Below are 144,179 nucleotides of genomic sequence, written 5' to 3'. Positions count from 1 at the left end.
TAATTTACTAGCAAATGAGAAGAACAGACAAGGTATGTTGGCAATTTACAACTAGTATTACTGAAAAATAAAGTTAAAAGTCTCATCCAAAGGATCACATGTTGAAGCAAACACACATTTATTCCATCACCACCTACTTAGGATAAAAGACACTGTAGTTGGATCTATCACTTTATAGTGTAAAGTCTATTACTATACATTCAGTGGATTAAGGATTAAGATTCTGCCACAGTATTTCATTGATAAGGCTCTGCTCTCTGTATCCTACATTTGAAATGCAAATGGTTTGTCTTTCTGGACTACCCATAACACTTCTGTTGATTAAAAGATGGACAAACCATACAAAATGTCAAATATTGGGGCTGTAAAATTGGCCTATCTGACTCATGTACTCTTTATCAATTTTAATCATCTCAATACCAGTTATTCATCTTTCAATAGGTCAGTTAAATGGTATCTTACTTGGGCTTAAATGTAAGAGTACCTGAAAACATTGATTTGGGGCCAGGGATATAGCTCAGTGGCACAGCACCTGTGTGACAAGCTCAAGGTGCTGAGTTTAATTCCTGATACCAAAAGCAAACACACACACACACACACACACACACACTGATTTGCCCTGTCAATTACATAGTATAGTAGCAGTGATCTGATTGTTCATGTATCCGTGTGTATCAATGTACAGGCTTGGTTTCAGGAGTTCTGTCTGAACATGTGTACACATTAGAAGCTCTCATTGAGTTCTTCCTTTGCTATTTTTAGTACCTCATTTCTCACAATAATACATACATACATACACACACACACACACACACACACACACACACACACACACACATACGATGAGAAAATTTTGGTTTGTGTGGAGCCGGCTCAGAAAATTGTGTCAGAACAGATGCCAAAGTGGTGATGTTCTTACCTGTAAACACCACCGGGGCTGGCAGGAAAGCACTTCCCATTCCTACTGCTTTTTCATGCCAAAAACTACAAGGAAAAATATTACTCCCTGAGGGAGAGAAAGAGAAATGATTGCCTCATTATGAACTGCAAGAGTTTTAAGTTACGATGTTGAGTACAGTGAGATCATTTGAAAAACAAATAGTGTTTAGGGAAGAAAAAGATACTGGAGCCCTAAAGAGTCTGATGTGGATACAGTCTTGCTTTTGTCTTTCTTTTGGTATTCTGAGGCAGCGTTGCTGGTCTCAAAACTTGCAGTAGGCTTCCATCTCAGCCTCCCAAGGCCAAGGTGGCCCATGTGTGTGAAGATGCCCACTTTTGCTTTCTTATTGTCACCATCACACAAGTTAATCATGTTTATTTCCTTAAAAGAACTGAAAATGTAGAAAAGGACAGAAATTACTATCATCCCCAGCAATTCCACCTCCTAAAACTGTTCCCATTTATACATGTATGCACATAGGAAATCTGATTACAGATGTACAGATAAGTCATTCTTTGCAAAACATCATAAATACATGTTGTTACATAAATTTGCTGTTTTATTAGCAAATCATAAAAACATGTCTGTCTTAGTAAACAAGTGTCTATAGCATCTCCATTAATAGTATATGATATTCTTTTCTGTGGTTACAAGTTATTTAAGCAATTCTCTATGTTTGATTGAGTTCCTTCCATCATTTGTAATTATAAACAATTCTTTAACAAGCACATTTCTAAATAAACTTTTGTGTCTGGTTATTTTCGAGGGTAAATTCTCACAATTGTGTTTTATAGATCAAAAGTAATGGTTATTTTGGTTCTTAAATAAACACAATTCCAAATTGCCCTGTGACAGAATAATGCCACTTATATCTCAGTGTAAAACTCTTGTTTCTCAGTTTCTCCATCATCTAGAGACCTGTCACAGTTAGATGGGGATAAGCTGCTCTTACTCTCTTGGTTTATTTTGTTTTGGATTTATTCGTTTATTTGTTTTTTGTTTTGGTATTGGGGATTGAACTCACAACCTCGCACTTGCCAGGCAGGTGCTTGTGCCACTGAGCTATATCCCAGCTCTTTACTTTGATTATTAATAAAAATGACCAATTCTATTTTTTACTTATTTTTGCTCTTACATATTTTGATGTGTCTCTTTCTGAGTTATTTGTTTATTCTCCTATGTAGGATACAGAACTTTGTCTTGAGCACTTCAAACAAGCTAGGCATGTAGTACATGTGACCAATTTCAGCCCTCTGGGAAGCTGAGGCAGGAGAATCACAAACTTAAGACCATTCTAGGCAACTTCTCAACGGTGAAACTGTCTCACTCTGGCTTCAATCCCTAGTACCAAGCAAAATCAATGCACTGTAAACATTTTCCCAAAATAACCCAGACATAAAGGCTTTTGTTATTGTCCCATCCGTTACAACTACCAGGATACAAGAACTTTGCATGTCTTTAATCCTGTTAAAGAATCATCTCATGGGGGGCTGGGGATTTAGCTCAGCGGCATAAGTGCCTGCCTTGCAAGCAGGCAGTTTGATCTCTGGTACCAATAAAAACAAAAAAGACAAAAAAAAAAAAAAAAAAAAAAAAAAAAGAATCATCTCATGCAAGAGATATACCCGAAGTTTCCATATGGAAGATGGGAAACCAGTTTTTCAAAATATGCCTCATTGGAAAATCCCTTATAACATGTCTGTTCTTATACGCTCAACTATATCTGGTTTTTGGGAGCAACTTACCAACAATCCAGTTCTTCTCCCCAGTTTTCTTCCTCAAACTTGCCTTGATGCTCAGTCAAAAGGCCCTCCAGTCAGCAGAAATTCCCCTCCTTAGAAGAGAGTTTAGCAGTCATCTTAACTTATTTTGTAGGTTCCTTGGGATATCATGCCCAACTCTGGCAGTTTACCAGGGTATTTCTTTAGTTCCTTTTATGTTAAATCATTCAGGAGTATTGGCTTTTCTTTGCCTAGTTTCTGCATTTTTGTATTATTTTTAGGTGTTTTTCTCTTCTGTATTGCTAGTGCAATTGGCAACTTTATTATATTATCTAACCAATTATACTTTATATATAGGAAAGTATTGATTTTGTTACAGTAAGTCCCTGACTTAAGAATGAGCTCCAAAGTATTATATACCTTTGACACAAATATATAGTGTAAAGCAAGTTCAATGTAAAGCAACAGATTTGAATTAGCCTAAATATACAACAGTTAACTGAATAAGTGAATTCTGATACAACATATCTGATATGAAGTAGTTAGCTTTCCTGTTGTGGGTACAAAATACCTGATATCAACAACTTTAAAGGAAAGACATTTAATTTGGCTTATGGTTTCAGTAGGTTCAGTTTATGTTTGACTGGTTCCATTGCTATGAGTCTAAGGCAGGATGCTGGGTCAGAAATATGTGATGGAGCAGAGCACAGTGGAAGAGTGTCAGAGAAAAAGAGGCTAGGGACCAGATATAAGCTTCATGATCATACCTCCCTGACATACCCAGGTACACCCAGAAATGTGCTTCCCTAATCCCTGGGTGGCTCCCAAGCCAATCAAACTGACAGTTAAGTTTAACTGTCACATGTAGCATTCTCTTCACTACAGAAAATGACTGAGGTAGAGATATAGAAAATTGTCTCATATAAAAAGATGTCTAAGATAAACTGTCATTAAAATATTTCAGATAACTGCATATAATTTGATCCCACTTATGTAGAAATAATTATATAGAATATAGTAGCAGGAAAAATAGCATAATAAATGTGGCAAACACTGCTCACACTTACTGAGGGCTTGCTAGGTACATGACCTATTAAGGAGGTTTGTGTGTATTAATTCATTTAATTATATTCAGTCAATATTTACTGCATGCTGTAAATGTGTTCACAGTCTTGAGTAAATTAGAACAGTGGCCCTAAAACTAGAATCTTTTGTCCTGAAGGAATATTTAGCTTTGGACACATATTTTCTTGTTACAAGTGTGTACATATAGGACATTTTCTACTGGCATTCAGTGTATAAAAGGAAGAGGAATGGTTACACAGTTGCAATGCACAGGATAGCAACCCCACCCCAATCCTCCAAAGCAAAAAATTTTTTAGCCTAAAAATATGAAATGGTAAAAAGATTGAGAAACTCCAAATTGGACAAAATCACTGTCTTTATATATTTGACAAAAACCAGTTTAATCCTCATAACAGTTCTGTGAGGTAGATGTATTATTATCTTAACTTTTACAGATGAAGAATCTAAGAAATAAGAAAGTTAGATAAAGACACAAGCTAAATTGCTTACAGATACCTCTGGAATTTGGGTTGGGGTGAACTTTATTTTGTACATATTTTGATATAGCTGAATTTTAATAGTAAACTTATTTCTTTGTGTGTGAGTGTGCCAGGGATCGAACTCACGACCTCGCATTTGCCAAGCAGGCACTTATGCCACTGAGCTAAATCCCTGGCCCCATAAACCTGTTTTTGATAATAATTGATTTTATGATTAATTTTTTAGTTGAAAAGAGTTTTCAAATGCTTCATCATTCTCAAGTGCCTATTTAAAAGATGCAGTATGCTCAGCTTACTTCTCCTGGTCCTCTACAATTTTTTTTTTTTTTTTTTTTTTTTTGTCTTTTTCCTTTTTATCGGTACCAGGGATCGAACTCACGACTGTCTGCTTGCAAGGCAGGCGCTTATGCCGCTGAGCTAAATCCCCAGCCCCTCTCTACAATTTTATCTACCTTGCATGCTTTTTATTCTTCACCTTGCACAGTTTGTATTCTAGCTGCACAAGGGTAATTTTTTTTGAGGGGGAATTTTTGTTTATTTACCCTTTTATTACCTTAAAACAAGCAGGATTTTGCACATGAATCTTTTTTAAAATTTTTTTTATTAGTACATCTTTGCAGTACACAATGATTACATGTAGCCCAAGCTGGCCTGGACCTCACAGAGATCCTCCCACCTCAACCTCCAAAGTGATGGGATTACAGACATGTGCTGCCACCCCTCCAACCCCGAAATAGTCTCATTAAATCGCCCAGGCTGGGGTTGAACTTTCAATCTCTCTGTCTCAGGCTCCCAGGGTGCAAGGATTAGAGATCTGTGCCACCATGCCTGGGTCTTGCGCTCGCTCTCTCTCTCTCTCTCTCTCTCTCTCTCTCTCTCTCTCTCTCTCTCTCTCTCTCTCGGTTCCAGCAATCAAACTCAGGACCTTGCACCTGCCAGACAGGTTCTTATGCCACTAAATTACATCTCCATCCCTGGGTCTCAATTTTTAAACACTGTTTTTCATGTACCTTTGTCTTGTTTTCCTGTCTTAAAAACCAGGACTCTGATGCCATGATAGGAAAGGAGAGAAGAGAAAACATAACTTTGGGTGTAGAGAAATGTGGGTAGGAGGATGACATGCCTCAAAAGGAGTGAGAGGCAATGTCTGTAAGGCAGCACAGTATTCCCTGTGAAAAGCTGAGGGAGGAGTCTCCTCAGCCTCTGGTGGGGAGGCAGGGGTGGCTTTCTCCATGGGCTTCTCTCCACTTTTATGTCCTGAAGAGGGAACATGGCAGCTTCTCTTTCTTCTGTGGCTGGAGGGGAGGGGGGTGTCACCATTTGCTCCCTGGGGACTATGTCCTTCCCTGTGTAGCTAAGGGTGTTGCACAGCTGGGCAGGGGGTCCCAGAGATTCACCAAGACGGGCTGAAAGCCAGCATTTCCAGCAGAGACTGGGCTTCCCTTCTCCATTTAGGGCACACTGACTGTTCTGCACAGCGCTCTCTATGGAGAAAGGCTCCTGGGCAGAGCACATCTTCTGACTGTCAGCCTCTGCATGAAGCTTCACGAGACCAGAGATTTTACCAGTCTGTCAGCTTCAGGGTTTCCACAGAAGACAGGCTTTAGACAAATATCATGATAAAAACACAGTCAAAACACTGCACATGCACAATGTAAGCTACATAAGAATTTCTGGAGTTTGATCTGAAATGTAACAACTACTGGAGTGCTTATCTGGTAGCTGTAGATTCTGCCCAAGGCAAAGTCAGCTGGCTTGACTGTCCCACCACTTGTCACCAGAATGTTCTCAGGCTCCAGGTTTGGGGAATGATGCAATGAAGGAAAGTAAGGCTCCTCACAAGCTGACACATCAAATCCTTGACAGTCTCTGCTGGCAGATGTGGTGGTGGTAGGAGTACACATTTACACACATCCTCAGGCCTGGGACTGCATGCTTAGACACCCGGGTTGTCTTCATCTTCCATCCAGTCCAGGGTGTGATACAGGTACCCAACAACTGGATGACATTTTTGGATTTGCAAAAGCCACTAGCTGCTTCACTAAGGCTACCTCAAGATCTGGGCTACGGAGAGGTCCCCCAGCTCCTCCTCCAACCGTTACTCACATACGCCTGAGGGCCAAAAAGTGGCCATAGCAGAGATCACAGGCCTTGTCTAACATCCCGTAAGTTCTGACACTATTTCAGCCACTGACTCATGTCAAGAGGTAATCATTCTCAAATTCTGGGAGACCTTCAAGCCAAACTGGAAGCTGTGAGTGTAGCTGACCAAATCCCGAGCAGTTGTACACTGGACCTTGGTGTTGAGCTGCTGGACACAAGGGCTGCTGGACCACAGACGTAAGCCACAGACTACAGGCTGTTTCATTTGACTCTAATGCTTTCAGGTATCACCTTTGCTAAGTTTTGTTTCATGATCATTTCTGTAGTAGCTGCCCTCTTCAAGCAGAATATTCTACTATGCCAGTGTGTTTCCTGATGCAGGGTTAATGGTTTGTATACTGGAATGCAGAGACCACGTGAGTAATCAGAAAGATCCTGCTAATTATTCTTTCTGAACTTTGTGCATTGTCATTACATTCCCTTTCTTGGCACTGTTACCACCCGAATCACAGCTCATTAGACCGTGGGCAATACCTGTCACTGTGTTGAATCATCAACAAACCAGTAAGTCATACTCAGTACACTGTTCTTAAGAGTGCAGGGAAGCATTTAACATAAATAACATCTGAAGAAATAATATTTTATATAAAACACAATAAAAAGATTTTTTATATTTCTTAAAGAGGCTTTTACACTACTAAGAGAACTTAATTTCCCTCCAAATTTCAAATAGCACAAATGATCTAAAAGAAAACACTTGCTTGTACTATGAATTAAGAATTAAGAATGAATCAAGCCAGGTGTGCCAGTAATCTGCTGCAAAGTTCTGTACCAGTTTCACCACACTGTTTAAATTGGCTTTGTTCTGACTTCTTCTGCTATATTTTACTACCTTCAAAATAATAAAAAATGTTTAAGAAAAAACCAAAATAATATAGAACTGATCAGAACAGGATGATGAAGGCATTTTAGGTCTTCAAGACCAGAAAATAGGAAAGTCAACAATGGCTGCCATAATGCCTCTCATTCTCTTCAAAATAGCTGTCCATACCTTCATGTGTATTGAACTTAAACAATACAAAACAGACTAAAATCACTCTGAACAAAGAAAAAAAAAAAAAAAAGAAGCCAGGTGTGGTGGTGGAGGCCTGGAATGCCAGGAGTCAGGAGGCTGAGACAGGAGGATCTCTGCAGTTTGAGGCCTGTCTGAGTTATATAGTAACACTATGTCACAAAACAAACAAACAAGCTCAAAAAAATGAAGAATGAATCAAGAGGAACTTTTTCTAAGTTTCCTAAAGATTAGACAGACTGTGTGTATAGTGAGTCCCAACCCTGGCTTTGAAATATCTCAAGGTGTTTCTGAAATACTCTAGGAGATTTAAAATCAGAAAAGCTGAAAGCCACTTAATAAGTGCTGGTGTGCTAAGTCACAAGCTCGGGTCTGAAATACTGAAAACAGAATCAAATATAAGTATTTTACCTGTAGTAGGCCTGAGGATGTAGCTCAGTACTATGGTGCTTTTCTGGTTAAGTATGAAACAGTGAGGGAAAAAAGATACCATCAGAAAAAAATTTGTCTTCAAATATTTGTGCACTTAAGAGATAATATTTTTGAGTAAACAAATGATGTGTGGATGTTATATCTTCTCAACTTCTATTTTCTTTAACTGATCTATGAAACATTTGGTTTTTTCATTTCCTCTTAAAATTTATTATTTCTGCATTGATTTGAAATACACAATGGCATTGTGAATGTCATTAATGTACTTCAAGTGACCAGAATTCTATCATGAACCTTCTGTATCATCCATTTTCTTCCAAGCCACAAGGGTCATTTATAATAATGTTCTGACCATATTACATATTCTTAAAAGCTTTTAAGAACTTCCAAGTGTTTTTAAATTAAATGAAAGTTGGTATTAATGGACCCCAAAGACTTAATCATTTTCTATCTTTTATCATAAAGGACTCAAATTTTACTCCCTCACAGGACTTCTACCCCAATCAGGACAGACTGCCTATTGTCAACTAACATGAATTGGTCTCATCTAGAATTTGAGAAAGTGTTTGCTATGTTAATTCATTCTCCACAAGAGCTCATTTTGCAGTATGAATATTTTCAAAAAGCCTATGTTGGATAGCTAAAATGGGCTCACTTAAATCACTCCTCACAACTATGAAAGACAGTGGCATCAGGTTGGAGACGAGGGTCTGAGGACCTTGCTTTTCTAGGAACCAAGTTCTGGAACAAATACTTTTGGATGATCCTCCTCAACCTTCTATTTATTATTCAATTTTTCAGTCTGCTCCACACCAATCCAGACACACGTATACTTTTAACCTCTTCCTTCAAAAGACTGATATGGTGAAGAATATGGGAGAAAATAATAAATATAATAGGCAATACTTCACATGTACTATAAATATGCCCAGGCTCTTTACTTTCTCAGTTGTATATGCAGTTTTGTTTGTTTGTTTGTTTGGTTTGTTTTGGTACTGGGGATCAAACTCATGACTTCGCATTTGCCAAGCAGGCACTTATGCCTCTGAGCTAACCTCCCCTTTTAAAAGTGTGAAATCTGCTTCTTTGTAATTGTTTAGGGTCATACAAGATCCTTTAGATAAAGGGGGAAACAAGTGAAAATTTGTAAATCATTATGAGACACTACCACACTTTTTATGGGTATGTGTAAAAAAAATTCAATCCATGGATTCTGTTAAGAAAAAATGGAAAGATTATAAATTAAGGTGCAAAATTAAGGAGTGAGTTTCCTTGAGTAATATTTAATCAGTTGTTCTTTAACATTAGAAACAAATATTTACTTTTTGAAAATAGAAAAGGGAATGAGTGGTAGATGGGGAACTAGCATTTTATACTTTTATTTTTTCATAGACAGTATTACTACTATAGGAACTTATATTTGGGTAGAGATATTTCTATGTGGCTGACATTTAAAGAAGATCTAAGGGCTGAGGGTTTAGCTCAGCAGCTCAAGTGCTCGCCTGGTAAGTGCAAGGTCGTGAGTGAGTTCAATCCCTGGGACCAAAAAAACAAAACAAAAAATCTTCTAAAGAGGCTCTAAAATGGAATTATAATTTGGGAATCTGTATTTATGAAACACATGGCTATCATTGATAATATGTCAAGATTTCAATATTTCAGCCAACTCATGGTTTTCCACTCTGAGAACCTGGATGAGTATCTAGAGGAAACCCCTAAGTCTCACATCTTAGTCGTCCTTCATCCAAGTGACTGCAGTATCTGTCCAAGCTACTAATATGAAGCAACTGAGATGAATTCCTTTCTAGATCACCTGAGACTGTCTCGTAAAAGAGAAACTGAGCTGGAAACAGTTGTGTCAGTGTGGTAAACACGACGATGACCACTTAGCTGTGATACATCACTTGTGTGCTACCAGCAGTCCTGCGATAGCTTGCATGTCTGTGTCCTCCGACCTCTGAATTCATGGGTTGAAATTCTAAGCCCCAGAGCGTATTTGGAGGTGGGGTCTTCGGGAGATCAGGTCACGGGGGCAGAGCTTTATAAGACAGACCAGCGCTTTAAAATAAGGCCCCAGGGAGCTCCCTCCTCACTTCGCCATGTGAGGCCACAGTAGGAAAACTGCTATCTGTGAGATGAGTCCTCATCTGGCAACGAATCTGCTGGTACTTGAATGTAGGACATTCCAGCCTCCAGAACTATGAAAAGTACATTTGTTTATAGATTATCCAGGTTACAGTAGTTTGTAACAGCAGTCAAAATGGACTAAAAAATCCTTGTTTTGTAGTGTATTATTCTTTCATTTGTGATACCTAAGTATCAATGTCTAGCAATCCAGATCACATGATACAAAGGTCAGTGGCATTTCTAACCTTATCTTCCTGTTTGGACTATAACCACCCCTCCCCTCCACCCTCTCTTCTCCTCCCTCTCTCTGCTGAGGACTGAATACAGGACCTCTAGCATGCTAAGGCACATGATCTACAACTTAGCCTCCACTCGCAGGCCCAATAGCTACATTTCAGAAGAATTTTCAGATGTTAACACTAGTTTGTGCCTTTTTAGACACAAAGCTAAGTTGATGACAAAAATGAAGATTTTTATTTATATGTGTATATAAAAATGGTAAACTAAGGCAAATGTTCTGAAAGTTAGCATGAGCCACAGAACCATAAATAAGGCTGTTCTTTAAAATGAGGGATGACAATGAAAGAAAGGAACATTAATTGAACCCATGAATCAGGTTAAGTCATTCAAAATATCTTTCAAATGACATAAAATTCTTTCAAATAGAAAACTGTAGGAAAAAAACCTGTCAGCATTCCTCCACTGACAAAATAAATTTATTTTAAAAGCAATCTGCAATATATCTATGGGCCAATGTCAGGTGTTTCTTTGTCTCTGGTGACATGAAAGCCCTAAATGACAGTTTCATTCTCAAACAAGAGCAAACATGGACAGTTTTCCAAGCAGCAGTTGCCCAGTATCACTTTCCCATTTCTTCAGGATAAAGACTGAGCATGACACATGCTAACTAAACACAGACTGGTGGTTTACTCAGAAGACACCACTGCGAGGAGAAGTAAACAGTGCTGTGCATCTTCTCTTTCCAAAATTTTCTGAGTTTGATCACCAGAGAACTTTAAGGACAGTGGCTATAACTTTTGCCATGGTCTTAGTCTCAAAGCTCATCATATACGCAAAGACCACTTTTTACAAATATTCAAACTCTTGTTGGTCCTCCCAAGAGTGAGACATGAGTAGTAATGATATAAACGGCCACCATTAGAAGGTGTCACTACAGTTGTTGCATGCGTATTTTTGTGTGTCTGTTTCTTTAATTGTTCCTCTAAATTGTGGCTCCATTTTCTAAAATCCTTCTCTTTCAACCTTGAATTACTGACTAGAGTCGTCTTCTGTGCTAGTTGCGTCTGTAGTGCCATAATAGTTACATTACCATTGCCAGCATGCCATTCCTGCTGTAGCTTTTGCTGATAGCTCTTCTGGAGCTCCTCAAGTTAAGTTTGCAGATCCATTACTTTTGCAGTGAAGGACATTCTAATTGAGAAAATCCTGTGCCTGAAATTGAAGGTACGTGTCCAGAGAAGCCTGGATAGGAGTTGGAAAATGGGACGGCAGAGAAGTACACATTCAAATCTGTTGCTGTTATGAATAATGTTGTAAAACCATTTTCTATCAAGAATTATTAACAAAGTAATGACACAACAAGAACTGTGCAACCTATCATGTTGTAACTTGAAAAGCGATTCTACTTTAGTCAAAGCTCTCCAGAAAAACAGAACATTGATTTGTCTGTGATTTGACTATGGTAGCTGACTAATCCAAATCTACATGGGTAAGCAAGCAGGTTAAAGGCCCATAAAAGGTATTGTGGTGCAAGTCTGAGTGTGTCTGTTATAAAATTCCCTGTACGCCAGGGAGGTCAGTCTTTTGGCCTATATGAGCCTTCAACTGATTGGATGAGGCCCACCAAATTAGAGTGTAATCTGATTTACTCAAAGTCCACTTTAACATCCTCCCGAAACAATGACCAAAAGAACTAGAATAATATTTGGCCACATATCTAGGCACCAAACTCTAGCAAAGATAATGTTGACAATTAATTATCACGGATTATTTGTCAACTACAGAGAATCTCATGAGAAGAGGCTACCTGGCCACCTGAAAGGCACTCTACCTTCAGCAGGTAAGAAACAGAGAGAAATGGGAGGAGCTGGTGATAAGAATACGCACTTCCAGGTCATGTCTGCAGTGACCCACATCCAACCAGGCCCCACATCCTACGAACACATTTAGCTGCTCAGTAATTGGTGAACCCACTGATGTGAATAATGCCCCTAGATCCAGTCACCTTTCACACACATAAAAAATGGGACAGGGGGCACATTTTAGACTTAAACCATAATACTAACCATGCACTGATCAGCTGGGAGTCTGGATCTCTATATGCACACAGGATTCTAAGTCTGGATTCTGGATTCTAGGAATGAGGATCTATGACTCTCTGTCCCTCCAGCCACTGTTTGATGCCATTCTTGTGGGTTTTGTGTTTATTATTTAGAATTTTTCTGTCTTCTTGGAGCTGTGAAGTAATCAACTGCCATGTGTTGCTTCTACTGCTTCTACTGCCTTGAGAAAGAAATAACAAATGCAAAAATTCTTTGTGTAATTGTTAAGGAAACATGCAGCTCTATGCCCTTGTGGTCTCCAGTGAACTGGATAAACCTTAACAACCAAGCTCACTACAATGACACCTAAAATTTATTAAAATAAACAGTGAGTTGAGTGAGGGCCTGAGTGAGTTTTATGGTTGAAAAGGGGTGAGTGACTTAATGTCTAAATCTTGCATCACTGATATGCAGAGATTTGGGGAACGTTACTAGTTTCTCACCTGGCTTCTAGATAAACGCAATTGCAGGGCACAGGTTTGGTGTTGTTCTGTGGTTACTACCATTTTTATCTAAATTATTTGTGGAGAAAGACACTTGACTATATAAATAAATACTGAAAATAAACAAACAAATAAATGATTGTCTAGTCTCAGTACTTCTCTACTCATGAATTCAAGAACTGATATAGTCTCTCAGCTTATTTCTTTACCTCTAAACTTAGGTTTTGACCCAGGGATATAGCTCAGTGGCACAGGGCCTGCCTGGCAAGTGCAAGGTCCGGAGTTTGATTCCCAGTACCAAAAAATAAAAAGATTAAAAATAAATTTAAAAAAAAAAAAAAGCTAGGGTTATAGCTCAGCAGCATAAGTGCCCACCTGGCAAGTGCAAGGTCGTGAGTTTGATTCCCAGTACCAAAAGTAAATAAACAAACAAAATTCAGTTTGTAGCCTGGGGTGCCATGATGCATTCTTGTAATCCCAGCACTTGGGAAGCCATTGTAGGAGGATCAATGCAAGTTTGAGGCCAGCCTGGGCTACTGAGTGAGTTCAGAGCAAGCCTGAACTATATTCTTGAGACAGAGCAAGACCCTGTCTCAAGAAAACTGAAATAAGTAAGTCAATAATTAAAAAAAATAAAATTGGGTTTGTGTTTGTGAAATTAGGTTAAAAATCCAGTAAAGGGAATAAGACTACAATTTAAAAATATACCACTACATTTTATTTTTAGCTACCACTTGTTAGCACCTAGGTACACAACAATAAAGACCTAAATGTAATCCACAAGCTGTTGTCATTCACTCATTCCAAGAGGTCCTTCACTAACTCTTCCTTAGTTCTATTCCTTTTAGATTTTCCTGAGTCGGGGCTGGGGATTTAGCTCAGCGGCATAAGCGCCTGCCTTGTAAGCAGGCAGTCGTGAGTTCGATCCCTGGTTCCGATAAAAACAAAAAAAAGACAAAAAAAATAGATTTTCCTGAGTCAACACCTATACTCACTAAGCTACTACTCGAATTAAGCTCTGGTTTTGATCTGTAGTTTCTCTGCTCTCGACTGAGAATCCTGCACACTTTGCTGCCCAGTCTTCATATCTGCCTCACTCCAGAACCTGGCCTGAAGTTCTGGACTTCTCAAAGCCAACTTTCCATGCAGCAGCGTTCTCGATCCAACAGCTCTCTAACGTGTCTGTGCATTAAAAATAGCTAGAATGACTTACTAATGCTTCTTCTTTACTCTGAAGGACAGCAGGGATGCCCCAGGGATGAAGGGCAGCGTGTGAAGGAAGAAAGCATCAACACTGTACATAATTGTGGGATGTGCTGTAACATTCCCATATCGGTATAGTAAACATAATTATCAGATCAGAATAATTTTCATATTTATCATCTACCATACATTGTTTCTTTATGTTGGAACATTCAAAATCCTCCATACCACAGCCAGATGTGGTGGCGCACGCCCGTAATTCCAGCAGTTCAGAGGCTGAGGCAGAAGGATCACTGGTGAGTTTGAGGCCAGCCTGGGCTACACAGTGAGTTGAAAGCCAGCCAGAACTGGACAGTGACACCTTGTCTCAAAAATAACAACAACAACAACAAAATCCTCCATATCAGTGACTGGTTTTGCATATATCCCTATGGGATAAAAGGAAAAATTGGGATTATGTTTATCACCCATCTGAGATTTCCCATTGACTCTTCAAAGCATAAGATCTTCTATGCCTTCTTAAGTCATCTCACAATAATACTCAATGACAAGATACTTCTACGCATAAGATCATCTACACGTTCTTAAATCACCACAGGATTATACTTGGGTCAAGACACTTTAAACATAAAATTATCTACGCCCTCTGGAGTTGGAGTCTTTGGATGAATTATAATCCTTTTCTAGCCCTACCTATCACAGTATAGACCAAATAAATAGGGGCTGTTTAGGGAGTGGAGGAAATCAAATCCAGAGACATTGAATTCCTAGCCATTGTTGAAATAGGATACTTGTCTCTGTTGTTTATTTTTCTCAAGACATTCTTGAGACGGACAATAGAGACTCTTGGTGGGGTTTTCGATATTGACAATTGGGACTCTTGGTTGGTTTCCCAATACCTTCATTCAAGAAACCACTTTAGGATGAACATCTCTTATAATATGCAGGACTGCAATGTTCTCCAACACAAGAGAGCAACTTTCTCAGCGTAGTCTGGCATTGAACTCTCATGGGTAAACATGGGGATTCCCAGTAGCAGTGTTTACCAAAGGGGTTGGAAAGGCATGTATTACATAATTAGTTTCTCCTGACCTTCTGGAAATGATTAATGACCATTCTTTAAAACAAGGAGACTACTATGTAGTTGCTATTCATTCATACCCACTAGGAGTTGTTTTGTTCTGTTTGTGATACTGGGCATTGAACGCAGGGCTTTTCTACTGAGCTACATTCTAGTACATTGAGAGAGTCTTGCTAAGTTGCAGTTTTGCCCAAAAAAAGCCTGGAATTTGTGGTCCTTTTGCCTCAGTGTCCCAGAGTACCTGAATTACTGGCTCCTGCTGGTTATTCTTATTGAATAGTCCATGTTTAATATTTTTCTTGGCCTCTATCTAATGGTTTTCTCAATGTCTAGAGGCTTTCTCTATACCTGATGTGAAGTACATTTAGTAATCAAATGTAAACCCAGGAAACACAGAGATTCTAAGGCAGATATGACCCAGGAACTGAAAATACAGACTTTCGGGTAAGATTTCTGTCATATAAATGTTATTAGCTCTTATCAACCAGAGGTATAAAGTCCAGCCCTGACAATATGCTCTTTGTAATGCACTTAAAGAGTCATTATGATCACATGTTCTATTTTTTAAATTGAGCTACAACAATAGAAAACTTGATTTTTTTAAATAAAATCAAGCCAAAAATATCACACAATCTAGTTGTGGGAGGTTTATTATGATCAATAAAACCTTCACTTTTCTCTATGAAACTCTTTTTTCTAGTAACTGATATTTCTCGTAAAATTTTCCAACATATGAAACATTTATAAACTTGGTATAACTATTTGGTTTTTTTTTTTTTTTTTTGCAAATATAGTTTTATTTTCTCTTCATATAAATATTTTTTTTCTTTTTTTTGGTCTTTTTCATTTTTATCGGTACCAGGGATCAAACTCACGACTGCCTGCTTGCAAGGCAGGCACTCATGCCGCTGAGCTAAATCCCCAGCCCGGTATAACTATTTGTGTTTCAGGTGGGAATAAATCCTCAAGCAGAGGAATTTATATCACTCTGCTTGTTACCATCCATTAAGCAGCTTTTCATGTTGGGTCTGTTTGTCATGAGTTTTAGTGTCAGCTTGTAGGAGGAAATGACTTTTAGCATTTTGACAAGTTGGTAATTAGAAATCAATATTTCAGATAATTTACACTAACTGGTACTGAGCCCTTGACAGGGGATAGATACAGCAGTGACCCAGGCTCTGTTCATGTTCTCTCTATACATACGTGGTGCCTGCAACTGATTTTTTTCTCAAAGAAGAGAATCAAAAGGCAAATTAAGAAGGTTTACAACCATACATTAAGTGGAGTGCCTTGAAAATATGGGAAGATGAATTCCAACTGGGGGATTTGCAAATGCACATAGCAACCACATGGTGAGGTCAGAGGAATAGGGAAAAGGGAGAATAAGGGATGAAGAGAGACTTGAAAATTTAAAGACTGAAAGTCTGGCTGAGGAATTTAGACTTAACCCATGAAGTCCTGGGCCTTGAAAGTAACAGGCTTAAATTGAGGTTTTTCTTAGCAATGTCTATGGTTTGCCTGTTTTATACAGGACATAATCTAAACTATATGATATAAATTCTATAAGAAAATCTCATAGTAATCTATCATCTGAAGCCCATCCCCAGGGCCATCCATTCCTCTGAGAGGGTGTTTCATTTCCACCTAGTGAACTTCCTGATTCCCAGCACATCCTCAGCTCTGCCATCACTGTTGCTTCTTTCAAGCTCTGCCACCAGCCTGCAGCCACACCCCATTCATCTCCAGCTCCCCCTTTATATCCTGAGCACAAACTATATAAAGCAAAGTGGAAGCGGTATATGAAATAGAGATTATATCAGCTCCTGCCCACTGCTAACCAGGAGTTCAAAGCTTGTCTAAATTTTATGTACCTGTTGAGAGAACTTCTCTGGACTGTCCTGACCTGTGAAACTCTAGGTAAGAAATGTCATCACCAGTTACACTGATGATACAAACTTCTTCCTGTAGGCATACTTTTAATAAAAACAAAAAAAAAATGTTATTTGAAAATTTGGTGGGGTGATGCATGCCTGTAATCCCAGCACTCTGAGTAGCTGAAGCAGAGGGGTTGCAAGTTTGAGCCCAGCTTGGGCGATTTAGTGACTTAGCAAGACTTTGTCTCAAAATAAAAAAGTAAAAAAGGGCTTAGGATGTAGTTTGGTGCAGAAGCCTTGAGTTCAATCTCTATTAGTGGAGAAAAAAAGTTATTTGACTTGTTTATCACTGCTTAATTTTTCCTCAAAGTATATTTAAGTCTTTCAGAAAAGGGATCCTATTTTATCTTTGCCTCATAACACTGATTAAAATGTTTTCCATATTATAGGTGTTATATGTGCTCAGCAAATAATTCCACAATACACTCTTACAAAAGAAGCTCATGATAAATCTTTTTTTTTTTTCCTATGCCAGGGATTAAACTCAAACTCATGCTTACCAGGCAGGCACTTACGCTGCTGAGCTAAACCCTCCGGCCCAACTTTTTAATATAATGAGCCAGAGTACAAAGATGAGGCAAAAGTTTATTTTCTTAAGTAAGAGTATTTCAAAAATCCATTATTGTATAAGTTATAAAATGATAAAGTTATTATGAGAAAATCTGTTAGCCTGGCATCAGGTTTTCATAAAACTGGAAAAATTCTTTTTCCATAAAAATTAGAAATATAAGGGGCTGGGGATTTAGCTCAGCGGCATAAGCACCTGCCTTGCAAGCAGGCAGTCGTGAGTTCGATCCCTAGTACCGATAAAAAGTTTAAAAAAAAAAAAAAAAAGAGCAAACAAAAAATTAGAAATATTATTATTTCAAAATAAAGAACAGAATATTTGTTTATTTATTTTATGTATTTATTTTTTTGAGACAGGGTCTTGCTATACAGTTCAGGCTGTCCTTGAATTCACTATATAGCCCGGGCTGGCCTCAAGCTCTTAGCAATCATCATGCTCAGCCTCAAGATTACAGACAATTACCACAACACCTGGCTGAGAACAGCATTCTAAATTGAATAAATTTATCTGGAAAACAATCATTAAATTCTCCTAACTATTTTTGTTTTGCCATTTAAATCATTTAAGTAAACTACAGAAATTTGGAAACAGGAAAGTCAAATCATTGACTTGGAAGAAGTAGGAAGAAAACTGTACGAAATTACTGGTGGATCATTGTAAGAAGGCTGCAAAGTCAATCCCAGTAGCCCCATCAGTCTCAGAGAAGTTCAGTAAGGTGTGCAGCCCAGATCCCTGACACTCAGCATTCAAATCAGGTCTCTCCTTGAACTCTCTGCTGGACTCCTAATACTTCCCCAAAGCAGAGGAATACAGGACAACTTTCAAGCAGGTGGTGGCTTTTAGTTGGGCCCCTGTCAATAACATGCAGAGAGTGAGCATAAAATGTTCCAATGTAAGGAACAAACTGTGCGGAAAACTGAACATAGGGAATGTGATCGATGACTCTCTTGCTCTAAGCAAGCCACTTTACCCAAGGACAGCCCAGATCTAATAGCTACTCAGAGGATAAATAATTGGTGGGATGATAGGATCTAACCCACTACTGCAAGTAGGACAACACTATGGGTCAGCCAGCCCCAGAACTCTCCAGGAAACTGGCTGAGAACTCTGTTGTCCCCATGTCGCTTCTGGCCCATTCTGCTTTCTTTATTCCTCACAAAACTTTCTAAACTGGGTGTGGCACATATGTGTGTAATCCCAGCACTCTGACAGATTGAGGGTCACAAACCTGAGGTCAGCTTAGATAATTAAGAAACTTGGTGAGACCCTGTCTCAGAAAGAAAGAAAGAAAGAAAGGCTAGGGATTTAGCTCAGCGGCTCACCTGCCTTGCAAGTGTACGGTCCTGAGTTCGATCCCTGGTACCAATAAAAAAGAAAAAAGACAAAAAAAAAAAAAAAAGAAAGAAAGAAAAGGGTAGGCTGAGGACACACCTCAGTGTGAAGGCCCAATCTCCACTACCACGAAAACAAACAAACAAAAAACACTTCTACACACAAGGGCCCACCTCAAGGTCCTCTAGATAGTGGACATAAGACAGTAAGGTATATAACAGTAATAAAGCAACACCAAAACAATAATAATAACTGCTAACAAGAGAGAATTGCTGAGGTATAAATACAGGTCTTAGTTACTTTCTTGTTTTTAAGGACAAAATTCTAACGCTCACAAGTGAATGGAGGAAAGTCTTATTTTGGCTCATAGTCTGTAGAAGTTTTAGTGCACAGTGAGCTGTCTGCAAGGCAGGGCGCATGACAGAGGAGAAACAGTCCAAGGCAGGAAGCAGCAAGCAGCAGCAGCAAGCTTGTCTTTCTCTTTTATCCCACTCAGGCTGCAAGCAGTTTGCAGGGCACCACCCACACCAGGGTCCAGCTTCTGTTTTTAGTAAATCCATTCAGCCACACCCAGAGCTATGCTCATTCCAGCTGGGAGACTAATTTAATACCATTATTCCCAGTATCACTCGTAAAGATCCAGTCAGATCTGAAAAACCTCACCTATGAAAATGTGAGTTCTTTGTTTTTAGATAAGATTTTGGTTTGTAGTTTAGGCTGACCTTAAATTCATTATGTAGCCCATACTGGCCTCAAACTCAAAGCAATCCTCCTGCCTCAGCTTCCAGAGTGCTGGGATTACAGGCATGCACTACCACATGTGGCAAGCACAGGAGGCTTTGAAGGGACAGCTAAATATAAGTTGTAATGGTCACCCAGAGGTTCATATGTTACAGGTTTGGTCCCCAGGGAAAGTAGTGTAATCTTTAGGAGGTCTTTAGGTCATTAATGGAGTGTTGTTGAAAAGGATCATGGAACTCTACCCAAGGTCTTTTCTGTGTTCCAAACTTGATATGTGACTGCTTATTCCACTCCTTGAGCCTGCCATTACCATGTAGTTTCTTCACCAGGGGCTCAAAGTGATGGGGTTGCCCACCTTGGACTTGAACTACCAAAACTGTGACCTAAATAAAAATCTCTTTCATTCCTAAATAATCTGTATCAGGTATTTTGTTACAGTGACAAAAGCTAACAAGTATGGATAGAAAACATTAATTAAACAACAAAAAAGCAACAATGACAACCTAAGACACTAGGATATATAACAATGAGAGAGAGAGAGCTGTGTCTGGAGAAAACCTTGAATCCATACTAAGGAATTTATTTATCTTGTGGGAAAGTGTTTTCCAAAGTAGAGTGCCCACAAGTATTCTCAAGGGTTCTCAGGAAAAAAATGCCATTATCCATACTTTTACATTTTTTTTTACATTTTTTCATAAGATTAACCAATACATGTCATAATTTAGGATCATACTTCAAGCAGCAGTAGAATCAACAAGGTCTTCTTAGTGAAGAAGAATGTACTCAGGATATAAACTAGTGTGCTTCAGCCAGCAACCCTGAAGAATCACCTGAGAAGTCACAGAAAATACTGATGACCAGACTATACCCCCCAAAACTTATACCACTCTCCAAGGTTAAGAATCAGCATCAGCAGTTTTTTCCCTAATTCCTTGATTGTAATGTGCCAAGACATAACAAACACTGAATTAGAGCCATAATCAAATTTTATCTGACATAGCCAATAAAATATAATTATTAACTCAAACTACTAAAAGGTTTCAAAAGTTACAGAGAAATAAAAGCTAAAAATGTAAAAGCACTTTTCACTTTAGTATTAAATGTGAAAAACTAGTTTTTCTCACTGCTTTTTTTGTTTTCACTTTCTTATGAAAGGGAGGAGTCATGTGACCCTTGGACTGGCCTCTCTGTGGGAAGTAATGAGTAACTTGCTCATTAAAAGACCTTTTACATAAGCCACTTTCTTATCTGCTGGAATTTGAGTGAGCTCCTTCAGCCTCCCGGCTTGTTTCCCCAAGTTTACACGATAATAAAATACACACAGTAACCTTCTTAGGCTTCTTTTACCAGCCAGCTGATTGTTCAGTGCTGATTAGCTTTGAAATGCAAATAGCCCTATCAAATAACAACTGCTTGCCTTCACCTGGGCTGAGTGAGCTAGCACAGGAGCAGAAAGTCAAAACCATTTTACATGAAGACAAAAATTTGTCCAAAGGTCCAGAGGAGATCTCTGACATTCCCAGGATTCTATTCAGGATATGAAAACCTTCGTCCTGCTTAGCAGATTGCCTTTTTTGCTTCAGTTCTTAGGTTTCTACACTCCTAATATTCTCTGACTTACAATTAACCTTCTGCTGACCATTAAGCTTAACTTTCAGACCAAACATGTTTTCAGTATTTGTATTTTTTTCACCATATGAAAAATTCAAGAGGGAGCTTTTATTTAGAAAAATCTTATCTAGCTTATTATGGTAGGACCATATGTTTTCCTTAAGCAGGGAGTAACAAATTGAGAGCTACAAATGCCCTTCAGTAATCCTAATTCACCATCTAGTACTCATAGATAAGCAGGAAGGTCTAGAGTGTCTTTACTAGGTCAGTTGGACTGGAGGAAAGAGGGTTGGGTTGCTGAATACTAAATTGTTGGAGGGGTGGAAACTCAGCTGGCATTGGCAGGCAGTTGTCAAGCTAACTGGAGTCCTTGCCCTGAAATTCAAAGCTTGTCAGCAGTCAGGAGTAGGACTCAAGGCAAGATACTGAAACTAGTACTAATGTCTCAAAAGCAGCAGGACTCTGAGGCTGCAGGCAGGTCCCCAGGTCCAGGTAGTATATTCCAAGGCACTGGAATAAACTGGGTGTCAAACTTGGTGTAGATTAAACCCTCGTGGGATAGTCTTAAAATGACTCAGAGCTCAGGCAGAAATGCAATGCTTGCCCTTAGCTATGGAACACCATCCTATTTCTTTTCTCCTTAAATATCTGATTTAAGAAAACTGGAGATTGCTAGAGGCAGGGGAAACAGTAATTGGAATATGGAGATGAATGGTGGTGATGGTGGTGATCAGCTTGAATGCATTTAATGTCACTATATACGGTACTGATATGGTCTGGTATGCTGTAATGTCTGTAGAAGCAGCTCTTCAGAAGGCTTATGCAGAAAGATCAGATAGACCCAGGAATTTTCAAGGACTGTCTGGGCAGCACTGCAAGCCACTCTCTTAGTAAAAATAAAAAGAGAAAATGGTGAATTTTTACTGTGCATATTTTACAGTACAATCATTAGCTGTATTAACCTGAAAATGAACAAGGGCCCTCTAAAATGAAAGGGATCATTGAGCCATTACAGAAGCTTGAATGCGAAGAACTTCTACTGAGTTCCTTAACCTCTATCCCAGCCCTGTTGTTTTCTATTTTATAGCTGGATACAAGGAAATATTTGCAAATCATCAGTACATTTTTAACAGTGGGAATTTGGGGCTGGTTGCATTAGGTTCTAATGAAAGGTGTGTTCTTCAAAACTTTGACCTTGAACAAAACATTTTACATTTTAAATCCTCAGGTTTTTTAGCTTTAAAAATGGCAGTTAAACAATGTACAACAACCCCAAAAGGCTTCCCTCTTCTTTTACGAATTTTAAAGGAATGTAACTCCTTTTATGTATATTAAGGTATGTAACTCCTTTGTTACGTATCTTTGCTTTTTTTTTTTTTTGGTCTTTTTGAGACAAGGTCTCACCATGCAGTACAGGCCGGCCTTGCGCTTACTTTGTAGCCCAGGCTGGTCCTGAATTTGCAAGGAATCTCCTGCCTCAGCCTCCTGAGTGCTGGGATTACAGAAGTGCACCACCACACCTAGCTTTTTTATGTACTTTAAACACAAGAGATTATTCATTTGTTAATAAAATCTTTCCTATTTGGGGAAAGTATTCTTGGAACTAACATTTTTGTCTAGAGTTGAGAGAAAACTAGCTTCTTGGAAATTTACTTTTTTTTTTTTTTTTTTTTTTTGAGCACAACTGCTCTTGTTATTGTGGGGGACAAGGACAGGTTTCCAGGTTCTTGGATACAACACAAAATGCAAGCAATGATAAGTGTCCTAGTACTTTTCTCATTGCTGAGACAAAATACTTGATACTCAAAGTTAAAAGAGGAAAGATTTATCTAGAAACCTCAGTTTGTAGAGGTTTCAGTTCATAATTGGCTGTCTCCAAGGCAGGGTGGTGTGGCAGAGGGGCATCACAGATGAGAAACAGTCCATGGCAAAGCAGGACAGGCAGAAGCCAGCCACAGTGAAATAGCAACCTGCAAGTGACAGGCAATAAGCAAGGGCCACAGCAGCTCCCTTTCTGTCCATTATATTTTATCCAAGCTATTTGGCTTAGCATAGGTGCCAAACCAATCAGTGCACTAATTTAGTAATCATACACCTCTAAGCTCAGCATCACACACTCTAGATCCAGCCACCTTTGAAAAAGATCCAAACTACTAGATATCCAGTATGAGCCTGTATTCTCTAAAATCAAAGAATGGCTGGGGATTTAGTTCAGTGGCATAAGTGCCTGGCAAACACGAGGTCATGAGTTTGATCCCCAGTACCAAAAAATAAAAGAATGAATTTTATATTCTCTAAAATCAAAGAATGAATTTTAGGAACAATGGAGGTGAAGAGCACAATATATTTATTGAGAGAAAGAAAGCTTCTGTCTGAAAGACAGAAGGGGTTCTGAATCAGTTGCCAAAGACTCTGTCTTTTCTGGGGACTTTTACAGAGTAAAACCACAAAGTGAGGCAGGTCTAAGGTTGGGGAAACATGGAAACTCGCAAGGTGGGCATGAGGTGGGATTGGACTATGGCCAACCAATAAGATAAATTTTTCAGATAAAATTGATTAAATTGGGGACAAATGGGGAAGCCAGTCGTGTAGCAAGTCAGCATGATTAAAAAGCAGTGACTCCTCCTGTAGAGGGTTGGGATGGTGACTCCTGTCTTCCTTGGGCTGATGGAGACCCATTTAGAATATCAATTCCTGATGCTTTTCCTTAGGAAGTATGAGAATACATGCAATTTATCTTTTGTCTTGAGGTCTGGCCCACACATGAGGTGTCTGTCGCAGTTGCAAAATAACTCATCTTCTGCACTGGTTCCTTTGAGGGCTCAGCCATGTCTGACTGCCTATAATATTTCTATCTCACTCCATTGCCTATAATACTATGACCACATGAGGTTTCAGGGGGACATTTAAATACAAATCATAACTAAGAAAAAAGTAGCTAACAGTGTGGAGATTCCTCAAAAAACTAGGATAGGAGGTCCCATTTAACCTAGCTATTCCCCTTCTGTTTATCTTCCCAGAAGAATTAAAACATTATACCACAGCAATGTATGTGCACCCATGTTCACAGCAGCACAATTTGTAATAGCTAGATCTTATAAACAACCTAAATGCCCACTGACTGAAGAATGCATTAAAAATTGTGGTATTTTTATATAATAGAATACTACTTGGCCATAAGGAAGAACAAACCAGAGACTTTTATAGATAAATGGATGCAACTTAAGACTATACTCCTAGTGAAATAAGTCAGACATGCATGTGTAAACATCATACTGTCTCACTAGTGTGAGAAGCTGAAAGAATATATGTGTATATATACATAATATATAGTTAAGATATATATATAAATATAAAATGTAGTTAACATAGTTATACTACTGATTTCTCTGAGTTCATTGAAGAGAAAGGTTTGCACTGGTACTGTTTGGACAATTGAAGGCAGATGTCTTATTCTCTGGGTGAATGATTTGGGGATGGCAGTGTGCAATGTATGTACTACTATTGTCCCGACTGATGTGTTCCAAAATTTTATTATTTTCCACTTTGAAATAAAATGGATTTGAAAAAAATCCACTTTGTCTGCAAATAAAGTAGCTATTTCTGCTTTTTTAAATATTCCTTTGCATGGAATATTGTTTTCCATCCTTTGACTTTCAGTCTATGAATTTATTTTTGAGTTAAATGTGCTTCTTGTGCTTCCTGAAATATATTGTTGGGCTTTGTTTCTTGATCCATTCTGCCAATTTGTGTCTTTTAATTGCTGAGTTCAGACTATTCATATTGATGGTTACAACTGACAGGCATTGTCCGTGTCATTGCATTATTTTGCAGTTGTTGGTTCCCTTTCTTTTCCTTCTATTCAACTGCTTGCCTTGCCTGGTGTCTTCATCTATCGAAATTCTTGGAATTGTTGTCTTTGTTGTCTTTTATAGGGTATCTTGCAGAACTTTCTGAAGAGCTGCTTTGGTGGTCCTTTATTATGGAATTACAGTGGGACCTCAGTTCACACACTTCACTGGCTCCACCATTCTGGAAAACATGGCCACAGTCGTGTTTCTCACTCAGTGTTAGTGCCAGATATGGGATTTTCAAGTCCACAGACATTCAGGTTTGACCTGGCTCCGATCATGGGAGTGCAGCCTGAGTCATTCATCTAACAGCATTGTAGGTGTCTCGTGCCTGCCTGGACAGAGCTCTGTGATCACAGATGTCTCCCATGCATGTCCTTCGCCCAGTCACTATGGGAGTCTCATACTGGATTCCCTGAGGTGAAGCCAACCAGAGGCTGACCTGAAGCCCTGATTCAGTTAGCTCCTCTCTAAAAAGTGTCCAGCCAGGCACCCTCTCCAGGGATACGGCAGACACTTGGACTGGAGTCACTGACCAGCTGGTCTCAGGGATCCTCCTCTTCCTTGTTTTGTTCTGCAAGTTGCCATTTTCCAGATTCTACACTGCAAATCGTGGAGAGGCTGATTTTATTGCTGTTTACCTCTCTGCTGTCTTCCCAGAAGGTCCAGGTTAGTTAAATATAGGGAAAAGATCCCAAGAAGCAGAAACTAGCCATGCATGCCTGCAATCCTAGCACTCAGAAGACTGGAGCAATCCAAGGCCAGCCTGAGCCACGGAGTGAGTTCAAGTCAGTCTGAACTACATAAGAAGTCTCTGTCTGAAAAAATAAAAATGGAAAAAAAAATTGAATAAATAAATGAAAGCAGAAACAAAAAACCAAAGTGGCCATTTGGGAGGCATCCTAAAACAAAGATAACTGATTTGTTAAAACCTAGTAAACTCAGTTTATGTTCATATGAAAGAATTAAGACAGAGGGAACTTTATTATAGCAATAGAAATTGGCCTGTTTGGGTAATAGGGTTGTTCTCTCTTCCAATTTCTCAGACTGTCAGATAGACAACTTATTTTGGGCTCAGTTGTAATGGCTGATACATTGTGTCAACTTGAGAAGTTTAGAAATTTAAGTAAGCAACTCAGCAAGGAGTCAGGGTCTTCACTTGTAAACATTCTCAGCCTGTGCAAGTGTAGGGCAGGCACATGGTAAGACTGCTCCACTCACCCGAGGGCAGGGGCCCTGCTTACAATATAAAGGAGGAAAAGAGGCTCCCCCCATCGCTGACTGTTTTGGTTTTTGCTATGTTGGTACCTGTGCCCCACTCCCCCTGAACTGTTATTCGCACACCATGTTACCCTGCCTTGGAGCCAGCTGATTAGGGACTAACACCTCTACAAACCATGAGCTAAATAAACGTCTCCTTCCTTAATTTTTGGCATTATTTTGTCTCAGCAGTGAGAGAAAATTAATTAATATGAAGTAGAATTTTACCGTTACTCCATTTTAGTTTTTAGTCTGGTCCTTTGGAACTTAGTGCAAAAACTTAGTCCAAAGCAATAGCCTCTTACAATTTTCATTTCACAGGTTGTAACCAGGAAATTCCCAGCCCCCAAGCTGTATGGCATAACTTGTGATAAACACTGGTAGGAGTTTCGAAGGGATCAGAGCCAGAACAATAAAGAAAACAAGTGCAAGGCTGTTTATCTTACTTTCAGTTTCAGGCTGCTTTTCCAAAGCTTTACTAAGAAACTTGACAGTCAACACTTTTGTGGTCACGTAAAGTCTAAGTATCTCGGTATCCACCTGTTTCGGGAAACTGCACATATGTACATATTTACATTTTAGGGAATCCAGGCATAGGGTAAAACTGTCACAAAGATGGTCAGATCTGCTTCTTCTGGCATTTGGAAATCCTAGTTTTCTCATATTCTTTCAAATCCATTCTTAAGAGAAACTAGTGAATATTTATCATTTGGCGTTTGGTGTAGTTCTTAGAATCACATTTTTCCTTCTCTGCTACTCAGACTCACTGCAGGATTGTTTTGTTTTGTTTGTTTGTTTCTTGAGACAGTGTCTTGCTATGTAGTTCAGGCTGGCTCTGAACTTGCTATGTAGCCCATGCTGGCCTCAAACTCACAGGGATTCTCCTGCCTCAGCCTCCCTCCTGAGGGCTAGGGTTACAGCAGTGGGCCAGCTTGCCTGGCTTGCAGACATTAGATTTAAGTGGACTCTTCCAGTCTACAAAGTAGTAATTGCAATGCCGGTCGTTGCTGAAAATGCTGCTGCTGCTGTTGAACATGCACAGCTAAGCCTTTTTAGAGTCACTATCCGATGTAGAGCACAACATACTCTTGGATCTAATCTATGAAGTTAGAGGGCATGGGTTCAAATTCCACCTCTGCCATTCTCTAAGTATATTAATGCTGACATAAGTTTGTGTATTTATCCAACAGGAATGTAATAGTCCCTACCTCAGACGATTTGGGCTATGATTATATAATACAGTGAATGTGAATTTCTTTTTTCTTTTCTTTTTTTTTTTTTTTTTTTTTTTTTTTTTGAGACAGGGTCTCGCTATGCAGTTCAGGCCGACCTGGAGCTCACTTTGTAGCCTAGGCTTTGAACTCGAAACGATCCTCCTGCCTCAGCCTCCCCAGTGCTGGGATTACAGGCGTGAGCCACCATGCCTGGCATGAATTTCTTTAGTTAACATTTATTGCACATATTATGAGACAAACAATATACTAATATTGGAAAGAAAAATAAAAGATGTCACTCTTGGGGTTCCATGCAATAAATTGCTTTGCGAGTTTTACTGAGTCTTTAACTGCAGCTCCCCATTTTACAAGTATAACCCTGGAAAAGCATGAAGGGCAGACGCTGTGCCACACTAGAAAACCACCTGCACAGGCTCGAATGTGAACCAAGTGGGACTCCACGGGCCTCCGGGAAATTCGATAATTCTAATCTTGTTAATTATGTAATTCCAATACATTAATAATTTTTGTTTCAACTACCAAACAGATTTTCAGGGACTTTCACATATTGTTAAGGAAAGCTCCAGATAAGCTGAACTCCACTGACATCTGAGTTTACCAGTCTTACAGTAAAGTGACAGGTACCGCTTTTAGATGGTGCCTGATGAATCACACCTAAGTTATATTATGAATTTCATCAAGACTTCCTGGAAACTCATTTAACTCACACATGTGCAAGTATTCACACACAGGTACTGGAACAAAGATGTTTATTAGAGTATTGCTCATATATGCATAAAAGATAACAAACATCTGCAGAGAACAGGGCATACTAAATAATGGTATTGTGAAAAAATATCAATTAAATCTTCATGTTGTGATATGAAAGTTTTCCAATATTAATAAATGAAATAAAATCAAGTGTAGTGGCACACACCTGTAATCCCAGCACTCAGAAGGCTGAGACAGGAAGACAGCAGCGAGTTTGAGGCCAGCTTATAATAATATTTATTATCTTTTAAACATTTAATATTAAAATGTATCTGTATACTTTTTTTGCAGATTCAAATGTATACACGTTTCAGGAAAAGAAAAATAGTATATTTTTTCAACAGATGTATTACTCACATATAGGGGATCCTAAAGGATATCATGTATCACAGAAAACCCACTATCCTGCTAGCCCTTAGAGAAAAAAACTGAAAATACATGTGCAGGAATCTCATTGACCAAGGTTTCCCAAGAAGAAGTTTGCTGTACTAACAGATGCTAATGGCCACCACGTTGAGCACCTCTTGTAATTGTAAAGGCCAAACGTAACTTGCATGAACCTCATGATGCCTCAATAAATTTAGTATTAAAATATTTATACCAAGTTTACTTTCCTGAAGTGTGCATGTATGTGTATGTATATATATGTATATATGCAGACTCTTTATACCTGTATTTATATACATAAAACAATGTGTTGATGAGGTTAACAGCATTAACTGTTTTAACTGAAATGCCTTACTGACTCTAAAATGACACAGATGACATAGAATGTGATGAAATAGAATGTACAACAGACAAATTAATCATATCTATGACATATAGGCATCAAAATGAAACTCCAAATCTCTAAAGATTTAACAGTATTTAATACGGCAAAATTCTAAGAAAAAAAAAAGCCTTTGGAAAATCTCTAGGAGTTCTTTATAAGAAAGACCATGATTTTATAATCTTAGGGACGGAAAAGCACATAGCTCATAGGTCAACGGTAATCTCATTTTACTACCCCTGCAGTGAGGCTGACTTCTCAGATTTCTCCTGCTATCTCAGACATGGAAGGGCTACACAGATATTGACCCACTGCCTGGTTGTGCTCATGAGGGCAGAGAACAAAAACACTTATTTCTGATGTCTCAGACATGAGAAAAACTAAGTTTTTACAAAGCATTATATAATAGTATTGCACATCCTCCCACTTTGTTATTCTGACCAAATCTACTGGAAGATATTTAGGGCTGCTAATGTAAACAACAGAAGAAAAGGTTTCATGATTGCTTTATCCATTAAAACTCCTTAATGAAAAATATGAACTGAATAAATCATCAAACTTCAGATAAAATGATCAGATAATAGAACGGTATTTTGAAAATGAGAAATATTGCTTTGCTAAAAGAAAACAACAAGGGCCAAAACAACAAGTGTTCATAACTAATGAAGTAACAGAGGTATACACAGGTAAAACTGTATTACAGAGATAATCATGATAATAAATAGAATGCAAATAAAAAGAAAACAACTAGAGAAGTGCTAGTGACAATGGAAAATAATGTAAGAATACCTGCTCTTCATGAAAAAGAGGGCCCAAACTGAGCATGGTGTCTCACACCTGTAATCCCAGCACTCAGGAGGCTGAGGCAGGAGGATTCTTGTGAGTTCAAGACCAGCCTGGGCTAGGGAGACTGTCTCAAAAAAAAAAAAAAAAAAAAAAAAAAAAAGAGGACACAAAAAGTTGGGCATGGTGGCACATGCTTGTGATCCCAGCACTCAGGAGACTGAGGCAGGAGGATTTCTGTGAGCTTGAGGTCAGTGTGGGCTACACTCTGAACTCAAAGCCAGCATGAACTACACAGTGAGACCCTGTCCCAAAACAAATAGAAGCAAAAAACCCCAAGAAATACAAAGAAGTTTATTCAAGAATTATCTCTAAAATGTACTAAAATTGAATCTGTAAAACAGTTACATCTAAGAAAATTTGATAACATTCAAACCAAACACAAATTAATGTATCCAAAAAATTTTTTTCTGGCTTACAAGTTTTATAAGTAAACTATCACCAAAGGGAGAGAATTTAGGCTACTTTTTACTTTTCCATGGCAAGAAATTAGAAGGAAAAATAGCAGTGGTAGCCAGTCTCCAAAATGGCCTTCAATGGATCCTGTTTCCTGTTCTTCACACCTTTCTCTAGGCCCTCCATATTTTAGTGGAGTGGTCTCTGTGATTCATAGACTCCTGTAGAATTAATGGCAAATCTCTCAAAACTAGATTGTAAGCAAGCCATTGTGGTAAACTCCTATAAACCCAGCATTTGGGGAGGCTGAGGCAGGAGGATTGCTGTGAATTCAAGGCCAGCCTGCACTACATATCAAGGCCCTGTCTAAAATAAAATATAACCAAAGCAAATCAAAAATTACTAAGTTATAAAAGACACCGCAGCATGGTTCAAATGGCACTCATTCTCCTTTGACCACTTGCCACTCTGGGTTAAGCCACTGCCACTCAAGGGCCAACATGATAAGGCATTGAAGCCTTTTTGATCTGTACCTTAGATCAAACTCATTACCATGTGCTTGGAAGGCAGGTACTTATGCCATTGAGCTAAATCCCCAGCCAAGGAGTTGAAGTCCTTTTGCCAACAGCCAATGAGTAATAGCTTCCCAGCAGGAACCCTATGAGAAATCCATGCTGGAAGTGAATCTTTCAGGCCTAAATAATCCCTGATGTGCTCTTCGCCTAGTGCATGGATTGAATGCAGCATCATGAGAGAGCCTAAGCAACAGCTTGAAATTAGGCCATCCAGATTCCCGGCCCTTAGAAACTGCGTACAATAACACAAGTCTGTTAAGTGGCTGAAATTTTGAGTTGTTTCATTGCAACAGACAATCAAAATAATTTTCAAAAGGAGAAACTGAATGTGATCCAAAAATAATTTATATTGTGACTGAAGGATAATATGCTCAGACAAGATGTTACTCAGGAATAAAAGAAAGCAGATTTTCAGATTTTTTGATAGGTGAAAAATGTTAGGTAGTGCAAAACTCATTAAAAGAACGAGTGTACTTGTTTAGGAAAACCAGCCAAAGAAGATACTAAAACAAAGCACTGAGAACTGAAAGACAATGGCGAAGAGAACCTGTGACAAACACTGACTCTTTTCAATAGAAGAGACAGTACTAAATTATGATACAAATTTTGATACAGAAAATAAATGTTTAAGAATGTGTGACATAAGCTGAGCGTGGTGGTGTGGGGTAAAACCAGCACATGGAAGCCGAAGGCACAGGTAATTTGAGTTCGAGGTCACCCTGGGCCACACTGTAAGTTTGAGACCAACTTGAGCTAAATAAGAGATAAGGTTCCAGGACAAAACAAAAATTGTGCGATGTTTAAGTAATAATATAAATAATCAACTTGGAATTATAGAAACACCGAGGCCCTCAATCTTTTTCTAGAAAGATATTAACTGATGTCAGCTTAAATACAAAGATTTTATTAAAAAATAAACACAAGTCTAACCACCTTGTATTTTTCACAAATTCACTGTTAAGTTAGGACAAAACTTTTAGGAACTAAAATCTCTCATACTGAAGAAATATGTTCTGACTTTAAATTTCAAAAGTTCCTTTAGTTTTGTTTCTTTTCTATTATAAATTTGAATTAATAGTATATGTAAGAGTAGGAGTTATATTTTGATTTCACTTGTGAAGTTTTTTTTACTTGTTCCTTTCATTGAAAAATGTCTTCAGAAAGGTTCACTATTTCTTTCTTTCCTTCCTTCCTTCATTCCCTCCCTCCTTCCCTCTTTCTTTTTGGTCGTTTTGAGACAGGGTTTCACTATGCAGTTCAGGCTGGCCTCCAACTCACAGCAATCCTCCTGCCTCAGCCTCCCAAGGTTGGGGTTACATGTGTACACCACCACGCTTGGCCACTATGTTATTTCCAAGAAATACAATTTGATTATTTTTTTTATTCTTAAATTTGTACTTTTCTGCATTGCATAAACTGTTTAGGATATGCATATGTTGTTTTTATAATATGTATAGTAATTTTTGGTATCTGAGAGAAAATGCTAAAGAATTGACTTTGTGTTTTCTCTTAAGTGGAGGAAATAGTACCTATGCTACAGTTAAGAATTAAGTGAAATAATGTAAGCAAACCTTTTAGTGTCATACAAAAGAAGAACAAAACATAAGTTAGCTACCACTGTTTTATCTTTGGTATTTGGGAAGTTTCGAATATACTTTGTATATTTTCTATAAAACCCTTCCAAGTTACATTCCTGTCAGGAGTGTTGTTGATAGATTTATGGAGTTGCATACTATCATAGGTTCCAAAAGTGCCAAGAAAAAAGTGCAACAAAAAGATGATCTGTATGTAACAGGACTCATTTACTCTTGTTTATACATCACATACACTTCCTACAGTTGTTGTTTAGATTTGCCTCAAATCCAAAGCTTTCTCAGTATTCTTCACTATGGTATTCATTTTGGAAAAAGGAATATATAAATAGGTGCAGGGGAGAACTGACAGAATATTTTTTGGTAAATTAGGTTTTGAAAATTAATTTGATATAAAAGTTCCGGTTAATGAGAACAAAGTTGAGATTGACATTATATACATAATTTTATCATTTAGCTTATTTTATTTCTTGTTAATAGAAAACCAGAGGAAGAGCAAAAGGAGAACTAACTGGGTATTTTCTGGTTCATGCTTGAATCACTAACAGAATACAGATATAATTTATAAATGATATTATCTTTACCAACATAGTTTTACATTCTCATTGTGGTAAAACCACAAACATTGTTGCTGTAATCAAGATTCTCTTTACCCAGGCATAGAGGCACATGCCTGTAATCCCAGCGCTCGGGAGGCTGATGCAGGAGTATCTGCAAGTTTGAAGCTAGCCTAGGCTACATAGATCCTGACTCAAAAACCCAACAAACAAATAAATATAAAATGGGCTAGGATGTAGCTCTGTGGTATTACATTTCCTTAGTCTGCATGGAGCTCTGTGTTCAATCCTCAATTCCATTCCCCGCCAAAAGCAATCTCATAGCTTTGCTCTATTAACTAATGAATTTAAGAATTAACAATAAAATGTAATTGCTTTTAAAGTGTATATAAAATTTGATGATGAGTCTACAAAATCTTGTGCACACTTGCATCAAAATATGGAATTAAAAATAAAAGGTTAGGGCTGGGGATTTAGCTCAGCAGCGTAAGCACCTGCCTTGCAAGCAGGCAGTCGTGAGTTCGATCCCCGGTACCGATAAAAAGGAAAAAGACAAAAAAAATAAAATAAAATAAAAGGTTAGAGCCTGGCATAGTGGCTCATGCTTGTAATCCCAGCACTCAGGAGGCTGAGGCAGGAGAATCATTGCAAGTTTGAGACTAGCCTGGGCTTCCAAGTGACAAAGCCAGCCTGAACTATATAGTGAGATCCTGTCTCAAAAAGATAACAATAAATAAACAATAAAATAAAAGGTTAAAACATTTAAAAAATTCATCTTTTTAAAGAATTTTATTTTTCTTTAAAATGTTTAAAGATTTATAGAAATTAAGGACAAAATATAAATGAAATACCATGAATTTAAAATAATTTTTAAATGCTGAATTGTAACTTTTTAAGAATTTATTTTAAAAATTAAAATAAGCATAATTCTAGTAACCAAGTCCCATCTTGTTGCTGATGTAAAAAAAATCTTTATTCCATTTCAGTATGCCTAGACACACACACACACACACACACACACACACATTTATGAGTAACAGGAATTATTTAAATTCAAGTGGTAACATTTTAGATATCACTTTCTGCTTTGTTCTGTTTCTTGAGACAGAGTTTCACCGTTTGCCCCCGGCTGGTCAGGAGCTGTGTGTGCAAGCGGCCCTCCAACTTCAAAACAGCTGGGACTACACAGGTGCCACCATGCTAGGCCTCATGTGACTCTTGAGCGTTTTCAGAGGTGTTCACAATTGCGAGCATGAAAACAAGCAAGAAAATTAAAGCGGTCTACTAACTAAAATACGAGATTTCCATCAAGGAAGAATTTCCTGCATTCATCTCATCCAAAGGAAGATTTTTTTTATAGTCCTCAGGACCGAACAGTCTTCACGCTGAGCTAAATCTACAGTCGTTTTCAGTGTCAATAAATTGACTAAACTGCCCTCAAACGTGCAATCTGCCTGCTTCAGCCTCCCAGGGTGCTGGGATTACAGGTGTGTGCTACCACACCCTGCTGGGAAATGATCTGGCCATGTGCCAAATCTCTTTGATGGGGAAATCTACCTTGCTGAGGTAATACATAGGAGCCTAAAACTCTCACATTTGTCACGGTAGCTTTTGGCTTCAAGGAGACAGTGTGACCTGGGACTTGAATAATGTTAGCCAGAGGGACTGTCAGGATGGCAGGTCTTTCTTTGGCAGCGCGCACAACACAGTAACCTAGACGCCCCTGTTCTTCAACACACTTGCTTCTGGAGGTTTCTGTCCTGTATGTGGCTGACTCGGGGTAGAGATCAGATCCACAGTGGTGGTCACTCTTGCCCAGGCCTAAGCAGAGCTATTACATGGAAGTGAGTATGTTACTACTTGGGTTTACAGTGCCAAGTCCTGGGGTTGGGGATTTAGCTCAGCAGCATAAGCACCTGCCTTGCAAGAAGGCGGTCGTGAGTTCAATCCCCGCTATCGAAAAAAAAATTTAAAAAATAGTATAGTGCCAACTCCTTTAAAATTTAAAGCAGATTCTCAATACAGAGATTCCTGAGGATCCCAAGAGAACTCCAAGGGGCCAGCTCTCCCATTCACAGAGTAACACAAAGAGCAAGGAGCTCTGGAGCTGGTGCGGGAGACACTGCAGTGCCGACTCCCCTCCCAGACCTCCCGCTCCTTGCTCCCTCATCTTATTCTAGGGGCCCCACTACACAGCTTACACCTAGCGTTGGCTGGAACTACTCTAGTCTGGACCTCAGATGGGAAACTTAGGGATCAGGGACAGAAGACCTCGTTTTTTCTCCCACCTTCACCACTTCTCCGTACTTTTCTACCTTTTTACCTTCCTAAAGATTAGCCTAAAATTTCTTAATGAAAGAGTTTTGCCCTAGAATAAATTACTGTATGGTTACTGCAGTGCTCTAACGTGGCAGAAGGCTAAAGCAGCACACTTAGCACTTCCTGCTTCTTCCTCAGCCCTAACTGCAATTCCCCTTCCTGACTGCGAGCACGGAGAACTCCAATCAGCTTCTGGAGCGTCATCAATGCCGCCCTAAGCACCACTCCCGCTCAAAGGTTACGTATGCCTCACGTGGAAGGAGACAGCACAGCTGCCATGGGTTGTGTGCTCCCAATAAACCTGTCCTTTTGTACATTTGCCTCTCTATTGCACCAGAAAACTCTAACACTAACACTGTTAGGTAGAGGAGATGAAAATGACTGTTTATTTATGTGCCAACAATATGTAAAATGGAGATTTCTATTGCTTAGGACATGGACTTTATGTGAAATCACACAATTAAAAAAAACTTATTATCATACTATTTTTTATTTTAAATTAGTACCTGCTACAGAAGACTTGGAAAATATAGAAGGCACAGATAGAAAAAGAAATTCCACTCATATTTCTTTATTCAGATTTAAACCTTTAGAGCTGGGTGTAGTGGTGTACACTTATAATCCCAGAAATTCAGAGGCTGAGGCAGAAGGATCACCATGAGTTCACAGCTATAGTAAGTAAATTTAAGGCTAGCCTGGACTACAGAGTGAGACCTTATCTCAAAACAAACAACAGATTTTTACTTTTTAATTTTTGGGTGGTACTGAGAATTAGACCTCAGGGCATTTTACCACTAAGCTGCATCTTCTGACCATTTTATTTTTTATTTTGTGACAAGTTGGAGCAAGTTACCCAGGTTGGCCTCCAATTTCAATCCTCCTTACGCAGCCTCCAAAGTTTCCGGTATTACAGATGTGTGCCACCATGCCTGGTCTTGTTCACATTTTGATCTAAGACTTATCACTGTTTACGAAAGGAGAGGTAGGGTAGGAGGGTGGGGAGTAAAAATGATCAAGATGCAGTGTATGTAGATATTAGTTCTCCAAGATGAATGGGAATTATGCATTATGTATCACAAACACTTACTAATAAAATTCAAAAAGCTTTTAAAGTACTACTACTTTTTCACCACCTGTAGATGCTGAGTTCTTAAAGACATTGTTTTATAACATGATGTCTTCACGTAAAGTGTTGCAATTTTTGCATGCCATTCTACATTCTTTTGTGATTTGTTTTGTGAGAGGCTTGTTTATTTGTTTGTTTTTTTGATACAGGGATCTCACTATGTAGTTCAGGCTGCCCTCAAACTCATGGTGATCCTCTTGCTTTAGGCACCTGATGCTGGGATTATAGACATACAACAGCCATAGGATACCACACCCAACTCTTTTGTGATAGCATTTTTAAATGGAGGAAAGAGTAGCTAGCTATGCTTTGTTTACCCAAGTTCCATTTAAAGTTATTTTTGTTTTACTATTATTTATTTCCAACAAATTTCCAGGAGTAGTAATTTGGGGCAAAAATATTTCTGGCACAGGTTCTTGATACCTACTACAAATCCTTTACAAGCACCCCATGATCCATCTCCCTTTCCACCCCCATTCACACTCAACTAGTTTATACTCCTACTAGAAAGACATACAAGTGTTGTTTCCAGTGCCTCCTTTCATAAGCATTATGTGTTTTTTACAGTCACCAATGTATTTAATTACAAGAGAAGATATTTCTTTCATATATCTAATTGTCCCACATGTGCCTTCCCTATTTTTAAGCTTGGATATTCAGATTTTAAAATTTTCTTTCACCTTGAAAAAAGCTTAGGGTAGTTTTCCTTTGTAATGTTTGGCAAATGTTTCCCTCGTTCGTCATTTCCTCCTTTATGTTGTTTGACTTTTTTTTTTGACATACAGATGTTTTAAATTGTTTATGTTATCACACTTATCAATCATTGCCTCTATGTTTTCTTCCTTTAGTTTTATGAATTAAACAGGAAAGTTGACCTGGTGAAAATTTACCCAGCACACTTACAAACTGTGCACTTTTGCTATATTTCTGAAAAATGTGTCAAAACAGTAAAAGTCTTTTCTGGCATTATTATTATTATTCTGTAGTGTTGGAGATCAATCACATGCTACACAGAGTGTTTCACCACCGAGCTACACCTACATTTCTCTTCCCATTCCCTTCCTTTTACTACTTTTAAAAAACTCTTTTTGCATGATGTTAAAAGTGAATTGACCAACTATACTTTTTCAAATTGTCAGCTAATTTCAGCAAAGTCATTCGTCTATAAATAGGGGTAGATTAGTATCCACCCACCCCAACCCTGCCTCAGCACTGTCAGCAATGATTTTTGCAAAATAAAATGAGATGGAGGGGTATCCTGGATCTTCTTTGTGTCATAGTTTCTGTGACTTAGTAATATACAGAGTAACTCATGGTGATTTAAAGAATAAAGAAGTGGAAACACTGAACTAAAGATCAATCAAGCACTTCATTTAACAAGTCCAGAGAGATTTGAAAAACCAACTTATTAATACAATTGTGATTATACTGTAAAGTTTAACTGAAAAATGATGATGATAAAAGTAGAGAAGCTGTTGGAAGATCTAAAAGATAAATAGCCAGAGGTAGAAACTATCAGATAAAGCAAAGTTAGCCTCACTGATATAAGAGAAATACTCTATTTTGTTGTTTAGCTGGCATCATGATGTCACCTTCTCCTGCTGTTGGCAATGGGATGCCCATTGGGTCCTTTGATTCTCAAAGATCCATAAATCCCTAAATCAGCTCCTGATATCGATCTTGGAAGCACTGCCAGCTTGGAAAATCATATTGACATCACCATTTCATAGAAGTCAAATTGTTATTATTTGCCCCTAAGCACCTCCTATAGTAGACAGTGAATGAATTTTGAAATTGAAGTTTTTAATCTCAGAAACTGGACCCAATGATATTTTACATAGCAGCAAATAGGAAGTGGCCCTACTCATTATCACTACATCGTGATTCTTTCCCAACTTCTCCAGTGCTGTAGTTGGAGGCACTACTTAGCCAAGCACAAGAGTTCTGGGACTTTTGTTCCTGCCATCACTATGCCAACTACTTAGTCTCCTAGAGAAATAAAGTAAAGCAATGGAGCCATCTGTGCCCCTTACAACTAAAAGAACCTGTACCTACCATGGTAACCCGAGGTACTCAGCTAGCTCTCTGGTTTCCAAAACACAAAGCTTCCTAATATCCGTGAACTCCTCCTTTGATCCCAGCACCAGGGAACTCCAGCAATCCTGGATAGCTATGTACATTAAAGGCTCCCTTAAAGTTTATGACAAGACAGCTGTATGATTCGCTAGGGGAAAGAGGTCATAATGAATTTCATTTTGCTTTTACTGTCAGGGACAGACTGTCATTATCAGACAACACTAGTTTTCGGTCTCTCTAATCTCGGAATTTTTATCAAAACTACCATGACTGGCTTCATACCTCTACTGGGTCTCTTTCTGAGTAAGAGAAGTTAAGATAAAAATTAAAAACTCCTTCCACACCAATACTAACTATTCAATCACAGTCATGCTTTTCTGACTGTATTATTCACTAGGGATCTTATTAATGAGTTTCATTTGCTGCTAAATCTACTGAATCAAGGCCAATAAATCTATTTCAGGACTCAGAAAATTTGACCATCTTATCTCCTATTTTATCTCTATTACCCACAACAGTATCCATTACATGTTTGTAGGGAAAAAAAATAATTATTTTCAGTTATTTCTTGGTAGAATAGATAATGCATCCTGCCACTGTTTAGAACTGGACTGCTTCCAAAGGCCAGGTGATACAAGCTTGGGTCCCAGCTTGGGACTATTTGGAGATGGTGGAAACATTAAGAGTTGGGGCTTAGTGGGAGGTTTTGCTGAAAGACACTCACACTTTCCTAATCTCCTAGGCATCTCTCAAGCTAATCACGCTGACAGTCAAAAGTAGCCATCACAACGTCTTCTAATCCCAGCTTTGAGGAATCCCAGTTATTACATGAACAGATGTTTCTATCACATCAACTTCTTGAAGGACTTGAATTAACAGGCTCAAAAATGTCCAGTCATTCCTAGGGGCACATTTCTCCCTAAGCCATCTTGCTCCGCTCTACAAATTCTTTTATTTTTTTCTCTTTGAAATAAAATACATACAAATTCTTTGTCACTCAAGTTAATTTTAGTAAACTTCTCACGTGCAACTTAAAGGCCACTGCCTAACGTATCACTTCACAGTGCCACTGTCAGCATTGTCCAATGTAATGCATAGGTAGCATTCAGGAAATTCTTGATGTGCAAATAAATGTGGGTGGCTGTGGCTGTTATTGTTCACTGCAACATCACTTTTTCTCCTCTACCATCCTGAAATACTGCAAACTCCTACACAAATTGACTGTAAATACAGGGCGTCTTCGAAACAGCCGTGTTATCATGGGTTCCAGGGATGAGCCCAGATGCAGTGGCCTGAAACCTTCCCAGTATGGGCACCGAGATCAAGCTATCCACTGGCTGCTCCTGGACAGTGGTCAAGTGCGGCAGGAAATGGGAGGCAGACCCATGCCTTATCCTTTGACATTGGCCTGAGTCCCCACTGTCCTCGCCAAAACTCTCTTAGAACCGCACTGCAGACTAAAACTCTTCCTGTCACCCTTCCTTCCTGCCCTCACTCCTTCCCAGGGGTCAGGGAAGTTTTGGTCTGAGGTGCTTCCAAGCTCTTTTGCTCCTCCTCTATTTTCCCTCATAGAGGTTTTCTCAAAAAAAAAAAAAAAAAAATTCTTACACTTCCAGTATTGTCTTGACAACAATTTCTTTTTTCTTTATTTTTTAATTATAATTTAATCTTAAATTTTAATTACATTTATTTTATCTGGTATGCAGGACACAAAAATCATACATATTAATAGGATATGATATTTCAATACATAGTGTAATGGTTAAGTCAGTGTAAACAGTTCTGTCTTCTGAAACATTAGTCATTTCTTTGTGAACACTTTCAAAATTCTTCTAGCCTTTTGAAATGTATAGTCCATTATTATCCTGTACAGTCACCCTAACATGCAATAGCTTACTGGAACTTCTTGTTCTTATCTAACTTTGACTTATACCTGTTGACCAACTTCTCCCCACCCCTCCACTCCCACTTTCTGGAGTTTCTGGTAACCAACATTCTACTCTCTCCTTCTGAGACCAACTGTTTTGGATGCTACCTGTGAGAGCATAAAGTCCTTTCATTTCTATGCCTGGTTTATTTAACCTAACGTAATGATCTCCATTTCATTCTTGTTGAAAATGACAAGATTTCACTTCTTTTTTTGCCTGAATAGTATTAAATTGTTTATAAAAACATCACATTTTCTTTATCCACCAGCTGATGGAGACTTAGCATGTTTCTATCACATCAGCTTTTTGAAGGCCTTGAATTAACAGGCTCATCGATGTCCAGTCATTCCTGAGTGCACATTTCTCCCTAAGCCAGTCTTGCTCCACTCTACCCTCCAAACAGATGCCCAGTCTCTTTGGCCATTGCATTAGGACTTAGGGACTTGATGCTAGTGCTTAGAGGAAGGTGGGCTGGCTAAAATAGACTGTGAGGAACAAAACTGTGAGACAGTTTATCAAGAAGCTGAAATACGGACATTTATTCTTCTTTATTCTTGATGGTTTTTTAAAATTTATTTATTTATTTTATTTATTTAATTTTGGTTCTGGGGATCAAACTTAGGACCTTGCCAGGCAGGTGCTTTGCTGCTGCTTGACCCTGCCACTCTTTATTTAAATTAATCAAAATGTAAGAACAATACATAGTATTTTCTTGCTCAGTTTTCTAGGATAAGCATATTCCTGGCATCCAAAATTGGAACTTCTACTCTGCAAATCATATTTTGTCTGTCTCTTGCCTTAGTGCTGGTGATTCTGGTACCACAAGAGAAATTATGAAGGTCAACACTTTGTTGTCAGTACCTTTGGATCAGAAGATCCCTTATGAAAAACAAAAACACAGAATTCTCATGTTTTTTGTAGTAGTTGTATGGTACCTACCATGATCAGCTCACATATTAAAGGATCTATGCAGGCAGTAAAACCTTGCTGCTGCCTGTCTAGCCTGGCAGGTATACCAGAAGCCCAGAACTTTGCTACAATTCCCACTTGGAGGTTATTAGGCATTCCTTAAGAGTAACCCAGCCACAGAGATATGCAATGATTCCTCATCCACCACAGTGAGAGAAAATTTGCATGTCACTACATGCAAAGTCTGTGCCACTCCAGAAATCTTACTAGTAAATCAAAGAGCCTCCTTCTCCACCAAGTCTAGGGATGATGGACTATACTTACTGGCCTTATAATGTTGCTTTTGTTACAAGGTCATAGTGACATATTAGCAATTGTGGACACTGTTTCAGTAATGCTGAATTTTTAGGTACTAAAAATCATCCTGCCAAAGCTGCCCATATCACTATGTTAGAAACTGATAGTAGTTCTAGAAGATTGGCAGTCACGTACAAGGGGTAAAATTTACTTTTTTATCCTATCTGGGAAGATATTATTTTTCAGTCTCTTAGTCTCACTCTGGCACATCTTTATAATTGAGAGAAGAGATTAAAGAATGGCAAACTTGGGCCAGTAATATGGTTCAGTGGCACAGTGCCTGACTGGAAAGTGTGAGGTTGTGAGTTAGATCCCAGGTACCAAAACAAAAAAAAATAAATAAATAAAGTATGGCAAACTTGCTGGGGAAGAGGGTGTGACGTGTCAATTACAGAGCTACTGGTTACAAGAGCAAAACATTTCTGAAAGCCCTGCACTTGGAACCAAGTGGACAGTGCTATCTTTAGGTCTTCTCAGGAGAACTGGAGGTTTTTGACAGGATGGCCTAGACTCAATATCACTCTGAGGATGGGAGATACAAAAGGCAGCACAACAGTCACAGGCCAGATGCCACTCTTAACTCCTTCTGTGGCCTCCTGTGGTTGTGGGGCGTATCTCTTGTCTTACCTTCAGTTAGTGGGACTTTCTGTAGAGCATATTTCTCATTTCTCTTTTCTTTAATAAATGTAAAACCTTGCTACCTTTTGCTGTCATCTTGACCAATTTAGGACAGAAAGACACTAGAAACCACCTCTGGAAGGAGACTCTGGGACCTCAAAACCCAGCAACATAGTGATACCTTGGTTATACTAAGCTGCCACATTAACACCTACATTTCCCTCCTTCATATATCTCAGTCCTGACCAGACCGCTGTCCATTCCTTCCTCAACACGACAATGTCTCTGTAGAACTATACGGACTCTACCATTCAGATTTCACAAGGCTGTCCAAGATTGGTAATTCCCCAGCTGGCCACAATCACCTTGTATTTCTGTCTTTCAGTATGCTGAGACAAAGTAGCAATTTTGTATTAAGCAGTATAAACTTCCAAAGATACTCTTTGGCATGTCAGGTAGAAATCCCAACTAACTGAATGCAAAGTCATGCACATATATGCATTAATTATTTTTTCCAAGAGGATTCATTACTCTAATAAAATTTTCCACATGGTTGATGATTCCTAAAACAACAACAACAACAACAACAACAAAAACGTGAGAATCATACAACAAATTCTGTCGGTGTCTGACACATGTCCATATACTGTTCTCATATTTTCTGTGTGTAAGCACCACAGGGCTGCTCCATGTATTAGACCCCAGAAGTACCTATGGAAGTTCTTGGGAGTTAATGCCTCCCTAAACAGCCTTCAAATATATTTTTTTTATCCTGCTAATTTTTTTAATTTTTCCCCTTAATTAAAACAAACATAAGAAATAACTAAATAATTTTTTAAAGAATAAGGGAGAGATTGAGATAAAACAGGACATACCAATATAACAATACAGGTCAAAGCATGACTGTTTCAGCAACCTAGTGCTTCACCACCAAATAACCCGACTTAATAGTAGTTACCATAGTGTATGTCTTTTTCCTTGAAATATTTGAATAAAACTTCATATACTATAGCTTCAAATATTTCCATATCAAGAAGCCCAGAATATAGCCTTTCCAATTAATAAGTGAAAACTTTATAAGGCTTCAAGGACAGCCTTCAAATATTGATGGGTAGGAGGTAGTGTATAAATATCCCCACTTTTCACCTCTTAGGTGAAGAAAAAACTCTTAAGAATTGCCTTACACAGACTTTCAAGATCTCCCAGGACTACTGATCTGATATTCTCAGAGACAACCTGATTATCAACATACCCTCAGTGTTTTTTCTATGGCTGTCTCACATCACCTACTGCCAGTTTCTGGAGATCACCTAATCTGCACTAGAGGTCAGCTTCTGGGGGAACTCAGACCACTCAAGTCAAACCACTACCCCACTGGTATTATCATATAGTATTTATTTATTCTGGATCAGGGATATAGCTCAGTGGCACAGCATCTGCCTGCCAAGTGTGAGGTCATGAGTTCGATTACCGGTACCAAAAAAAAAAAAAAAAAAAAGTATTTACTCTGGCCTTCAGTTTGGTCATCTATAGTCAAACAAACCAACAATAAAATCAGAATACCAGCTAACTGGGCCCAGTTCTACCTTCATCTTTGGATATATTTGTCTTTATATTTCACTATCATACCTCTAATGGTAAATTAGACCCTATATTACAACTCTCCACCATCTACAGCATACTAGAGATAGCTCATAGATAAAATATATTATTCTTCCTACTACTTTATCTTTTTTTGTTCACAATGACTACTTAAAAATGGTTAGCAGCCTTTTACTGCCTTGGGGAAAATATAAAACAAATGAAAAAAATGAGTTAACCTGTGATGGCAGAGATATTAAATATTTAACCTATATAATTATATTAAAGATCACAAGCTGTTATATTTTATTTTTCTACTTGGTTCAGGATTCTTCCCTTTTTTTGCCATTAGTTGGCTCTCATTCTTCTTAAGCAATTAATTGGAATCTTGGTAGCTGTTTAAAAATCAGACTCTGGAAATTATAGGCATGTTGTTTAGCAGATGGAGTTTTGCAGTTCTGCAGACCAAACCTAATTATCCATTTTGATGTCATCTGAGTTTCTATTTGAGTTGCCAATGTTTGTCCATTTGACTTTTCTCCTGTCCATTAAGCAATTTACTGCATGACAGAACATCGACACAAAAAGAATTTTAGCAAACCAGTTGCTGTGTTGAGAGCAATATAGGATATGCCAGAACAACACGCCCAAGTCTATTTCTCTAGAAAAGAACTCAAGAAAGGTCTTAATACATCTACAGGACAGTCTAGAAAATTTCTGTCATGTTAATAATATACTTCAACATATGCACTGAGTGCATTATACTTGTTCAAGTTAAAGGGTACTTAATCTCCATCCGAATAGCACAAGCACTAAAATGTAAGCTGCAATGACCAAGTATGTTTTGAGTCAGTGAATAGTGAATGTGTGTAAGGGTTCTTCTTTTTTTTTTTTTTTCAGTTTCCATAAAGAGGCAACTGCCACTCCACCCCCACCCAGTATCTCTTGATAAATCTGGCTTTTCTCACTCATTGATATGACAGATATTAATCTTTGTATAGCATACCCTCTCCCCTATATCTTCACTCTTTAGCAATAGCATTTCCTCTATGGAAATAGAAAAAACAAAAATGAATGAATAAGAATGAAATCAATCAGAATTTATTTTTATATTCAATAAAGCTTTCATAGGGGCTAGAGATATAGCTCAGTGGCGTAAGTATTTGCCTGATAAACACAAGGTCCTGTGTTTGATTCCTGGTACCAAAAAAAAAAAAAAAAGACTTACAAAAAGATAAAAACAAAATGCTTAGCAGTAACATGAATGATTTTTTTTTTTTATCGGTACTGGGGATCAAACTCACAACCGCCTGCTTGCAAGGCAGGTGCCTATGCCGCTGAGCTAAATTCCCAGCCCCAACATGAATGATTTTTTAATGGAAGCGGACTTTTAAAATATTTCAAGTGCCCTTAAAAAAAAAAAAAAAGGTGGAGTCTCAGTGTGCTACACAGGCTGACTGCAAATTTCTGGGCTTAAACTATCCATCTGCATCAGACTGCAGAATAGATGGCATTAGAAGCATGCAGTAGCACATTTGGCTTTAAGTGTTTTTGAATAAGAAATAGCTAACTGACTATTAAGCCTATAAAAGGAGGGACAGGTAAGATCACTTAGAATGTCTATTTAGACAATAGAGTTTCTCCTTTACTGGAAGTTTGTAATTTTCCAAGTCCTTTAGAGCTTGATTTGTGAGTTGAGATTATATGTTCTCTCTATCACAGACCTTAAATTAAATCAACATACCCATAAGGGGCTTAGACGGGGAGTTGTACAGTACTCAGAGAACAGCCTCTTCCTGCCCATCTCACGCTCCTGAAAACCCTGCACGGCACCTTCCTTCTCTTCTTCACTAAAGGATACCAGATACATGGCTGAGATCTTCCCCAGTCCATTAATAAGGTCACCAACGCCCAGGGTTTCCGTTCTTCTCATCTACTCCTGCTACTTACTCTCCACCTGAATCAGGTCCAACACTTCCTCCCTTCCCCTCTATCACTACCACCCCGTCCATCCACTCTAGATCACTTCCCCTACCTGAAACATCTGCCTATCTTCCCTCTCATTTCTTCCTAAAACTATGAACAGTGCTACTTCTACACACAGAAGCTGCAACTTGCCCTCCAACAATCTATGCTCCATTGCTATGGGAAGAGGATGTGGTTTGCCACAGAAGTCTCAGCTAGCAATTCTGTGTCAGAGCAAGACAAGATGCTTATTGGAGCACCAAGCTGGCCTGGTGAATACAGGTTCCCACAGAAAGTCTTATAAATGACATGTCATCATGTTCTGTATCAGGAAAACTATAGGCCAAATGCTATTTTGGGGCTTCCAAGAAAAGAATATTTACAGCCTGATCACTATGAAGTGTGTTCAGGATTACTAGAGATAAAAAACACTAATTCCTCAAAGCAGTGTAATCTAGGTTCCAAAATCTCTCTCCAGCCAGGTCAGCTCTTTCTGGCATCTCTACTTGGTTGCTCCGCACATGCCAGAAACCTAACATTTGTACTCCACTAAACCTGCTTGTCTGCCTTTCCCTGTTTAGTTAATAGCGCCTTTATCCATGGATTGCCCAAACCTGGAAACCTGACTGAGACGGCTTTGTTTCCTGTTCCCAGATGCCCACAACCAACAGGGCTCAAATCTTTCCAGTGTTTCCTCCAAAATATCTCCTAAATCTCACTGGCTGTTGCAATTTGTAATCAGTTTTTACTGTTACTATGGCAGTAAGTTCTTCATTAACCTACCTTTTGTTTCTTTCTTCCTCTTTATACTCATCCTTGGCATTGCTTCTAGTTTTCTTTCCAAAACAGATTAATAACATATCAATTACATAGCTCCCTTTCATCGCAGCTCTCTTCCTTTTACCACTTTCCTAGGTTCTCTTGTCTATTAGAATTTTAATAGTTTTACTAGTTTGAACTAAGCCATTAAGACATTCTGTACATTCTCCTATCCAAACACATTAGAATAGTAATGTAGAATGCCAACCATTTCCTCAATTATAATCTCATATTGCAGTTTTAGGATTTGGGTTCAGATTCAGAAATAATACCTTTTCCTAAAAATCAAAATTAATTCAGTCAACTAGTTCATTCTGAGCCCATGTATTGCACCAGGTTAGTATAACGACACTAGGGCTGTACTACTAAGGAAAACTAGACATTATTTTTTGTTCTGGAACCTACAGTTGGGAGAGTGAGACAGGCTTTAATTAATCAAATAATTAACACATTCCTGAGTATGAAATTACAACTGTGGCAAGCACCCTGAAGGGGAAGTGACCTAAACCACAAACTGTACTACTCACAGAATCTGCTACTTGTCCTTGAATAACCTGTGCTCCACTGTCTATCCGTCAGACACTGCAAGCTGGAATTTGAACTTATCAGATGGACACTCCTCCAAGTGCTCCCTTAGGAAGGGACAACTGAATGAAATGGGAAGGATGACTAGGAGATGCCTCCTAGAGATAGACAACCACCTAGGCAAAGTGGCTACAGTTAGGCCAGGAGGTAGGTAAGCACTACACGTTTCAGAGGAAGAGGAAGAATTACTACCTTTTCAACAGGCAATGTGTGCTATTGACTGCAATACAATCAAAGTCAGGGGGCAGGGTGGGGTAGTGAGCTTTCTGGTTTATTCTGAATTCCACCTCTGACTCCGGAAATGTCTGGTCAGGTCTTCACACCATCTCAGGTTTTGTAGAGATAGTATAAAGAATAATGAGCCATAATTACTGAGTTCTTCGAACTCCATGAGCAAAAGATGTTTTACTGTCTATAAATGTGAAGTATTATTATCCAGAAGACACAAAGCTGTCTCTAATCAAAAAGGAACAAGCAAAGTGTAAAGTATGAAGCTCTTTACACTTCTGTAATATTTAACTTTATAATCTGAGTGCAAATTAAATGTTTTTAATGCTGAGTAAGGCAAGCCCTTTGATCTATAATGTCAGAGCACCACACAAACATGACCTCATCTTCTCTCAAAGATGTATGGGTGTGTACAATCACAAACACCAGCCACTACAATTCTTTCATTTTTCTTTTTAAAGTTTACTACCAAATTTAGTATAAAAACCTGGTAAGAGGAAATTTTGTGCTGGTTTATTCTGATAAACCAGCTTTTTTTGTTTTTTTGTTTTTTTCCCCTTGAGATGGGGATCTTGTTATGCAGTTCAGGCTGGCCTTGAACTCAATATTTACCCAGGCTGGTCGTCAACTCCCTGCAATCTCTCAGCCTACTGAGTCACAGCCTCCTGAGTGCTGGGGTTACAGGTGTGAACTCCTGACACCTGCTTAGTTTTATTTCTTTTCACAGGAATACGTAACAAACCCAACTCTGTTCAAACTGTACACTGTAAACTGGAAGATGAGGAAGAGATTACATAAAACAGGCAGCAGACTTGAATTTCTAAGTAAACATTTTAATCTTTCTTATACCTTTAAGGGGGAAATTTAGTACTTTGTGGATTATTTTGGCATTAGAGGGAAAACAGAAGGATCTAGAGATAACAATACTGGAAGGACAGGGAGGTAAAATAGAAACTGAAATGGGAAGGAAATTCATAGGCTCACTGCTTTCCCCTCTGCTCCCCTCTTCTGCCCTCCTCTTCCCGTCCTCTCCTTTCCTAGGAAAGTATTACTGATATCATTAGAATAACTTACATCAGAGGTAGAGGGAAGGAGAAGCTGAGTAATACACTACTGAGAGAGAGAGAGAGAGAGAGAGAGAGAGAGAGAGAGAGAGAGAGAGAGAGAGACTTAAACTGAAAAGTTATTAACTCCTAAACAAAAATTAACCAGATTGCAATTCTGAGTATCAAATACATGGAAAAACAAGAAAATAAGATGAATGAGAAGGTGTAATGTGTATCTAACTGGCATCCTAACGTATGAAAATAGAATGCAGGAAAAGCAAAATTCAAGAAGTTGAATATTAAGATTTTTCCACAATTTAGGGGTAACCCAAATACTTTTAGGGACAATCTAGGTATTTTTAGACCAACATAAAGTTCACGTTAAAGAGATCCTTAAGCCAGCCATGGTGGTACAATGTCTGTAATTCCAGCACTGGGGAGGCTGAGAAGCGAAGATTAAATTCAAGGACAGCCTGGACTACTTAGCGAGGACAGAGAGGGAGAGGGGGACAGGGAGGAAGGGGAAGCAGAGGGGAGGGGAGAGGAGAAAGCGCTAGAGGATCCTCACAGTGAAGCAATGTGTAGAGGACATACGGTACTTCTGAAAGAAGAAAAACAATTCACAACGTGGCTTTAGATGCAAGATGAAATGGTGAATGAAGACACACAGAGAAATCTAACCCAACACTGACTATAATTTAAAAAGACAATGTATAATTTATGAGGACAGAAAAAAATGGATTACAAAATAAATTAGGACAGGGGTATGACAGGACTTAATCAAAGTTCAAGGCCAGCCTTGAACTCATGAGACTCCATCCCAAAAGTATAAAAACGGCAGGGGAAGTAGCTCAACAGAAGAACCTTGCCCAGCACGTGCAAGGCCCAGAGTTCAAGTTCAGCACAAAATAAATGTAAAAAGTATCTTCGGGCAAAGTTCAGGGAGAGCTGGGGGACAGAATAGTTAGAGAAGGATTACACGAGAGTTCATATCTAACTACTGAAGTGGCGGCCCTAGTCTTTTCTAGGACCCTGGGACATTCTGTGTTTACACTGAGTGATTGGCCCCTCTCCAGTGGCCAAAGGGACACACCTTTCACTAGAACTGAACTTTCAATACACTTCTTTTTGTCCTCTCCTAATTTAACTCACTGAGCAGAAAACCGTGAATTACCAGAAATCGGAGGAAACTATTATGAAATCACAGAAGCCAAAACAAAGGGAAGAAGGTAATTGGAAGAAACATTACTCTGGGATTTAAAAAGATCATCAAGCTAGGCATGGTGGCGCATGTCTGTAACCCTAGCACCAAGGAGGCTAAGGTCAGAGGATTGCTGCAAGTTTGAGGCAGGCCAGAGGTACATTTAAGATCCTATCACAAAAATAACCCAAATAAAGTAAAATAAAATAAAAGGCTAGCGCTCATCCTCAATTTGGGTCAATACAAACTTATTTTGTATATTCATTTTTAGTTTTGTTTTAGGTGCTGGGGATCAAACACATGACCTTGTGTTTGCCAAGCAGGCACTTACTTTGCTGAGCTAAACCCCCAGCTGGTTATATATTCACTTTTGACTGTATAACTAGAAGTCAAAAATTCTGGGTCACTGGCTAAGGGCTGATTTATAAACATTATGTACATGGCATAAAACTAAAATTGTACATATTTATAAATTCATTGCTTATGGATAAACAGGTAGCTTTTACATGGTATTAATCCATGAAACCAATTTTACTAATAATATAATTATAGTAAGAAATTGTGATTTATTAAGAACATTATTATTTTTTAAACATAAAAATTATCAGTGTCACGTGGGTAGTTCATTTCATATGCCTTCATATTCTAGGCTGGGATCAGTTTTTGTTTTTTTGTGTGTGTGTGGTGCTGGAGATTAAAGCTGGGGCCTTGGCACTAGGCTACATCCTCAGCCCTTTTTAATTTTTGAGACAGGATCTTGCTAAATTGCTCAGTTGCCCAATCTGGATTTGAATTTGCAATTTGCCTGTGTCAGCCACCCAGAATGCTGGGAATGCAGGCGTGCCCCACCACATCTGGCTAATGCTTAAATATAAATTAACCTTTGAATTGAGTTTAGAGGCTCATACTATAGTCCCAACACTCAGGAGGCTGAGGCAGGAGGATCAATAGAGGAATGAGAGGCCAGTCTGGGGTACATTAGTGAGACTGTCTCAGAAAACCAACAACAACAAAACAAAAATAAAAAATTAACCTTTGAATCTTTGAATATGATTGTAGAATCTGAACTATCTGTGGGTGTGTTGAGAGATCCATTACTGCTGATGATTTTGTGTAAGAATGAAGGTTTCATTAGTTACAGTAGTGGTATTTATGCCTCTCTAATTACTATCTTCTTAAAGGACCAGGGGCCACTTTTTTATTTAGAGGCTAAACAATGCAGACAAGCTGGTATTTCACTAAGACAGGGCAAGTCAGCTTATGATTGTTTTCTATGTTTGTTAGTGTAGTTTGATCACACAAAACAATGAATAATTTTTATGCTTTTGAATTAATGAGCTCATCTCATTACAGGCTCCAGGAGACATATTTTCCATGCTGACAACAGCTTTGAAGGTTTTTTAAAGTGTCATTTATAGGTTTTTGCCTAACTTCATAGATTTAGCCATTATGAAGTATTAGTCACAGTTCAAAGTCTAATGATGACTTTAAATAACTTTTTAAAGAATAATCATTCCAGGAGACACGTGTGGTGGCTCACGCCTGTAATCTCAGCACTCTGGAGGCTGAGGCAGGAGGATCCTTTGGAGTTTGAGACCAGCCTGGGGTACAAAGTGAGCTCAAGGCCAACCTGAACTGCACAGCAATGCTGACCCTGCCTCAAAAAGACAAAAAAAATTTCCCTAAATAAGATAAACTGTTCCTTTTATGATTACTTATATTTTAGAGTGATATATCTTTAGAAATTTGCTTTTAGAGCCCGGTGTGGTGGCATTTGCCTATAAATCCCAGCTTTATGGGAGGCTGAGGCAGGAGGATCAAAAGTTCAAACCTAGCCAGGGCAATTTAACAATTTAAGATAAAATTTGAAGAGAGGGGAGAGTGCACATGTAGCCCAGTAACTAGCTCAGTTACAAACATTCAGAGTAAAAGAAAAAAATAATAGACACAAATGTCTATCACAGGAGGCAAAATGTGAGGATTGTAAGAAAGTGCCCCCACAAAGGGAGTAAAAATGAAACTCTTTTGAATAATTTGTAAGATTTACTTTTAAGTGGCTAAAATACCTCCTGAAAGGAAGTTTTTGTTGTTGTTTGGGTGGTTTTTGTTCTTCTTTTGAGTCAGGGTCTCCCTACTGCATAGCCAAGGCTAGCCAGGAACTCCCAGCAATCCTGTCTCAGCCTCCCTGGGATGCTGCAATCACAGGCCAACAAAAGGCACACCTTGGTAGGGTGGTTTTGATGCCTACGGGAAGAGACCCTAAAGGTAGTAAATTAAAACAAAAGTGTGCCACTCCAAAGTTCATTAATACTAAACACAGTTCTTATAGAACTGTAAAGTAGATACAAATAACCTCAATGCTTATCTCTATACCTTATAAAAGGTAGTGAATAAAAATTTAAAAATATTGTATATCCAATTGAATTCTTGTTTTTTTTCAAGATGCCGCTGGTATCTGTACCTGGACTCCCATAAGTGTCATGCTCAGGCACTGGTACTCATTTTTAAAAAGTTCCCCCACATGATTTTTAACAGGTAGCCAGGACCACAGCACACTGGCTGGATTGTGGGGGCAATTCTGATCTTCTTAGTAGTGAATTTATTTTCTCTGCCCTTTTCTTTTTTGGTTCCATAAATAACAAGGATTTTCCAGTATTATTTTACTTGTCAATGTTGTTTTTATGAACTCCACTCATTGCCTGCCAGCCAGGATGCCAGGTTTTCAAATGCACCCTTTTCATCGTATTTGCACATCAACTCCTGAAGCAGGTGCCACCTCTATCAGCCTGCCCACAGCGATGCCCAAGCTCTCTCTCACTACGCTGATTTCTTTCCCCCTGACTGCTGATAGCGAATGGCTGTGCAATCAAGTCTCTGGGCGGTGATAAACGTTATCTGTGAACTCCAAAAAGGAACAAGCAGCCAAATGACACCCAAAAAGTGTGGTGGTCACCCTGAGGGGAAAGCCACACCGCAGGGCTGACCGAAGCCCCGGACCCGGAATCCCCGCGAGGCCCTGCCCTTAGATCCCGAGTCCTCCGTGGCCAGGGTCGGGGACAGTGGAACCTGCGAACGAAGGAGAAAATCTCCACTGTTTCCGACGACTGCAGACGGAGAGCCGCGGCCGCCGGACCGGGAAGACCGCGGCTCGCGCCCCCGCCGCAGACCCCGGAGGGGCCCGGGAGAGGTGTGCGACCGCGCCCAGCCGCCTGGCGCGTGGGAGCGACTGCGCCGCCCGCGCAGGGACCGCAGCGATTTAACCAAAAGGCGTGCGGCGCGGTGGCGGCTAACAGCCCAATCCCAGACCTCCGGCTCGCAGGCTTCCCTCAGGACTGCCGCGTCGTGCGCCGGTTGCCATGGCAACCCCACGCGGGCCTGGCTGGCACCGCGGCGCCCGAGGCCGGAAGTGACGCGCGTTCACCTGCCGAGCGGGCGGGGGAGGGGCGCGCCGCGGTGCCACCGCCTCTGCAGCCGCCGCGAGCCAGTCGGGAGCGCGCGGGGCGCCGGCAGAGCCAGAGCCGGAGCCGGAGCCGCCTACCTGCAGCAGCAGCCTCGCCCGCGGCCGGCAGCACCATGGCTCTTCTGCTGCGCTTCGTGCTCCTGTGCGGAGCCGCCGGTGAGTGGGAGCCGCCGGGTCCCGCGCGCTCGCCATCCCGGGGCGCTCCCTGCCCGCGGCCACCCGGGAACAATGGGCGTGGGGGAGGGGGCCTCGCCCCGCGTGGTCGCGCGGCCCCGGGGCGCTGCGGCCGGGTGCGGGGTCTCCGCGCGCCCCTGCGCGCCCCGGCCGCCGCGCCTCTCCTGCTCCCCGGCCGCGGGGCTGCATTTGCGCCCGCCTAGTCCGCTGTGACTCCTGTGTGGAGCCCGCGCGGCGTTACCCGGATTCCGAGCCCGGGGCGGCGTTTTCAGGTGTGGAGCCCAGTCCGAGCCAGCAGGCTGAATTACAAACGCCATTATTCTGTGCACGCTGAGCTGTTTGTGCCTGGAATCGCCCCGGAGACCTCTAGGAAAGGCGCGGGACGGGAACCCGCCCCACAGTCTCTCCTGAGAGGTTAGCTCCGGCCGCGCGCTGCTCTCTAGACGGGGAATCCTGAAGAAGACCGTGGGAAATCTAACGTACGTGCCCGCAGAAGGGCCGTATAGACGACGTCTGCATTCCTGGGCAAAGCGTAAAGGGAGCGATTGTTCACCTCAGGTTTGAGTTTGTAGTGAGTTGGTTCATTTTGAATGTGAGCCGTGTCTAATTGCACGGGGTGACTCCTGAAAGTGCGCCAAATATATCTATCTAAATTTAAATAGGTAGATAGATTTTTGGGGGGAGGGAATAAGAGGTATTTTTAAAATGCGTGGAGCATTACCAGATGTAAACGTTTTGACTCTTAAGAACACTGGTGTTTTCTTGTCAGTGTTTAACCAGCTGATCTCTGCGGGACCAAGTAAGCGCTTGCCTTCTAACTAGGCGTTTCATTAAAATAGAAAATCCGTTGGTGATACTTTAGGAGGCACACTGTGCTGTGTGGAGGCGCTGGAAGGGTGGTTTTTGTTTTTTCCCCCTCTCGCTCCGAAGCAGGATCAGGTGGCCCGAGTGGAGGGATGGCTCTCTGCTTCCTGTTGAAATGTTAATTCCATTGTTGAATGCCACAGCTGTGAGCCCTACTCCTGGGACCGTATTCTATTAGCAAGTCTAATCCTCAGTCTGGGGTGGGTAGAGCACTACCTCTATCTTTTTTGATGCGTGTCATTTAAGTTTGGCTGAAATTTCCTAAGGAAATCTTTCCTAAGGAAATCTGGGAGACACAAAGGGTCACATAACCATCCTATATGGTACATTCCCACCTTTGTTTTGTCAAGGCTTAAACTCAGATTGAACTTGAAAACATAAGGTTTCTCTTTTATGGAAAAAAAAAAGTTTTAGACCACATCTAAAGCAGAAAAGTGGAAGAACAAAAACCACGTAGAGGAAACGTTGTGTGTGTGTGTGTGTGTGTGTGTGTGTGTGCGCGCGCGCGCGCGCGCGCAGGGGTGAGCTCTTTAGATACTTTGATTTTTTTTTTCCTGAAATGCGTTACTTTAATAGGCACACCTTTAGGAGTGCTTTAGTATACAGTGTTTCTGTGCATAGAGGATACATTAGGGTGTATGTATTGTTTTCAGGTAAATAACACAATTTTTCTCCCAATTTTTCAGCTTAACTCAGAAACTGGAGCTGATGTATGGCTTTGAATATTTCTTTAAATACTTCTGACAATCTTAGAAATGCATTGTTATTAACTCAAGTTCAACATTAACATGTTTAAGTCCTATATTGGCAGAAAGAGGCAAACATACTAAGGTTCAGTGATATTCTTCTAGATTTGTCTATGTAGATTTTTTTGTTTGTTTTTGGTTTGACTAGTTCTGACTGGCTTTGAACTCACTACGTGGCTCAGGCTGGCTTCCAATTGCAGTGATCCTGCCTCAGCTTCCAGAGTGCTAGAATTACAGGCATGTGCCCCAACGCCTGGCTTGTCTATATGAAGTTTTGTAGTACACTCTCCTTGCTGATGAGACTTCTGTCATGCATTTTTATTGCCCATGTAATAGTAAGTCACGCTTTTAGTAATAGTAGTAGCAATAATAATAGAGCAATGGCAGTAGCAGTGATAGTAAAATTAAACCCTTGGCTGAATAGTTACTAAATGCTGGACCCTTTTCTAAGGGGTTTACGTGTATTCACTTAGTCTGTCAACCAGCCCTTAAGGATACGTATAATTACTTCATTTGTATAGGTGGAGAAACTGAGGCACAGGGTAGCTATGTAACTTGCCAAGTCACAGATTTTCTCTTCAGGATTCTCTTATCACTGTCCTGTTTGGCTTCTGAAGCAGCCATTTCCCTCTTTGATTACCTCTAATTGACATTCTGATTTTTTTTTCTTTTTTTTTGTGGTATTTGTGTCTGTGTATCAGTTCAAACTAAACTTTTATTTATTTATTTTTTAAATCCTGACACTCTAGCTTCTACCTCTAATCATCTGTCATTTTATTAGGACTCTTTGTTGGTTTGACTTTGTGCCAAGAACCAGAGGCTTTTAGTGCTAGGTTGTCGGTTTTGTGATTTTAGTTGAAAACTTTGAGAAGCCGTGAGAAGTCTAGTGTTCTCAGAGTTGAAAGAGGTATTGGGAGGCCAATGTGGTTCATGCATTAGCAGCATTTACATTACAAGCTTCAATAGGATGCTACTGATTTGGACATTACTGCTTCACTTGTATCTTCTTAGTAACAAAGCCACCGTCCTCTCTGTGTGCCTCAGTTGCTTTATATCAGGGATGGGGTTACTGGTGAGCGGGTAGGGGAGGTAGGGAGATACTGTATTGCAGTTAAATGGAAGGAATAATTTCAAGAGATCGGCTCAGCATGCTGATTACAGTTAATAACAGTGTGTTGCATTCTTGAAAATGGCTAGTGATAGGTTTTCCATTTTATTTACACATGAAAAAATAAGTATTATGGATATGTTAATTAGCTTGATAGTCATTCCAAAACACTTTATCTCTGGTCTTGCTGTTCTATTTTACTTCCCTGCTTTAGTTGCCAAGGGTAATGATCACCCTGTACCAGATTTATCTCTTTGGAGCTCTTTGACATCTATTTTGGTTCTTTGCAACTTTGTTGACCTGCTTCACTGCCTTCTAAAATATAGGTCCCTTAAATGTCAGCCTTCCCATGCTTTGAGCTGGTGTCCTATTATTCTCAGTCTCCATCTTAAACACAGGGAGCCTTAGGCTGTCCCTGGCTGCGACCTCCAAGTAGTTGCTACTAAATGAAAAATATTTTGAGTTCAGCTGATTTCTTTGGATTTTGAACCATTCAACTGTTTCACGGTCCACTTCCATTTGAGTAACTCAGATTAAGTCTCTAAGTGAAATCATGCAATAATTAATTGGTTAAATGATCTAGTAATTCAGATATTTGTGGCATACTATGTACTGTGCCCCAACAATATATAGTGCTTCAAGTTGCAGAAGGTGTAGAACATTCCAAGCAGATAGTACAGGTTTTGCAAAACTGTAACAAGCAGATGGTTGTCTGAAGGTCTGATGTGTTTTGGAAGTTGAGAAGTTCAGTGCATATAAAACATCTTTACCAATACTGCTGTGATGTTTAAGATACTTCTGAGTCATTCATATAAGAAGGCCTAGGGTGAGGTCTCAATTTTTTTCTTTTTAAAAGACTGCATGAAGTCTGCTAACTTCATTTCAAGTGACAGAGATCTAAAAGCCATGCTGATAGCTCCATAAGAAATTAAAGATTGCTCAAGTAACTCCCACCCCCCCAAAAAAAAGTAAGTTGTGGAGGTGTTTAAGATTTAGTTTCTGGAATGGTAATCATTCTGGAGGCAGGTGGAACCAGTATCTGTAACACAAGTATCTGTCTGGGGTGATCTGGAATTGAGCAGACCCTCTGGAAAGAGCAGAGCAGTGTTGGGCTTCCTCATTGGTGTGGAAAGCATTTCTGAGGAACCTGCAGTTAAAACTTGATGTCTGGGTGCCTGTGTGGGTACTAAGAAAAGTTGGTGAGAAACTTAAGATTTCTGGCTTGATTATATGGTTAGAACTAACAGCATTGAGGTGCCTAAGAAGACTCGACTAGAGGTAATAATGTACCCAGTAGGAAGATTTAAACAAAGGGCTGGTCCTCGGACAGTGGAAAGATGGGAAGTGTAGCACTGAAAATTCACTGATGATAGGTTTTAGCACCCAAGAATAACTAGATAGAACAGTAGAGCTAAAACAAGACTGGAATCGGAGGCGGGAGAAAAGGCCTGTAATAAGTCGGCCTAGGAGCGAGAAGCAGTGGTAGGAAATATAGAACTGAGTATATCCTAGAGCCTGATGAGAAATGAAGCCATCCTTGGATACTACTAAGACAGTCAGGTGGTTGTCGATTTCAGAGAAGACCATCTCTGCAGTGGTGAGAGTAAAGTAGATTTTAATAGGTCAGGTGAGCAACAGGTTAGGGGAGAATGATGAGAACTGTACTTTGTATTGTACATGATTTGACAGTGATGTGTTGTTCAGGTGGCTGTAATTCCAGAGGCCAGGAACATACCCAAGAATGGAGGTAGAAGCCAGCGGAGCGGATAAGGACTCTGAACTTTTCTCCAGACCTTGCACCTGGTTCACATCATCATTCTTCCCTGTAACACTATTCCTCCTTTACATTAATTCTTGAACTTTTGGGTTTTCAGGGATGTCACCCTGCTGTCCTGTATCACATCTGGATCCCATAAACTTTAAGCTTAGTTATCATCTCTGTACCCTTCTTTATTGCTTCTCTCTCTCTGCTTTTGTTGCCCTAACTAGATCTTTTGAAGGAGTGGCCTGCATTTATTGAATCCATTGTTTCTCTTCCTGTCTCTAATTCTTCCATTCTTTGAAATCTGTTTTCACCTCCACTACTCTAGACTGCAGTTACCACTGTGGCTACAAGCAGTGGACACATCATATTGTGTCAGCCTCTTGACCCTGTCAGCACAAACTCTTCTGAACAGTCTCTTTTTCCTCCTTTGTTTTCCTTTGTGTATTCAGTTTTCCCCTGGTACCATAAATGCAGAAGTTCCACAGTTGGTGGTTTTTAGTTACTGTTTCTGTGCTTACAACTTACAATTGCGTTCTAGTCTCTTCCCAATAATAACCCATCATATTGAACCACCCACTTCCTATCTGTGTATAGATTTCCCACAAGCATCTCCACCTGAACCTGTTTACAGGCTGTCCTCTCTAGCATGAAATGGCATTTTCAGCCCTATACTTGCTCATGTTCAGACATTACATATGTCCTTACAGCCACTGCCTGTAATCCAGGTTATGCCACATCTCATAAGCCTGTTGCAATGTCTTCATAATTAATTGCCCTCCAGCGTAGTGAACCATTCCTGTGCTTCAGGCATATTCCTATACTGTCGCACACCTTAACACTTACCAAGCACACCTTTGTTTAATCGCTTTCAGCAGACCACACTTCATGAGGTGGGGGGCTCTTTACATCTCTCTCCCAGCATTTGGCCCTGTGAGTATTCACTGAATAAATGAACACAGATCTGTGCTTAGCTTAGGAAGAATCTGGAACGAAAAGAACACTTAAAGATCAAGAACGAGTAAGAAGAGGTGGTCAAAGCTGGGCTGTGTGACACGCAGCTCAGCTTTGTAAAGTGCGTCAGCTTTGGGGGTTGTTCAGGAATGGAGTGGATTCACATCAACACTGCAGGCTCAGGTATAATTTGTTTTAGCCTGTTTTGCCCCTTCTGTGTTTGCACATTTCTTCTATCATACGCAAGTCATTATTGGGTAAAAATTAGTTCTTTGTATGAGTAAATGTAGGAAATAAGTGAGACTGGAAAGTTCAAACTGGGTTTGTTTAGTGGCCAGCAAATGGTGAAGGTAACTTTAAAAGTTGACTCAGAAAGCAGTTCAGCATCTAACCAGAAAGACCAGAGTGCTTACTGTCTTTCATCTAACTTGTGTTTTATAACAAAAGAAATTCAATAATCTAAATAATAATTGGTTGTGGGCTTAGATTGTCTTTTTAATTTTTAAAATTTTTTTTATCGGTACCAGGGATCGAACAAGTTGTTCTGCTATTTCCGGTCCATTACTCCATGTAAAAGAAAATGTGAATAAAATAAAAAACCTTTCTGCCTTAAGTGGCAAAGTGGCAGAAGAGTTCCCTTTTTGACTTTGGTGGCTTAGGAATGTTTTATCTCTTCTCTGGTCTCTCACTTGTCTTTTCTGTAGCCCTTCGCTCACCTCATTGTCTCATACATTCTGATTGGGAGTAAGGAGGTAGCCAATTAGGATTTATGCCTTAAAAAAGAAGATTATGCTTAGAGGTCTGGACTGTAGTCAGTAGTATCCACAGTTTATTTTAATTGGCAGAGGGCTTATAGAAGGAAAAACTGTTTTTTGCTCCATTGACAAAGGAAAGGTAGGGAAAAAGAGGGAAATAATAACAGCAGTCTATTTTTAGAGTAGACTTGAGATCAATTCCTCCGTTGGTATTTGGTGAGAACAGGGTTTACCAGTTGAATGAACTAAGGTGTATATATTGAGAAAATGCCGACTATTAAAATATCTTAATACTTTCAAATGTGTTTTACAGTTTGGGGTGGGAATGATTTTGATTTTATTCACTTGTCATAGGAGAAACAACCTAACTAGGCATGTTTACTTTTTTGTTTTGTTTCGGTTTTTTAGAGGCAGAGCCTCATTATGTAGTGCAGCCTTGAACTCAGTAGCCTGGGATACTCTCCACTCCTGGATCAGCCTCCCAGACGCTGGGAGTGCTGGGATTACAGGTGTGCACCACCATGCAGGCTTGGTTAGTCATGGTGGGTGTGCTTCAGTTTCACAGGTTTATCTGAAGGAAGTTTGTGTATACAGATAAAGTTCTCACAAGGAATCCCAAGGGTATCCAGATATATCTCTGATCACATGTTTTGTGCCATATCTTCGTTAAATTCCTGGAGTTACTATCACTGACTCTTAAGAGGTTTTTCTTTTTTTGTACTGGAAATCAAACTCAGGATGTTGCTTTGCCAGACATAAGCACCTGCCCTGGCCAGTTTTAGGAGTTTTGAACCTAGAAATACCAACAGTTCACAAAAGGATTCTCTAATAGACCAGACAAAAATTTTTGGCTTTGTTTTGTGTTATAGCAGCGCTCCAGTAACAATCGAGAAGATTATAGGCTACTTAGTTGTACAGTGTGAAATCTTATACTTCTATAACTGAAGTGTTACATCTGGTCTAGAAAAATGAATATGCATGTTTTGCTTTTCTCTGATTGCTGAGACAAAGTACCTGACACCCAGAGTTAAAGGAGGAAAGGTTTATTTAGCTCACATCTCATTTTAATCTATTTTCTTAACAAGCTTGAGGTAGGAAAGACACGTCCTATTATTTTCATTTATAGGAATCAAGGTAAGGCAAAAACCAAGTCAAGCAATTTGTGATATCAACATAAAAACAATGCTGTATGGTAGAAATAGAATGTAAGCCACATGTAATTTAAAATTTTCTAGTAGCCATTTTAAAAGTACAAAAGACATAGGTGGAATCAGTTTGAATAGATTTTGTTAAACACAGTTTATACAGAATGCATATTTTCATCTGTGATCAAATTAAAAGATTGAGATATTAACATTTTTTTTTCCAGATTCTGTGATGTCAGTTTTCACAATTGCTTCTCTAGGACTGGCAGCTGCCATGTTGGTTAGCACATTGGAGCTTTGGTTCCAAGAACATGTTTAGTCCTAGAACATATAACATGGGAAAGCATGGGAGCAGTGTGCTATCATGACAACTTTACCACATGGAACATGCCCTTGAGAGTGTTCCCAGGAGATTTTTACCTCTGAAATATTGTCACATAGTATTTCCTGTTGACAGCAAGAAGACCCGTTTCTTAAAACTTTGGAGCGTTGTTTATATGTACACAAAATTATATCAGTTGTGCTCATTTAATAATTATGAGCATTCACATTTAAAGTGCATATGTATAAGGCAGAAAAAAAAATAAATGCACAGAAATCATACTTTTAACTAACCCTTGAGGGAAATGAATGCATTTATAGAGAGGTGCAAAGTAAGTAGAATAGAATGGCCTCCAGTAATAGTTGCTGAGAGGAAATTTGAATTCATTTTGGGATATTAGAAAGGAATTTATGTGATGATTGCAGCAATAAATTTAGACATGCTCACAACAGCAGTGGCTTTTTGGTAAGCCTTAAATCAACTTCAAGATTTTCCATGTGGAGACATCATTTACTCATTTTGCTGTTTCTGCAGTCTCATCTTTGTAAGACACTGTTTTCACCTGAACTGTTGGGGAGAGTAAATTGTCACTTTTTCTGCTTTATGTTAATTCAAGGAGCTGAAGTGTTTTTGTTTGTTTGTTTTGCCTTTTTGAGACAGGGTTTTACTATGCAGTTCCAGATTGGCCTTGAGCTTTGTAGCCCAGGCTGGACTCAATTTGCAGCGATCCTTTTGCCTCAGCCTTCCAGTGCTGGGATTACAGGCATGCGCCACCATGCCTGGCCATGAGCTGAGGTTTTTATGAGCATCGAGGCAAAGGAAGATTTCCTAAAATGAAGTGATAACAGATTATTCTATGATGGGTATGAAAATATTCACCATGGCAACCAGTCTGCTTTACCCATAATGCAAAATCCTATTTGCATATGTTTTGCCAGAGAATTGCATAGTTAACATCTGTGGATTAGCGATCCTAGGGGAAAGTAATATGCTGTTTAGATTGAAAAGAAGGACTAGAATAATTTTCACCAGAATTGAAATTTGAGCTTCCCTCAAAAGAGACACCCATGGAAGTGAGGGTGGAATAAGTCACCATCCAGTTGAACAGATGCTTGCAGACAGTCTCTCTACATGTCTTCTTGAACACCCCATCTGATTACCCTGTATGATTTACATGGTTACTAGTCGGGTCTTCTAAACTACGCATTAAATCATTTCCTATAAGTAATTGCAAGCTCTGGAAGTTCAAGGGATACTCATGGGCCAGGAGTTATAATGGGTGCTTCAGTACAGAATACAGTGAGTTTGCAAAGCCTGGTGAGTGCAGAGCTGAAAAGCAAAACCAGGAGTTGTGGAAACAGATTATTACCTGCAGAAGGTTAGGACAACCCTGTCGTTATTTTCAAACCAGTGCTCATGGAGGGGAAAGGAAACATTGGGATGGGGAAACCACATGTATTTGCATAGGAAAACATCAGAGACAGGCACATTTCTGAGCAGGTTCACTGTTCCCTGTACATTTCTAAGCACGCTCAGTTTATGGTTGTCAGGAAGGCACAGCACTTTGGGTGTAGTCAGCTCAAGATCTTGGAATACAAGGTTCAAAAAGAAAAACTATTGGATGCAAATGCCTCCGGGCATGCTCAGATCTGTATAATGAGGTGAGTTACTCCAGGTCTCCTCAAAGTATGAGTCAGGGTGGTTCAGTGACCTTGCTATAAGCAAGTTGTTCCAAGACACAGCTTAATATTCTCTGTGTGAGAATTAAACAACTAAAACTACTAGACAATACAAAGTACATAGTGTCCTCATCACTGTTTTTTTCCTCTCCATCAGCAATATTTAAAAACCTGGTTGCAGTAATTGTATTAGCATTCTTCAAACTTCAAATATCTTTTGTTTTTGTTTTTTCCTAGTACAAACAGGGACAATTAGTATATATGTGATTTTCAGATATCACTCATCCCAAAGCAATTTCCTGGTAAGAAGCACCTTGAGTCTGATTGGCTGAAGGGGGCAGGAGATGATCCAAGTGGTACTTGGGCTGCCTTTATGCACTGGTTTGGAATATCTGATACACTAACCCATGCATGGGTTGTCCAGTATACACAGTAATATTTGTCATTATTAAATCCCTTAAGCATACTAGTTCCAATTTATTTAAATTATTTTTATGTTTTTAATTTTTGTTATTTCAGAGTTTTTAGATTTATTTTTGTGGTCCTGGGCTTGAACTCAGGGCCTTTGCACCAAACCATATCCCCATTCCTGTTGGTTGGTTGGTTGGTTGTGAGACAAGGTCTTATGTAGTTCAGGCTAGTCTTGAACTCACTGTGTTTCCTACTCTGGTCTTGAACCTTCAAATATCCTTCTGCCTCAGCCTCTGCAGTGTTGGATAGGATTACAGGCATTCACCTCCACACCTGCCCCCATCTCTATTTTACATTTTGGGGCAAAGTTTTGCTCAAATGTGATTTGAGCTGGTGATCTTCCTGCCTCAGCCACCCAAAATGCTAGGATTACAAGTGTGCACCATTACATTCAGCATACTTTAAAAATATACTCAAGTCACTGTGTACTAGTTAGGCTGATCTTGAACTCACTGTGTAGCCCAGGCTAGGTTCGAGCATGTGGCAGTCCTGCTTCAGACTCCCAACTATTGGGACTACAGTGGAACCATGCCTAGCAATGAAAATTATCATATTAAAAATAACTATATATAGTGTTTATATGGATTAGTTTCTTTCCAGATTTGCCAGTGTTTCTTCTCATTAAAATATATTGGGAAGCAGGAGGAACATGTTCAGATGGGAAGGGACACAAAGGAGAAGGAAGGGAAAAGAGATTAAAAAATAGAGAATGGAAAGAGAAAATGCAAACAAAGCTTTTATAAATGAAGATGTCAAGAAAGGTTGAAGAGAGGGGAGGAGATGTTATGCACAAGTACAGACAGAATGTGAGCACTAAGTATGGCGAATGTATACTAATAAAAACTTAAAATACTAAGTGCTGTTGTACTTAGTGCTTCTATCAGCATGTGACAATCCTTGCTCAGTCCCCTCCCCTCAGGTGCTTCTTCCTTGATTTATTTACTTTCAAGGGCTTCTTGTAATTTCCCTACAAAGTCCTTATCCTATCTCCCATTAGCTTTCTCTTTGATGTTCAGTGTCTCCGTCTCCTCTCTCCACCTGCAACTTGGTAGTTCTGTCCTCTGGTAGGTCTGTGCACTGAGAGCCTGTTAGTGAGTGAAAGTATGTGCCTCGGGCTAGGAACATGCACTCACCAGTCTTACTGGGAAGGAAGCTATTAGCATTGCCTGAGGAAGACAGATAAGTGGCTATAGGTGCACATTTTTTTCTTTTTTCTTCAATTTTTATTTTCTTAATAGTAGATGTTTGCAGTACATAATGATTGCATTCGCCATATGAACTTGGCACATATACATAAAACATTTTGATTCCTTGCACACGCCCTTCACTCAGCTTTTGTCCTCTCTCACGGTCCTGTTTTCATTGGCCAAGGATCTGCCTGTTTCCTGTTAATGATTTTTTATTTTGCTCATTGTATTTTGGGTTTCTCGTAGGAAAAGCCATGTATTATTTAAGCTTGTGTGTTTGATTTATTTTACTTAACATTTTGGTCTCATGCATCAATTTTCCTTCAGATGACTAGTTTATTTATGGCAGAGTGCTACTGCATTGTATATAAGTACCACATTTTTATTCATGTATCTGTTGATGAAGAAGATGAAGCAAAAAATGGACCTTCTGAATGTAAAAGGAAAGTGTGCAAGTGTTCCACAAATATGGACTTAACTGTCTTTGCCCTGTTAGTGCTTTTACTGAGTTGTTCCTCTGAGACTGGCCCCAGTCCAGGACACAGTCCCACTACTGTGGTTCCTTTTAGGGGATAGTGCTAGGGAATTGAAAAGTAGGACATTGTGAGTGCAGGGCAAGCATTTAGCCAGTGAGCTGTATCCCCAGCCCGTGATTCTGTCTTCTTCTGTTAAAGAAAGACTTACTTTCATCTTTCGGTTGTATTTCATCTTAGTGTTTTCTCACTATTTTGAATTTCCCATCTTTCATTTCTGGTGGATCCATTCTGATATGAAGATACCTGTGCTATGAGCTTTGTTTTTCCTTCTCTATTAACATACTTTAAAGTTATTATCTGTTTATCTGTAGACATACAGGATTACTTGCTTGCTGTTTGCTCTGTTCTAACAAATCTTCATTGCTTAGATTGAGATGCTTAGTTTCCTATCTCATAGTCCATATCTCCTTTCCCATCCAGATAGAAGGACCTCACTTGACACTTCTTGAATTCTCCATAACATGATCTTTAAAATCCTTGTGCATATGCTCTTCCTGACCAGATTTCATATTTAGTATCTTACTGGGATAGGAGAGGCCGTAAGAAATACTGTTTTCACACACTCATTAGGTTTTGTCTCCTCTGTGGTAGAACAGAGAAAACACTGAACAAATGTTTGTAGATTTCTAGCTGAGTGGTTGAAATTCTATGACACCAGAGGCAGCCAGGAAAGATCCAGACCATCATAGTCTTTGGCTTCAAAGTCCATTGTGAAATAATTACTGAGGGTAGAGAATGGGAAGGACACAGAGTACAGTACTGAAGTAAGTGCTTGTGATAGTGTCGTCATCCTTGACCTGAGGAGAACACGGAAGATTCCTGGTGCAGCTCATACACAGGCACAAGGAATGCCTGCTGGGAGAAAACTGAGACTGCAATACTAGGAGATACCTCACAGATGGGATGGAGTAAAAGGAGGTGTTTTAGAATGTGAGTGTACTGTGGGGAAAGTGGAGCATACTGTGTGAATAGCAACTGGTAAGAAACCAAAGAGAAAGAGTCACCACTAGGTGTGTTCAAGGAGAATCTGGGTGTCTAATTCAATGTGGAGATGCTAGAGTAGGTTTTCAAACATAGCAGTGACATCTCTTAGAAGTATAGAAGTAATATTCTGAGGTATCAGGAATGACCTTAGAATGAACAAGAATGGATGCAGGGAAGCCAGTTATCAGGCTGTATTTGGGCCACATGAGAGAATAGTGGCCTGGATGTTAATTTTTAAAAGCTGAGCATGGAATATATTAAGGAGGCAGAATTAACAAGACATAGCGTTTGAGTGAGAAAGGAAGTGAACATTGATAGCTCTCAATTTTTTTTCCAGGTTGGAAATGGTGAATGGATTGGTAACATAGCTATTTATTGTATTTATGGTCTTACACAGCGATTGACTACCAAGGATCATTGCTTTGGTCACGTTACTGAGATTGGGAATTCAGAGAAATTAAGAATTATGCTGGAGGAACAAACCATTGCAGGACTGTTTATATTTATTTTGCTGTACTGGGGATTGAACCCAAGGCCTTGGTTTTAACTGTACCCCCAGCCTTTTTTATTTTTTATTTTGAGAGACTGTCTTGCTAATTTCCGTAGGTAGACCCAAATTTGCAATCCTGCTTCAGCCTTCCAGAGTGCTGAGATTATAGGACTACCTACCAGCCCAACGTCCATTACAGTTTGATGTCACTGTTCCCTTTGCCCCCAAATCAAGTATGTGAACTGAATTCTGAAGTCACTCCCATATTTTCTTTAATTGTAGGTTACTAGCTCTTTGAAACCATTAGTGGCTTATGCTTTCCTTATTTTGGATCCTTAGGAGAATTTACAAAGTCTGCTCTATTACCTAGTTTTTTTTTCTTACTCCTGAATTCTTGTCTCAGTTTTTGTACATGATTGCTTTCTTGTTTTGTTTTGTTTTCTGGAGACAGGGTCTCAACTCTCTATATAGTTCAGACTGGCTTTGAACTCACTAGGTAGCCCAGTGATGGCCTTAAACTCATGGTGATCCTGCAAACTCAGCCTCCCAAGTGCTGGGATTATAGATGTGCACCACCATGCCTGGCTACAATTGCCTTTGTTACCGTATTAATATACCTCTTTTCTGTCCACATTACTCAAGCTACTTTCCATTTACTAAGTTTCTTATGAGAAACAGTCCCTTGTTGTCATCAGTAGTGCTACCATAAACCTTGCCAAAGTTTCTCTATAAACTTTGTCAAGGTTAAAGTAAATGAAAAGTAACATGATAATGAATATAAAGCACCTTGCTGAGTATCAGGTGAATGAATTTAAACCTGAAGATGATAGTATTTAGTCATACCTCCATTGATGTGCCATTTGAGCATTTCCATTTTGCCATTTGAGCAAGGTCATTTTACTGGAGAGTACTTGGACTGTTTGGTATATTTATTTGCCTTAGCCGTTTGTTTCAGGTAGATGAGCTTGGACTTCTTACCTGTAACTCCCCTGCTTGTTACTGAGCATGTGAGGTCGCTTTTGTGATTTCCTGTTTCAGGGTACTTCAGTGAATAGGAATGCATTGATGAATAATGGCCTGGCACATCTGGGATCTTCACAGTTCTTACAATTGGGCAAGCACATTGACATGTCCTCCATGTTGACAGCAGGTTGCACTGATTTCTTTCCATGTTGCCTCAGTTTCTAATGCTTTTGTCAAGCTTGGCTTTTATTGAAATTGTAAACACTGTCAATTTTTATGTGAAATATATTTCATTGTTTTAATTCTATTTCTTCAATTCTGAATGTGCCTATATATTCTCATTAACTCCTTTTTTTTAGACCCTTGTAGGGCAGTTTTATTTTTATGATAAAATTGAGTAGAAACTACAGGCAGCTCTTCATAGTTCCTGCCCACATACTCCACAATCTCCTCACCCCCACCCAGTTAGCAGTCTTAGCTAAGTGGTACATCTGTTAAAGCCGGTGAAGCTACGTGGATGCATCACTACCCCTCAACGTGCGTAGTTTATATTAGGGTCACTCTTATAGAGTCTACAGATTCATGACATGGGCCACCTTTATAATATAGAAGACTTTAGTTGCCCTAAAAAGCTTCTGTGCTCTGGTTTTTCATCCTTTCAAATTCCTGTCAACCAGTGTTTTCTCTGCATGGAATGTCATAGGGTTGTAATTGAACAGAAGGAACGACCATCAGATTGGCTTCTTTCACTTAATGTACATTTAAGATTCTTCAAGTTGTTATGGCTACATTATATTTTTAATTTACTGTGCATTCCCAGGAAAATAACACTGTTACTTTCAATCAGGAGATATATCATGTGCATGTATTCTAGTTGAAGGTTACTTCGCTTACTTGGTTAATGTAGTGCCTATCAGAATTCTCCATTGTGAAGTATTACTTTATAGTAAGGGTTTGGTGAGAAGGTTCTTTGACACCATTTAAAATGTCCTGTTTCTCAAACTGTTACGCAGTAATTTTAAGCATCTTTTTTTTTCTTTTTTTAATTTTATTTAAGGAGAAAAGAAAAAGGCAGAGAAAGGGTACAAGTTATACAGATTTACAGAAAAAAAATAAACAGTAGGAAATCACTAGTTAATGGATTACATATTGTCATCTTAGAAATTGTTCAAGTCACAAAATTAAAGCATGTAAAGTGGACATTCCAACAATGATACTGCAAACAGTTCTGTTCAATGATCCAATAAAACTCTGTGATATCATTTTCTATCTTATATACTTAAATATACATGCAGTTATATAGTTTAGAGCACTTTCTTTTCCTCTCTTTTGTACAATGACTATTACACATTTTGGGTTTCATTGCTCCCACGGTTCTTATTACTTTTTTGGAAGAGAGTAAAACCAAATGTGACATAACAGAACAGCATCGGTCAAGTCAAAAGGGTGGACATAATAGATAATGTAAAAACATAATACAAGGTGATCAACAATGGTTACCATAATGCCTCCCGCTATCTCTAATAGAATTGCCTATATCATTAGTTATAATAAAATTGAACAAAACAGTAAAGAACAAAACCGACAAAACCAAAACATTGGAGACATTGTAGGTCTTCAAAAGTAGATAAAAGTCAACGAGAATGGGCGTTATAATGAATCTCATTATCTTCACAGCTGATGCCTAAACTTTCGAACCTGATACTATCCAGCAAAACAGAATAGGGGAACCTCAGTCAAAAACAAGATGGTGAGAGTAATACAGGGCTTTAAAACGAGATAATGGAAAGTCAAAGTGGGTTACTATAATATATTCTGCTATTTTTATTTATTTTTCCTTTAATTAAAAGGATAAAAATAAAAAAGTAAATAATGGAGTGGAGATTGAGATAAAAGAGGGCATAACAGCGAAACAGCGCAGATCAAAACATAACCATTTAAGCAGAATAGTGTTTCACCACCAGATAATCCTGACCTAAAAGTAGTTACCATATTGTCTCTTTCCTTGAAATCCTTGAGTACAACTTCGTATACTGTAGCATTAAATATATCAAAACAATGTAAAACCATTTAAGAGAATGACAGCATTACAGAGTATTTAGAATCAACTAACAGAAAATGAACAATAGTTTCTGTATAATCTCCTTGTCTTTAAAAGATTTTTGCTTATACTTTCGTACATAATAAAATCCAGTAAGATACAACCTATTTAGACCATTGGAGACAGAAGAACAAAAGCTTGATGAGACTTCAAAACAAGATGATACTAAATCAGTATTACCTATTAAGACGTCATTTTCTCCAAAATAGCTGTTCCTATCATCCAGTCTTCTCTGCCTCATTTCTGTTGAGCTCTTTTTCTGTCAGTAGCTGTCAGTGTGTCTTCTTCATTTTGTTCTCTGCTCCATTCGTTGTGGCCTCCCCGCCACTATTTCTGGATTCTTTGTATTTTTCTTTTTTTAGAATATCCTGCAATACTCTCTGTAGAGTTGAATTGGTGGTTGCAAATTCCCCCAGTTCCTCTTTATCCTGGAAGCATCTTGTTTTTCCATCAATTTCCAGGGACAGTTGTGCAGGATATCTCAATCTTGGCTGGAGATTATTATCTTTCAAAGCTTGAATTATTTCCCCCCACGCTCTTCGTGATTTGATGGTTTGTGCAGAGAAATCTGCTGTAATTCTGATGGGTGTTCCCTTGTAAGTGGTCTGTTTCTTGTCTCTGACAGCTTTTAATATTCTGTTCTTGTATTGAATTTCTGGAATTTTTATTATTATATGCCTGGGTGTTTCTCTGTTAGGGTTGTAGGTAGCTGGGGTCCTGTATGCCTCATACATCTGAGTATCTTTACCTTTTGCTAAATTAGGAAAATTCTCCTGGATTATTTCTGTGAGTAGCTTTTGTAGTTCACTTGTTTGTGTCCCTACTTCTTCTTTTATGTTCTTAATCCTTAAGTTATGGCTCCTCTTATCATCTTCTTGTCTTTGTATTATTGCTGTTTGTTTCTTTGTTATTTTTAAGAAGTTTTTCATTTCATTCTCCCATATTACAAGTCTGCCCTCCAGTTCAGATAGTCTGTCCTTAGTTTCTTTCAAGCTGTTATGCCAGTCTTGGATAGACTTCTTAATTTCTTGATAGTCCCTTTGAACCTGCTTCACATACTCTATGCTTTCTCTGTTTTCTCCATCAAACAATTCTCCCCTCTTTTTCTGTTCTTCCATTCCACCATCTGTTTTTTCTTGGGTGGTGCTTAGCATTTCTCTAACTATTCTGCTTACTTCTAGCTTCAGGTCATTGATAACTTCATTCCTGAACTGATCTATGAGGCTCTCTAGATGGCGCTTTATGTCTATTGGTGCGGTGTCTGCTATTACCTGTTTCTCAGGATTGGCGGCTGAGGAGCCTTTCTTGTTGCTGCCTCTTCCCATATTCTCTGTTCCTTATATATGCAAGCTTATATAGGAGGCCCAGCTTCTCTCCCTGTCAGCCACAGTCTGATCGAATTGCGCCAGTTAGGTGTTCCCCCCTACTGCAGCGCACCAGGGAGTTATGGACCAGGCAGCCTACACGGGGCCTGCCCCTCCCCGCCACTGTCAGGCTCTGGGATCTGGGTTGGGCTAGCCTACTGGGTCCGCCAGCAGCGTCACGCAGGCCAGGCACTTTTCACCAATCCCGCCTGAGAGGGGGATGTGTGGCTGGAATCGCCACCGCGCCCTGCTCCCGCAGGACTGCCTGGGCCCAGAATGTCCTCCGCTGGAGTTAAACTGTGGTAGAGTGTCAGTTTCTCTCACTCACCTCACCACAAGTCAGTGCACGCCTCCCTGCCAGTCCTGTTTTCGACTCCATTCGCAGACCCCCGTTCTCAGAGCTTTCACGCGTCTCTCTCCTTGCCGAGCTGACATAGAGGCAGTCGCCGCGTGGCGGGAAACCCAAATCACGGCTTCCAATGGCGCAGGCTCCAGCCTCCACACTGAGGCTTTTCTCTTCCTGTTTTAGTACCAGGACTGCGTTCCAAGTTGGTTTCTCTCAGCCCAGTTCGTTCCTGAGTCAGCAGAGCATATCTCCACCTGCTTATGTCTCCTTACTCCGCACCCTTCCTGACTTCTGAACCGAGCCTTTCAGAGAGCCTCCATAGTAGCTGTTATCTGTCCACCATGTTCTCCCGGAAGTCTTTTTTTTTTAATTGGTACCAGGAATCGAACTCACGACCGCCTGCTTGCAAGGCAAGTGCTTATGCCGCTGAGCTAAATCCCCAGCCCCAATTTTAAGCATCTTGATTGAAATAATTGTTGCTATGATTTTGCCAAGTAGTTATCAGAGATCTCTGCAGGGAGCCCTGATCTGCCAGGTGTTACAGTTTGTGGTGAGAGGGAAAGAGAGTAAAAGACAAAATGGCAGTGCATCAGGGATCTGGAATGACCAGTTGTTCACAAGGAATAAAAGACCAAGAGGCAGCCAGAACCTTGGCATTTATTGATTGAGGGAGGGATTATTGGATGACTCAGAAGGAGGTGGTGATTTTAAGTCAGGAAAATCTGTAATCTTAGTCTGTTTGTTTTACTCTTAGTAGCTGAGAGGGATGGCCCACCCCAAATGGAATAATGGGAAATCTCAAAAGATAATACCAAAAGTCCCAAGTCTCCAGTACTTCCTTTGGGAAGTATGTAAAACTAGCCATTCTTAATTTGTGGTTCCCCAACAAATGGTGATTTTCAGACTTCTAAAATGTTAAGTTTTATACCTAGTGTCATAGCTTCTATGTGTTTTTGTTTTCTATCTTCCTGTAAAGCTCCATCCTTCAGAGTAGAGACATATCTTCCAAGGCCTTACTAGAGTTGACAGTGAAGGCTCGGAAATACTATGATGAATGCATGTCACTTTGATGCACAGCTGGAAGTCAAACAACAGTGGAGAAACTCTAAAATCCTAGTGACTTGGAAATTGGAGATTAAAAAAGCAGGCAGAAACTAGAAGACAGTATTATTTTAGTCAGTGCCAACTTGGGACATGATTCAGTGTGTTTATGTTTCAGGACTGTGCATTTATTAATTGGACTCTGCAGATACTGGTGGCTTGAAAATACGTTGCATTTCATATGCAACATATATGTTTGAATAAAATATAAGAAAACTTGATACTTTATTCAGTTTTTAAACCATTGTTGAATCTACAAATGATTTTATTTTAATTTTAAAGAGGATAAAACCAAGGAAAATAAAACAGAATAAAACCAATCAAAATAAACCAGTATAAGTAATACAGGACTGAAATCAACAATAGTTACTATAATACCTTTCGTTGTCTTCAAAAAACTGCAGCTATCTTCAGAAATAGTAGAAATTGAACAGAATAGAAGAGAAACAATAAAAATAAAACAATGAATACAATAAAGGATTTCAAGACAAGCTATAGTAAATCCAAAATTGCTATCATAATGTATCTTGCTATCTTTCAAATAGCTGCTCCTGCCATTTAACATAAACAAAACAAAAGAGAATAAAACCCAGCCTAACAAAACAATGAAAATGATACAGTTTCCAGGCAAAGATCTCTTCCTGGTTCTCTGCCTCTACAGTTCACTAATGGGGAATGGCACTGGCTCACGGAGAGAGGCTGGGTCTGGCTCCCTACAAATGATTTGCAAGTTGAATTATCAAAATAAAATTGGGCAGGGTTAGTACAGAATCTCCAGAGACACTGCATGAGACCAAGTGTCTGTTCTTTGTCTTATCTGATCTGTGACTATTGCATCTCTCAGCACTTGAAAAACCTTTCCATGTTGCTAGGAAACCCAAGAACTGTTTTTGTACGATCTTAAGATTTCAGTTCGTTTTTAGTACAGCACAATGAAGAGCAGTTGAATATTTAAACATACTTTGAAAAAGAAACACTAGCATCATTTAAAAAATCTGTTTATAATTTCTTGAGCAGTGTAGTCATCTCTTGATAGCAGGGGGTCTAGGGCTCTTTTGTAGATTTTCAAACTCACGTATGCTCAGGACCTTAAGTAGAATGGTGTAGGACTTACATGTAATTGTATTACATCCTACAGTAGATTGTTATTTCATCCCTGGATTGGTTATAATACGTGATAAGATGTAAATGCTATATAAATAGTTGTTATATTGTTTAAGGAGTAATGGCAGGAAAAAGAGTAAATGTTTAGTACAGATGAAATTTTAAGGCATAATTATCTTCTGTTCAAAGTTGGTTGAATCTGAATATAGAACCCACGGATGTGGAGAGCTAGCTTTATGTATGCAAAAAAAACAAAAAACAAAAAAACAACTCAGAATAAAGCCAAAATGAGCATTTAACTTTTTCAAAACCTCAGTTCTCAAAAATACAAGTTGCTGTACTATTAAAGGTGTATATCTTGGCAGATCATTTTTATATGCACATTGTTATACTTTGGGGTCTGCACTGTCTCCTTCATGTGTTAAGAAGTTAGATGCCCAGTGCTAGGGATATAGCTGAGTTGCACAAGCACCTGCCTGCTACGTGTGAAGGTCCTGAGTTTGACCCCCGTGTTGGTCCTGGGAGATGATGAGAACATAGGAGTAGGGCCTAGTGGAAGGTAGGTACACCATGGAGGTCTTGCCCTCCAGGGCAGATAGGGACCCAAGCCCCTTTCTGTTTCTCAGTGTTTCTCCCCCTCTCCTTCCCCCATTCCTCATCCCTCTTTCACCCTCTTCTTTCTCTTTCTCCCTCTCCCTTTTTCCCTGCCCTCTGTGTGCTGAAACAGACTTACCACAGGCTCAGACCAGGTGACCAAGTACTGAAACCTTTAAAACTATGGGCCAAAAGTAAGTCTTTTCTGTGTTTAAGTCAACACTTTTTTGTTGGCTTCTATAAAACGGAAGCTCAGAAAGCACATTATGACTAAAAAGGATGTGTTATCTACAACAATTTTACATTCTGACTTACATACATTTTTTCCTCTTGTTTGGGGGCTTATATTTTGAAATAGAAATTTTCACTCCAGGATGTATTTACATTGCTCATCTCTTACTTGATATGTAAAGTATTAATAAACCAGCCAGGTGTGATGGTGGATAATTATATTCCCAGTACTCTGAAGACTGAGGCAGACTGATTACAATGAGTTTCAGGCCACCCTAAGCTAAGAAGGAAGTTTATCATCAGCCTGAACTGCATAGCAAGACCCTGTCTCAGCAGCAACAATAATAAAGTACTAATCACCAGACAAATTAAATGCAGGCAACAAATTTAGTGCTATAGAAAGGAGCATTTGAAATAGGAATTTTTATGGCAGATTAATGCTTCCTCCCACCCCGCATTTCTAAAATTGAGCAAACTTCTAATCCAATCAACAGTATCCCTTTCTCTAACAGGAGATAGAGGTACTTGTGTAGTTTCCCTGCTCTAATGGAGCTAGTGATTTAATGGTATATCAGGATTTTCTTTTTTAAATTACTGTTTTGTTTTGAAACAAAACATATTCCAGCCTGGCTCCAATATATGATCCTGATATATAGGGTTATAGGCACTGTGCCTGGCTGTATGTGCATTTTAGAAGGTTCTAAAAATGCAAGGTAACATGGAAAGAAGATAAGCTCATCCCTGTCTACATGTAACAAAGCCCTGGATGTTAGGTAAATCAGCTTCATCTTAAAACTTTAAAAAAAAATCCAAGATAGTGTATGTTACAGTAAGTGCCAGTTAAGTGATCCAGATAAAATATTGTAAGCATTCATTGGATGGACAGAAAAAATCATCGTAATGTGGAGAAGCAGAAGAATCCCTCAGGGAATGATGTGAAAATGGAGCTGAGTTTATTACAAATGATTAAAAGTATTCATGGGTTTAAGTATTGATTTAGAAGAAACACCTGAGGTTATACATAAAAATATCACATCCTAATATTAAATAGATATGTGGATATGAAATGGAGTGATACGTATTTTGGGAGGATAATATATAGTCTGTTTGGTCTGACACAGTAGGTTTTGGATGTGTCATAAAGTATCCCAGCCTGAGACTCAGAACACCGAAGTCTTGTTCCCATAATCCTGTTGGTTTCCAGGTTAGGAGATGCTAAGGTGTTGGGAGCAAGGCTGGGCTTACTCCTGGAGCTACAGAGCACGGGTGTTGATAGGAGCTGAGTGTGACAGACAGGATCCTGAGGTTGGCAGACTCCTCAGTTCTTTCTCTTGGGGGTTGTTCAGACCGTGGCAGGGTTCTACTTTTGGTCAGAACAAGGGTAGCCTCAAAATTAAGGGAAGAGGTGCAGAGAATTTGTATACATTTTTATTTTATTTTATTTTTTTTTTTTTTGTCTTTTTCATTTTTATCGGTACCGGGGATCGAACTCACGACCGCCTGCTTGCAAGGCAGGTGCTTATGCCGCTGAGCTAAACCCCCAGCCCCTTGTATACATTTTTAATCTGAGGAGATTCCCTTAAGTGCTGTTAAACAAAAGCCTGAATGTACCTATGGTCTTAAATGTAGCTTGGCATTTCTTTAGTTCTCAGTCTCTTGGCTTCAGCGTTATCAATATGTCATTAAATCTGATAGTTTAAGTCCTTTAATTAAGTTTATTCCATAGCTAGTAGAAAGGATCAGGTCATAACTAATACTTCATTTTAGTTCTGTTGCAATTTATTTGAAAAACAGCATCAAGCAGTCATCATGAAGAATTAGGACATTGGATTGATAAAGTCCTCATTTTGCTCTAATGTGTAGGAGATGGGGAAGAATAAGACAGGCTGCGGCTACCAAACCATAATTTTAGTGCTTAAGTCTTCTTCGGGTTGTCCTTTAGTCCTGCATGTCAGCATCAGCAGTACAGTAGCCCAAGTGGTCGAGCTGCTTCTTAAACAGAAAATGGTACAACTTAGGTTTTTATGTGTAGATGTGTGAGTTTCCAACTAGGAAAATACTAGGTTATTATAAAGAAACCATAAAGAGGACAACTCATGCTGTACTTACTTTCGTGTTAAATAAAATTTTTATGGGATGTCCTTTATACATTCAGGGTTTTAAATCAGGTTGATAACTTGTTCAAATGTTAATCTATTTGAAGATAGGTATTGAACAAACTTATTTTTATGTGAAAATTAATATTTAAGCTTTCCTTTTGAAAAACACATTGATTAGACTTTCATACACATCATGAAATAGAACCATTTCATTTAGAATTAATTTCCACCTTTTATGTGTGTAAGAGATACTAGCTTTGTCAGTGAAATTAGCTGGGGGTGGTTTGAACTCAGTTGCAAATTGTTTAAGACATTGCTGATGAACTCAGTGAAAGAATATTTACAGGGAGTTTTTGTTTGAAACTTGTATCTTCTTTTATGTGTTTCTCAAATATTACCATTTGGGCCAGGCATGGTAACACACTGCTAATTGCAGCACTCAGGAAGCTGAGGCAGGAGGATCACCATCAGTATGAGGCTAGCCTGAACTACACAGTGAGGGTAAGGACAGCCTGAGCTGCGTAGTGAGCCCTACCTCCTAAAGAAATAAATAAATGAATGCCATTCAATGTTATTTTTTTAAATTGTGAGCTAAGTGGAAATTTTGTATAATGTGAATTTCAGAATAAGACAAGATTTTAAGAAGGCTTTTAAAAAATAAAGTACAATTGCTATTTTATTCAAAAAGGAAATAAGCAGTAAAAATTTCTTAAAGGTAACATTGAAGCCAACTGTTTTGGTGAATTGTAAAACATAGTCACACATTATTTAATGTTTGGAATAGATTCTGAGAAATGCATCAGTAGGTGATTTTATCATTGAGTGAAGGTCTGAGTATACTTTCACAAATCTGTGTGGTATAGTCTACTGTATACATAGGCTGTGTGATGTGGCCTATTGCTGTTGGACTACAAACCCCTACAGCCTGGCACTTTACTGGATTGCTGTAGGAATTGTAATACAGTGGTGTTTGTATGCTTAAAAATACCTCAACATAAAAAAGATTCAGTAAAAATATTGTGCATTAGAGATTATTTCAGCTCCATTTTAATCGTATAGAGCCACTGGCAGGAAATTTCTTTAGCTGAAACATTGTTGTATAGAGCATGACTATAAATCATTTCTTTTTTGTATTGATCAAAATTTTTGCTTAGAAATGTTTAAGCATTCAAGACAAGTTATAGCATTAAGTGTAATAGAACTTTAGAATTAAATACTTCACAGAAAGTGTGTCAAAATGTATTAAATCTGCGTGCGCACTAAGAACAATGACTTCTCAGTATGCATGGCAATGTGATTAACATAAATTAGTATAGCCTTGGATTGGTGACATTACTGATCTTTCAGAGAATCTAGCTAACCCCAGTTTTAACCAAATGCTAGGGTATAAAAACCCTCTTACCAGTAGAAATTTAGATATAAAGATATTATGTTGGGAATCTTATGGTGTTTTGTAATGGTTGACACATTGTGACAACTTGAGAAGTTTAGAAGTTTACTCTTGTTCTTAGTCAAAAGGCAGAAAAGTGATTGAAGTTTAGAAGTTTAACTAAGTGACTCATCACAGGGCCAGTGGCCTCACTTTGTAAACATTCTGAGCCTGTGCAAGAGGAGGGCAGGAAGATGGAGTGAATCTGCACCTGCCTGGAGTGAGAGGTGTGGCCCGCTCACAGCCAAGGGAGGAGAAGAGGCTTGCTCCACCCTTTTTGCTCTTGTTGGTTTTGCTATCTTCTGCCACTTTAAACTGTTACCCCTTACTATGCCACCTTGCCTTGGAGCCAGCTGGTTATGGACTGAAACCCCCACCAATTGCACCTTTCCTTATTTAACTTTGAGTGTTGGGTATTTTTTCCCAGCAATGAGAAAGAAAAGTAACCAATACATGTTCTTAAAGGGTGTTCTGTACAAAACCAGGTAGTACTAATAGAGTCATTTCATTTTTACAAAGGCACTACTGAGTGTGAGCTCCATTCCCAAAACCCATCCTGTGTCCCCCACTTCATTTTGCTTCCCAGAGTGTCTACACGGCCCAGTTGCTCTTATTCAAGTAATAGCAGACGCTTAGTTTCATTTACGTGTTTCTTTCTACAGATCTCACTAGAAGTTTGAGTATCACTCCTCCTGATCAGATGACGATTGAAAAAGCCAAGGGGGAAACTGCCTATCTTCCATGCAAATTTACTATTGATCCTGATGACCAGGGACCACTGGACATTGAATGGCTGCTGTCGCCAGCTGATAATCAGCAATTGGATCAAGTGGTGAGTTTAAGAGCTTGCTTTCTGAGCAGACTTTTGTACAACTGTCCTCATGTGTGCATCATGTAGATGGGGTGTGTAAGCCAGGAAGAGAGCCCTGACAACTCAGCCTTGATCTATGTGAGGAACGTGACCATGCTGGGGGAAAGTGACGTCACCTTTTGATGACCTGAAATTATAGAAGAAAAGGTCTATATAGTTTTTTGCAGAAAGCTTTTATGAAGGAACTTTCTGGTAATTCCAAAATTCTGGATTTGTATAGTTTAGAAGGTAGAGAATAGTGGGCAGGCTCTGGAGCGGGCTTGACCTTGAGTCAGCAGCGTGTATAGTGTGTTGGGGACGGTGAGGAAACTACCTTGTGTTAAACATTTGAGAAAAGCAAATTCTAGGATTTACTTGAGAACTCTGATACCAGTAGAAGGGCCATGAGACGTAACACAGTATAAAGCAGATTTATATTGTTATTACAGAATCTGCTATTAGTTCAAGTCACATCCTGTATGATGAATTTCTTAAGGTTAAGTCTGTATAGAAAAAAAAGTCTGAAATACTTGAATTATAAAATTTTGAAAATATCAAAGTATTGTTACAGTATTTTTTCTAACCAAAGTAGTAACAGCCTAGTGTAGAAAACTTGGAAAGCTAAAAATACTACAAAAAGGAAAAATTGTTGAATATTTTCACCTCCAAATATATATATCATACTTTGTCTTTTAAATATTTCACTTTATTTAAAATGTCCTTATTAAAAAAATCTGCATTCATAAATTATGTTAGACTAGGGAATGAATACACGTTCAGACACTTGTGATGTATGTATTTAGGAAAAGAAACTATGTTCTTACTTATTGCCTGTGTAAAAGAAGGATTTAATTAAAAGCTGAAAATAAGATCATTCGGTGTAATGACTGAATTAGTACAGTTAGATAACAATATTTTTGGCAAACACAGTCAAACTGCCTGCCATATATTTGTGAAGGAAGTAATAAGGTGATTCCTAAGTTGTCAGAAGCTAAGGCCTCTCTGTCAGAGACTCTAACCTCTGGCCCGATTCTGCCACTGAAACTTCCTTCTGTCTTGTAAGCAAAATAAATTGAGCCTGACTCTTCCTGGTTCCTCACTCCATACCAGTTCTCTCTCCATCGTGTCCTTTCTCTCTCTGGGGAGCTGGCACCCTGAATGCAGGTGTCTCACTGAGGTCGTGCACTTGATTTTGCCAGTGCAGTGTCTGTCCTGCTGGATGCCAGGCTTCCGAGGCATGGTTAAGATAGGAGAACATGGGTCGTCAGTGCTCTGTCTGAGGTACATGAGATGAGTGAAGCCCTTGAGCAAGTGCAGATAGAGACCAAGAAGCACAGCGTGCCCTGAGCCATTATAGTATGTCTGTTAATGGAAAGAGGACCCCTGTCTTCCTGCTTGAGTGGGAGGCCCAATCTTGCTGTCAACAGGAGTTGTGAAATAACTTTGAAACCATGAATGTCTTATTTATCTGTTAAAACCTAACCTCAAACCATTGTACAGTAAAATCAGACAAGTGGGATATTGGGGAGAAATCGATAAAGAAGAGGATGCTAACAAAGAATTCTAGCTACTTTCTATGTTATCTGAAGACGTTACAATGATAGACACAATGGTTAAGGATGAGGAATTGGATTGGCCTGCAGAGATCCTGAAGATTGGGAATATATTCTGCGGAGTGAATCATTAGGTGTATCTGCCACGGTGTGACTGTAGAGTATAACGACACAAACTTAACAATGACTATGAAATAATCCTATGGGACCATCATTGTATACAACAGGTTCCTTGGTTGACTGAAGCATTGTTATATGGTGCACGACTGTATTTTGCAGCCTTAAAAGACACTGTAAGGTGAAAATTAATATACATTTGAAGAGGAAGAAACAAGACCAGGGTCACGCAGCTGGCAGTAGATAGAAGTTGAAATTCAAACGTAGTTCTCTGTAATTTCACATTTATAGTCCTTTGCACTGTACTGTCCTTTATGCTCCCCCATGTCCCATAAACTTGTTTCCTCCTATAAAATAGGTATAAACTTATCCCACCTCAGAGTTGTTAGAATTCAATAAAATACTGCACAGGTATTTAGCTCTTGAGTGATGTTGTTACTGTGGCCAGCAGCTCTGGCTTGCATCTTTGCTGAGATGCCTGCTCAGTGTTCCCTTTGCCCAGTGCCATCGTCCTTGCAGGGATGTAAAGGGGAATCAGAGAAGTATAGATTTGCCTAGTAGTTTTCATGGGAAAGTGCTGAAGACTCCTGAGGTATATAGTGTGGCAAAATGAACTATTAAAAGCAAAATGATGACTTTATGGCTTTTACAACAAATGGGTAAATAGGAAGCTAGGGCAGGCTTGGTTGTGGAGTTCAGTAGTGCTGTTGACAAGTGGGTGTGGTGAGAAGTGGAGCAGATAAACATGGCTCATACTTACTTGAGTGAGCCAGCTGTGGACTGACAGGCTGCTTTGCAGACTTAAATAACAAAATTATTCGCATGGTATAGACTACAGGCATTTTCTTGATTATTCTTTGGGTTTTGAATCACTTTCTGTCCCTTGGTTGAATCTTATGTGAACAGAACATGGGATTTTAATAGCAAATGTGAAAATTTATGAATGTTATTTTTGAGCCTGTTAGAGATGACTACTGTTTTCCTCCAAACCAAACTTAACACAGACTTTTTTTCCCCTAAATCTAGTCTTTGATCACTGCCATCAAAGCATATATATGGTTCAGAAAACTCAGTGGAATATGAAATGGGCTTTGCTTTATCACAGAAGGTTCATTGAAAGCTCTCGCTAACCTGAACATATGTATCTTGAAAACTCATTTCCTAACTCTGTACAAGATTTTATACACTAGAACCCTCAGGTGTCTTCTAAGTAGTAGTAAGGTAAAAATAACGTTGTCTTTGGATCACACGGGTAAATTTTGATAAGCCTTTTTAGAGAGAAAGGAGGTGATATATTTTTGATTTTGTACATTTAATTCATTCACTGCAGTCGTGGAGGCACTTGGAAAGTGGAGTGAATTGGAATAAACAAATCTGTATCCTGTGAGTCTTACAAATCTCCTATTATGGAACTATGTTATGTATTTTATGTTGGATCTTGGTTTCCCCATTTAAAATTGGAGCATGGGAATAAACTCAAGAATCTCACTGGTCTCTTTCTGTTTTCTTATTCTGTCTCTTGGATGGTTGTAGGTTTTCTCATCATACATTGTTCTGTTGTTTCAGTTTTTATATTCTATACTATTGATGTATCTATAGTTCATTTAATGAGTCATTTTTTGTTACTGTTTGGTTTTCTTTTAGATTATTTTATATTCTGGAGACAAAATTTATGATAACTACCATGAAGCTCTCAAAGGACGAGTACACTTTACGAGTAATGACCTCAAATCTGGTGATGCATCAATAAATGTAACAAATTTACAGTTATCGGATATTGGCACATACCAGTGCAAAGTGAAAAAAGCTCCTGGTGTTGCAAATAAAAAGGTCTTGCTGACTGTCCTTGGTAAGTTATTTTTATTTCTATTAACCAGTTAGCAACAGGAGGAGTGATCACATACTATATTATAGAGCAACATTGATGTAAGGTAAACTTTTGTTTCTTAGAGTTGGAATTTTCAAAATTAAATTTGTAGTGTGTTTGATTGTTCTCAAATAGTTAAGATATCTATCTAACTGTAGCAGGAATGAGTCTTTTATATTAAACCTCTAGTCCAGCATCTGATCCTTAGGGTGGACAAGGAGGAAACCCTGACCCAGTCCCCCCCCTTTTAAGCTCTGTGAAGGATTAACTGTGGTCAGGTAGGCCTTGAATTCAAGCCTGGGAGGGTGAGAAGAGGTAAAACAGGGGTATGAGAAGGAAGAAGGAAGTCACAGCTAAAGGGAAGTAAGGATGACTAATAATCTGATCTAATGAGACTGTCACAAAGCCACAGAAGAACTTCCCTCTGTGTTTTCAGATGAGTCATGACAGCTGCTGGAGAAACCTCTAGAACTGTTTTCCTTAAAAGTGAGAATTGGAAGGAAGCTTATCTAACAGCTTTCTCTGTAAATTCTCCTGAGTATTGTGGGGAAAGGTTAAATGAAGTGCCCTCCAGTGACCCAACTAAGTCATAGTCCACTGGGAGCACTTCTTTGCCTGATACTTCCATTCTGAAGGAGTTCCCAACATGGCACTCATAGGTTAATGAAAGTGCATTCCATTCATTCTGGGTGCTGTGTGGTCACAAACCCAGATGACACAGTTGACTGGATGTGAAGGACAGCATCGTTAGAGCCTGCCCTGCTCTTTCAGAACACCAGGTTCACATGGTTACAGCTCAATAAAGAAGCTGAAGTGGGTAGTGATAACAAAGGAATTAATAGGTAGTATTGTGGCTTCCTATCAACAGTGCCCTCTGCTGGAGTCTGACAGGGTCTATTATTGAGACCTTTTGGATTACAGAGTTGGTTGGAAAGAGTACAGCATGTGTAACCGATAGTTTTCTGGGTGTATATAGTGCACTCAGACAGTAGCATGCTGCCAGGCACAGTGGCAATAGCTGGGATAGTGGTTCACTCAACTCTGACCCTAGATGTCCTAGAGGATTTGCAAGCCACTGATAACAGGACAGGGCTTCTGCTTCCACATACTCAGTTTAATTTTGAAATCATTTTTAGTTTTGTAGAAAATTATTTTAAAAATTTTATTAGTATATGTTTGTAGTGCATATCGATTACATTCATTGGAGTTGATAACATGTACATAACACTTCTTTTTTTTTTTTTTGTCTTTTTCGTTTTTATTGGTACCAGGGATCGAACTCACGACTGCCTGCTTGCAAGGCAGGCGCTTATGCCGCTGAGCTAAATCCCCAGCCCCGTACATAACACTTCTTAATCCCCCCTCCTTTTTTTTTTTTTTTTTTGCTAGCACAAATTGAAAATTTTGAAAATACTAGGAGTTTTCCCCAATGTTAACAAAATCATAGTGGTTATCAAAATCAAGAAATTAACATTGGCATAATACTGTTAATTACAATATAAGCCAAATTTGAATGTCACAGTTTAATACCACAGTTTTTTCTCGCATGGAGTCTAAATTCCACATTGCACTTAATTAAAGTCTCTGTAAGATCCTCCCATCATAGCGATTCCCATCATATCAAGAGATACCTGATGTCATCTTATTTTAATCATGATCAATTGGTTTAAGTTTTTATCTGATGAGCCTCTCCACCAAAAAATTACTCTTTTCCTCTCTGAAATTAAAAAAACCTTGAGGCATCTACATTGAGGCTGCAGGTATCCTGTCTCCCCCCGCTTTTTTTTTTTTTTTTTTTTTTTTTTGGTTTTAGCATTTATTGATGGCTTTTGTTAGGCCTAAGAGTGATGCTAGTGTATTTTTGCAGTTCTGAGGATTGAACCCTGGGCTTTTGCATTGTGTCATACCCCAAGCTTTCTTTAAAAAAATTATTGTGAGATAGGCACTAAATTGCCTGGTTTGAACTGAATTTATAATCCTGTATCACCCACCCAGACTGCTGGGATTACAAGTGGTTAGTTTTTGAACCAAATAGAAGTATATCTTGTGCCATACAGGGGTTTAGAATGTATTTCCTAGAGACTTATAAGGTAGCCACTAACATGGAAGGATGATGATGTATAGTGGTACCTTGACTCATGAACTTTCCACAATTGTGGTCATAAACTGAATTCTATGAACACCAAATCAAATTTCACTATAAGGTCAACATTGAACCTTGAATTTGATTCATTTTCATCCAGTGTGGTTTGCAATGAGAATTGTGGAAAGAATTGTGAACTGGAGTACTACTAACATACATATGATACTATTAAAGTACACAGCATTATGAAGTTGGTGGAATGCAGTAGTCAAGTATAGCTTGATGGTCTCATATAGTTTGTCAGAGAAGAATTGCTGGCTTTCCTGATGTTCATGGAAGCAAAAGTTCTAAGGAGGATGCCCACCAAAGGTATTTTGAAAACCAACCTTATGGTCAGCAAGAATGTCATGGGTTAAGAATTAATGTTCCTTGTGGTATAATGCTTGGAGTGGGCATGTGAAAGATTCACACTTTCTCGCTCACTAGAAAGTAGTTGGGCTGTTCCTAAATGATGTTAAAAACTAGGGTGATAAACTTTCTTTTGTGGATAAGAGTACATTGAAATCTTAAAGTCAGCAGGACCCTTGAGTTTGTAAGCCACAGCTTTCAATAATTGCTCATTATTGGATATGTTTGGGATAAGAAAAAGAGATGTTTTTAGTAAGAACTAGAATTAGGATTAGACTATTAATGAGTACTTGCTGCTTGTATGTAAATAGCATTGTTTTAATCTCATTTGCCAAATTTACTTACCCAAAATTCAGTTGATATAGTCTCTAGGGTAATTGGTTCAACCTGGAAAAGAAACAGTTTTTGGTTTTGGTTTTTTTTTTAGAAAAATCAGTAATGCAGCTAAATGCATCTATTGATCTCTTTTTTAAAACAATTCTAGTAGTAACAGATGAAGGGAAGAAATAAATTTGTTAAGGAATATTAAGAAATTTTGAAGTTGTGAGATTATGATTAACAACCTTAGTAGCAGGGTACTCCACTGGGTCTGACAAATCTTGCTGACCAGCTTTGGGAAACACTTTAACATTGTCTTAAAGAGTTGAGCATATATCTACATATGACCCAGCAGGAAAATGGAAAAAGGAAAATGTATAACAATATTTCTTAAGTGTTCAAGCAGTAGTGTTTATAACAGTGCACATTTGTAAACTCAAACCTTTATTCATAGTGGTGAAGGAATAAAAACTCATCAGGACTGAAAGATGAAAATTAGCTTCAAAAAAAGTAAAAGCCGACTACACAATATACCGTAAACATTTCTCTCAAGGTTGTAGAACAGCAGTAAAAAACTATTACAATTTTCCCAATGTTACCCCCAGACCTACTTTATTTGAACACTTAAGATAGTGTCCACTCCGCACTTAATGCCCACTTCTTATCTCTCCTCAGAATCAGCCAGTTGAGAGTTGTCCTCTGCTTTCTCGAGAGTTTCCCCAGTGTCCTCTCTTCTCCTGCTGGTAGCATTCCATGACTCCTCATAGTGCCTTCCAAGGTTAATCTGATTTTGACAGGCTGCATACTTACTTCTGGTCAGTTTGGCTGATTAGGTTATAATAGTATCCCCAGGACAGCAAACAGTTTTCAGTAGGGGGCATGAATAAGTGAAAATGTTATACTTATTCATTAGTGAACTGTTAACCTGCAGTAACAGAGAATGATTCCCAATGGGTACAACAACATGGATCAATTTCAAAAACATCCAGAATGAAAGAAGTGAAACAAGTACATGCCGTATGGTATTTTCATTTGTATGCTGCAGAAAGAGAACGCAAGAGTTTGACAAGAGATTGACTGCAGCTAGCATGGGGGAACCTTTCTTTGGAAAGGTCTGGACTGATGGATGTAGTCAGCCTTCTGTATCCTGGGGTTCTGCATCCTCAGACTACGCCAACTATGAATCAAAAGTAATGAGAGAACAAAGTATGTCTGTAGTGAACATGTATAGACTTTAAAAATACTTTTCTCTAATTGTACATTATCATTGCTGCGCATGTAGCATTTACTTTATATTAGGTACTACAGGTAGTCTAGAGGTGCCTTAGCATCTCTAGGGCATTTAAGCATCTGGTATTTTGGTGTCTACAGAGGGTCCTAGAACTGATCTCCCCATGTGGGTACCAAGTGATTGCTGTGTGTACATATTTGTTGAAAGTGATCAACCCACATGATTAACTGGTAATTTTAGTATATGAATGTCTTAGTGAAGTTCAGTCAAAGGTATGCAACACCATAGTGGTGATAAGTTGTGAGTAATGAAGCTTAGTAGCTACTAAACAGTTACTCAGAGAATTGTAGAAAACAGCCTGAGTTGTAGAAAACAGCCTAAGAAATATATTTTTTAATAACACTGTTGTCTCAGTGGAACTGAGTTAGCATACATATGAATGATAAATGGTTCTTGCTGCACTAAGTGAATTGTCCCTGTTATCAGCATTTTTGATTATAAATCCTGATTGTCAGTGTGACTTGGCAAATACTCATAGAAGACCACATTTCCAGTATGGAGAATAGGTAAGGAGTGGAGGGGGCGCTTCCTTGAGTGTCAAGTCTCCCAGCTCGCTTCATCCTCGCTTTTTTCATATATGCCCATGGAATGGAGGGCACAGAGCTGTGCCTGAGATGCTGCCAACCTCCTTATGCCGTGGCTGCTTGCCTGAGCTTGTTCTTGTTTTATGTTTGACAAGCTGAGTAAACTCATGTGACAACCTGTTGTGATCTGTCTTTTGTTAATTCTGAACCCAGGACCAGCTGATAATGAGTCAGTTATCATTGGTTATGCACCATGCTGTGTGTTTAAGTAACTTATTATAAAAATAAAATTCATTTTTTATGAAGTTGAATTTATTTTGTTTTTTCAGTTAAGCCATCAGGTACAAGATGTTTCGTTGATGGATCAGAAGAAATTGGAAATGACTTTAAAATAAAATGTGAACCAAGAGAAGGTTCACTTCCGTTGCGATATGAATGGCAAAAATTGTCTGACTCCCAGAGAATGCCTACCCCATGGTTAGCAGGTAACTGCTAATGATACAAATTGGACCATGTGCCACTGATTTGGTCTTAGATCTAGTAGGGCTTGTGTATTTATGTTACATATTTTTAATTCCCAATTCTCTCTCTATACATGGAGATCAAGGTTTCCATGGGAGTTATTTGCATTTATGACAGTTTAGTGTCATGTAGATGAAGAAATGTTTCTATAATAATTTCATCTTTTAGAATATTAGTTTCTCCACATTTTATTTTTATTTGGTTGGAAGTATGTATAATGACAAATTAGTGGCTATTCTGAGTATTAGGATCTTGGGTGTTTCAGCTAGATTCATGTTGATGCTATAGTGTTCCACTCAAGGCTGCTTTGTAAATCAGAGAGGAGGGGAGAAACCTGTATGATGCAAAGTGCAGTTACAAAACAAGTTGCCTAAATCTGAGCATTTATGTGTTTCTTATAATTGACCTGTTAGTTCAAACTGATTGTTATGCTCTACCTCTTTCTACCCACCCGCCCTGGTCTTCAGTAAGTTTCTCTTTGCCTCTTTTCTTTAGCTAAAGGCCAAACTGGATTATCTCTTCTGATTTTCTTTTGAATGTTTCTATGTAGGGGATAAAATAGGTCTTGCAAATTTTTCTGCTGCATGAAAAAGCCTTTATGGAATGAACTACTATTTATAATTAGAATGTAGCCCAAAATGAGCTTGAAGCTGCTACAGTGGACCATACCCTTGCTTTTAGCTGAGGCTGTATGGCTGAAGGATTATGGTGTTTTTTGGTTTTTGGGTTTTTTTGCCTTGATTTGTAGGCATTGCAGGCATGACTGTTAATTCTGGAGATATGCATGGACTCCACAGCAGTTTGTTTGCATCCAGCCTTGTCTTTTAATTGGATTGTCAAATTCGGTAGTTTAATTTTATTAAAAACTGAGAGTAATACATTAATATTTGCTTTTCTTTCCTCTCCCACAGAAATGACTTCACCTGTTATAACTGTGAGAAATGCTACTTCTGAATACTCTGGGACATACAGCTGTACAGTGCAAAACAGAGTGGGCTCTGATCAGTGCCTGCTGAGTCTGGATGTTGTTCCCCGTAAGTGTCTTCTTTGGTGGGTTTTTTTTTTTCCCCCCTGTTACCATCTTACAGCCTCTTAATTTTGTCAGCAAGGGTGTGTTGAAGGCAGTGGGGTGGTAACTTTGATCAGAACACTCTATGGCATAGTTGTTACCTTTTCTAGTACAGGAAAAAATAATTGTATTTTATTAAGAAGTAAGAAATTGTATGTATTAGTTCTTAAAGAACTATTAAGAAAAAATAGCAAGTTGTCAATCAACTTTTGTACGCTATTTAGATATTTTAAGTATGAGCGACTTAGAACACTCTTGTATGCTAACCAAGATAGCTTTGAATATTAAATACTTTTCATGTGCTGTATCATTTTTGTGCTGTAAATATTCAGTTCACAAAGGACACTTTTTTATAAATTTTCCAGTGTATCACAAAAAAGCTAGTTAGCTATTAAAGTTACTATGTGCAGGCTGGGGATTTAGCTAGTGGCCTAAGCACCTGTCTGGCAAGAGTGAGGTCATGAAGTCGATACCCTCCCCAAAGTTAATATATGCAACAAAATCAGTCTGTTATTATACTGTATATCCTGTCTTCAGTATTATAAATTTTTAAAAATGATTTTTATTAACATCTTATTCTAGCTTCGAATAAAGCTGGAACAATTGCAGGAGCTGTTATAGGAACTTTGCTTGCTCTTGTGATCATTGGTCTCATCATCTTTTGCTGTCGTAAAAAGCGCAGAGAAGAAAAGTATGAAAAGGAAGTGCACCATGACATAAGGTAATTTAGTGACAGGTGTATCATGCTGTTTCTAAAGCACTAGTTTTGGTAAGCATCTGAAGTGTGCTATTCTCCTGTGAGAACTGGACAGAAACTTTGCCTCCTGCCAGCAACACATTTCAAACCATTTATTTTGAAACATAATGTCTGCTCATTATTTATCGTGCTCTCTCCAATTTTTTTGCATCCCATTTTGAGAACTACAAAATGGTTAACTCATTACTCAAAAATTATAGCAGCTATTGAGGTTTAAAAACAAAAACTAGTTGTATCAAGTTGTCATTGAAAAATTTACAGATAGATTCATAGTATAAGTTTATTTTCTTAAATATTCTAAACTAGTAGATCTTAACTAGAGTTGCACCCTGGATTACAGAACTTTAAAACATACGACACATGACTAAATAGTTTAGTACCCTAGAATTGGAGTCTTTGTAGGCCTGTGTGGGATTTGAGCACTTACATTTTTAAAATGCCCTGAAGGTCATGCAGATATATATTCTTTCTCACTGCTTGATATGATCATTCCTGTGCTACATTCCCAGTTTTGAAAACTTAAATGCAAGGTTTTCAGCTAATGTCTTAGATAACTTTCATAGTAAAATGCCAGTATTTCATGGTGCTAATCCTTTTATCAACCAGAAGGTGTTAAATGATCGTAATTAGATACTGTTTGTGTTGATGCTAGAATGTAAAACTATGAGGTTTGTTCATTATAAAGCTTACATCTGTGTAAATTACATACTTTATTATATATGAGGTGGTACATTCTTGCACTTATATGGTATTCTTTTTAATCAGAATGATGCATTGGGAACAAATACACAGTTAATGACATGAGCTTGCCTCTTTTTTTGTGCGTGTGTGGCACTTACCTTGAGTAAGTATGAAATACATACTTAAATAAGACCCTTAGTCTTGAGTCATAGCTTACATAATTTTAAGTTTTTAGAAATTGGTCTTTTAACTTTCTTGCACTGGGGACTTTGTTTTCCAGAGAAGACGTTCCCCCTCCAAAGAGCCGGACATCCACTGCCAGGAGTTACATTGGCAGCAACCATTCATCTCTGGGATCCATGTCTCCTTCCAACATGGAGGGCTATTCTAAGACTCAGTATAACCAAGTTCCAAGTGAAGACTTTGATCGTGCTCCCCAGAGCCCAACTCTCCCACCCGCTAAGGTAGCTGCCCCTAATCTAAGCCGAATGGGAGCGGTTCCTGTGATGATTCCAGCACAAAGCAAGGATGGGTCTATAGTATAGAACCTCTGTAATTTTCTTCTTTGCTCTTTGTGTTTCTTTTCTTCTGTTGATATATGAAAATTTATTCAGGTTTAATCTTGTTAATGGCCTCAAAATACATGAAAACTTAACCAGAAACTGTTAAAAATTATGCTCCACAAAGTTTTATTTGGTTATCTTGAAACAGTAAAGTATTTATAGAGATAGTTTATGACCTTCACCATCTTTAAGAGCCTGATTTTAAAGGTTAATTTATCTGAGTTATATGTAGCACTTTGTATAGGGAATCACAAGTGAGGAGCTCTGTGAATTTACACACAAGCCAAGTTGGTTACTTGAATCATCTGAAAGTTGTACTTTATAATTTCATTATTTTAAAGATATGCGTCTCATTTATTTGTGATCCAACAGTGTCCCTAAGATCAGTAAAGAAACATACATAGCAAAAATACTTCAATATATTTGTACTTGTGTTTTTAGCCTCTTTAAAAACTCTAATTGTGTTTAGAATATGTTTAATAACAAAACAGTACAATGTTGTAGAAATGACTTGTTTTACTTCCAAGTCAATCATAAACTATGAAATGATTTCTTGAGACCCGAATTTCTTTAAACACCAACAGGACATAGACTTTCATATGCTAAAGGAGCATTTGTTAGATTCAATTAGAACATTTATATCAGCTATATGTATAGATGACACCATAGGTGCAACAGTGGAGATAGAGCTACTTGACAGGTGATCTGGTGCCTTGAGGCCTTGGTCTGCAGAGAGGGCCAGCTAGATCCAGGATGTTGCATTCACAGCCCCCAACTAAACACTTTAGGCTTTCCACTTTAGGTTGTATTTATCTAAAAAGTTACAGTTGTTATTATCTGATAAATATAGATGAGCATTTCCTAATTATTGATCCTAAATTTGTGTGTGTTTTTTTTTCCACCCCTGCTTCAGTTTCTTTTTGGGGGAATGGTATTGCATATTTTATGTTCTCAAAATATGTAAGCCTAAACTTACCCTCTTGAATGCAGTTCCTGGAGGATATTTTCATCATGGACTCAGTGATCAAATACATTTTGTACAAGTCCGTGTCCTCCCTCAATTCTTTATTCCAGACATGGGAGGATGTACAGTTGCTGTTTTGTAGTCAAGCATGTCTTTGTGTAGTTCCAGCAAATCAGGGTGAGCTTTGAAAAGTTTGAGTATTAGTTTTGTGGAAATGATTTATTCTTTAAAGAAAGAAAAAGGTGTAAAGAGAATACTCCTATCTGCCAAATGTGTTTTAGTAGAATAAAGTGGATTTATTGTATTTCCCTTAAGATTTGAGGGACTGTGGATATAGTAGAATGAGCCAGCAGTTTTTTTTTAATAGTAAATAAGGTTTGTAATAAATTATTTGATTAGCTGTAAAACCATTTCCCTAGATTTTTGTAGGGAGTTGGTTTCTGATATCTCTTTGGGTGCTGTGGTGGTAAATGCTACATTAATTAATGCTGGCAAGCATTGACAGGCAGTGTCATGTACACTTTTTAATGGTAAATCTAAGCTGAATGTGTAATGAATTAGTGTACAGTGTTACATTAGAAAGCATTTTTTAAGTGGGTTTTTAACCTTACATAAAATTACTTTTTATACTTGTGTTAACATTTTCATCTGTGCCTTTTTGGATAATAATTTCTGTATGACTTTCTGGTGCCTATGAGCTAGCTATCACCTTATTGGAAAGGTGCTTAGAGGTGAAGGTACTGTTTCTAAAAACACATCACTGTGACATGCTCTGTCCTCATGCTTTCAATCTTGCCTTCTCCTGTCCCCCTTTTTAAAATGTAACTTAAATGACCATTATTCGTAAGGATTTAGACATTTTAACATACCTAACACTCTGTTTCTAATTTTATAACAGTGGCTATTTTTGAATACTAAACGTTTGGCCTATTTTAAAGATATTACAAGATTAAAATAGAACACAAACTTCAATAGTAAAACTGATCTGTCCTGTTTCTGATTTTGTTATTGATTTAAGCAGGAGTTATTCTAGAAAGTGAACATACGTAAAATTTTACTTTCCTTAGACTTCATATTTATTTAAGGTTTGATAAGTGAATCAGCCTCTTTCAGAAAGTATTTCAGTTTATATCCATAATCAGCTATACTCTGAAAATTAAGCTTATTAAAAATAACTTGGGTAAACAGAACAGACCTTTTGGATAAGATTGATATTATAGAACATAGTTTTAAGCTTGTCTCCGGTTACTCTTACTGTAAATTTCACTTGATTCATAAAATAATTCTCACTGGTAATGTGAGAGGAACCAGAGGGTAAATACTTGTTCAAGAATTACTACGACAAATAATTAAGTAGTTAATTAAAACTTGCTAGAGTATCTCAATGAGAGAGCCAGTAATAATAGTCAAGGAAAGTACTCCTCTAAGCAAAACTGTTTGATTCTACTGTATATCTGAGAAATCTGTGTCATCATTTAAAATTACATAGGATAATTTGAAGGAAGTGATACTGTGAATTACAGTTTTGTGCTTTGAATTTGCAGTAGTTTACAGGCATTGTTTTTCTTAGTGCTTTTCTTCATATTTTCCTGTTGCAAAGCTCTCCTACCAAAGACTCTCACTGATTACACTGATCAGGTTTTTTGGACAAATTATTCCTTTTAAACTCGAACTATTTGCCAAGGATTTAGTACATTAGTCAAGTATAGTGTGTCTTAGGGGGATGTTTGTTGATAAACCCAAATTATTGTGCATAGAGATTATGGATATAAAGGAATATTTGACTTTTATTAAAAAGATAAGAAATTTACAATTAAGTCTTAGAATTTTGGATTAAGTGAAAGGTCAAATAAACAGCTTTTTTAAATAGAAGAATTCATTGCATGAAGTTAGCTACCAAATTATGTAATACATGGCTAATAAAAATAACTGTTCTCAATCTGTTTCTGTATGCATGCAGCATGTAAATTTGAAGTTATGTGCATGTTTATAGTTTTTTTCTAATTTGCATTTCAACAGTGTTTAGAGTTTGGATGCCTTATTCTAGTATGAACAGAAAAGTCCTTATTTTATGTGTTTGACTCTTGATGTGTCATATGGAGTAGTTTATAGGAAATGTTGGCACAATTTGAACTTTTCAGTAGCTTGTGACATTACATATTATATATATATGTACATATGTCTTCATTATATTTCGGTGTTTAGTAATGTAAATGTTCTGGGCAAGTTTTAATATTTCAAATGCCTTTGGATAGTCCAGCAATAAAGGCAACATATTCTGCAATAGAATTCTTTGTTTGCCTACTTCAACACTAAAATAGTCCATAAGGGACCACAAACTCCTTTTATAAATATTACGCAGCAAGGGAGAATAATACATTTGTGAATTGTGGTTTTTGTTTTGGAAGGCTGACCATTTATCTTACAGATATTAACTGCAGCCTCTTAAAACCAAATTTTATACAATATCCTATTTTTGTAATTTAAGAATATAATGAATATCAATGGGTTTAGTTTTTTTTTGTTTGTTTGTTTTGTTTTGTTTTGTTATACTGGGAATTGAACTCATGACCTTGCACTTGCTAGGGAGATTACTATGCTACCGAGCCATATCCCCAGCCTTGGGTTTAGTTTTGATCACAGACACTGATATTTCCATCAAAGATGTGCTTTGTGTTTTCTGTTAACTTGGTTAATTATGCAAGTATTAAAACCACAATTCACTGATTCACTCATTGTTATCCCTGTGAATTTTAGTGATAAATACACTTGCACTACTGAGAAAAATATTTTGACACTTCACATTTACAAAATAGAGTATTGACAGTGTCAGTTTCAGGTTTTGTATTTAAAATTTCTGGCTTACATGTTCAATGGTGCAGATTTTGAAATTTGTAAGAACAAATTTGTTTAAAAAAAACAAAAACTTGCTCTTAGTTTTGTGACCTTGTGTACTTTTGAAATAAAATCAAGAGGTTCTCTGCCTTGTGGTGTGGCTTTATTGTGCCTTTTAACAAGTCTACTAAAATTTTAATTATTTATTCCTGCTTTTCTGTATTAAAGAGGCTCCTCCCAGTGCATCCTTTGGACCCGAAAGATTGTACTAATTATACATCAATTAAAACATGTCAATATACATATATTCCCCCCAACTCCTGTGTGCACCTACCTAGTGTTAGAGGTTGAAACTTCCATAGTTCAGCTATTGCATGCTTTGATAATACAAACTCAAGAGTTTTGGGGATGAATTAAAAATGAGTAAGCCTACTTGTATTAAGTATATACATTTCTGTCTTTTTCTGCTTCCTGCTCCTTTAACAGAGTACCATGTACTAGGTAATTTATAAATAGCAGGAATTTACTGCTCACTGCCTGGAGGCTGAGCAATCCATTGTCCAGGCCCTTGCTGATTCAGTGTCTGGTAAGGGCTTGCTCTGTCCTTAAAATGCCACCTCTTGCTGTGTTCTTAATGTGGAGGAAGGGAAGGAGCTTGCTCAAGCCTCTTTTATGAGGCAGTAATTCTTTTCAGGTGGATGGAAGGACCCCCCCATGACTTGATCATTTTCCAAAGGCCCTACCTTTTAATACTATCACTTTGAGTTTTAAGATAGGATTTTTTTTTGTGCTGAGTATTGAACTCACAACCTTGCACTTGCCAAACAGGTGCCTGTGCCACTGAACTAAGTCCCCAGCCCAAGATAGGATTTTTTTAGACTTTTAGATGAACACAAACCATAACATCTTGGTATATTTTAAATATATTTCCATTGACTTTGAATATTAATTTGCAAAAAAGGGTGGAGTATTAGTTCTTCTGTAAGAAGACATGTTGAGGAATATTTTGTTTGTACTAGGGTTTCTCAATCTCAGCACCATGTGTTGGGGTGTGCAATTCTTTGTCATAGGGAACTGTCCTATGACTTTAGGGAGGTTAGCATCTTTGACTTCTACCCACCAGGTATCAGTAGCACCTTTGCCTCCTACAATTGTGACTTTGGACATTACCAAATGTGTCCCCTGTGTAGGAAGTAAATGGCTTCCATTCAACAACCAGTATTTTATATTATACTCTGAGGTCAAGAAATAAAGTGTATGTGATTTAGAGTCAGTTATATTTGAATAATGCTTATTAATAGTTGTTTCACTTAACTTCAGTTTCTTAATGCTTAAAGTAGGGATAAAAAATCTTCAGGCAGTGTTGGAAGATTTTAGAAATTATTACAGTAAAAATTCTTTGTATTACCTCTGGTAACTGAAATGTTGACAGTGATCCACTGGCTTTCAGAGATGTGCAATTGTAATAAAATACACTAAGTGAAATCACTGAGTATAATTTAATGCCTTTTAGACCATATTTTAATCTCATTCCACTAAAGACCAGATGATATTTCTGGTTAATGAAAGGACAAATAGCAATCCTGATTAAATTGGGCGTTAGTTTGTTATTAAATAAAAATGGTCTAGTTTATGTCTAAGGCATAATCAAATGTGATTTCACAGTGTACCAATGGCAACAGTGAAAGATTGGCAAGTCAGTCCTAGACACTAAGCTCGGGGTTTTTTTGCCCTGGTATTTCCAAATATAAGTAAATGGTATGTTACTGTGACATAAATGAGTTTTAAATTTTGTTGAATATTTATAGGGGAAAAAGTTGTTGCCCGACTCAGGTAACTATAGGTAAAGAACCTAATAGAAAAGCAAAGAAATAAATTCTAGTCTGTATAACCAGAGTCTTAAGTTCTTGATCCCATTTTCCCATCTTGCTGAGCAGTGACATTTCTACCTCTGCAGTACAGGACGGGAGAGGTGGGAGAACATACAGAAAATTGCAGTTTAATGTTAATCGCCAACAAAGTATTAGAAGCCATCATGATCTTGTCTTTTCCCTGAGTCTTTCTCCCTAGACCTGTAACTAGTGTCTTCAAATGTAAACGTGATCATACTAAAAACCAGGTCATTGTAACATGACACAAAAGGCTTCCAAGTCTCGACTTTTCACAGTTATTGACATTTCTCTATAGTTTATCTTCTCCACACCTCTATATAATAATGCCTTTATGTGTCAGTCATACTTGGTAGCTAGGGCCTAATTGCATGCCTCTGTGAATGTGTGTCTTCCTCTGGCTAAGGAGTGGCCCATCCTTGTTTAACTACCCAGTGCATATTTGCCCCCCAAATGTTGAATTCAAACACTGACTTCCTTGAATCTTTCTTCATGATTCCCAACCCTGCTTTTCACACACGTAACCAAATCAAGGCTACTTACTCAGCTCCCCATTGCCAGCATGGATCTTGTGTGACGCAAAGCCTTTGGTGTTCCAATTGTCCATATCCTTAATGTCTAAAGATAGTTTACGTACCTCAGTCACCAGTGCCTAACTGCATGACTTGCTGATTTGCTCGGTAAATGCTTAATGGAGATGTAAGGAAACTAGGAACAGGGAAAGTATTGTGTAACTTAGGGTTAGCAAGATGGTTGGTTAGGTCTCCTTTAAAAGCCACATGAAAAGTTTGAGTATGTGTAGAGAGGAGAAAGGTTACACTTAGATTAAAAAATTAACTTGTTTGAAAAAGCATGAGGTGACCTGACTCAGCTGTCATTAAAAGAAAATTACTATAAAAATCTGCAGAATCTTAAAACACAAATTTCTAAAACCCTCCTTAGATATTCACCTGAGTAGGTCTAAGAAAAACGAATAATCAACTTTGAAAATCTAATTAAACTCTTTTCAGATGATTGATTTTTCATGGTAAGTCACAAAAAATATATAAACATAAATATTATATATTAATGTATTTAATACATATTTAACATGAAACCATTTTCAGATGACTGATATTCATGGTAAGTCACTAATGAAAATATATATTAATATATTTATATAAGCATATATTATATATTTGAGGTTTCAGAAACTTGCAAACATTGGACTAGTATGTCTGTGTATATCCTTGAAAATGGTTGCCTGATTTTTGTAATATTTGTTGCTACCAAAATTTAAGAATACCTGTTTTGACACTGAAAACACTTTCTTACAAGATTTTAAGTTTTCAGAGAAACTATAAAGAGTAATGTCTGTTGTCAATCTTTTAAAGTGGTTAATCATTTAAAGTAGTTTCTATGTGTGATTTTATTAATTTCCTAGAGTTACCATAATAAATTGCCACAACCTCTGGCTTAAATGACAGAAACTTAATATTTCATAATTCTGGCTAGAAGTCCAAAATCAAGGTATGGGCAGTGTTGATATCTCTAAAATCTGAGGAGCCTATTCCAGGCCTTTATCCTTGCTTGTGCGTGGCTGTTTTTACCTTGCTCTGTTCACATTCTCTGTGAAAGTCCATCTCTGTCCAAATACATCTGTCTAGTGCTGGGAATTGAACCTAGGGCTTCATACATGCTAGGCAAGTACTGTGTCACTGAACTACATCCCACTCCAAATTTCCCACTTTTATAAGGATATTGAATTCTTAGGGACCACACGATGCCCTCCTTAACTTTATTTGTAACAAATCTATTTGCAAATCTCTGTTTTATGTACTAGGGATTAAGACTTTACAATAATTTGGATTGGTGGCAATGATTCAGCTGTTCAGCAGTAATAGTGATTACAAATTATGAACAGATACTAATAACATAGTGGAACTTAATAGGAACACGTGCCCAGAGGTTTTATTTTCCCTGATATAATAATGTTAACAACAAAAAGTACATTGTGATCTTCCATTGTGTACTCCCTGCTCCAGGAATATACTCTATTTCAAATATAGGTGACCACGGTAACACTTGTAAACCTCACGGTCTTCTTGCCAAGTAATAAGTAGTTCACTAACTGTTATCAAGTCATTGCTTTAATGAATCTTGCTGGTGAGATAACAGTGTTTTGTTTTGTTTTTTGTTTTAGGAAAGCAGAGCTTTAAAGAAGTTCTATATTTTAACTTTTTCACAGACCAGCTAAGTTTTCTGTAGTTTCTTAATATTTCAAAAGTAATAATGCCTTGCAAGCAGGCAGTCGTGAGTTAGATCCCTGGTACCGATAAAAAGGAAAAAGGAAAAAAAAAAAGTAATAATGCAGAAGTGTAGTGTGAAAGGTAAGGTAACTTCACTTATTTCTTTTTTTTTTTTTTGTACTGAGGATCGAACTCATGACCTCATGTTTGCCATGCTGGCACTTAACACTGCTGAGTTAAATTCCTGGGCTTGCTTCTGTTTCTTTTTTCCCTACTCCCCTTTCAAAAAGAAGGTGTAATTTCTTTTTAAATTTTGCCAGGCAGGCGCTTATAGCACAGAGCTAAACCCCAGCTTTTTTTGTTTTTTTTTGAAACAGGATTTCATACACAGTTTAGGCTGGGCTTGAACTTACTTTGTATCCCAGGCTATTCCTCTACAGTGACCCTCCTGCCCCAGCCTCCCAAGTTCTGGGATTACAGGCTTATTGTGCCACCGTACCAGGCTTCAAATTTTAGAGTTTTAAACAGACTCTTTCATGGAGCACAAAAATTCAAAAGGTATAAGAGTATATAGTAAAGTGTATCATTACTTTCTTTTACTTATTACCAACCTACATGTAAGTGTATTTATACTTTTTTATTCCTGACAGAAATTTTAAAATGGCTTATAGAAAAATATATAAAAAATTTTTAAAAGGCTTATTTGGGTCTCAGCATTAAACAGCTGAAAAGAGAAAGGAATTTAAATGCTTGAATTAGAAAATCATGAGTGGATGATAAAAATACATAGAAACTGAATTTACAAACTTTAAAGCAGGGAATGATCACTGTTCAGACTATGCAGGAGGATCATGTTTGTGTGTCAATGGCAGAAAGCGCTTGTGGATGTGTTGTAGCTGCTCCCCATTCCACCCACCACCAAGAAAAGCCTGATATTGACTACGTATGATCCCTTTCCTGTTTGTCATCCTAGGAATGTCCTGTCCAGAGACTGGTACTTGCATTTGTGTGTTTGTGAGATTACTCTGAATTTTCTAAAAAGTAAATAGACTGGTTGTGAGGGGTGAGAGGCTGTTAGGTTTTTGGTTGGAGTAACAGGAAAATTGAGGTGGGAATGATGGGTTAGTAAATTTGAAAGTAGGTCTTTTTTATTATCCTGCCAGCATATAAAATGTCTGTTCAATGCTGGGTAGAGTGTGGCGGGTGATTACAAATTTAGATCAAAGTAGGAAAGTATGGAGTGGGGATTAAAATGTGCCAGTTATAAGCAGTAAATGGATTTTAGCAGGAATGGATGAAATCACCTTGACAGAGAAAGCATAGAGAAAGGAAGGCAAAAGTTAAACCCATTTCTGATAATATTTGGGAGATAAACTAAAGAATTCAGTTTGGACATGTTGAGTTTGAGGAATTTGTTAAAATATCAAAGTGAAGATGCTCAATAGGTACATCTGGAGCATGAAAAAGGGCTAGGCTAGAGATTAAATGTGTGATTAGTGATCATGTAAATGTTAGAGATTATACTGATTTGTGACCAAACGTGTGTGTGTACAGGCGCGTGCGCGCGCATGTGTTAGGGTTAATTTTGTAGGAGTCTAGTATTCCTGACCACCTTATGTAAATTGATTGTATCTGCTGCTGCTCCTGATGGGAAGGTTTATTGACATTTTGAAGTTTATACTAATCAAATTTAGAGTTAAACAGCGTTTGGGGAATGGTGGCATAAAGAGAGGAGAAAGAAATACAGGGTTCCCTGACTGGACAGTTTTGTTTGACATAAAGGCGGGAGGCTGCTACCCAGTTCTGGGTGGTGGGTGAGGGCATCCTTCTGAATAGTGCGAACAGTCCTTCATGACACTGTAGGAGGAGACTGGGAGACAGCCCGCCTGGGTTCCACCCTTGGCTCCAATGCTGTCAGCGGGGTAACCTTGGACCAACAATTTCTCTATACTTTATTCTTCTCTAAAGATACTCAACTTCTATCCTCAACAGGTAGGATACACCTTGGAGAATTTATGGGAATGATAAATTAATACAAATCAAGCACCTGATCAGTGTACAATAGTTGGTTGCCAGCATCATGATTACTATTGCATTATAATAGTAGTATTTCTCATCTTATATTCCAGTTTTCACAAGACACTAGTTTCATTACAGCAATACATCTTTTGTAGCATGTCTGAAGATTGATGGTTACCATACTTTTGTGGTTTTTGAATAGCTTAGAAGTAGAGCTTTTGTGTTAGATACTTAGCATTAGAAAAGAAATGACTTGGGGCTGGGGATTTAGCTCAGCAGCATAAGCACCTGCCTTGTAAGCAGGCAGTCGTGAGTTCGATCCCCGGCACCGATAAAAAGGAAAAAAGACCAAAACAAAACAAAACAAAAAAAAAAGAAATGACCTTGTGTACTGGTTAATCACTAACAGCACTAACCTAGTTTAAATTTCAGTTCTGTGTAAAGTTTAGAACATATACCAATACTACTATCATGTGATATCCTTCCATGTGTTATAAAGAAATGCTAAACAGGCCAGCCTTGTAATCCCAGCAGTCCAAGAGACTGAGGCAGAAGGATTCCAAGTTTGAGCCCAGCCTGCTCAACTTAGTGACTTGGTGAGACCCAAACTCAGAACTCAGTAAAAGGCCAGGGATGTAGTTTAGTGTGATGCCCTGGATTAAATCCTCAGTATTAAGAAAAATAGAGAAGAAACAAAAAAGGAACAGACCCATAATAGAAACTTTTAAAAAATTCATTTCTATATGCTAAGATGTATTTAACTCACTGCATATACTAAATTTTTTTGTGGTGGGAGGATCTTTTTCAGACAGTTTAGGCTGGCCTTGAACTCACTGCATAGCCCAGGGTGATCTCAAACTCACAATAATCCTTTGCAAAGTCAAAGACTCATTTGCTTAAATAGAAAAGATATAAGCATAATTAATAATTCTGTAGAAAGGAGACCTGGAAGAAAAAAGGCCAACATGGAATGATGAATTTAAGTGGAAAGAACAGGAGGAGGAGAAAGTGAACATTTTCCAGGAAGTGAGTTTGGTACAGATTAAAAACATTTGTGGTTATGTGGATAGGGTATTATTAGTATTACTTTTCACTATAACAGAAATGAGTCATCCTCTGGGAGAGATAGGAGTGATAACTTGGAGGTAAGACTGAAGGAGGTAAAATTTAGGAAATGTTGGGAAAGAGTGGATGGGGATTTAGCTCAGCGGCATAAGCACCTGCCTTGCAAACAGCCAGTCGTGAGTTAGATCCCCGGTAGCGATAAAAATTTAAAAGACCAAAAAAAAAAAAAAAAAAACACAGGAAAGGTAAGGCTCACAACACAGGAAGGAGACCCTAAATAGCTTTAGTAGAAGTTTGGGTTGTGAATTAGCTAGTATTGGTTTATTGAGGGAGTGGTACTTTTTGCTGGCAAAGATTAATTGCTCAGTAAGTGTATATGAAGGTATGATTTGCTGTTTTAACTCTTGTTTTTATAAAGAACCTTTCCTATTCATTTTTTATTGCTTCTAGAGGACTTCGAAGCATATAACCTCATGAAGACATAAAGCAATGGACCACTGTAGGAAAACAGTATAATTTACCAGATTATGAAAACAAATACCCATTTGTCTTAAGTTCCATGTGTTCCGTAACTTTCAGGTGAATTTCCTTAAAAAACTTATGTTCGTTCTCTTGCTCGAAAGTTTTCTAGACATCTTCCGATTTAAAGATTGAAGTCCAGACTTGGCCTAGGCTTTATACTTTTGTATCTGACCCTTCATGGCTATTCTTACTCTGTTCTGTAAATGCATGTGTATGTGTGTCTTTTAAAAGAAAATTTTATACAAACTTGCATATATATTTTTACCTATAAAACTAGTCAATATCCCAGTCTTTTAGCTTGAATAGTTGTAATCAGTCTATGTATTTCATTTTGCATCTCTCCCCTGCTTTGTGTATATGTATGTATGTATGAAGATGAATACCTAAAAGATGAGGTAGTGAGATTTTGTGTGTTGGAGATGGTCCTGGGGAGTGAATCCAAGGTCTCATGCTAGGCAAGTGCTCTGCCACTGACTGCACTGAGCTGTATCCCCAGCTTAATTTTTATTTAGAAACAAGGTCCCGTTATGTTGTTCAGGCTGGCCTTGAGACTGTAAGATCCTCCTGCTTTGACCTCCCGAGTAACTGGATTATAGCTATGTGCCACTGCATGCAACATAAAAAGTATTTTGACATCAAAACATTCTCATAAGTATGTACTCTCAATGGGTGAAAGTGCAAATCCTTACCTACCCTCCTCCAGCTTTCTGATCTTTCTTTCCTTGTCTCAGGAGCTTTGAATTTTGACCTTTCTGCATGTTCACCTGGACATCTTGTCCTTTATTTGAAAACCATTTTATTTTTGAGAACTGTGTTGCTGTCATTTGCCCATTTTCTCATATTTTGCTAACTTGGAGAAACTCTTAGCTATAATGGTACTTCAGTTCACAAACGTAATTCATGATTCTGGTTGCAAACCGAACTGAATGAGAACTGAATCAAATGTAGTAGTTATGTTTATTGTTGACTTTTGGGGAAATTTGATTTGGTTCTGATCCAGTTTTGTTTGTGACCAGAATCGCGGAAAGCAGTTTGTGAACCAAGATGCCCCTGTACTAATGAATTCTGTATGACATGAACTGCACATTTTCCCTTCAGGTTATCATTTATAATCGGCTGTTTATGGTTTTGTCTTTTACTAACAATGTAGTCCTAATTCTCCCTTCCTGATACTACACTTTTATAGGGAGCCAATTGGTTTCCTGTAAGCATCTTCTCAAAGGTGCAGGCATCATAACACTAAATGTTCCGCACAGACACTCAGTAATTTTTGGTTCAGGATAATCGCAGCAGCTCTGGTTGTGTTCACCTTAAGCCACTGCCACATGCATCCGCATCGCAGTGTGTTTCTCATTAACTTACTTGGTTCATTCAAGTTGCTAGGATTTTTACTTGAAGTATAGAGTCAGTACAAACTAAACAAATGAAGAAAATGAGTTACCTCACACTTTAAGATGTAGCTAGGTAATGTGCTAGCACAGCCATCATGCACTCTTTCAAGCTGGATGTTACTGGCACTGTGCTTTTTAAAAAACTGCTCTTTTAATGTTGCTACATAAGACGTTTTCTCTCACATAGTCCTAGAACTGTCAACAATAAGAATATTGCTAGTTTTGTAGAATGACCTTGCGATTCTGGAAGGGAGGAGAGTGTGAGATAGAGAAGATACCAGTAAATGCAGTTTGCAAAATGTTGGAAAATCAAAATCCTCCAACGTTCACCAGACTTTTAATACAATGGTGACATTTTCATGTGTTCACAGAAGCAGCATAAGAGTAAATAACTGAATGAGTGGAAATGTAATCTCTGCCCTGTCAACTAAAAGGTACTCTCTACTACGAAAGGACAAGATAAAGGTACACTAACCAGACTTCGTGAATATATGAATTGATTTGATTTAAATTTCTGTAATGGGCAAAACCATGATACAATTATGTGAAAAAATTTACATAGCACCTGAAGCTTTACAAACACACACACACACAAGGATTTTTTTTTTAAAAACTGGGGTTTGACCTCTGTGTGCTCTACCATCCCTAACACTTCCTACTTTGAGGCATGGTTCTACAAAATGGCCCAGGCTGGGCTTGCTGTTGCAGTCCTCCTGCATCAGCCTCCTCAGTCCAGGTCATAAGCAACTTTAAATGCTAAATTAAAAAACATGTAAAATGTTTATGATGGTTACAAGAAAGAAACACCAAATTGTAAGAGAGAAATTTGGGGTAGTAGGTTTTAGAATTTCCTGCAATATGTAGTTATTACTTTTGTACATCATCTACTTTAACACCAAAGGAAACCTCAAAACAGCATTATCTCACCCAGGGCAGCCACTGACACAGTTTAAAATTCACTCTGCTTATGCTGGCATTAGTGAATGAACCCATTTCAGTGATTAAACACTCAAATGTAAAGAAATACAAGTACAGTCCTGTCTTCCTATTTAATAAAAATTTAAAAATTCAGCAGTATCTGAAGTTATCAGAAGGGATTCCTTTTTAAGTCCTTTCACTGTGAACAATTCAAAGCTACCAAACAGATCTGAGATCTAGTCTTATCTCTGTTGAAACATCTGATAATAGATTAATCATCTGATAATAAGACCAATCATAGTTACAGCATCTCACATGGAACCATTCATAACCACCCCTTTAGTGCTGCTGTGCTAGAAAGGTACCCTTTAGGGCCAAAAGAGTGCATTCAAGACGCATAAATAAGAAATGTTTACTCCTTTTTCTATATAGTCAACTTGGATGGGAAAAAGGCTCCCACATGATTTAAGATAAATGGAAGGATTTCAGTTAGAAAGCAGTATCTTGGTTAAATTGGTATTTGGAGCTACTGATGCAAATCCTGACTCAGACACTGAGCAAATGAGTAATGACCTGAATACTTCATGAATATACATCGGACAAAAGTTCTTAGCACAGCATCTGGCCAATGTTACCCTGGTAATATGTGATGGTTCTCATTAAAGATGTAGCCTGGGTTTTCCTCATTTATTTTGGTCTGTAACAGTGAGTGAAGAGTACTGTAGCACAGCATTGTTAATGTGTGCTTCTTAATGTATTTAGACATTTACAGTTTAAGGATGTGCAAATCTGAAAGTTCAAAGTCCTGCTCCCAAAATAATAAAGCAAGAGCAAGGAACAGTGGAGGAAAAGTGCTTATTTGATGAAAGATGGAATTTTAGAGGTACGTTTGTTTCAAACCCAGATACAGATAAGTGGAATTCATTATGAATATCAACAGCAACAAAGTATTAGTACATAATGCTCCATGTTATACAATTTAATGGCATTTTATAAATAAAACAGCTAGTGGGCTGGGGATTTAGCTCAGTGGCATAAGTGCCTGCCTGGCAAGTACAAGGTTGTGAGTTTGATACCCAGTACCACACACACACACACAACCACAGGAGCTAGAGAGATTTTGATTTCCTGTGGCTGCATAGCACAGAATTCAGGATTCCTGGGCTAGTGTTTTGCTAAGAACCCTGCGTCCTTGCCACCAGGCCCTGAGAATCATGATGTTCACCTCATGGCCCCACCAGCAGCGGAGAGAACAGAGTGGACAGCTAACTGTCCTAAGCGTGCCCTCCCCTGCCCTGTCTGCAAAATGGTTGCCATTATCCAGGCACAGTGATGTTAGGAGCTCCTGACTCTGTCATTTCTAGTGGCCCAGGGGTGTGTGTGCTTAACGAGTAAGCGTCCTTGGGCACCAGGTTTTTCATGATTGTAATAACTGCTATGACTGCATAACTTACAGTACAGAAAATTACAGTACTACAGTAGATCATACACATCCACCATACTAAATATGGTGAAGAAAATCAAGATCGATTTTATGGCTAGGGCAGTCGTAGAGCACTTGTGTAACATGGTTTGGTCCCTGGCACTTCAAAAGTATATTAGTTTTTCATTTTACTGCAAATAGTAAACTTTAAATGAGGATTCACAATAACATGGATCACACCACATAACAAAGCAAAAGACCTATATTTTGTGCGTGACAGTATTGGGAGAGTGAACCCAGAGTGCTGGGCATGCTTGGCAGACACTGTACCACTGTGCTTCATTTCTAGTCCTGTTTTAATTTTTGATTACTATATTTTTTTATTTCCTCAGGAAAAAGTGCCCAATGATTGATAAAATGCAGAAACAATATTTTTGGTGGAGTTTAATGACTCACATTGGCTATTTTAACTTGACTCTAGAAAGAATATGGTTTGTGTATTTTTGTGTGTAAATTCAAAGAGTTGACAGTTCTGTCGTTCAGTTAAGTTGTCCATTTATTTCTGGACCTTAAAGAAATACTCCTCAGCAGGACTGTAATCTCCGTACTCTCGGGAGGCTGAGGCAAGAGATTCACAAGTTTGAATCTTGCATAGGCTCAGACACTTGGTAATTTAGTAAAAACTTAATTTTATATGAAAAATTAAAATGCCTGGGGACTTAGCTGAGTGCTCAATCCCCACGACCCTGGGGGTGAGGAGTACATTCTTCTGCACTACAGTCACTGCAGGTGGTATATACTGAGATTCTTGATAATAGGACATTTCCAAAAGAGATCTGTAGCTTAATAGCTAACATTAAAAAAATTTTAAAGGTATGTAACTATTAAAAATCATGTTTTAGAAAAAAATCAATGGAATAAGAAAATATTCCACATTTTAAAATCTTGACCAGAAAGTATTTTTCATATCGTAATACAAAGTTCCTCTGTTCCCCAAAATATTAATGACAGTTGTCTGCTGGAAGGATAGTAGGTGATTTTGACTGTTTGTTTTTGTGCTATTGTATTATTTTTTGCTAAATGAACAGTAGTACTACTCATAAACAGAAAAATAGAACTGGGCATGGTGGTACATGCCTGTGATCTCAGCGCTTGGGAGCTGAGGCAGGAGAACTAAAGCTCGAGGCCAGTCTGGACTGTATGAGTTAAAGGCCAGCAAGGCCCTATCTCAAAAACAAAACAGGAAAATAACTGATGAGTGTTTGTTATATATAAGAACTGCGGTATACTTAAGCTTTTCTATTACTGATAACAACGTGTACATGTAAAACCACAGGAAAACCAGTGTTTTACAAAATTATAAACAGTTAAACTTTTCATACAGAAGGGACATTTTCACCCAACCTTTAGCTTTGTAATTAGAAAACATCTGATGCCCTCTTGTGGTCAATATATATTCTGGATTTATTCCTTTTCATTGACACCAAGTCTAAACCAAAATATAAAAATTTTGCCTATTTTATTGTTTCCTACTAGCAGTTGACAAAAAATGTTCATACACTATTATTAACAGTGTAACCACTACTAATAGTTTAAGAAGAATATTTGCAACACTTTGGCTCCTAAAAGCCTGTGTCCTGGAATCCAAGTGCTTGGTTTTAAAGCCCTATGAGAGTCTCTGGAGCAATGTGAATGTGAATACTGGATTTTCTCATTTGTAACTAAATACATATTAGATTGTACACAAGCTTATCACATTGAAAGCACAGTTCCCAATTCCCATTTTTGCTAGATAAAATGCTTAATATACTTATATGCATTAAAACTGTAACATTGTGATAGTCAGTGAATTGTCATTTTTATTCATTTTCAGCCTTCATACATCTTATGTAAATAAAACGTTGAACACTTGATACTTGCCAAAATACTCCAAGTATCATCTTACTTGATTTTAAATAAACTTACTATCTTTACCTTTTATACCTATTTCTATCCCTAACCAAAAATGTCATACCACACCTTTCTTATCAGTAGACATAGATCAATCTTTTATTGGCTTCCTGGTGTTACACAGGATGAAAGAAGTATAATCTTTCATTATTGAAATAATGCCCCCAGGTAAAGCAGTTTTAAACTACTTTTGCTATTTGTGAAAGTACTTTGTTAGGCTATTACCAATGAGGTATAATATTTGTATTTGCTAAGAATAAATCCATTGAATTTAAATGCTTTTTACTTTTTTCTGAGCAATTTTAAAGAATTTTTTTTACCCCTCTAGTTACAAAAGTAGTAATTCTCAATATAAAGGTCTAAAGATTAAACTGTACAATGGAAAAAATAAAAGTACCTAGCTATGTCTCCCTTCCTGTCTCTCAACTACCAACTAGGTATTCATTTCTTTATGTGTGGGGTTTTCTTTTTTTTTTTGGTACCTGGAATTGAACTCAGGACCTCGTGCTTGCGAGGTAGGTGCTGTGATGCTGAGCTATACCCCTGGCCCCAGTTTCTTTAAACAATATACACAGCATTCCAGAAATAGCATTTTAATTTGCCCATTTTCAAGTTTGTTTTCTATCATTACAAATTGATGTTGGTTATGGCTTCATATTCTCTACATATTTCCTTGAATAAATCTTCAAATGTTGTTGTATCTTTTTCTTTATAATCTAAAAAAAAATTTCAACAAGCACTTTTACACAGATAATGACCCCTTAATTTGAGTACTTTTGTAGATAAAACTGTGAAAGTACAGTTCCTTGGTCAAAGGATATGTATTTCAAAAAGGTGTAATTGCCCTTCAAAAAGGTTGCAGAGCTTTAAATCTCTATTAAGGGGTAATTTATTTCCCCCATACCCTTGCCAATAATGAGCATTGTTTTTAGTTAAAATTTTTTGATACATAAAGATGTAAAAATTGTACATATTTATGGGGCACCACGTGATATTATACATACATGTGTATATTGTGTAACGTTTAAACAGGCATTACTAATCTTACGATCACCAAGATATATCTTTTAACTCACATTGTGAAATTGATACACTTAATGGCCATGACACTAACATTAATGTACAGAAACTCCACATTTAAAAATCTAACATGGGTATGAATGCTTTTCACCCCTACTCTTTGTATGTTTTATGTATGTATGTATATAGGTAACATGGTAGTTCTGCAGCTATACTATGGTTATCTAAATCCTAACAATTGGTATAAAATTGAAGCAAATTTTTCCCTTAATTTAACTTTTTATAAAGGCCCTTATAGTTAGCTATTTTTTTTTTGAAGGTAGAAACAAATTTGACCATTTTATGTTGTGTGCTTTAAACATCAAACCGTACTAATTTCAGTGATGCACCTGCTAAAAGTCCTAGTGTAAGGATTAAGTATGTTTACATTTTGGTTCTTAGGCTATCATTAAATTGTGTAAAAGAATAAAAAACCAGGAAGAGCACCTAATTACATTGAGAGGCAGGTAATAGTTTCTGCAATAAATAAAGTACATGCATTTTATAATTTGTGCTTGTGTGGCAAACTGTATGAGTCAATACCATGAGCTGCCTATAATGTTGATTCCCTATAGCTGTATTAACTGCTTCACCCACTAAAATAAATTACAGTGGTATATGGAAAAACTTGGAAAAAAGAATATTAATTAACATGTACCATGTTAAAAATCACTAAGTATTTGATAGCTAAGAATGTTAAGACTGTGACAGTGTTATGCGTTAGTACTAATACTGTGTGATCTTTCCTTTTAACAAGTGGTAGTTTGCATCCTTATCCTAATTCTTTTCCACTGGGTTGTATGGTCTTTTGTTATTTGATTTATAACTCAAGCACTTAACACAGCTACATGTTATTGGTTCTCTCTTTAGAAATACCTGAATAGTTGCTAACAATGAACTCTGATTAATATACTTTGCTGTCCTTTCTCATTTAATGTTTATAGTTCTTTTCAAATACTACAGATACTGAACCTTCTTAAAAGTTTCAAGATTTGATGGGTTTTACAGTTAACAAAATTAATCTCATAGAGCACAGGCTTTTTAAAAAGTCTAGCTTACTTACACACATAAAGGCATTGACTGTGTATCTTTCTGTGACCCTGGGCATTTGTAACTTACAAGAGTCCTTATCTCCACTGGGATAATAATGGTAATCTGTCTGATAGGGTTATTATGAGAATTAAACAAATTATTGGCACATACAACAAAAACTTACTGTTTACAACTACCCGTCAAATGGATAGAATTGCAACTATTTTGCAAGATAAAATGTGTATGACACATTTATTAAGTTGTTTCCCCTTCTTCTCAATCGTGAAAAAAACCCTGATAGTTGAGAAGTCAGCATATACTTTATCTTAATTTGAAGTTTAAATATGAGCTATCTACAAATATAAAAGCAAGTGGAAAATTAAAACGAATTATCTTCAAGGTAGGCATGGTAGTGCACACCTGTAATTCCAGCACTTACGGAATTGTCAGAATAATCAGAGTTTGAAGTCAGCCTCTGCTAGTTTGGGGCAATCCTGGATTACATAGTGGAAACTTGTCTCAAAAAGAACCAAAAACAAAGCCATTATGTACACTGTTGTCATAAACCACTTCCCTTTCAAACTGCCTGATAGGTTTTCAAGCTGGAATTAAGTGGCCATGTTTTGTCTTTATTTAGTGAAGTCCTAGAGCTGTCTGAGACAAATACTGAGTCTTGCTTCCTAGTAAGGGTTTTGGCAAACCTTTGTGTTGCATGCTTACTAAAATTTAAGACCTAACTGCTGAATTTCAGACTGGAAAAGCCCTACTGATGAAATCTTTACATACTTTTTATTTAAACTTTAGAATAAGGGGAAGGATGGATAGTCAGTTAAAGCAGTCGGGCTCAGCAATGCAAGCACCTGCCTGACAAGTGCAAGTTCCGGAGTTCAATTTCCAGTACCCAAAACAAAACAAACAAAAATAGTAAAAATTAAAAAGCAGTCAAGTAGTCAAATTCAAATTAAACATTTACCTCTAGGTCTAGTCATTTAATTATTAGCACTATTGAAAGAGATCTTGTCATACCTTGTAATAAGGCTGTGGTTATTAAGTATATGTCAAGAATAACATATCCCTGTATAGTGGCTATTATGCTTCTGATTTTCCCAAAGGCTTATACAGTGTCTGCAACAGAAGATTAACACAACAAATGCTGTTTGCCAACTCTGTGATATAAATGCTTGAAACTTTAACTTTACATGAATTTGCTAAGTCTTATCATCATAGAACTCCAGGATCCATAAGGAAACAGTGCAATGACAGTTTAACTTGTATTTTAATCTTAAAACTCCCTTGTGATGCTAATTACCACTAAAAAAGGTGAAAGGGATGAAAGTAGATATGATTTAAAAAAAAATAGTTTGGCAGTACAATGTTATAATAGAAGTCTTTATGGTTTAAAAAAACAAATCCCTCTTCCAAATTCGTTTCCTGATGAACTGCAAACACTACAAATTCTACTGTAAAAGCTGGCTTCATACTTTCACACCATTGAGCTATACTTTTGTGACTTTTGTGATTTTTTTTTTTTTGTCCTTTTCTGTGTTCTTCACTTTTACTTTTTTAAAAATGGCAGGAATTTTTCGAAGAGTCAAGGTCATTCAATGAGGTATTAGCAAGTTGCTGCTTTCTTGAAAAAATGAACAGTTCAAGACAAAAAATGTAAAGATGAGAATGATAGGGAAAGTAAAATAGTCAAACTCACTGTTTTTTTTTTTTCTTTTTGTAGTTCAAATACAAGTCTGATGGGATTACAGTGGTGTAAGAGTGAAGGACTGCTGAAGAATCTGAAGTACTGTACAATTTGATTTTAATTTATAACTAGTAAAGACTACAGCATTTTTTTTTTTTTTAAAGCATAAGGCACAGATTAGAGTGGCAGTAAGAACATTTCTACTTTTCTAAGACATGTAAGTCACATGTATGTCAAACTATGGTGGGCCAAATTCTTGGTTAAAAAAATCATGTATGGTAATGTTGACAGTTAAAACATATTTTTGACTAGCTACCATGAACAAATTTTAGACTTTTTATATGTATATTTTGGTATGTGGCCTTTGGAACAGGTACGGTTAATAAAGTTGATTTTTTAAAAATGAAGCTTTGGAAATATTTGAGATAAAATATCCCTTTGCCTTTTCTCCACTTTTGTGTACTAAACAAAAACACGTATTATCATGCCTCAAACTACTTTTTATTTGCAACTACATGATTCCACACAATTTTTCTAAACAACATAAAATAGATTTCCTTGTAGTATAAATAACTTACACACTCTCCATAAAGTAAATGCTTAAAGGTGCGAGAACAGATCATCCACTCCTACAGTGTTTTTGTATCCAACAAAGTTGACGCACAATATATAAATACTCAAGGTCCAATATTAAAAACTCAGGCACTTGTCTAATAAAGTTTCTTAAACTATATCAATATATCTAAAGTGCATATATATATATATATAATTTTAAGAAAGATTATTCTCAATAACTTCTCTATAAAAATAAGTTTGATGATTTGGTTCATCTAACTTCACTATGAATATGAACTTTTAATGTAGTAAGGTATATTCTACCCTTTTTTTTTCAACATGACAGCAAGAGAATCAAAAGCAGTTAGTGAGGGGCTAACATGTGAGGATTAATCCAGTGATTCCGGTCACAATGCATTCCAGGAGGAGGTACCCATGTCACTGGAACTGAGCGATACGGTTTATTCTTCCTTCCCTGATTGGCATAACCAAATGGAACAGGAGGAGGGTAGTGACTCTGATGACCATTTCCTCGGTACATTCCTGGTTTTTTCCTAGGCAAAGGGTGCCACACTGGAAGAGGTGGGAATATCAGTTCTGAAATCTGTAGGGAAGAGAAAATATTAATTCATATGTTCAATAAAGACTAGGTAACCTTCTAGATTTTCATTAAAGACAAGGTCACCCAGTATTCTGAAAGTAGGTCTAAGAGATATTCATATGGTTAAATCTAAATATTTTTAAAAACTTCATTAATAATAGGTGATTAATGCTTTCTGACTGAAGAACTAAATAAACTCAAACACATTTAAGTCAGCTGCTCCCAGAAAAGGTCATAAAATGGAATGAATGGAAGCTCCTAAGAACATACGATGTTTTACACAGTGGTTTCCACAAGCTAAGTCACTTAGGGACCTGTTAAACACAATAGCATTTAAAATTGCCTTAACCCTGGGTCGAATGAACAGTAACAAAATCTTTGGAACAGAGGCCAGGTATTTTGATAAAGCTCTCCAGATCATTCAGTTGCAGCCAGTTCAGCATCTGAGAACAAGAATCTTAGATTATCCCTTAAGTCAAGTAGGCTCATCAAACTCACATTTTGTTATAAATATTTTTATCAGCAGTTTTGGACCTCTCTACTCCTAATGCCCCACCTTGTGAGTTATCTAATCTGTCCTTAAAAATGTAGATTTTTAAATTTATATTCTGTACAGCACTACATTCATATGCTAGAAAATATAGTAGGTACAAAAGGGTACAAGGTGAGTCCCTATTCAAATTCAACTGCGCAACTGCCCTTTTCTAGGGCAACTGACATTAATCAATTTTTTGTATATATCTGAAGAGATTTCATGCATGTACATGTATACACATTTTTAAAAATACTACTCTGTGCCTACTTTTTTTACTTGGCTTTTCAGACATATATTTTCATTTTTCTTGATAAATGTTTAGGATCAGAATTCCTGTTAAGATCAGATGCATATTTACCTTTAAAAGTACAGTTTTAAGTGGTTGTACCATTTATATTCCCCTTAACTTCATATCTTTGCCAACATTTCGTGTCAGGATTTTAAATTTTGAACAAGTAATGTTTCAGCTGTGGTTTTAATTTACATTTGCCTGATAAAAATGAGGCTGAATCCCTTTCCATGGCTATCAGGTTATTTATGCAACTTCTTTTGTACAAAGTTTACTCACAACTTTTGCCTGTTATTTTAAATTAAGTCATTTGTCTTTGCTATCCATTTGTTAGAGTGATTTTTAAAGTACACTTTGGAGACAAGTCCTTTACAGATGCATGGAGTATACTGTCCCAGTCTACAGTTTGCTTCTTTGTCTTCTTAGTAGTTCTTTCTGATGACTGAAGAGATTTAAGAAAAAAATTTTATATTTGATGAAGTTTAGTTTCTGAAGTCTATTTTCTTGTTAGTGCTTTTTGTGACCCCTAGAATCTTTGCCTATATCAAGGTACTTCCTTATATTTTCTTTTCCAAGATACAGATACTTTCTTGTATTGTCTTTTAAAGGCACTGAAGATTTATGTTTTATGTTTAGGACAATGATCCTTTCATATAATTTTTTATGTGTATGGAATAAGGTAGTAGTAGGTCTATTTTTCTCCCTTCTATAGATTATTTGACTGCTTTAGCATCAGTTCTTAAGTACCGTCCCCAGGGAATCGCTCTGGCATTCTGTGTGTGCTGATGGGAGACCAACTATATATTATATGGATTCACTCTGGACTTTGTATTATCCCACTGATACATTCATGCATCTTCAAACCATTCTCACAATTTCAAATATAAAACACTTTAAAACAAGGACCTAAACTAAGCACTTTTTGCCCTTATTTGATAACCTTCTTTAAAGTTCTTAGCAGTGGCAGATTCAAAATAAAAAGTAGACAGGAAGGTTAAAGTGGGACATTTATATATACTAGTTTTTTAGTTTAAGGGCTTAGAGCGAGAGAGTTTGTCTGCTGCGAAATGTCTTGTTAAAAGAGTACAATGCTGCATTAGTCAATGTTTTACTAGAATACAGATTGTAGAAGAGAGCAGATTTAATGCAGAAAAGTGCAAAATGTTTATCTACGCACCGGAGACCCAAAGATACAGTCAAGGGCTTGGAGCCCAAGGCTATGTCCCGTGTAAGTCCACATCTGCACCAAAAGGCAGAAATATCTGTTAGAAGGCTGAGGGAGCTGCACTAGAGCTAGGATCTGACACTAAAGACACAAGTGAAGAGCTCCACCAAGGAGAACAGCAGCCACGGTTCAGCAGCCTCTGCTCCTCTCTGGCAGGCCTTCATAGGTGAACAGCAGCAGCAGAGGCCTCCAGGAGTCTAGAGAAAACCCTTTCAAGGAAAATCTGCAGCAACAAAGATTAGAAATGAGACTCTTCCCTTCCTTTTCTCCTTTTATAAGTGTTTTGACAACAATTCTCAGGTAAGATCTTCCATGCCCAGAATCACAATGACTTAATTCAGCTGGGTGTTCCCAACTCAAGCTGACCACAAGCAATCCAACAAGATGGCAAGAAATATTTTTCTAAAAAAGGTTTGTAAAGACATCTGCTTTCCATGGCTTTGTATTATTGTAATAATCTTTCTTGATGGAAGAAAATAAATGGTATTGGACTTAAAGAAAACCTGAAAATTAAGGTCCAATTTATTTATAATAAATTATCAGCAATCAATTTAATTTGGACCATATCTTGCTTAACAAATAAATTCTCATGGTTACCTGGTACACAGGGCTTGGAGTTGCAGTCAGCAAACTCGGTTTTGTTTCTACTTCCTTACTTGTTTCTTCATCTGAAGAAGAGGATCCTGAATGGTAATCAGAGGTGACTTTATCAAGGGCTCTGGTAACTTTCTTGGAAATATCATCCTTGTTCTCATCTTCATTTTCAAAGCTGGCAACAATGAATGCATTGTTTTTCTCTCCATACCTAAATGTACATAGAAAATTTAGAAATTCTGAAGTCACACCAACAAAGTAAAGTACTGTAGTCACAAATGCAATTAAATAGGTCTGTACATGCCAAATAAGGTAATAAAGGAACCACCCCAGACCTGGCTCCTATACATTTAATATCCTAATCCAGCTCCATGCCAGCAGACAGGCTATAATTTTCTACTTGTGGTCTAAGTAGAAAGACAAGTGGTATTTTTTTTTTTTCTCAATTTTCTCTTTTCAGCGGATTCCTAACAAAAATCATTTAAAACATTACAAAGAAATATACTGGCTGTATCTCTGTATCTCACCAATGAAATCAACTAGGTATTTCTTAGGAGATTTACATTTATCATGATTAAATTAAAAAGAGGCCTGCTGACTGCATTCACAGACAAGAATGAGAATTCAAGCAATTATTGAGGCTATAGAACAAGACTTGTTGAGAAAATAAGTGCTTTACTTAATATTGCTTGTGTCATAAAGATTTCCATAACTGCTCATCTGTCACCTAAATTATTTTTTAAAAAAAGTAAAGCAAGCAAGCCTTTTTATCCTTCAGAAACACTGAAGGTTTGGAATATGAAAACCATCATAACCAGTAACCCTAAATGTTGGTTACCAAAAACCAAAAGGAAAATAAATTCTGTAATGAGCAAAAATAGCATAACGAATAGTAAAACAAATTTTAATTCAAAAGGCGAAGGAAACCCACAAATAAAATAGCTTGCACAATGTAAACACTGAAATAATTTCTAATGTGTCAGGACAAAGGAAATTGTTAAGCAGTTCTTACAGAATATGTAATTTAAAGTTAGAAACACTAAGTGACCCTAAACTTGAAAAAAGGTTAAAATAACTTTAAGCGGAAATGTCAAACTTTTGATTCAATAGAAAACAAGGATTAACTGCTGTAATTCAAATCACTTCGAATTATTTTTCAATCGTAAAATCTCATAAGGTAAAATGCTTAACTACTATAATCTCTGAAAGTTTATGTGGAAATCAAATACTCACAAGTAAACACTATTTAAAGCACTGTATTGTCTGCCACTTCAGGCTGAGTGGAGACATAAATGTTACCAAAATAAGATGTACAGCTCTTTTTTCTATCCCTTTGCAGTTTATCTTACAATACATAGTTATTGCTATAGTCTAGCAGAAAAGGTACTGGACTAATTTTCTGTTCTGGTTGTGCTGCTAATGCTGAGAGGAGAGAAGACTTTAGTTTCTGATATGCTAGATGAAGAAGGTGAAGATGGCTGGACAGCTAGCTGACCTTCAACTATCCATTTTTTTTCTTTCTATCGAAACAAGGCAATACTATGTAGTTCATGCTGGTCTTGAACTCACTATGTATCCCAGGCTGGCCTGGAATTTGCAGTGAATCTCCTGCCTCAGCTTCCTGAATGCTAGGTTATAGGTGTGTGTCACCACACTCAACCAGCTAGCAATTCTTATTTTAAAATGTTGGAGCACTGCATACAACACAGAATTAATGTCATACATACAATTTCAAGTTTACTTAGCATAAAGTTTAAGCAACAGAAATTTATCTTCATTTTCATGCTTTAAAGGTTTAAAAAGTTTGACACAGACGTTAACTTACGTATTCATAATAGTATTAATAGTATGTTTAGGTATATCTTTAGTTCTATCATTAAGAAATCAAAATTCAAGCAAAACAAAAAGACCGTAAGTCTGAAAAAGTCCTTGCCTTTGTGGAAACAGAAATCTAAACCAAGGCTAGGTACCCAATGACTGAAAGATCAACTTTATCTTTATTCCTTTCTTGATTCCCTCCCTCCTCCTAGTCTGCAGTACTGGGGATTAAACTTAGGGCCTTCGCACTGGGCTGTATGCCAACATTTTTTGAGACAGGATCTTGTTTAGTTCAACATGCTGGGGTTGAACTTGGGATCTTTCTGCCTCAGCCACCACATCTGGTTTAACTCAGGATTTCTGTGACAACTAGCTTTTGCATTATTCCTTTTGTAGTACTGTGGTATGAGGGTTCCCTTGAGAGTAGGCTAAGCTGCTGAACCTATTAATGTTAATACTGAAATGTACAGTTATTTCTGTATAATTAGTAAGCACAACTTTTTAAAAATTTTTTTATTTAAGGAGAAAAAAAACAGAAAATGAGTACAAGTTATACAGAATTTCAGAAAAAATAAACAATAGGAAATCACTAGTTAATAGATTACATATTGTTATCTTAGAAATAGTTGTTCAAGTTACAAAATTAAAGCATATAAAGTGGACTTTCCAACAGTGAGACTGGAAACAGTTTTGTTCAATGATCCAACAAAACTCAGGAATATGGTTATCTATCTTGTACACTTAAATATATATGCAGTTATATTCTTTAGAGCACTTTCTTTTCCTTTCTTTTGTACAATAACTATTATACATTTTGGGTTTTATTACTCCCACAGTTCTTATTACTTTTTTTGAAGAGAGTGAAACCAAATGTGACATAACAGAACAGAGTCAGTCAAATCAAAAGGATGGACATAATAGATAATGTAAAAACAAAATACAAGGTAACCAACAATGGTTACCATACTGCCTCTTGCTATCTTAAAAAGAATTGCCTATATCATCAGTTATAATAAAAATTGAACAAAACAGGAAGAATAAAACCAATAAAACCAAAAGATTGGAGACATTACAGGACTTTAGAAGATAATAAGTCAACTGGAATGGGCGTCATAATGAATCTTACTGTCTTTACAGTTGTTGCCTAAACTTTCGAACTTGGTACTATCAAGCAAAGCAGAATAGAGGAAATCAGTCAGAGCAAGATGGTGAGGGCTATACAGGGTTTCAAATCAAGTTAATAGGAAATCAAAGTGGGTTACTATAATGTATCCTGCTTTTTTTTAAATTTTTCCCTTAATTAAAAAGATTAAAAATAAAAAAGTAAATAATTTAAAAAAAGGAGACAGATAAAAGAGGGCATAACAACAAAACAGCGCAGGTCAAAGCATAACCATTTAAGCAAAATAAGCACAACTTTTAAACTTTTTTTTTTTCAAATAATGCACTGATAAAATACCAAGGCTAATTTAGTTAATATAAAGCAAATCAAGTTTTCTAGTTGCTGTGGTTTGTTTAAATGCCCCCTGAAGCCTCATGCAGTCGTGGAGGCAGCTGAGTCTAGCACTGGGATTGGTAGTGTGAGTGCTGCACCTGCACAGGGGAAGGGAGCCTGCACACAGTGTAAGGGAGGCAAGCACGCAAGCTCTTCCCTTTTTTACCATTTGGCTCTTGTTGCTTGCTGCCGCATTGAACAGCTGCCCCTCTGCCCCGCCATCCTGCTTTGCAGCCAACTGAGTACGGACTGATACCTTCAAAAACAGTAAGCTAAATAAACCTTTCCTCGCTTCATTTTGGGCGTCAGTTATTTTGTCTCAGTAACGAGAGAAAAGCAACCAAGACACTAATATTCCTTGTCTAAAAAATAATGCACACATTACTGTAAAAGTTATTCTTTGTACTCAATCTAGCATTTAACCCTGACAGAGTAACTAAAAACTATGAGGAATGCTCTGAGTGCTACTCAGTTTCTTTTACAACACTGCCAGTATACCAGAGTTATTAAGACTGAGATATTTGTTCGACCATGTAACTGCTATATCAAATACGGTTTTAATTTCCAGAATGTTTATCTTTCTAGTTTTATTCAAAATCCTTTTTCAGTATTTCAATGTCTATTAACTTACATTAACCATCTTTACTCAACTGCTAATGCATCTTCCTTTCCAGGGTTAATATTAAATGATTATTCTACACTCTAAAGGTGATTTCTGTTAGAAGTGGTAAAAAGAAATCACAGCCAAGTTTTGCAGAATTTTCATCAATAAAATTATTAGAAGGCTGTTAAATTCAAACATTTCCCTGGAATTAACAAGATGAAAGCATAGTAGTGTTTTTCATTATATGGCACCATCAAGCAATAAAGTATCTACATAATTACAATGTCCAAATAACTACAGCTTTTTTATCTTCAGATGCCAAGACTTATTTGAAACATTTAAAGTATGTCCAAAATGTTTATCTAATTACCAGATTTCTTAAACATCCTCAGATATAAAAATGTTTTTCTGATTTAGGTCTATTAAATATTAACTATTTAAAGGTATGATAAAACATATATGTATCTACTTTTTAGCTTTTTCATTCTTGCCCCGCCACTAGACTTTGACAGTTTTGTAACTTTATGACTATTACAACCAATCTTCTGGTACTCTATATGATCAGGGAAACTTCTATAGCAACATACTATAGAAATGATCCCTAAAAGTATAACCTTTACTGTGACCAATCGTCTTTCAAATATTGCTTCTGACTTTTTATGGGCTGAGAAATTACATAATCAACTTTAAAAACTATGTTAAAGCTGGGTGTGGTAGTGCACGCCTATAATCCCAGCATTCGGGAGGCTGAGGCAGGAGGATCATTGCAAATTTGAGACCAGCCTGGACTACAAAGTGAATTCAAGGCCAGCCTGAAAACTGCATACTGAGACCCTGGCTCAAAAAGACCAAAACACAAAAAAAGTGTTAAAAAAAAAAAAAGTCCATCAAGTTCCAAGTACAAGTCTAACAAAAAAGTCATAGTAACTTTGTAATAGTTATTTCTTGTAAACTGATGATGTCTTTTTGCCGGGGTTTCAGTGGCCCAAGTCTTCCAAGTCCAATACTAGTTTCATGAGAGATAAAAACATTAGACTTTCTTAGATCTAAATGAGAGATGGCTTTTTTTTTTAATCTAAGAAAAAAGAATTGAAATATCTTTATCTCTACAAAATACTATGTCCTATACATTTGGTTTCCCAAAAAAACAATAAGCTTATAACAAATGCAGACAAATTAGGTGTTAACTGCCAGCACTTTGTCACTAAAATTTGATGGAAGACTAACCATGTATTTTTGGGATTACATAGCTTCACTGCCACAACGGTGAGGTCAAAATCTATGAAACATCAAAAGCAGCTCTCCTACAATCAACAGAGGAGAACTGTATTTCAAAAACAAAACCAGCAGTTAGTAACTCTTTTTGTATCATTTACCACTGCACTTTGTAAATATTTCTATTCTAATGAATATTTCTATTGTAACGAATGAGATTTCACTGTAACTTGCTTACCCTTTCTTCTCCATCACCTCTTTCTAAAAGTGGTGTTTGCATATGAAAACTGCACCACTGAGAATACTTAGTCCACGATATTTTTTGAACAAATAGAGTTCAAACAGAGTTCATACCTATCCATTTATAACTGTGTGAGGTAAAAGGATTTCCCATTATAGGGGAAAAGAAAAAAACTGAAAATATCACTCACCAAATAGGAGAGAGGAGTATGGAAAAAGACAAAGACCAATTGAAAGTTACTATGTAATGTTACTTGGAAGTAGTTTCTTTCCTAACTTAGGAGAAACTGTATCACCAATGAAAGACAGTTAATTGACTTAGAGAAGTCTTAGTAAGTTTTACTTCTTGGTCTATGATAAAATTTTTGGTAGACCTCCAGGAAAGCCCTATCCAATCAGCTTCTAAGTTCCTTTAGCTATAAAGCAGAAAAGTAACACGTATTTCATAAAATTCGTATCTGTAAGCCAAACCCCCTCCCATATATATACACAGATAGGCCTTACATGAGACAATTTAGCAACATGAGTTTATGAGAACTCACCGACAGCACACCTCACATGGGTCCACCCAGAGAGTGAGCTCCTTTGGCAAGCCCAGGTCACTGTACAAGATGCAACTGTTCTCACAGGCTTTTAGGACATCAGGATCAACTCTCTGGAACTTATTGACACGAATGCATCTATAACAAAGTGAAGGTACATAAATGGCCTTAACTGCATCTTAAACACAGATCTTTTCTACCAGTTGCCTAAGTGAGTAAAGTTTAAAAAATGAAATGTGCTGATGAACCCAGGAGACTATCTTAGCTAACAAATGTGAACTACTGGATAGAAGATGGCAGCATCAAAACTGCCCCATCTGCTGAAAAGGCACATGGGAGCCCAGAGTAATCACTAGAGCTGATTATGATGTTAGCCCAGACTACTTGATGCATATGTACATTAAATGAACAGAGAGTATGGAAGTTTCATAAATTATTTGTAATTTGAAAGATACAGTTTTTGTAAGCTAAGTTCCTATTCTGTAACAAAAGACCTCAACCAGGGTTTCCAAATGATATTTGGAAAGTCTTATGCCTTTTTAATCTGTCATGAATTTGTTCTAACATCACAGATAATAATATAAAAATAGTATACAACTGATAAGAGGCAACGCTTTGCCTCATCTATAATATGAAAAATAGTCAAGGGCACAGAACTATTTGTATCATGTACTGTATTAATGATTAAGATAATACCTTAAATATTATGGGGTTATTTCATAAAATTGTTATCCAAGGATCTTCAAAAGTTGCCAAAATAAATCAGAAAAAAATTCTACACCAAACCAGCCTCTGTTACACATTTTTTTTAGCTTAAGAAATATCACATTTACCAACAGAACGTTCAAAGATGCCTACTATAGTGAATACAAAAACACATACTAAAATAAGCATTCTACTTAAATAGGGAAAAGGTAGCTACAATGAGAAATATTACCTACAACCAAGAACTAATCAAGAGAACCTGGTCCGTTAGTACTTTTTAATTATTTGACGTACTTAGATTCAATCTATTCATTGAAGCTATAAAACAAGGTAACACAAATGACAATTTTATGCCATAAAATATAATGCTGTCAAGAATAATGTGCTACTTTTAAAAACATTAGTTCGTTTTATTATTTGATTTCAAATTTCATTAAAAGAATGAAAAAGTTCTTTTAACAGCTAATTAAAAAAAGTTTCTAAAATGTAATAATTGTAGCAATTGTTTGAATGTTCACTATTTCTTAAATACTTGTTTTGTATTAACTCTTTTAATACAATTATTATATGTGTTAAAATGCTTTCTTCACTACTATGAGGAAAAAACAAGGTAGAGAGTTTGAATAACTTGTCCAAGTTCACTCCAAAGAGTAGTAATAAATCTAAGGATCCAACCTATTCCACCAGTCTCTAAAGTTCACCTTATTGAGCAATACTTAAAGCTGAGACTATGGCACAGTGGTTGAGTGTTTGCCTGATGTGAAGTTCAATTCCTGGCACCACAAAACACAATAAAAATACCAGAACAATATTCTGTTCTGTCTGTGCCAATCTCAGCATCATTAACAATATAACAAATTCACCAAGCGAAACTTTTTTGTATGTAAGATGCTGCTTGGTCCTTGGAAATATGTTACAGATTTTAACACTGTATTAGGGAATTCAAAAGCCTTTTGTCAAAAGCAGTTAAAAAGAAGATGTATCCCATCCACAATGAAGCTCTACGCTTAAAAATTGCATGTAAATGTAGATACCTAAACATAGACTTTGCTTCAACAAATTTAGATACCTTATATATATTTGTATGCTATTCTTTTTACTCTACATGCTGTGATGACTTACTGATTACTACTTTTCAAAAATAGAATTTTAAAATTTGCATAAAAATAGTCTGTTACTGACTTAATTTTGACAGTTTAGTTCTTTCTAGTTTTTTACAATTATAAAGAAACATTCATATTCATTATGTATTTGTCTGCATTTAATTATGCTTCCAGAAGATTTTAGATTTAATATTTAAAAGGCATGAATATTTTCATGGATTTTATTACTGCCAAACTGCCTTTCATAAACATCTTATTTGTGTGTATTGTAAATATACATAATATGAAAAAGTTTTAAATTATAAATATGTTGGAAAAAAACACTGTTTCAACCTACTCTATGAATTGAAGACATTTCATTAATAACTCTACAAGATATGCTTTTTTTGTTTTTTTGGTACCAGCAATTGAACTCAGGACCTTGGCACTTGCCAGGCATTAATAACTCTAGTTTATTCTATGTTCTTATTTTTATAAAAGAACAACCTACTGTGAAGATGAACAGTTTCCTACACTTCAAGGGCAGCTCTGAAATGACTCAGTGATACTTCTCATCAAATGTCAATTTAATCTCATTTCACCCATTCTCAATAGAAATAAAAGTGTACAGTCTGACCTTTAAGCATTTACTTGACAGTGTCTCTTTTTTTTCAGTAATAGTACAGTGGCTTGGCACTTTGAACAGCCATCATCCAATGCCAATTAGATCAGTGTAAAAAGCCTCAATAGCTCTAACTTGTGCAAGAAAAAATGAACAGAATCAAGAATATTAAAAAAAATCACAAGTCTTTGTTAATAGCTACATTTGTACTTTAATTCACCCATTCCCAATTACTAGGGAAACTCTTGGAATAAAAATGAACGAGGAAATACACTAATTACCTTGGTTCTTTTCTTGTCAATAGAATACCAACCCACTTGGCTTTTAGCAAATGAAAAACGAATCATATTTTTGCCTCCCTCCTCAATAGTTCTATACTTGCAAGAGCTCAGCGAGAGCAGGAAGTTCTTTTTACATCAAAGCACAGAAGTGCTGACTTGTGGAGGAACTTTGGAGACAACCACAGACACAAAAAAGTCCTATAGTTATCACTATAGTCAAAATGTTCTACTTTTATTCGTTATTTTTTACCCATCCAAAAATGGGTAAAGGTTTGACAAGCTAGGTTTAAGAGATTGTTAACTCAGGTTCCTGTGCACTTACATAAATCCTAGGGAGTGAACATGCCAGGACATGTTTTGTAGGAGCCTGCTCTTCTTTACTTCAAGCTGTAAATGCAACTTATAACCCAGACTACAAAACAGCCACTAGTGAGAATTTTCTTCTCAGTGCCAAGGCTGTAGTGTGTAAAAAGATTACAAGAATTTGGAATCAGTGGGACTTGAATTCAAATTCTGGAGCCAGTATTTACCAAGTAGAGGCCTCCAGACCTATCCACATAGCATGATGGTTTATTTGATGCCAGAGGGTCTACTCATATCGAATTATTTTTATCTATAGTATAGTTATCCCAGTTTTTACCACAAAGAACAATACACAGTATAAAGTTTTCTCCTATTAGTATCAAGAACATATTAAGTGTCTAATAAGAACTTCTGTGTCTGTTAAATGTGTAACAAATTAAGTATCTAACTAATCTTTTCCTTCTTCCATAAAACTTTTTCCTGAGAAAACACGTAGCATGTAATTTACTTTTGGATATAACATGACTCATCTCCCTTAGCTCTCATCACATCCACTTGAATCACAAGTCCTGCAGAACTGTGAAGCTCCCAAGTACCTATGATAGAGAAATGCACTCAGGAGCCAGACTACAAACTACCCATACTGCCTCTCAAGTCTAAATCGTGCAACTCTGCCAACAGATTTTTATATTTTCGAATGAGTAAGGGGAAATGAATCAGACTCTGTCCTCAGGATTGTGTATGATAAAGTCTTTACCCTTTTGTCCCCCTATGCATGCACACCTTTCAGGAGTTGATCTGCTTCACACAGTCCAATCCAACTGCACAATTTAATCTTTTACCTGTAGGCCTGTCCTTTGGATGGTTTTTCTGGATACCAGTGGTTTTTGTATTTTTCTTGAAGTATTAGAGTCAGTTTTTCAGCAAACCTCTCAACTGCCTCTTTTTTCAATTTATCATGTTTTCGAACTAGCCTTGTAAAAAAGAAGACAACAGCAGCAATTTCGTTCTTCATTTTTCCCTGTAAAGACAAAACAAGTTTTCTAAAAAATAAGTAAATAAAAATATGTATTTTATAAACTGAAAGATAAAACTTCTGCAAAATGTTCCTCTCCAGAGCTTCCTTTCCTCCTCCCACTTTATCTCATGCTTCAGTGGCTCATATCTAGAGTCAGGAACAAACACTAACTTATGTTTATGCCATAAAGACCTTATTATAAAATTTTATCACTTATCTTTGGGAATAAGTTTAGCAGAGACAACACACCAAATTGTTCCTGCTGACTAAAATAAAAGATATTTCTCAAAGAGAACCATTATAATAAAAGATACATGGCTTTTAACAAACATTTCAGTATTTAGCTACAGTAATTAAAGTTTAAAATTTCTGTGAAATTAATTTACCTTAACTATACTATACAAAAAGGCCCACTTTAAAGCCTAATATTTTTGAGCCATTTTGGAAAAGGTTAAACAGAGTTACCATGTTATCTATTAATTGCATTTCTAGTTTAGTGCCCAAGGTAAATGAGAATGTATGCCTAGACAAAAACTTGCACAAAAATGTCCATAGTAGCATTATTTGTAACACCCAACAAAAAGTAGATACAATCCAAAGGTCCACCAACTGATGAACAGTGGTGTGATTATATGTATATATGCATGCAATGGAACATTATTTAGCAATTAAAAGAATGAAGTACCAACATGTTACCACATAGGTGAAGAATGAATATATTTTGTTAAGGGAAAAAAGCCAGTCAGAAAAGATGTATTCTAGACCTATGAAATGTCTAGAATAGGCAAATCTATACAGAAAGAAAACAGTTTCGGGGCAGAAGGGATGGGGAAATAGAGGAATAATGCTAGAAAGCACAGGGCTATTTGGGGGTTGTAATTACATTACTCTAAAAGTATATAATGGTTGTACAACTCTCAATACACAAAAACCGCTGAACAGTTTATTTTTAATGGGTGAGTTACATGGTGTGTCACTTACACATTTAAAACTGAATATATAAAAAACTTTGGTATTCAGTTTCTGTCAGTATTCTTAGAAATAAATTTATACTACTCTAAAAAATATGACAAAAATAATGGCACTATAAAAACACGAAGATAGGAAATTTCAGGTCACCCACAGGAAGATTAAAATGACCAGAAAGTTAGCTGCATTTTGGAACTGCCTCAAAGTTTTTAAAATGGCAGATCTTGACCTATCATTGATTAATCTATAAAGTCAAAAACCTTGTCCTGCGATTGCTTCGGTATATAGTCTTTTGTCTTTACTTGATGAGCTCATTCATTTGGCTGCTATAAGTAACTTGGACTTGTTCAGATGCTGCATACTAAGCAACATCACCTTTTTGGAAGCCAATTATTAAAGACATACAGCTTCTACTATGTTTAGTATAAAAGCCAACTAAACAATAGTTTGTGTTTCTTCATTCAAAAAATAAAGCTGACTCTGTTAGCTTTTCCCAAACATTTCTTTAAGTCTCTCTTTATAATGTTATTCCTTTGCAAATTCAAACAAGGGGCTTCGCTGTGAAATAAAATTTTATATAGTTATTGGAGAAGTGCGCTGGCAGTCATATCCTCCCTGATTCTGGATGGGAAGACACCCAAACCTTCCTTATGGAACCCTACAATGCCAAAAATCACCTTTTACTGCTACTAGGAGCTGGGTATGGATCATCACAAAAAAATATATGGGAGGGTACAAGCAACTTTAGTCCACTACAAATGCTGTACGCCATTACCACTTTATAAAGCTACACTTAACCTCTACCATGTTATGATAGGAACGAAAACCCACAAGAATTTAATATACAGTTTGGAGAGAAAGTTGCTGAGGGAACTGTACTAGGCTCTCTATTCCACCAAACAAAACAAGTAAACACATTAAGGAAATGTACTGAATCTTGAACTAAATCATTCTCCTCATTCATTAAATTTGCCAACTATGCGCTACAGATCAATGTTTTTAGGATTTGCTTTTGTCTGCCCAGTTCTCTATCAAAAAACAAAAATCAAGAAAGGAAGGAAAAAACCACTTAGTGGTTGCTCTTGCTTGCAACACAAGATGAGTCATAAGGACTTTATTTTTCTATTTGAAGGAATCTGACCGGAATAGCAGAAAAACTAACCCACCCCCACTAGTACTCTAGGAGTACCAAAGGTAACTAAAAGAGGAACCAGAAGCAAGCGAGACTAATAAGACCTTGGGTATCTTAAGTAGCCACAATCCGTCCCCCCACTCAGAGCAAAAGCTCCCATTTTAAATACTGCACGGTGACGTCATCCCGGGACATAGTCACCGCGGCTGCTGCTCCTCAAGTTAGTTCTACTTTGTTCCACAGTCTCCTCAGCGCCAGGTTGCGTGGACGAAACCACAGGAAAACCAACTTTGCCGTTTCCCCTTCTCCGTAAGGAAAGGCTGCCCGCGGTCTTTTCTCACCGCCTTTCTCCGATGGACGTCCCCCAGGTGGAGGGAGCGGGAAGGCTGGCCTGGGGGGGGGGGGGTGACGCGCCGCAGATCCAACTCCGCGGCGTCACAAAGCGGGCTCCAGATCACGGGCAGAAAGACCTCCGGGGGGGCCTCACGCCAGCGGCCGAGCACTCCCGGCAGGGGTGCTGAGAGCCAGGTGCGGAGCCACCAAACATCTCCACCCACTCTCGCAGGGACGGCCAGCGAGCTGAGCCCAACTTCAGCAATCCTGGTTTTCCCCAAGTTCAAGGAAAAGAACCCCGGCACCCAATTCCCTGCCTCCGCCGCCACATCCTCGCCAGGCTCAGCTTCCGGCTGGCCCTAGGTTCGAGGAGCGGGTTCCCAGAGGCGCGCCCCGCGCTCAGGCGAGCAGCTCCGGCTCCAGAAACCCCACTGGCGCCAAAGGGGTCGGCGACGATGCGCAGCGCGGTGCTGTCGCCCACCCGTGGCGGAGGGAACGCGCGGCGGAAATGTGGCAGGAGCCGCCAGGCGGCGTCGCCCCATCGCAGCCCGCCGAGGGTCTTGCAGACCCCCGCCGCGCGCCCTACGCCGACCCCAGCCCTTGCTCGCCGCCGAGCTGAGCTGAGTCGAGCCGAGCCGAGCCGAGCCGAGCCGAGCCCGGGCACCCCGGTTCTGCCCCCACCCCGTCCGGCCCTCGACGTGGCCGCAGGCGCCGGGACCACCCGCCCGCGTCCTCGGCCCCCCCCCACCATGACGCCGCCCCGGCCGAGGCTCTCACCGCTGCGGCGCTGCCGCTTCAGGTTGCAGATTCGCGGCTCCGGCTGTGTGGACCGAGGGCGCCGGCGTGGCGGGTCCTCGCTGGGCGATACGGAAGGCGAGGAGCGCTGTCCGGCGCGTGCAGCTCTCGCGTCGTCGGGCAGCCGAGCGCGCGCTGCTAAGCACGACTGGCGGGCGGGCGTGAGCGAGCGCGGTCCCGCGGCGGCGCCGGGGGGCTCAGGCCCGGAAGAGAGGAGGGGCGATGACCCGGGAAAGGGTTGGCGCCGCACGGGACCGGCTGTCGCGCCTGGGGGAGGAGCCGGGGGCGGGGCTGGCCCAGCCCCGAGCCCGCCCCCTGTCGGCCGGCCCCCTGGCTCGCCCGGGCGCGCTGCCTGGGCCTCGACGGCTACGGCCTCGGGGAGCTGTGAGAGGTGAGGGGCTCCCCTTCCGGCTGGTGTTCGGGGGGGCCAAAAGGACGCCCCCGCCCCGGCCTTTTTCAGCCTCTGCGGCGCCTTCGGGCGTCGTGCGGACCTCGGACCCTGGGCGGCCCGGCCTCAGCCAGCCCTTCTGGTGGCGTTTTCGCCGTGCGCCCTGACGCCTGCGTGGCGGGAAGGCGAGTTCTGGTCCAGGGCTTCGCGAGGAAGCGGGGACCAGGCGGGAGGGGACCTTGCCTTCGCGGACGGAGCCTCCTGGCTCTGGCTGCGGTAATCACGGGCTGTCAGCGGCGCGGCTGCCCTGCTGTGTTCGGGGTAGCTGCTGTGGAACTCCTGTCTGCGCCCTTTCCGGGCCAGCCCTGGCTCCTCGCAGCGGAGGCTGCCGCCTGCCTGCCGACCATGTCCTGGCCCACCTCCCCAGGCCTGTGGTGGGGGTCTAAGGAGAAGCCCCAGGGTGTTGGTCCAAATGAATGAAATCAGAGCCAGGGCTCTCTGTCCCTTGTGACGCTTCCACTGAGGGCTTCCCTGTAGAAAGCCTAGTCTTTCACCAGTTACGAATTTGGAAAGGGGATATTAATCTCTAGAGAAAGGATGAACTCTCTTTCTACTCTTTTATGCTGAATTGGCCCCAAAGTATTAGTTTTGTGAAAGCGCTCTAATACCTCCAACGAGCCAGAGGAATACAAGATAGTTCTTTTTTTTTTTCTTTTTAATTTAAACAGTCTTAAAGATTGTTACTCAGGAACTGAATGTTAAAAGTTATATATTGACCAGATTCCGTACTGTCTACTAGGAACATATTTTCAGTCATTTTGTGAATATTTAAAATTTTTATTAGTGATGTTGGTAATTCAGAACATTTGAACAATGATAAATACATCATTCCAAAATTGTACTATTCTCGAGGTAAGGCTACTAACTGGTCAATTTATAGCTTACTGTTATTTATACTTGCACTCTTCTTGGAGAGGTAACAATGTTTTCATTTAAAATAAAACTGATTAAGGTTATTTTAATGATAAAAGATTTCTAACACTCTAGTTTCATAAAATAGGTAGTCACAAATGATTTTTAAAGTTTTTCCAGAAATTTTATAAAATTAACTTTCTTTTTTGCTAATAAATGTTCTTGGTGTTAAAAAAATAAAAAATAAGTGAACCAACCACCCTCCCCCGAAAGAAATTTCTAAAATTTGGGATGAACATTTTGTGTAATGTTTATAATATAAATCTGTGAACCACGTGGTCCAAATTGACAGCAGTACCATATTCAAAACAAAAATTACAGATGAAAACCTAAAGCCTAATTTAAAAAGAATTTTAAAAAGTCATATCTGAACACTGAAACACATACAGTACGTCTTAAGCATTATATTAACACTTTCTTTTCTCACTCATTCACTCCTGTCTCTTGTGCATTTGAAAATTTGCCCTTGTCTTTTTTTTTTAATCCCTGTACCCCTAGTTCTCTTTCCTCCTGAGTCAAAATAGCAAAACCAAACAAAATTGATCCAGCAAGCCAGGGCCTTCCCCTTCTGAAGGTGGGAAAGGGGAGTTGACTTGGAATGTGTATTGTGTCCTCCCAAAATTCATATGTTGAAGGCTAAATCCCTAATGTGATGCTATTTTTGGATGTGGGTCTTGGGGAGATGATTAGGTCATAAGCATTGTACCTCATGAATAGATTTGAGAACCCTTCTAAGACTGGACACCAGGAGATATGATCACTTTCTCTGCTTTTTGCCAGAGGCTACAGGAAGACAGCAAACCAGACAGTCTCATCGATATTGGTGATCTGCTGGCAACTTAGTCTTCAACTTCCCAGCCTCCTGAACTGTGAGAGAGAAATTTCTGAAAGTTTCACAATCTATTGGAATTCTGTTACAGCTGTCTGGACTAAGAAACATAGCCAATATAGTTACATATTAGTTTGTATTTCACTTGTATAGCCAACTTTACATATTTACAAACATTTTCTATTAATATAGATAGTTTGCTGCAATACAACCTGCATTTCTCTAAGTGATAGAGAACAAAAGTAATGTTTGAGCAACAAAATCTGTGAATAGCTTTCAAAGTATGTTTTTACTAAGTAACTGTGTAACTTTAAAGTCTTGTGTTCCTTTGAACTCAGAGAAGTTTAGCACTGAAAGCAGAGCAGTCTCATAGACCATCTTCTCTATATACATGTCTACTTTAAATCTGAATATAAAACCATCATTTGTATAATGAACCTAGAGAGTTCTGTTATATAACATCAGGGGACAGTGTATAGCCATTGGGAGTATTGGAAGTCAGCAAGTGGGATCTTGGACTTTATTTTTTTCTCAAGACAGTGTTTTACTATGCAGTTCAGGCTGACCTTGAACTTACTCGGTAACCCAGGCTGGCCTTGACCTTGCAGTGATCCTCCAGCCTCAGTCTCCCAAGTAGTGGGATTGCAGGTCTATGCCAATCAGCTTTTTTCATTCTGATGAACTACTGAGATAATCAGTATAAAGAAAAAGGTCTATTTTGGCTCACAGTTTTGGAGGATGCAGGTGAATAGTGGGTAGACTGATTACCCCTTTGGTGGAACCAGTGGATAGCAACAATACAGAGCACATGGTGAAGCAAACCACACAACTCAGGATTAGTAAAGACAAAAGGAATAAGCTGGTGACCCACAGTTTCCTCTAAGGGTATAATATGCTGAGGACATCCCATTAAGCCCTGCCTCCAAAAGTTTCCATCACCTCTCCATAATAGCTCCATTCTGAGACCAAGTTTTTATATACAGACCTTTCTAAGACATTTAACATCCAAATTTCTTCAGATTGTCCTAAGACTTAGCCATTTACCTAAATTAAAATAAACTACCTCTCTTTGTTGTAACCTCTTAAACTATCCACAAAGAAGTAACAATTTTAAAAAAATATAAAGAAAATTTATAATCTTCATTATTTTTTCCATTTCATCAAGCAGTAAAGCTGACTTCCAAAAGTCAAAGCCTTCTTAATGAATGAGGCACACGGGTAAAGAGGGCATACCAACCCCCGTTTTGAGTTGCATTCACTTTGAAACACTCCTCCCTGCCCTGATTGGGCTGTAAACATGTCCCGTCTTTCTCAGAAGAAAATATTTTGATCAAATTTCTCCGACCCTGTATCGGTAAAGTTAAGATCTGTGTGAATTAGGTTGAGATAATTCCTAAGTGGGACAGACACTGGGCTAGAGCTTCATAGTGGAAACCCATGGTGTAAAGTATCTGGCAGGAGAGATGCCTTTGCTTTTGAGATCTTTTGGCAATACTTTCTCCAAACCAGCACAAAACCTGACTTTTAGTGATTACAGTGCAAGTGTGTACATATATATGGAGAGAGGGGGCAGAGAGAGAGAAAAACAGATCCGGAGAGGGGGAGAGAGAGATCAATTTATTTTGAGCAATTGGCTTATACAGTTGTAAGATTTGGCAAATCCAAACTCTGTAAGGCTAGCAAGCTGCAACTCAGGCAACACTTGAAATTATAGTCTGTAGTCTGTAACTCTATAGATAGGGTTTTAATATTATAGTCTCAAGGCAAAATTCCTTCTTCTCTAAAAAAATCTCAATTTTTGCTTTTTTGGCTCAACTGGTGGAGGCCCAGCTTGATGGTAATTTGTTTTACTTAAAGTCAACTGATTATAAATTGTTAAGCACGTCTACCAAATATTCTTCACACTAACATGTAGACTAACATTTGGCAAAATAACTGGGCAACATAGTTTAGGAATTTTACACATTAAGTCAACCTTCAATAGTGTTTCCTTAAAGATAGGTTGATACACATATTTAAAAACAAATTCTTCAGTGAACAACATGAAGCATGATCTCATTAAGAAAACATCCTTTTGTTTTTAGTTTCTTTGGTCTTTTCCTTCAGTTGTACAGTTACTTTAGATGGAGATAAGCAAGGGAAAATTGGATGCCTGTTTTTCTGAAGCCATCTTCTGCAAAACCATATCAAATATTTGTCCTAGAACATTAGGGACTGTGTACCCTTTAACACCAAAAATAGATAAATAAATTGATCACAACCTATTTAAGGATAGAGATATATTATTACAGTTTGAATGTATCCCTTTGAAAATTCAGGTATTGTTGATGTGATAGTATTGACAGATGGGGCCTTTCCACTGTGATTATGTCCTAAGAGTTCTTTCTGTAAATAAGATTAGGTACTATTATGGTTTAGATTTAGAATATCCCACCAAAACTTCGTATGTTCAGAGGTGGGGATTTGGGAAGATGATAGGATCATGAGGGCACTATACTCATCAGTGAATTAAATCCACTGAAGACTTCAGAGCTGAATGTGGAGTCTAGTCAGAAGAGGTGGGTCACTGGGGTCATGACCTGGAAGGGTACATCTTCCTCCCCTATTCCCTGATTCTTCTACTTCCTAAACCATCATGGCTGGGACAAAGTACACAACACTCACAATTTAAACAAGGAGTGGTCTATTTTGACTTACATTTTCAGCCCATAGTGGGCTGCACGGCAAGAAAGGTATGACAAAAGAAATCTGCTCACTCAAGGCTGTCAGAAGCAGAGAGACAAGGGAGGAACCAAGGAAGGACATGTATCCTTCCAGGTCACAACCCCAGGTGATCTGTGTCTTCTGAGTAGGCCTCAGCTCCCAACAGCAGATTTAGCTCTAAACCTGTCTGTGGATTAATCTGTGTGATCACCATCCAAAAATCACCTCTGAGCACATAAGACTTTGGGGGAACATTCTAGATCTAAACCATAACAACTTATAAAAAAGAATCTATAGGAGGGAATTTCTTTTTTTTTTTTTATTGGTACCAGGGATTGAACTCACGACTGCCTGCTTGCAGGCAGGCGTTTATGCCGCTGAGCTAAATCCCCAGCCCAATGAGGGAATTTCTGTTCTTTACCTATCTACCTTCTGCAAAGTGAAGGCACAGCAGAGGGCACAACAATAAGGTCTCATCTTGGAAGAAGAGAATAGCCTTCAACAGATACCTTGATTTTGGACTCCCAGTTTCTATAAATGTTAGAAATAAAATTTGTTTCTTATAAATTACCCAATCTCAACTATTTTGATAAAGAAGCACAAATGAGCTGACACGTGAACTTTACATGTTAGAAGTTACATTCTGGATAAAGGGCCACATAAAGTTGTAAAGGCAATAGTAGTATAGGTATATAAAAGTATTTGAATATGACTGGGCTTCCAGATGAAAAGACATTTTATAGACCTGTTAGGACATCTTTGTGAACCTTTCTCATTACTGTTTCAGTGTAGGCAGGTAGAGAGGGAGAGGCCATAAACTTAGAAAATTGCTTCTAAGACAGAGTCTCTCCTTTAATGCAAGTAACATCAGTTGCACCACAGAGATGGCTAGAATTAATCAAATTCGCACAGCAAGTCCTGACACTTGTTAGCCTAATTAGAATAATTATGGGTAAGCTTTATGAATCTGCTTTGTCAGCGGATGATCCAGTAAGATGTTACCATAAAGAGCATATTCCCACCCCACCCCTGACCCAGGAGCAGCTTAAAATATGGATTAATGTTGCACATTAATAATTGTGATGTAGTTGGCAAGAATACGTGGTAATGATATGCTCACAGCAGTGCTTTAGAGATAATTGGAGCAGGTCAGGTTTTTCTTTACATTGTAGGAGGGTTTCTATTAACTTTTTTTAGAGGTGAATATTTTGTATATAGACTTTGTTTTCTAGGGTAATGGAAAGAGAGAATTTATAACATAGAAAGACTTTTTTTTTTGATGTTTTTATACTAAAGTACTTATCTTTATTTTTCCAGAAGGGAAGTTGGTAGAAGTATTAAACTTAGTTATGACCTGTATCACTGCTAACAAGTACAACACATAAGAGCAGTATATGTGGAAGGAAACAGTTGAACAAAGTTGTTGTCTTACGAATTTTCTCTTTTCATTTTTTTATTTTAAAGGAAAAAAATAACAAAATTCAAGAAGCAAACAAATAAAAAAGCAACAAAAATCAAATAGCAACAACAAAGAACAACAATAGCTATATAGATTTTCTAAACAAGATGATAGAAATTTAACAATGGTTGTTATATTGTATATTTTTATCTTCAAAATAGTTGCTAGGGTTACCAGATACAGAAATAAAACAAAACAGTAGAATGGAACAAAACATTGGATTTCGAAAATGAGACAGAAGACAATTCCCCGCAGTTGCTATAATGCATATTGCTATTCTCCAAGTAGATGCTCAGACTACCAGCCTTAGGCCTGCAAAATCAATCAAATAATACAAGTATTAAGTTATTTTATTTTTACTTCAGTTGCTATCATCTCAGCCAGACTTCCTCCAAATTAGCCCATTGACTATGGGGGCCGGGGGGAGGGTTGCTCTCCTTGTTTCCCAGCCCGTGCACTGGCTGGCTTATAGGATGGCCTGGTTTGGCTTCCTGATTCTCTTCTCATTCCCCAGAGGGCTGCTCTTGGCTCACCGGAAGGCATGGTTTCTTCATTTTGTTTTTAATTGCAGATGTGTAAATACTGAGTTCTCATAGTGCTAAGAAACTGAAAGACTAATACTTCTTATCAGATGTTCATTATTAATGTTATATAAAAAGGTACACAATTCTAAGGTGTTAAAATGTCTCAGAGTGATAGCAGTTGGGGGAATAAAATTCACTGGGTTCTTTAATATGGGTGGGATGGAGCTTGTACTAATTTCACTGAGCTCTTTCAACTTTATAATCTGCTTAACTTATAAGACCTAAAATTAAATGTTGACTATTTTCAATGTTCTACAATAATACAGTAATTGTTCAGTTTTATTATTGTAAGGCAAGAAATTCATTAAATATATAGCTAAATATTTAAATATTTTTGTGAAATCCTGCATATATTTGTATTTACAAGTTAATAAATTATAATTTAGGAGAGATTTTCAAAAAGCCAAAGGCATCACTACTCCTTTTACATTCTTTTTCTCTGTGTTTGAACCAGTCACCTAATATCTTTGAATATAGTACCATCTATATGAGAGGACTCCATCATTAATAGTTTTAGCTTCAGACATCCTCTGAATGCCAGACTTTGCAACTAGCAGCTTCTTGGCTGTCTAGACATTTCTTGTATATCATGTCCCAAAGTGAACTCATGCTTTTTCCTGTTCTCCAACTTATATTTGCTCTTCTTTTATGCTTTATCTCAGTATAATTCTATCCATACTTAAGCCAAAGATTTTGAAGTTAACAATGACTCCCCTCTTTCTCCAACATCCTGAAAAAAGCCATCTGTCTCTTGACTCATCTTTTGACTTTCAAATCTTTTTGACCTATTCAAGTATAATTGTGTGTGGTTCAGTTTAATGTAATCTGAGCTTAACCATTCCCATCTCCATTATGATTTCCCCAGATCAAGCTGTTGCATGCACTCTTGCAGTGTCTTATCTGGATTCTACACAGGATACTTTAGGATAAACATTTTATAAATGTAAATCTGGGGCTGGGATTATAGCTCAGTGGTATAAGCACAAGATCCTGAGTTCAATTATTGGTACCAAAGAAAAAGATATACATAATGTTAATATACAATTATATTTATTAAAAACATATATACCTTAGGCTGGGAATATAGCTCAGCTGCATAAGTGCCTGCCTGACAAGCACAAGGTCCTAGGTTTGGTCCCAGTACCAAATGTGTGTGTGTGTGTGTGTGTGTGTGTGTGTGTGTGTGTGTGTGTGTCTGATTATGTCATGTCTATTTTCCAAGTCCCCAGTGGTTCCTCATTTTCTCCACAATAAAAGACAAAGGCCTTACAGTAGTCTGGTAGGCCCACGGTAGCTGCCGTCTCATTTGCCATCTTCTCTAAATCCATTTCCTACCTACTTCTTGCCTTTTCTTCTGCCATTTTCCTCTCTCATTTGAGCTGATTGATATTATCTGTATTATTTTGCTATTGCTGTCATAATAAGTGATCAAAGATTACCATAAACTTGGCAGCTTATGACATTGTTTTGTAGTTCTTCAGCTCAGAGGTCTGAGTTGGCTCTGGTTTGTTTCTCTGGTTGTTGGCAGAGTCTAGAACCTTGATTTGGGATAACTAAGTTCCTGTTTCCTTGCTGGCTTTTATAGGTGATCCTTCATAATAGAGGACTCTTACTGGTCCTTGCCCATAGGGCCTTACATTTCAGACTCAGCAATAGTGTGTAGTATCCTTCTCACACTAGAAATATCTGATTCTTCCATACGCCGAATCTTTCTTCATACAGCAGGAGAAGGTCCTCTGTTTTTAAGGGCTCATGTGAATTTGTTAGACTCACTTGGATAATCTAGGGTAACCTCTTTATCTTAGTCTGAATCATTAATTTCATCTGCAAAGTTCCTTTGCCTTGTAATATAACAACTTCACAGATTCCAAGAATTACAATGTACTATGGTTTGGATACAGTTTAAGTGTATTCCCTAAGGAATCACATGTTGAAATTTAATCTCTTTATGAGATGTAAGAGGGTGGAAACTTTGTCCAAGTATTGTGTTTAAAGATGGGGCCTTTGGGTGTTATTAGAATTACGTGTCATCAAAACGGAATACCATGACTGAATACTAGTGGATTTATAAGAAGAGGGAGAGAGACCAAAAGATATGAACACACATGTACATTTCTCTTTTTTTGCCATGTGACATCAAATATGATATCTTGAAACTTAAGAACAGTGAGCTAATTAAATTTGTTTTCACTATTTTGTTAGAGTAATATAAAATACATGAATACAGACATAGACATCTTTGGAAGATCATGAGTCTACTTATCATATAGCCTCTTTGAAGCAGATTTCTATTTAAGGCACATGTCCCGAGGGTCTTGCTACCTAGAATATTCTTCCCATGGATACTGATAACCTCATTCTGTCACTCCTTTAGGTCTTTGCTGAATTATTATCAGATAACGTTTAACCTCTTTGTTCCACTTTTGAAGGAAACATTCTCCAGTTGTTCTTTTTTTCCTTTCATCTTTTTTTCTTTCTCTTATCAAAATCTAACAGAATTTGTTTATTTACTTGTCTGTTATCCCTCTACTAAATTCCTTATTCACATTTGGATTTCTCCTATCTACAAAAGTTTCTCATAAGTGGTAAGTATTGAAGAAATATTTGTTGGAGGAATGGAAATCACAAAAAGCTCTGGAAGCTCCTTTCTTATTATTTCTAAGAAAAATGAATGGATTGACCTGTAAGAAACGCTTTAAAAATATGATGCATGAAAATATCATTGAAACAACTTTCATAAACATTTCCTGATCTGTCATGAAGTAAAACATGCATCTTGGCATTATTGTCCTTAAACTAGCATAAGGTTTTTATCTTTTTCTTTACTGAGTGCTGGAAAGATTTTGAATAACCTGTGGTAAAAACTTGAAACTAAACATCAAGTCTGTAGATTTCAGAATCCACATGTTTTCCTCCTTTGAAAATAAAAACACCACATTTTCCAATTTTTGGTATTTCCTTAGTTTTAAGTAATACAGATAACCATATTGGCATTGCACCATAAATCTTCAAGTGACTCTAGAGCCAGAGATAATAATCCTCTCAAAGTTACCGTTCCTTGTTTTTATTTAGCTCCCTTCTTAGGATGTTTGTTTTATTCTTTCTTGTTTATATTGTTTTCTGCATAGTAAAGAACAAATACACAATGAGATTTTGGAGATTGCTTTTGTCTCTATCTGCACCGGGCAGTGGTCTGAACTGAGCAAAATAGTGCAGCACCAGTTCCTTCTGACATTTAGCTTTCTTTTCATCATTGTTATGGATTCCAGTGCATATTTTTCATATTCGTAGCTCATTTATCAGGCAGCACCTCATACAGTTTCTTTAGTTTCCCTCTTCTCTTTCATCCTAGGTACTACTTTTGATAATAAGGGAAGAGTATTTTACTGTTATCCGTAACTCATGACTCATTTTCTATTTTAGATTTGTCAGTGCAATCATACCTATCCTTCAAAATTAAAACATGTATTTAAAAAGTGATTTTTTGAGTCAGCACTAAGTGAAAGAAGAAAATATGATATGTAGAAAGAACAATTTTATTCACACAATGTGGTCCTTAGAATCACGAGGCATAAAGGTGGATACTTTTTACAATGTAGATTAGAAGTTACTGAATCAGAATTGGAAGAGAATGGATAGCAGACTTGGGAATCAACATTTTTTTCAACAAGTATCACAGGTAATATTCTGCAAAATTTGAAAACTATCTGCCAAGAACATGCATAAGCATAAACTTCTATTGTGGAGTTAATATATTTAGTATGATAAGGCATAAAAATAATAAATATAATGTGAATGGTATAAATAGCTTGTATACTTGAGTCACTGAGTCCAACTATTAGGGAAAAAGTAGTGAAACTTGAAGTTTGCTTGCTCATATTACTGCACTCAAGAACTGTTGGCCAAATTAATGACAAAAAAATGTTCTAGGGCTTCAGGGAAGATGGCAGAGTGGTGAGTATCAAGAGCCTCTCCAAGATTTGGTGCCCAGACAATGAAATACAGCAATATGAGAATGAGAAGAAGGAGGAAAGTGTGGATCCCCAGGACCCAGGAAGGTTGTAAAAATGAGAATTAAAGCCCATGGAGAGAGAGAAGAGAGAGTTGGCAGTGAAGAAGAGGTGGCAAGTGGTACTTTTTCCCTGATCCCTGATTCACTGTGTGGGAGAGGCAGCTTGAACCTGCAGATGCACAGGAGTACTGGTGACCTCTGCCTCCACAGAGAAATGTACCAATAGTATGGAGCAGTAGACTCAATGTAATGCAGTAGCTAGTGACTTACATGGGTTCAGATATCCAGAAGAAGAGGGTTATTGGCTGGTAGCCATCTTGAAGAGCGGCCAGTTGAGCTCAGATCTCAGAACACTTGTAAGTTTTGTTTGGTGGCTCCCAGTGAATAGTGTCAGACACTGAGTTCAAATTGGCAAGAGGTCAGGCAGGTAAAACTACCAAGGAGCCCAGTTCACGTTGGCAGGAGATATGCAGATTGTTGCAGGTCAAATGACTCAGGTTCTAGTCTGAACTGTAGTGGAACTACAGGTGCACACTTGTTGGGATTATCTACTACCCTGCTGTAAAGCTAAGACTGACTTGCTGGAATTAATGAACTCAGATCCCAATTCTTTCTATGTTGTTTACCAGTGACAGCACAAAGCATCCTTGAAGTTGATTTTTTTTTTCCTCTCTTGTTTGTTTTAGTTTTTTCTCAATTGTTTCTTCTTGTATTTATTTATTTATTTATTTATTTATTTATTTTGTGTGTGTGTATGTGTTTTTGAGACAGGGTCTCTCTATGCAGTTCACGCTGGCTTTAAACTCACTTTGTAGCCTACGCTGGTCTTGAACTTGCAACAATCCTCCTGCCTCAGCCTCCTGTAGCCTAGGCTGGTCTTGAACTCGCAACAGTCCTCCTGCCTCAGCCTCCTGAGTACGGGGATTACAGCCGTGAGCCACCACGCCCAGCTTCTTCTTGTTTTTATATGAGTGTAAACATGATCTCTAGTTTCTTCGTTCAGGTTATGCTCTGCTCTTATTTTTATTTCTTCTTTCCTTCAGTCCTATCACTTTTACTAGCTTCCCAGTTTGTGTGATCTTCTTTTGTCCTCCAGCCTTCCTTCTAATCTCTTTTTCTTCTATTTCTCTTTTCCCCCTAATATTTTTTAAAATTTCCCCCGAGAGTAAAATTGTCATATTGAGGGCTTATTTACTGCCTGTAATTTTCTGGTTTCATTTTATATTTAGTTGTATAACCACAATCTAGTTCATATAGTTAAAGGTGGCAAATTAATAATTACCACAATAGGTCATTTTGTAGGCCATGTTTTATGTTATTGTTATTGCTGATTGTATCACTTTAGACGAGGTAAAATAATTGTTCTAATCAGTTGTTCTTCCAGGTATACTAGGACTGAGATTGGCTAAGGGTCATGAAAAATACTGTGTGCCAGCACCAAAGTACCAGGGGCTGGGCCAAGCAGAGAGCAACTTCTCATTCCAATAAATTGAAGAGGTCAGATCTTACAAAACCCAAAAAACATCTACACCTGGAAGAACTCTGTGAGTAGTCATTTTCCAAGTGTTCTAAATACTAGCAATAAAACTAATAGCGATAAGCAATTTATAGACATCAACCCAGAGATTAAACTAAAAGAAAAAAGAGCTACAAAATGAGAAGACACTTAAACAAGATGCAACTCCAGACTTCTAGCTCACCAAAGGCAATCCCAGGGAAAATCCAAAACTCACCCACCTGGACTCTCTGAAGTGGTAAAAGCAGAAGTTACAACACAGATGAGTGAGGCTCTAGAAGAAAATTAAATCAGAAATAAGTTCTCAGATAACTACAGAGATGGTGATCATAATGAAAGTCATGTTAGTGATTCTAGAGCAGATACAATTTTAAAAAAATAGAAGAGCTTAGGAAAATAATGAAAATTATAAATGGCCAACACAGGAAAGAAATGGAATCTATGAAACAGACTCAAACCAACAACCAGGAGATTAAAAATTCCCCCTTAAAAGGGGGTGATGAGCAAAGATGGTGGATAGATAAAAATTGGCTACAGAGGCTCGCTGAGATAGTCAACTTATAACAATTTATAATTCAACATAATACAGAGTGGGGAGCCCAAAACAGAGGGAGATGAATTCTCTTGTCCCAGGAAGAAATTAAGGTGAGAAGAACTAATCAAACATACAGTCCTGGTGCTATTATTGGAACAGCTAAAGGTTCAGTGTTCCTGCTGCAATGGGCAACTTGCCAACCATCCCAAGGTTGCGCCGCGACTTGCCGAGCCATCCAAGGTCCTGCCGCTTCCACTCCCTGGAGGCACAGTTGCATTGAGTTCGGGGTTGGCGAGCCAAGCAGAAAGCTGAGTTGGCGGTGTGCCTGCATCGACCTGTGGTGAGTGACTGCATTGGGGCCATTCCATAGAAAGGGGGGCTCTGGTGGATGACATTCTGGGACCAGGTAGTACTGGCAAGTACAATAGCAGCAGTGACTTCAGTCCATTGTTCCCTTCCCAACGAGATTGGTGGAGTGAGCTAGGCCTGGGTCACACGACCTGGCTAAGACCCAATAGATTATCAAAAATCAAGTCTCTACAGCGGTGGCGCACACTAAACACACTAACCCAGTGAAGCCTCAGAGGTTTGACTGACTCGGAGGGGAGGTAGCGTAAAGTAATACAGTGCAGGCCACAGCAGCTTGACTGACTAGAGGGGAGGTGACACAAAGTAACACAGTGCAGGGCACAGCAGCTTGACTGATCCAGAGGGGAAGGGCCAGTATATTCTTTCCCTGTCTGCAACTCACTGGCACATGGCAGTGGGAAGAGTCATCTAGCCAGTGCATTTCAGAAGAATTGTAACAAAGAAAGAAAGAAAAGTGGGGCCTCCTGGAGGAAGCAAAAAAGATGGGAAGAGGAAGCAATAACAAAAAATCCCCAGGTCCCAACCCTGAGAACACTGACCCAGGACAGGTAAATACAAAGGAGAATGAGAACAGCAAACATGCAATATCAGACACAGTGCCAGTGGACATGAAGAGATATATTCGAGACCTCATAGATGAGTTCAAAAGTGAAATATTTAGTTAAGTAAAGCAAGATATAAGATTAATAAAAGATACTAAGTACCCCTCAAGCAGACACAGATGGAAGAAGGGCAGAACTCTAAAGAAGAGAACCATTTGATGAAGAATATAAAAAATATAGAATACATGAAGCAGATTCAAAGAGATTACCAGGAAATTAAAAACTCTATGAAGAGATGGCAAATCAGCTTAAAGGAAACTAAGGATAGATTATCCAAACTGGAGGACAGTTTTGCAATGTGGAATTATGAAAGGGAAAACATTTTTAAAATAACAAGGAAACAAGCAGTAACAATACAAAGGCTAGAAGACGACAAAAGAATCTATAACTTTAGAATAAAGAATGTGAATAAAGCAGCTGGGGTACAAACAAAGGAACTAGAAAGGTTATTCACAGAAATAATTAAGGAAAACTTCCCAAACATACAAAAAGGAAATGACATTCTGAAGTATGTGGCATACAGAACTCCAGCCACCTACAACCAAACAGAGCTACACCAAGGCATATAATAATCAAGATCCCAGAAATTCAATATAAGAACAGAATATTAAAAGCTGTTAGAGACAAGAAATAGATCACCTACAGAGGAAGGCCCATCAGAATAATGGCAGACTTCTCAACACAAACCATCAAGTCAAGAAGAGCCTGGAGCTAAATATTCCAAGCCCTGAAAGAAAATAACCTCCTTCCTGGATTGATATACCCTGCTAAAATGTCTCTAGAAATTAATGGAGAAACAAGATGCTTCCAAGACAAAGAGAAACCTGGGGGAAATTTGCAACCACCAGTCCAACTCTACAGAGAATATGGCAGGGCATTCTAGAGAGAGAGAAAAGTACTAGGATTGTAGGAATAGTGGCAGAGAGGCCTCAATGCATGGAGCAGAAAACAGAAAGAAGAAGATAAGCAAACAACTGATGGCAAAAAAAAAAAAGCATAACAGAAATGAGGCAGAGAAGATTTTATTCAAAACTGATATGATAGTATCAACTCTGAGAGTATAGGCAACTACACTGAAGATGACAAGACTCTACAATACACATTCTGGTTTGATAACTGCTGTTTTTTGAAGTTCTATACTACAAACAAAGTTGTGTTTTATTAATACTGTTATGTACTGATATATTCAATTATACTATGTCTGATGATATAGCCAATTCTATTGGAGATGACAAGAGACAACACAGAAACCATAGTAGAACGATTTATACAATGGTCTTATATGTTTATTTCATTTCATGTGTTTATAGAAATATGTTTTGTTTTGTCTTGCTTTGTTTCATTTCTCCCTCTAATATAGAAAGAATAGAAATACATGTTAATACTCATGCATGTGTAGAATCTATAAACAGTTTATGAGAACTGATCTTATGACACATGATGAAATGAACAGATACTTTGAAGAAAAAGAGACACTAAAGTACCCAGTGGTGATCCTGGAGGGTCATAATGTGAAACCCAGCAGTAGTATTATTCTTTTTTCAGAGTGATATTAGGCTGCTTGGGTTTGTTCAATCTCAACATAATTGAAGGTATGTATAACTGCATGTATGTTTAAGTGTATAGGATTGATAACCATATTACTAAGTTTTTGTTGGATAGTTGAACAGAACTGGTTGCAATCTTACTGTTTGAATCACTTTATATGCTTCACTTTAGTATCTTGAATAACTGTTCGTAAGACAATCTGTAATCATCAACTAGTGATTTCTTACTGTTTTTTTCTTTGAAATCATGTATTATTTCTACCATTTTCTGTTTTGTTTAGTCTTTCTTTAAATTAAATTTTTAAAAAAGACAAAAAAAAATCCATTAAAAGTATATGTAGCAAAATGA

General features: G+C 38.1%; 2 protein-coding genes and 1 pseudogene across 6 annotated transcripts; 1 reads left to right on the top strand and 2 right to left on the bottom strand.

Moving 5' to 3' along the window:
• The first annotated feature begins 53,050 nt into the window (after positions 1-53,050).
• On the top strand, positions 53,051-111,768 carry Cxadr (CXADR Ig-like cell adhesion molecule). 2 transcript variants are annotated; one of them, XM_063224720.1, is made up of 8 exons: positions 53,051-53,417; positions 78,433-78,602; positions 81,935-82,139; positions 87,111-87,266; positions 88,215-88,337; positions 88,955-89,093; positions 90,091-90,274; positions 111,398-111,768. In XM_063224720.1, the coding sequence occupies exons 1-8, from the start codon at positions 53,375-53,377 to the stop codon at positions 111,431-111,433; spliced, it is 1,056 nt and encodes a 351-aa protein (XP_063080790.1). In that variant the 5' UTR covers positions 53,051-53,374; the 3' UTR covers positions 111,434-111,768. The 2 variants fall into 2 exon arrangements, with proteins under 2 accessions (XP_063080790.1, XP_063080788.1); XM_063224718.1 differs by lacking the exon at positions 111,398-111,768 and having other exon boundaries at positions 90,091-94,321.
• Positions 111,769-111,840: 72 nt separating this feature from the next.
• Btg3 (BTG anti-proliferation factor 3) lies at positions 111,841-128,468 on the bottom strand. Of its 4 annotated transcripts, none has more exons than XM_005003427.4 (5): positions 128,297-128,468; positions 124,910-125,088; positions 121,075-121,212; positions 115,164-115,371; positions 111,841-112,520 (listed from the first exon to the last, which is right to left on the bottom strand). In XM_005003427.4, the coding sequence occupies exons 2-5, from the start codon at positions 125,080-125,082 to the stop codon at positions 112,281-112,283; spliced, it is 759 nt and encodes a 252-aa protein (XP_005003484.1). In that variant the 5' UTR covers positions 125,083-125,088; positions 128,297-128,468; the 3' UTR covers positions 111,841-112,280. The 4 variants fall into 4 exon arrangements, with proteins under 4 accessions (XP_005003484.1, XP_063080792.1, XP_063080791.1 ...); XM_063224722.1 differs by lacking the exon at positions 128,297-128,468 and adding an exon at positions 127,528-127,657; XM_063224721.1 differs by lacking the exon at positions 128,297-128,468 and adding an exon at positions 127,388-127,561.
• On the bottom strand, positions 119,604-119,694 carry LOC111756682 (small nucleolar RNA U3; annotated as a pseudogene).
• Positions 128,469-144,179: the final 15,711 nt, after the last annotated feature.

Source organism: Cavia porcellus, unplaced genomic scaffold, assembly GCF_034190915.1.
Source record: "Cavia porcellus strain 051 isolate PalLab524CR breed Dunkin Hartley unplaced genomic scaffold, mCavPor4.1 scaffold_15, whole genome shotgun sequence".
Lineage (NCBI taxonomy): Eukaryota > Metazoa > Chordata > Mammalia > Rodentia > Caviidae > Cavia > Cavia porcellus.
The sequence above is the reverse complement of the archived record's forward strand: the minus strand, read 5'-3'. Positions and strand labels throughout refer to the sequence as shown.

Bases quoted from the DNA above. Each gene is read 5' to 3' on its own strand.
- Cxadr (XM_063224718.1), top strand. From the start codon at position 53,375: ATGGCTCTTCTGCTGCGCTTCGTGCTCCTGTGCGGAGCCGCCG. The intron at 87,267-88,214 runs GTAACTGCTAAT...CCTCTCCCACAG, and splicing joins GCCTACCCCATGGTTAGCAG to AAATGACTTCACCTGTTATA. The intron at 88,338-88,954 runs GTAAGTGTCTTC...ATCTTATTCTAG, and splicing joins GAGTCTGGATGTTGTTCCCC to CTTCGAATAAAGCTGGAACA.
- Btg3 (XM_005003427.4), bottom strand. From the start codon at position 125,082: ATGAAGAACGAAATTGCTGCTGTTGTCTTCTTTTTTACAAGGCTAGTT. The intron at 121,213-124,909 runs GTAAAAGATTAA...ACTTTGTTATAG, and splicing joins TCCAAAGGACAGGCCTACAG to ATGCATTCGTGTCAATAAGT. The intron at 112,521-115,163 runs GTAACCATGAGA...TCTTCCCTACAG, and splicing joins CTCCAAGCCCTGTGTACCAG to ATTTCAGAACTGATATTCCC.